The sequence below is a fragment of the Sminthopsis crassicaudata genome, chromosome 6, assembly GCF_048593235.1.
Source record: "Sminthopsis crassicaudata isolate SCR6 chromosome 6, ASM4859323v1, whole genome shotgun sequence".
NCBI classification, from domain to species: Eukaryota; Metazoa; Chordata; class Mammalia; order Dasyuromorphia; family Dasyuridae; genus Sminthopsis; species Sminthopsis crassicaudata.
In genome coordinates this window covers 25,824,442-25,968,620 of record NC_133622.1, presented here as the reverse complement: position 1 = coordinate 25,968,620, position 144,179 = coordinate 25,824,442, and the positions used below count along the sequence as shown (strand labels likewise).

The 144,179-nt window shown below is 32.4% G+C and overlaps 1 long non-coding RNA gene across 1 annotated transcript; it reads right to left on the bottom strand.

Annotated features, from left to right (window-relative positions):
* Window positions 1-35,773: 35,773 nt before the first annotated feature.
* Window positions 35,774-126,280, bottom strand: LOC141546518 (uncharacterized). Its single transcript, XR_012483319.1, has 4 exons — window positions 126,202-126,280; window positions 54,982-55,041; window positions 42,025-42,083; window positions 35,774-35,855 (listed from the first exon to the last, which is right to left on the bottom strand). It is a non-coding gene; the product is annotated as an uncharacterized LOC141546518 (long non-coding RNA).
* Between the last annotated feature and the right edge of the window lie 17,899 nt (window positions 126,281-144,179).

Genomic DNA, 144,179 nt, shown 5'->3' with positions numbered 1-144,179 from the left:
GTATATTCCCTCAGAATATTGATTAAAAATACATGTTTTATATTTACAGCAATACTTTTTATAGGAACAAAGAAGTATAATCAGTGTTCATCAACTGGGAAATAACCAAGCAAATTGCCTTATGTAAATGTATTGGAATGTTACTCCAGTATAAGAAATAAAGAATATTATGAGCATAGAGAAGTATGGGATTAATTATCTAAATTGATGAAAAGTGAAATGAGTAGAATCAAGAGGAGTCACAATGATAATAATAAAGGGAAGTATCAATGACAACCAAAAATTCAAACAAAATGCTGTGATAGTATAATGACCAAGTTCTACAAGATGTTTGAGAATGAGCTTCCTTCTCTGCTTCGTAGAGATTTTAGGTGTAAAACACTTCATATGACATCACATGAGTATTTGCTTGACCTTTTCCAAACTATTAGCCTTTGTAAACTTAGTATTTTTTTCTGTAAAATAAGCATGACAGTATTTAACATATAACTAATGAGTTTATTTCGATGGAAATGCTTCATAAGTCTTAAAGTATTACCTAAATAGTTTTTTTACTAAGAGATGTTCATTTTTTAATTTATATATTAAGAATGATTTATTTATGTTATAAGCATAATATCACTCCCAATAACAATAGGGATTATGGATATTATTTCCCCATAAAGGTCATATTCTGTGATATTTACTACTGCAATAATTCATCATTTTTGTTCATTTTCTTTCTGAACAAACCCCTAAAATTCTTCTAACATCTAATAACATTTCAAAACCAATTCAATCGCTGATCTATTTACCGCCATTCTTTATTAAATTCTTTTATTAAATAAAATTTACAGTGATTCATTTTGGAGGCTGGCCTGGGATCGATATATTTGTCAGGGTTTTGACACTACATAATACAAAAAAGAGGCACATTTATTTTCACTAATTAACTAGAATAAGTGTTAGTAAAGTATCTGACTTCCCAGTTGCTTCTTTCATTGACTTTACTAGAAGCTCTGCCATGAACAGTCATGATGGTTCAATTGGTCCTTGAATGATTAATTCCAAAAAGGTTTTGAAAGCAACAAAAGAAAAGGAAAAAAAAAAAAAGAAGAAGAAAGAAAAAAAAGAAAGAAAGAAATCTGTCAGTTTCTTGGTTTTTCTTTGCAATAGTTGCTTCCTGGAAGGCTGCCAAGCTTGGAGTGCCATTTCTACTAACCCAAGATTAAGACATCTGAGTCCTACTTTTTTTTTTCTTTTTTAATAAAAAATGGGATGGAGGGAAGGGAGAAGAAAATATCTTGACTAAGAGAGAACTAAATCCTTAAAAGAAAATGTAAGCATTAAATCATATTACTTTATCCTCTTCTAAGGAATAAAACTGAAAAAGGAAAGAGAAAACAGAAGGGAGATAAAAAGGAAGAGGGAAAACTGAATTATATTCAAAGGAACATTATCTTCAAAAAATGTGTACATATACACAAATATACATACATATATATTTTCCCAAAGCCAAACAAATGTAAATGTAATGCCTTAACTTCCAAGGTTCTTTCTTGAATTCTCTCAAGTTGGTTAAGATCCTCTATTAAAAAAAAGGCTTGTTCTGGACTGAACATGATATTGCACAAAAGATCTGACTGGACAGTCTATACTGAAAATACTGGAGCACCAAACCTATATTTAACATATGCATTCTCTTTGTATTTATTTATTTTTTTATTAAAGCTCTTTGTTTTCAAAACATATGCATGGATTATTTTTCAACATTGATCCTTGCATAGCCTTATATTCTAAATTTCCCCTCTTTCCCTTCTCTCCCTTCCCTAGATGGCAAGTAATCCAACATATATTATACATGTTAAACTATATATTAAAGCCAATATATGTAAGCACATTTGTACAGTTATCTTGCTGCACAAGAAAGATCAGATCAAAAAGAAAAGAAAATGAATAAGAAAATAAAGCTTAGGGGGAAATGGAGAGGGGACACAATGTTTAAAAACTTTATCAGTGGTATATTATTTAAAAAATTGAAAAGCTAGGAACCTAATAAAAAGATAACAAGTTTTTATACATGTTAAGTATTTAAAGTATTCATCAATACTTAAGTAAACAGTGGTGGAACATGACTCTCGGCCTGCACCCCATTTCCCATTGGACAAACTGGCAAAGTCTGATGCAACTTGTTCAGGACAGAATCCCACATTTGTAGTTTGGAGCTGGGGGAAGGGATTTCATGACTGATATATAGCAGGCTAGCCCTTCTTCACTCACCGCTCCTATTGCATTAAAAGATACACGGTAAATATGGCACATTATCTTGACAAAACGCAGAACTTTATTTGTGGCAGTGAGGGTGAGAAGTGTTGCAGCTTGTGAATTATTTAATAGCACAATTGTTTGTATTCAAGCTGTTTCTTACAGATGCAAACCTAAATTTGCAGTATACTTAAAACATTTCCTAATATGTCAATGACACTGAAATATTTTTTGGGGGGACACATTATAGCAGACCTGACTATATATTAATTAATGAAGCCTAAATAAATGCTATTTTGTTTTTATGGACACAGCTCACCCTAAATATGTGATTCAATTATATACCTTTTTAATGAATCGCCACAAATCCAGATTTCCCTCAATTTACACATGTGCAAATTATTTTCTGTTTGTGGGATTAGTTCTCATTTAAATGCAGGGCCAATAATCTTACCCTGTTCAATTTCATTTTGTTAATTTTGACCTAGCTGTGGAACTACAGTCAAGTCATTTCATCTCATGAGGGAATTCAGTTTCTATAAAAATGAAGTTTGCAATACTTCCACTAGCTTTCTCACTGGCTTGTTATGAGAAAAGTGATTTATAAAGCTTAGAGTTCCATGGAAATATGATTTCTTAGGATCATTTTGAATCTTGATTCTGCCATAGCTAGCATTAGTTCATTCTTCTCCTTTTTTGTCATCCACAAAATTGACAAATATATCTTCTATACCTTCCTCTAAGATAGTGAGTTAACATTCAAGTCTTCTATGAGCTGGAGCTAACCCACCTTCTTAAAAGTATTTCACATCACTGCCTTTCTTCTACCTCATCATCCAGTCAAACTGAACAAATATGAATTCCCTCACACATTATATTGTCTCAAATTCATTCCCTTGCTCAGGCTTTTCCCTCTTCCTACATTAGTTAAAATCATACACATCCTCCTTGGAACAGCTTAAATATTGTTTTTTACATCTTCTCTCACATTAAAATTATTCCCAAACTTGCCTTATACTAGTATAGGGGAGTAGATGTTTTATCTTTGCATGCATCAAAGTGTGATTCCTGAACATATTATGTATTTAATAGTTTATATTCTTGAAGTAAATGTCATTGCCAGAATTTGATGGCATTTAATAATGCAGAAATGTTCTTCCAAAGCAGAAGTTAAACAACCCATAAAGTAGAGCCTTTTTCATGGTAGAAAATCTCATATATCATAATGGTTTATAGTTGAGGAATATATATATATATATATATATATATATATATGTGTGTGTGTGTGTGTGTGTGTGTGTATACACATGTGTATATGTATATATGTGTGTGTATATATATACATATATGTGTATCTATCTATCTATCTAATGTATGGATACATGTATACACATTATATATACTTATATACATATACATAAATTATATATGTATATATACATATACACATAATATATACACAAGCATGCATACATATATACACACACATGGAAAAGCTAGAAAGATATAAATTCAGAGTTAAAATATAAGACTTTAGCAATATAAAATATTAGTTGTGCAATTAATCAGATAATCAAGCAATAAATCCATTAAATTCCTCCTATTCACCAAATAATTCAAGGAAATAAGAACTAACAAAGCTCCATAACTTTGGACCTCTTCTAGATTCTGATTTTTTTCTTTGCTTTCTCTGAACCAAGAGAAATTTTACTTTCTTCCAGACCTCTTTCATAACATCCATGCTCCCTGACCTATTTTATTTTTACCCCAAGTTCTGGGACATTTTCAAAGACTAAATGTATCTAAGTAACAAGGACTTCATGAGACCATAAAATCCAGCCAAGAGTAGGTTTAGGCTTTCTGAAAGTATCTTATATTTTTTTCAGTAGGATCAAGTTATTCCTTTTGATTATAATTTTAAAACCAATGGCAATGTGAACAACACGGTCCTAAACCTTCATAATAGGCAAGTGTTCTGGGTTGCCTCTTTCTGTGCTGTGTTTGTAGACTACAATTTAAAATTTAGAATTCACATTTAGCGAATTGAATTCAGGAGATCATCTGCTTAAGTCATCTTCCTTCTGCTATGTGTAATGAGGAAATTTAAATTTAAAAAGTCTGTAGCAAGAGTAGTTTATAAGATACCATGCCCTCCTCTTTACTCTTCTGCTTCATGGATACAATCTGTTTACAGTGACAAAGTTTGCTGCAGGAAACTGAGAAAAATAAATTAAAAGAGTCTAGGTCTGTCTAGACAAAACACAACTACACTGCAATGACTGGCAGTAAGCCATGGACCAGCTTCATGGTTCATGAGTGCCATGTGACATTTTATACAAGATAGTGAACATTCATGTTGATAAGTTTTCTGAAGACACAGAAAGCAACATCTTTTCATAGGAATAAATCTTATATACTGGAAGACGAATCTGATGTGCCTTTGCTGAGATTTTTATATACCTGGATGAACTACACAGAAAAATGCCAAATCAAGAACAAATTAACTCACACTTCCAACAACAAAACAAAACTCATAAAATAGAGAATGTGGTTGCAGACATTGCTGCAAGGCATTGCTTAAAAAAAAAAAAAGTGTCTGGCAACAAAGTCTAGTCTTTAATCAGCTTTAAAAGTATTATAACAAATGTTAACTGTTCAATTATTTATATGTCTGTCTTGTCAAATGTGGATCCAATTTAACATTAATAACAATAATAATAGTAGTAATAAAAATTAATTTAACCCCCTCAAAATTTAGCCTGTGTCTTATATCATATTAGAGTGTGAGAAATAGTCAAGCGGGAGATGCCATTTGTAGTAGAACAGAGACTTTCTATGCCTTGTGACTTCTATTATAATTATGAAACCTGTTATAAAAACTAAAATGCCAGCCATTAGGACTTTGTATTAACTCCCTAACCATTGTGTTGTCACTGCTCCTATGAATTTCATAGTCTTTAAGTTCCTTTTTTTAAAAATTGTGAACAGTAATAATTTTTTTTATTTATTTTTATTTTTATTTTTTTGTAAATAAAAAGCTTTAATTAAAAAAATTCAAAATAAAATGAAAAACAAAACAAAATAAAACAAAAAATATATATAAAGTCAATATAAAGAAACAAATTCTTCAGTAGTTTTTCCTTAATATATTCTTAAATACTATGCACCAGGTCAAACATTGGCCTTCCCTCTAGTAATTTCTTATTATTCAATCATTTTCAGTCATGCCCAACTCTCCTTGTCCCTATTAGGAGAGCACCAGCCCTGAAATCAGGAGGACCTGAGCTCAAATCTGCCCTACCTGTGTGATCCTGGGTAAGTAACTCAAGCCCAATTGCCTCAGAAGAAAAAAAAAAAAAAAAACAAAACAAAACTCAGTGCTTGCCTTTTTTTCCATCTCACTTTACAAACAAGGTAGACTGACTTGCCCAAAGTCATACAGCTAGTAATTGTCTCAGGGATATTTGAATTCAGGAATATGAAACTTCCTGACTCCCAGTCCAGCACTTTATCCCCTAAGGCACTTAGCTGTCTGATTCCCTTTAGCAATATTTTCTATCAACTACCATGTGTAAATGAGTATAACATATGTAAAGTACACTTAATTTGATATGTTTGTAATTTTATAGTATCATATGAAAACTACACAATTAATTTTTCTTCATGAGCATAATGTCAAAGGAGTGTCATTGATAAATGATATACCGTGTTTCCCCGATAATAAGACACTGTCTTATTATTTTTTTGGGACTAAAAAACACCAGAGGGCTTATTTTCAGGGGAGGGCTTATTTTATCCTCCATCATGCCCCTTTTATCCTCCATCATGCCCATTTTAGCCTCCATCATGCCCCTTTTAGCCTCCATCATGCCCCCTGAGTGCTTATTTTATTCTCCATCGCTTACTGAACTTACCGAGTTTTTAGATGGTCCTGTCTCAGCTCTACTCCGCAGCGCTGCTCTCAGTAGCGCCAGCAAGCAAATCACCAGGGAAGAAGAGGATGACGCGCTCACTGCTGCAGCTCTGATTGGATGCAGCTCGGAGCGCGACTTGCGTTTCACCCGGGAGGGGAGGGCGGCGTTGCTTACTGAAGGTACCGCTACGCAGCATATAGCGCAGGGGATCACCATGATGACCGTTTTCATAGTAAGTTCGATAGGGCTTATTTTCGGGGGAGGGCTTATTTTAGCGGAATATTAAAGAGTATGTGGGTGTCTTATTTTCAGGATAGGTCTTATTATCGGGGAAACACGGTATTAAACAATTGAAAATGAAAAAAAAAAAAAAAAAAAACATGCTGCCTATTAGATGTTTCCTTCAAGATTGGTGATAATAGTCTCATTTTCCCAAAATAATGTACTTCACTTTTCTTTTTTTTTCTTTTTTATTTTTTTTTATAATATTATCCCTTGTATTCATTTTTCCAAATTATCCCCCCCTCCCTGTACTCCCTCCCCCCGATGACAGGCAATCCCATACATTTTACATGTGTTACAATATAATCTAGATACAATATATGTGTGTAAATACCATTTTCTTGTTGCACATTAAGTATTAGCTTCCGAAGATATAAGTAACCTGGGTAGATAGACAGTAGTGCTAACAATTTACATTCACTTCCCAATGTTCCTTCTCTGGGTGTAGTTGTTTCTGTCCATCATTGATCAACTGGAAGTGAGTTGGATCTTCTTTATGTTGAAGATTTCCACTTCCATCAGAATACATCCTCATACAGTATTGTTGTTGAAGTGTATAGTGATCTTCTGGTTCTGCTCATTTCACTCAGCATCAGTTGATGTAAGTCTCTCCAGGCCTCTCTGTATACTTCCTGTTGGTCATTTCTTACAGAACAATAATATTCTATAACCTTCATATACCATAATTTACCCAACCATTCTCCAATTGATGGGCATCCATTCAACTTCCAGTTTTTAGCTACAACAAAAAGAGCTGCCACAAACATTTTGGCACATACAGGTCCCTTTCTGCTCTTTAGTATTTCTTTGGGATATAATCCCAATAATAGCAATGCTGGGTCAAAGGGTATGCACAGTTTGATAACTTTTTGGGAATAGTTCCAAATTGCTCTCCAGAATGGCTGGATTCTTTCACAACTCCACCAATAATGCATCAGTGTCCCAGTTTTCCCACATCCCCTCCAACATTCATCATTATTTGTTCCTGTCATCTTAGCCAATCTGACAGGTGTGTAGTGGTATCTCAGAGTTGTCTTAATTTGCATTTCTCTGATCAGTAGTGATTTGGAACACTCTTTCATATGAGTAGAAATAGTTTCAATTTCATCATCTGAGAATTGTCTAGTGAACAGTAATAATTAAAAAAAATAAAAATTTTAATATATGAGACATAAATCAAGCAATAAAATAAAGTAGGAGAATGAAAAGAAAAATGAAGGAACTGTGAAATATCTCATGGAAAAAAACTGACCTGAAAAATATATCAAGGAGGATTAATTTAATAAATTTTGGATTATCTGAAAGCCATAATAAAAAGCTAAATATCATATTTCAAAAAAATATAAAGGAAAACTCCTCAGATAACTTATTTGAAAGAATACACTATTCATTTATATTGCTACAAAATGAAGACTCCAAAGAATATATATCTAAATTCCAGAACTCCCAGATCAGAAAGAAAATATAGAAAGTAGCCAGAATGAAACTATTCAGGTATCATGGTACCACAATCATTACTATGAAGGATTTAGCAGCTACCATGTTAAAGGGGGAGAGTGCTTGAAATACAATATTTTGGAAAGGCAAAGGAACTAGATTTATAACCAAGAATATCTCCTAGAAAAAACTAAGTATACTTTTATAGGAGGAAAATGGTCATTTAATGAAAAAGAGAACTTCCAAACATTCCTGATAAAAAGATAAGAGCTGCAAAAAAAAAAAAAAATTGACATTCAAACACAATACTCAAGGGAAGCAGAAGGAGATAAAAAAGAAATGATGGAAAACTTAATAAATTTAAAATGTTTACATTTCCTGAAGGAAAAATGATAAATGTAACCCCTAAGATATTATCAGCAGAAGGGAAATTAGAAGAAATATACTTAGACAGAGGACATGGGTATGGCTATTATGCTTGAATAATCTCAAATTTAAAAAGGGATGTCCTGAGAAAAAGAGGAAGAGAGAATAAAAATGTGTGTGTGTGTGTGTGTGTGTGTGTGTGTGTGTGTGTGTGTGTGTGTGTGTATTGGGGAATTATTAGCATAAAAATGCATTCAAAGGAGAGGTGAAATGAAGTGGAAAGTGATAGAACAAAGTTAGCAACAAACACTTAAATATCACTTTCACTGACACAATTCAAAGCATACACACACTCACTTGGAGAAATTCAACAGAGAAGTTAGAAGAGAAAGTCTTGAAGTTTGGTGATGATAAGAGGTGGGATAGATTAAGAGAAGCAGCAGTCAGAAGCTAAACAAACTTTTCAGGGGGAGACATGATTAAAAAAGAGAGATGGATAGATAGAAGAGCAGAGAATAGAAGGAAATAAACAGTTAACAGTCATAATTGTGAATGGGAATGAGATACACTTACCTATAAAGTGGAAGCAGATGGAAAAATAAATTAAAAACCAAAGTTCAACAATATGTTGGTTATAAGAGATGCTCTTGCAAAACACACACACACACACACACACACACACACACACAGTTAAAATGGATTTTTTTAGATATTATCACATATTCAGTTCACTAATTGATGTCTTAAGGAGTTATTAGCTTATATTTGCCTAATTCCTGATTTTAAAGGATTAGTTTTTTCAGTGAATTTTTGTACCTTCTTTTCCTTTTGGCCAATTCTGCAATATAAGAAGTTCTTTTCTTCAGTGATTTTTGTACATCTATTTCTAGTTGTCCAATTTTGCTTTACATGGAATTCTTCTTTTAAGTCAATTTTTATATCTCTGTGTGTATATATACTATCTGCCCTGTTTTAAGAGGTTACTTTCTTCAGTATATTTGTGCTGCATTTTTTTTAACCTAATTGACTCTTTTTTCATGTTTTTTTTCCCCCTGAGACTCTGTTAGTTTCTTTTGTTTTGAATTTTGATCTTCTCTGACACCATAGTAATATTATGTAGTCTGCTCTTTTTTTCTGTTGTTTGTTTATTTTTTTTTTTTTCCAACCTATTCCTTGACTTTGCAATTTTATATTACAGTTGGGCTCTGCTCCTGGAGGGGAGGGTACAATATTTCAAGTATCAGTTTTTGTGCAACTGTTTTTAGCACAAGATCTAAGGACTTATAAGTTTTTAGTTCTCCCATGGTGGCACATTAGAAGGAGTCTGGTCTATAAGTGACCACAAGCACTTTTTTTTCTTCTCACAACTAACCTGGGCCCCTGCTTCACTTTGACCATAAGTTTTGGTGTGCTAGTGCTCCTCCTTGCACAAGGACTGGGACTACTTTTTCTCTGTCCTCTCCATCCAGTTCGCTAAAAAACCAAAAAACAAAAACAAAAACAAAATCAAACAATTTTTCTCCCAAAAAATTTCTTACAAAACCTAGACCTAATTAAAAGATAATCAGAGAAAGTGCATTTTTCCAGAAAGTACCATAGATACATTAATCCCTTATGGGTGGAGTTGTGAACTGATCCAATTATTCTAGAGAAGAATTTGGAACCCTGTGCAAAGGACATTACCTTATCAGTAAGTGATGAGGGGTGGGAGAAAGGGAGATAATTCAGAATCTAGGAATAATAGTACTAAGTATGTACCTCAAAGAGATCAAAGGAGCAAAAAAGAGAAGCCAAAGTCCCTTATGTACAAAAACATTTCTATCAGCTCTTTTTCTATTGTTGAAGAGTTGGAAATTGAATAGACATTTATGAATTAGAGAATGAATGAACATATTCTGCCTTAGGCACTCTTTAGCTATAGGACTCTGAGTAAGCTATATATCTTTCAGTACAGTCAGAAGTACTATTGTTCTAAGTTCTGATTATAGATTCTGACTGTCCTCATCCTCATCAGTAAAATGAGAGAGCTGAACTTGATGAGCTTTGGGGTTCCATACAACTCTAAATCTATGATCCCATGAACCATGTGAATTTGATCTTCCTGAACTCCGGTTTTCCCCCTAAGTAATGATATTTGCCCTACTGTAGCATGAGAAACAAATGAGGTGTTACATGGCAAGTGTTATATTAACGTAAGTTATCTTTGCTAATATTAGAAATCTAAGCAAGTATATGTTGCCTTTGAGAAAGAATTAACTGAAGATTTAAGAAGACAGATGGATTTTGGGAAGCTGTTGCATGCACATTTGACGTTGCATATAATGTTGAACTGCCCATATGTAAAACAGTTTATAACTACCTGTGGTATATAGAATCATTAAATCAGTCATAACAATAAATGAATGGTTTCAACTTAAAAATAAATGCTTTTCATTTTCCTATATTTAATTCCTATATCTGCCTCATTTTGGGGTTTACCATCTTTATAAATTACATAGATTCATTCATAGTTTAAATGCTAGAAGTAATTAGCATAAGATTCAGGAGCTGTGACAGATACCAATTTCTGTTTTCTTACTCAACATTAAGTTTTTTAATTAAAAAAAAATTAAACATTCATTTTTAAAATTTGTGTTCTAAATTCCCTCCCTTTCTTCCATCCCTCCATCACTCATTGATAAAGCAAGCAAAATGATATCAATTATGTATGTGAAATCATGCAAAACATATTTCCATAATAGCTATATTTGATAAAAAACAAAAAAAAAAGTGAGAAAAACATACTTCAATTTGCTCTCAAAATACATGTTTTTTTCTCTGGACATGGATGACAATTATTATTAGTTTCTTTATCTTGAGCACATTGGAATTGTCATGATGATAGTATTAATCAGAATAGACAAATCTTTAGTAATGACAACATTGTTGTTGACTGAACCCAATCATCTCATTTCACAGATGAGAAAATTGAGGCAAATAGAACTTAAGTAACTTGCTTAGAGTCACACAACTAAGGTAGCTTTGAACTTAGATCTTCCTGGTGCCAGGCCCAAAACATTTAGCCATTGTATGCCACCTAGCTGGTCCCAATGATCATATAGCAATATGCTATATAACTGTTGTAGTCAGCACTCAAATTCAAGACTTTTGTATACATGCGCGATGTTCTTTCCATGAATCACTTACTGCTTCTAAATGTATTCAGTCTCTGTATGTACTTAATCTATTTATTTAATCTCCAATATGAAACAACATGTACTTAAGGATTGATCTTGATGTAGTATGCTGGGGAGTGACAGATTTTCTTTACATGTAATGTAAGGAAAATTTGCAATGGTGCCATATATTTAATATGGTCCAGGAGAGGATACTGAAGAAAAAAGACCATAAATCCCACAGCATCTTATCCACAATCAACACATATACTTAAAGAATAAATATCATAAATTGTATTGTCATTGAATTTTCTAAATTAATTTTTGAGTGTTATTATTTAGTTCCATTACTTCTCTTTCATATTAACCTTAAACACATTTATCTGTGATATCTTATAAATGTTTAGGGAATGATATATTTATTTAATTTGGATTGACCCAGAAAGCACATATCACCTTTGATGTGAGTATTCTCACCCACTTCTCTAAATTACTAAACATCAGTACAGTACAGCAAATGAATCTTTCTCTGAATCAGTATCTTGGCATTTCTGTTTGCTATCTGAATGTAGGTTGTGATCATGCAGGAAAAGAAAGTCATTATGATGAAGGGATAGACTTAAAGTGGATGAGAATTTGAATCTGAGGTGAGCTTGAGTTTCATGTTTGGGCAAGAAATGATTTCATCATCTAAACAATAAGAATATTTGACTAGATGTCCAATAGTATTGCTTCTAACTCCAAATCTGTAGTCCTATGCTTATGTTAAGTAAAGTTAAAATGATTGTTTTAATCTTTATGGATGCTAGAACAATCTCTAGAATGTGGTGTTTTATTTTTGTGGTGGTTGTTTTAAAAAAATAATATAGATGTATTATTCGATGTTTATGTTAAAAATTCATGTCAGCAAAGAAAAAATACAAATTGAAGGATTCATTTCATGAGATTCTTTTTACCTAGTAGAATTTTATCATGGATACTTATAATAGGACTAATTTGTTTGTTTCTTTTCATCTTCTTGAGGTAGAGAAATGCTTCCAAGTGAAATTGTATTTGGTAAGCCCATTGTAATCATCAATATCCCTGGTAAATTTTGAACTGGTATCTTGGAGTGTTAGTCTGGAAGCGAATGCTCCGGAGAGTATCCAGTTCCTCTGTGGAATTGATAAATCTTCCAGAGAGGCCAGGAGACATTACCATAAGAAAGAGGGTAACTCAATGCTCAATTCTATATGATTGCTTCAGAGAATGCAAAAATTTAATTTGCTACTTGAGAAATTTATGAAAATCATAAAAGTAAGTTTCTTGGCAGCTGAATCTACTTTATCCTTGAAATAAACTTCCTAAGTTCCACTGTTCTATGGTTAGTGAAGAGAAACTGCTAACAAAAACAGTAAAAAACTGAAAATTACTGATCATCCTAATTATGTTATTGGCTATTTTAGAAGAATTTTACTTGGGTATTATCTCAATTTCCAGACACCAGTTTGATTAAAAAATGGTTTGAAAGCAGAGAGGAATTAACGGGGTCAGGCAAATGAGCATGTTGCCACAATGCCTCAGGTTTGATTAATCTTAATGGATTTCTGCTCAAATGAATTTATCTTCAAAACAAGATACAGGTATCCCTAAGCTTGGCGGCTCCCCACTAACCTGGAGGTAGTTATTTTGAAAAACATAACACTAATTAGTTATGTAAAGCTGTTATTTGAGAACTATTCAATTGAATCTGTTCTCAAATTGGGCAATGAGAGAGGATTTTCAAATTTATACTGAACATAATGGTCCTCCAAAACCTATGGGAGGTTTGTGTAATTTAACAACTACATTGCTACCCAGCCCCTTTGGATTTAAGTAGAATGTCAAGTGACTTTGTGAAATGGCTTATGCACAATTGTATTTCTTATGATGCCCATGAGTAAAGTTTTTAAGTGTCCCATTTAGAAGGGGCAGTGATTAGTGGTCTAGACTCTAAGAATTGCCATTTCTGAGGTAAACTCCACCTGCAATGAGCTTTTGGAAATACAGGAAAGTAATGGTTTTATGTTAGGGGAGAAGGACTTGACAAGAAAGGGGCCATATCTATAAAATATGAAAGCTGTACTAAATCTTCTTTGAGATTCATTCCAAATCTTTCAACGTTGGTGTCCATCTAATTCAATAACTCCCTCTAAATAATCCTTACTGCAACATAAACTGGAAAATGGGCATTAAAGTTCTACTTAAAGACCCAAAGTGAGACAGAATCTACTCTCACTTTAATCTATCTCATTTTTGTAAGATTCTAATTTTAGGAACTCTTACATAATAAACCTAAATTTACATCTTTGTAAATTCTGCCCAATCTTCCAATCTCTCCATTCTAGAGCTAAATAGAACAGGACTATCCACACTTCACATCAGATCATGTCAAAGAGTCAAGAGTGAAGTTAGAACATTCCCCATCATGTCTTCTCTAAATGTTAACATCTTCCAATCTGTATGCAACATGAATATCAACTACCACTTATTGTGGAATAAGTTCTGACGTCATTCTGAATAAATTCCCTTCATTGTTCTCTAACTTTTTAATGTTCTTAAGTTGCAGTTTAATCAGATTAATCAAAACATGCCAGATGTTGTCTGAATAGGCAAAGAACAGAAGGATTATCCCTTTTTCATTTCTTGAAGTTATTACTGTATCAATGCAAACCAAAATTATGCCTTTTTTTTTTTTTTTCCTATTGCATGACACTGACATATATTGAGTTTTGGATCTATTAAGCCTCATGTTCTTATACATGATTGCTGCTTTGTACATGTTGCTGTTGTACCATCTTATTTGTTCTTACATTTGGAAAATTTATTTTGAATCTTCTATCAGGTTGTTTAAATTACTTCAGGCAATGCTGTTGTTCATCATTTAGTGTCCACGTTACTGAGTGCATGCCTCTTGGAATATCACTTACTTGCTATTTATAAGGGTGGCTTCAGTAGGTCAGCAGAATTATTTCCAAAGCCACTCTAGAATGGTAGAATCTGCCACATTTTATTTCTCATGAGCCATATCTTATAAATCTCCAGGGATATGAGATTAGTGATCTGTGGAGTTACACCACACAAAAGCAACAAGCCAGCAACCTTCCTAGTATGCTCTGATCTTCATAGGAAGTTTGAATGTGAAAGCTACTTGCCAAATAAGTACTTAGAATAGATATCTGGAGGAAAAGAGGAAGGAAGGAAGGAAGGAAGGAAGGAAGGAAGAAAGGAAGGAAGGAAGGAAGGAAGAAAGGAAGGAAGGAAGGAAGGAAGGAAGGAAGGAAGGAAGGAAGGAAGGAAGGAAGGAAGGAAGGAAGGAAGGAAGGAAGGAAGGAAGGAAGGAAGGAAGGAAAGAAGGAAGGAAGGAGGGAAGGAAGGAAGGAAGGAAGGAAGGAAGGAAGGAAGGAAGGAAGGAAGGAAGGAAGGAAGGAAGGAAGGAAGGAAGGAAGGAAGGAGGAAAGGAAGGAGGGCAGGAAGGAGTGAAAGAAGGAGGGAAGGAAGCAAGGAAGGAAGGAAGGAAGGAAGGAAGGAAGGAAGGAAGGAAGGAAGGAAGGAAGGAAGGAAGGAAGGAAGGAAGGAAAGAAGGAAGGAGGGAAGGAGGGAGGGAAGGAAAGAAGGAAGAGAGGGAGAGAGAAAGGGAGGAAGAGAGAAAGGGAGGAGGAAGAGATAGAGAGAGGGAGGAAGAGAAGGAAGAAGGAAAGAAAGAAGGAAGGGAAGGAAGAAGGAAAGAAAAGAAGAAGGAAAATAAGCAAGCAAGATTTCCATGAAATTACTCCTAGAAGTTAGACACTAAAATAACAATTACTAAAACATTCAGCTGCCTCTATCCTTATAATATCCTTGCATCTCTTACCAACCAGGCCTGACTAGACAACTTCTGCTTTACTCTTGCATTCAGAGCAATATTTTTTCAGCCCCAATCAATATTCTGCTCACATTCTGCAAAGAGGGGATTACATAACTGAGTGACTTTATATCTGAACTTCTTGGCCTCTAACCCACCAAAGTCACCTGCCACTATTTTAATCATTTATACATTATCTTGGACAATTGCTCTCAGAGTAAAGAGTACTGTAGTTCTCTAAAATCTTTGCCCATCTTGCTTTTCCTTATTTCATTTAGAAAAATTGTTCAGTAACTATATAAGTCTACCTACTACATTGCAGCAAGAGCTTCTTAACACAGATTCGCAAATCCTTCCTTACTCAATCAATAAAATATATTAAACACCTACAATGTGCTAGGCATTTGTTGAAACAGGTTTTGCTCTCAAGAAACTTAAAGCATTCATGGATAGATTTCATGACATCTATGATTTGAGGGGGGAAAGTCCTTATTTTTACTAATGTCTATCTGGAATTTAGTATTTCCTATTGTCATATTTTTTACAAGATCTTGTTATTCTAAGAGGTGTTTGCTAATTGCCAAAAAGGTTCATGATGTAGACAAAAGAAGTTTTAAGTACTCATGAAATAATTGGAACCAAAATGGCAGAATACATGGTGGGGCCCACCTGAATTCTCCCAATATCCCCCTCCAAGCAACGTTAAAATAATGCCTCAGGTCAAATTTTGGAGTGGGAGATCCAACTAAAAGGTAAAAGAAGACAATTTTCTCCATAGGAGATATGTGTAATACTAGATGAGCTCAGGTCCATAGCATAGCATGAACACCAGCAAACAACCCTATAGATGGTTGAGAGAGCATGAGCTTCAGGAATTCTCTGCCCAGAGATGGTAAGGAGATTGAGCTAGTCATATAGAGATTACAGAGGTCTTTTTGTTGGTTCTGAATGTTACTGGCACTGGTTGGCAACTCTATTATCCATAAAGGGTCAGTCCCAAGGAAGCAGGAGTCATGGTCACAATTACAAACCAAAGGGAGTTTAACACTTGTGACAACAGGGGAACATAAGCCCTTTCTAGATAAAGATCAGAAGAAAAACCAAGAGAGCAGTGATCACACTTCTTCCAGAAAAGCATCAACTTGAAAGCTGAAAAGTTGCAGGTGCCCAGAACTAGTTTAGAAAATAGTAGCACAAGAAAATCTTAAATTTAGCACAATGATCTCCACTCCCAGGTGAGCATAATCCAACTTTGACATAATTGGAAAATGAGCAAGTATTTAAAAAAAAGAAACCTGGGGAGAGGGGGTGTTGGCTACTACCCAGAAGGAAAGACAAAGACATAAAGACAAATATGAAAACAGGTATGAGAAGCAAAGCTACAGATAAAAATGCTAATTGGATTCAAGATTAGCAAGAATTCCTAGAAGAGATAAACAATGAAATAAGAGGGCTAGACGGAACGTTGAAAAAGGAAAGAAAATTACATATTAAAAAAAAGAGTTGGATGAATGGTAAATATGGGCACAAAAATTCAATGAAGAAAAGAAGTCCTTTAAAAACAAAATAGAGCAAATGAAAATGATGTACAGAATTCCCTTAGGACAAAAACTTAAAAAGACAAATTAGCCAAATGGAAAAAAATGAAATAAAAACATTCACTGAAGAAAATAATTCCTTAAAAATTAGAATTGAGCAAGTGGAAATCAGCTATTTCATGAGATATCAAGAAATAATACAACAAAATCAAAATCCAATTAGCATTTTTATTGTGCTAAATTTCCTGCCAGGTTATGACAAATGGGCTGAGGGGTGGAGACAGAGTGTGAGCTTTTGTTTTTACTGTAGTCCGGCCCTCCAACAATCTGAGGGACAGTGAACTGGCCCCCTATTCAAAAAGTTTGAGGACCACTGGAACATTACATAGAATTGTTATGAAGGGTCAATGTAAAAAAAAAAAAAAAAAGATTTTTGCTTACAAGAAATAAAGAATTATAGTGGATAAATCTAAATCCAAATATAATGCAGAAGAATAGTAGTAAAGGATGTCATTAAAGAAAATTTTGATTATAAAAGAAGATTAGTAATATGGAAAAAATGAAGATTATAAGGTAGACAGCCATGCGCTTTACTGCTACCATCATTATATAGGAAATATCTCACTTCCTCATCCTACCACTAGTATCTATAGCTTACTTGGGGAGATTATGAACCAGAGGGGTGTAGGTGAGGCAAGAAAATACTGATGTATCACTGAAGGTATCATGTATATTGTGGATATAACATGCATAGAATAGAATATTTTTGTATATAAAATAAATTAACTAAAGGCTAGGAATAGTGAGTTTTGAAAAGACACAGCCAGATGCTCACTGATACCGGGTTTTACAATATATTCAATATGAGTGATCCATATGGCAAATTGCTTATTTGAACCACTTGTGACAAAGTTTGTAGGAGAATCCCATCTTTTTAGTTGCCAAGACACAAATCTACAGAGAGCTATAAAAGTCTAATTTCAAATTCAGATTAGAAAGGGGATATTTTATATTTTGTACTTCAAATAAATACAGTTGGATTAACTGCATAATTAAATCATTATTAATAGCATTCCTGGGATCTTTACTAGTGAGTCGAAATCACCCCTATAAACATTTTCCTCATCTGAGGGCATCTTAATCTTGTAACCTTGACCGAAGAAGTTTAAATTTAGAAATCAGATAATTCATAAGACAGAATTAGTGACTTTAACTACTCCATAGCCAATTAACTTAGTGACCTTCATGACATGCCATGGGTGGATTTTGTGAGATGAGGTACAATGAGAGCATAGAGCATTAGGCCTTCACCTTTAGGATTAAAGAAAATTCCATTGATGAGAATAATGAAGAGGATTGCATTAGCAGATAATTCAGGGATTTGATTTTTTGAACTAATTAAATAACTAGAATAATTACTAAGTCTGGCTTTTACTTTTTTATTTAATAATAGTATCTCCTTATATTCTTATCACTTAGGCACATAGAGTCACCATTCAGATCTTCTGAAACCTGATTTGTATTATTCATATCTATTTATAATAATATTTCACACATATAAGGTATGTATATCTATGTCCTTAGTGTGTATTCATATGTATTTATATTGATATATGTTTATTTGTTATGAATATTCATATTTTAGCATTTTTATGTGTCCAAAGGCTCTTGATGCTTTATTTAAATACAAACAGTAATATAATCTACAGATAATAATACGCTGAAATTATATTTTATCGCCACTTTTTGGCACATAAGGAATGTATTGTAAGCACACTAATTTTTGCTAGCTAGATCAGTCTTCTGAAGCAATTTAAGAGCACAGGGGAAAAACAAACAAACAAACAAACAAACAAACAAACAAAAAAAAACCCATGGATCACATTTTCCTTCTTTTCAGAATGACTGGGAAATAATCATGAAATTAAAAAGAAAATAACACAGTAATGCATTCATTGCTCAAATGTCCTTTAAAAAATGACTCCAAAATTGTTAATATTTAATTTGGTCTATGTATTTAATGAGGGATTCAGAGTTCTAAGATGTTTAAGTGATTTCTTCCTCATCTCCACACGCAGTTTAGGGGATATTTGCTCATGCTTGCTATGCTTAATAATCTCATATAATTTTTGGAACAGGCAGAAAAATAATAATGTAATACTTTGCCCTTAGTTTTAGCATGTTTAATATGTAGGTTTTGGTTGTAAATATTTTCTTTTGTAAAATGTTTTATTAAAAAAAATCAAGACTTTACTTGTAAAAATCAAAAATGAAGGTAACTTACATTATATGCAAACAAATAAATGTAAAGAAAAATTTTTTTTAAAAATTTAAAAAGAAAGTTGTCAAACTGTGCATACCCTTTGACCCAGCATTGCTGTTATTGGGATTATATCCCAAAGAAATACTAAAGAGCGGAAAGGGACCTGTATGTGCCAAAATGTTTGTGGCAGCTCTTTTTGTTGTAGCTAGAAACTGGAAGATGAATGGATGTCCATCAGTTGGAGAATGGTTGGGTAAATTGTGGTATATGAAGGTTATGGAATATTATTGCTCTGTAAGAAATGACCAGCAGGAGGAATACAGAGAGGCTTGGAGAGACTTACATCAACTGATGCTGAGTGAAATGAGCAGAACCAGAAGATCACTGTACACTTCAACAACAATACTGTATGAGGATGTATTCTGATGGAAGTGGAAATCTTCAACATAAAGAAGATCCAACTCACTTCCAGTTGATCAATGATGGACAGAAATAACTATACCCAGAGAAGGAACACTGGGAAGCGAATATAAATTGTTAGCACTACTGTCTATCTACCCAGGTTACTTATACCTTTGGAAGCTAATAATTAATGTGCAACAAGAAAATGGTATTTATACACATATATTGTATCTAGGTTATATTGTAACACATGTAAAATGTATGGGATTACCTGCCATCGGGGAGAGGGAGTGGAGGGAGGGAGGGGATAATTTGGAAAAATGAATAAAAAAATAAAAAATAAATAAAAAAAAATTAAAAAGAAAAAAATAGCAACAGTTTATTGCTTATTGCTCAGTTTGGCTAAAAATGCCTTGAAACTGTTCAATCTTTAAATTTATTAACTTTAACATTTTCTTTTCCTTTAAAAAGTAATTTTATTATCACTATTAATAATAGTCTCTGATAATGAAGCTGTCTTTGTTATATTACAGATTAGATTAGACAAAGCTTTTTTTTAAAGCATTTATAATGTGCCAGAAAGTATGCTACAGTAAATAAAAATATAAGAAAAGCAACTCTTTCTTCATGGAGCTAATATTTCATTTGTGGAGCAAGGAGGGATGATATGAAACCAGTGGAAGCAAAACATAAAAATACACAGGTGGATCAAAAGCATGGATATCTGATCTAAGCATTTCTTCAAATGGAAATTTTATGTCAATACATTTTTTATTGATTTTTGCCACAATAACCAGAAGCCTGGGACTCTAAAATATGAAATTTCAGTTATAGTCCCTATTTTTAAAGCACTTACCTTATAGTAATCCTGTGAATTTGGGAGTGCAACTTTGTTTTTGCAATTATAGATAACAGGAAATTGAGACTCAGAGAATTATAACATTCACCTAAGTAGTAAATGGCATTAGAATTGGAATCCATATCCTCTCAACATCACCACCAGCCTGCTTCTGATCTCTGAGTCTGAATCAATATAATATACATTGATAAATTATATTTCTAGTGTGAGATCCTGATTTTCCTAAATCAATAAAGACTTTCTCTCAATTGACTGCCAATTGATCTTTGATTAGAAGCATTGATATCACTTTAAAACAAACTATTATGAAAGCATTCATTTGACTTTATTTTCAGTTTTAATGAGAATATATCATTTCCAACTTCCCCCTTCTTAAAAAAAACAAAACATTAAATATGTTAGAATAAAATTCCACCAGTTAAAAGTGATTGCCCCAAATAATAATGCTTTTAAAAGCTCAATGCTCTATTTACATATTAATATTCTTTTGTGTAAATGTGTTTACAATCAAGAGCAAAGTTACAAATCATTCAGCTTTTGGTCACCTTATATCATCTTGTACAATTTGGTAGTGGAGAAAATTAATTCTAGGCTTTACTGGATGAGAATAACTGAATGTGTTTTATTTTACCAAATTACTCACTAAGGAAATATTTTAGATGCCCTTCTATAATCATTATAAAAGTATTTATCAAGACATTCTACTGTACTGAGCTAAAATACAATCCTTAAAAAATATACAAAGCATAATGACAGAAATGACTGTGAACTTTGTAAAAAGCCAAGTCTGCCCTAATATACAAACCAGCTTCTCCCACTTCATACATTCTTTTTTTTTTTTTTTTTTTTTTTTCCCCCCTGAGGCTGGGGTTAAGTGACTTGCCCAGGGTCACACAGCTAGGAAGTGTTAAGTCTCTGAGACCAGATTTAAACTTAGGTCCTCCTGAATTCAGGGCTGGTGCTCTATCCACTTCGCCACTTAGCTGCCCCCTATTTCATACATTCTAAGGAAAAATTCTATATCAGATATTTGTTTTGCAAGAAGACGAATAAAATAACTTGGAGAAAATGTGCATCCTTGAGAGCCAAAACAGATCAAGAAAATCTTATTCCTCTATATTGTGTTATTTCACATTGCATGGCTATTTATGTGATCTGAATGTTTGTACTGCAATTAATAATTTTTATTTGGTCCTAGAGATAAGAATTGGGACTGGATCTGTGAGATTTTTGGTACTGAAAGCTTTCTCTGCCAGTTCAAGTTAGCACTTCTCTGCAATGTAAATTCTTAGAAAATTCCCTTGATTTAATAAATTGCTTAGTGTCATATAAGCAATATATGTAAAAGGCATGACTTGCATCTAAGCCTTTCTGGGTTTGAAGTCAGCTCTGTTCTCACTATGTTTATTCTCTACATTTGTTCATAGACAAATATATACTACCTATTATTATACTGGAGGCCACAGATTGGGATAGAATTGAAAGTAAACTTTGTAAAAACAAATGAACAAATTCTTATCTCTTATTACTTTATTTGATCCATGAGGTCAGGAACTACCAGTTTTCTTCTAAGTATCTCCTGCATCTAGAAGAATCTCTACCACATAGTGTAAAGATTAGTATCATTAAATTTGCTAACTTGAACATAGAAATTTTTTTTTTAATATTTTTTATATCATGAATTGTTTTCTTATCATAGCATGCAGGAATCATTTAGCAATTAAGAAATAGAAGTACCATTTTGTTCATAATGATGAGAAAACCCAAAAACTCTTAAAAGAGAAAACCTTCTTGAACTCTGTCTCAGGGAGGGGACTCCATCCTAAGCATAAACAGTTTCATCTTTGTTATCTGGCTCAGTCCTGCAACCCATTGAATTCAATTCAAATTCTAACCCTGGCTGAAACCCAGCCCAGCACCAACCTGGGACATCACCCACAAGCCCCCTTTGGCTTGTAGCCAAAGCCCCCTATTATAAAAAAAAACAAACTGGAGTCCTCTCTTTGCAGAGGTCCCAAACATAGCAGCCTAATGCCTGCCATGTCAAAGGATTTCTGCCCACTGGAACCACTCTGGCTCTGGTGCCCTCCTCTCTTTATCTAACACCTTTTAACCTTATTTCCAAAACCCATAATAAACCTCTTTTATCAATCTAGGTTTTTGGGTCTGTAAATTCCTTTACAGGGGATTCTTGTGGCACTACTAGACCTCATTTAACTCTGTATCCTTGCGCCGAATCTAAAAGGGTTGCAGGGGAGCTCTATTTGACTCCCTGTACCTTGAACCTGCCACTAGACCTCAATTAAAACTAATTTCACTTAGGTACCCCAATTGTAAACCTCATCAATAAGAAAAATTTCAATGCCAAGGTTTCCTGACTTTAGTTTCTTATGTTTCAATGCAAAGAAATCCTTTGGGATTGTTTTAAGGTTATTTTCCAAGAATGAAACATCAAAAAAAGTTTGGTTTTTCTCTTTGTTACTTCAAGGCTATATTCCACATGGCTACTTCACCCACAGAAGCAGCTCACAGTCACACTACATCTAAATACAATAAGTGAAAATGGTGAATGAACATGTTTATTAACCAATGATCAATATTGTGTTTGACAAGAATCTCCAAAAAGCCATCCCCAAGTCCACAGTTTAAACCATGACAGTTTAATTTCCTTGTATAGACTATAAAATGGCAAAGGCACTTCTTTGCCTTGCTGAAACAATACAATGGAACTTCAATGGATGCATAATTTGTATTAATCCCTCATTGAGTTGCAGATCCTAATCCTAGAACAACAATGATTTAGGACATTTAAAGAACTGACAGTCACAAATCAAGTAAGAGATCTATGAAGTTCTGTTTCTCTAGATCATAATAGTTTTCTGGGAGCAGGTTTCTTGGGGAGCTTCTGGAGGCAGCCTTCCTTTCAGTTCAATTCCATAATCCCAAAATGCAGTCAGAAGTTAAAGTCCTTTACTGTTTCTTTCCAAATCTTACCTCCAGATCCTTTAGTTTTTCCTTCAAGGCTTATCTCCTTCACTTGGGGCTCAGCTAGCTTTTGTAGAGGCCTCTCTCTTTCTTTGGTTCCCAAGAACTGTTGTCTGAGTGTCTCCAGCCAGCAAGAACTTCAAAGTTGGAATGAAATCTTGACTCCTTCTCCCAGAGAAGGCTTTTATATGTTCTCTAAAGGTGTGAGTCTAATGTGTGGACCAATGAGTGAACTTTTTTAAAGGTTTGAACTCCTTTAAAGATGTGAACTAATTGCATAAGTACCTTGTAAGAATCCTAACAGAGATCCATAGTGGAATGTCTGTAGGATCTGCCTTTAGTGCTCTTTTTTTATTTTTTATTTTTATTTTTAATTTTTTTGGTCTTGCCACTTTATTTTTTTTTTAAGATGGTGTTCATACTTTTTAATCAGCATCTTGAAAAAAGTTATAAATGCCCTGAAATGCTTAACCAAACTTCATATGAGCTAAAACTGGGAGAAATATATACATACTAGAGCAATAAATTCTGAATACTAAAGGAACTCAATTATTAAAATTAATTGGAATAAATATTAATTTCTACAGTTGAGTTAAAAAATAAACCTTACAAGTTTGATTTTATAAAGTTAATTCTAGAAATCATTTTGTTAAGAGAAGATATTTTTAGAAAAAAAAATCTTAATGTGAATAATGAGACAGGACAACAATCTAAAAAAAGCTAATGTGAGGTTGTTATGATAAGTAAAATGTAGTATTCATAAAAAAATAGATTTTTTTTTCCTATTCAATCCCAATTGTACTGCATAGGAACAATTATATTCATTTCTTGAATATCTAATTAGGGAGTACACTGGCAAATGGTGGCTTGAGAAAATAAGTGCAACAAATACTTTGAGAGGATTAAGATATAACACCATATAAAATTTTATTTGAATTAACTAGAGATATTTAGATTAGAAAATAACTTAAGAGGAATATGGGTCTATGGAAATAGTGAAAATCTTGGTGTGTAAAAAAATCATCTTGTAATTGACACATTTTGATTTCTATTGGGATATATCAATTATGTGAAATGGAATTTAGAGTCACAGATTTCACGGGACCAGGTCTACCACTTATTCTATGAGTGGACTTGTTATTTAATATTTTGTAGCCTGATTCCTCATCTTTAAAATGGGAATAATTCAGTTTCTTCATTTGTAAAATGAGAGTTAGATGACATACCATACTTATTATGACCTTATTATCTTTTCTGACTCTCAATATTTTATTCTATAATCCTTAAACTCTAATTTTTTTAAAGATCATTTTGAAGTGGGAGATTTTTAGAATTATTTTTATTTTCTAAAAGCAGAACTAGGTGGGTGGAATGCATACAAGTTGTAGAAAAGCAGACAGGTTAAGTATAAGAAGAAATGGGAAGAAAATGGAAGTCTTCTTGGGAAATAAAGCTGTCCAAAATTGCAATGGTCTTCTCAGAGTAAAGGCTTCTTATCTGCAAAATTGTGGAGGGGTTTCCTAGTCAGATACAGTTTAGACAAATTAACTTTGAAGTGTGCTGCAATGATGAGATTCTGTAATTCTTTGATTATAAAGGAACTAATTAATTATAAAATTCTGTTCTTATTTACAAATTAAATATTTAAAAAGTAAACAAGTCTTCAAGTCATGTACATTACTTGCTCCCATGATATATTATAACAGATTGTTAGCCCAAAATAAATCTCAATCTATTTCTTTGTGAATATGAATTAGTGTAGGTTTGTACTAACCAAATAGGTTATCATCATCATTGGTGTGCTAAGCAAAAAAACAGGAATTTACTTTAATTATAGTATTTAATGGCTCCTATCATGCCCAATATTTGCATTTCTAATTTGTCTTAACTATATACTTATACAATTTGGTCAATGTTTTGCATTAAAAAAAAACAAAACAAAACAAACAAAAAAAAAACACAAAACTTTAATTTCAAGTATATCTGATAGTTCATATGGGCAATTATGTATTTAAATGAGACAATCATCCTATAATTGGCATATTTCAATTTCCACTGGGATATACCAATTATGTTGAATACTCTGCAGTCCATAATAGTATGTCAAGAGCCTTTGTGAACTAACAACTAAACACAGCAGGTTTGAAGAACAATTCCAAGTTACTCTAAAAGCAGGAAGATATCATTTCTTCAACAGATAACACTAAAAGCAAGAAAGAAATCATCTGAGATGATACAATCATAAATGCTGAATTTGATGTCCTAACATTTTGTCCCATCAAAATATAATTAAATTAGGGGTTGGAGAAAAGTATCTGATATTCTTTTAACATATATTTATTTAATATTTATTACTGAGTTCATAAATTCTGCTTAACTCTAAAAATATATGAAGGGAAATAAAAGATATGATATTTACTATGGAAAAAAATCACAGAATCTACTTAGGGAAAACCTATTCATTGGTGAAAATGTTAAATAATGCATATGTTTGGGAGGCAGAGGTATACAGTGGAAAGAATCCTAAATCAGATAAGTAGCTTTGATGTTTATTCTTGTGTGGCCTCAGGCTTAGTCTCCTTACTATTCAGTTTCTTCATCTGTAAAATGAGGAATTTGGAAGAGATGGTTTCTGGGCTCCCTTCTAGATCTAGATCATTGAGCTATGATGTATGTACTCAATGATCGATAAAAACAATGCTAGGCATCTAGGCGTCTAGAAATGTGAATCACTTTTTCTTCATGAAGTTCAAGAATCTTAATTAAACTCACATAATCAAGGACTTATAGAATTTAATATAAGTCAAGACTGGTTGGATTGTCCCAGGGACCTAAAAATTATGATTTATATTCCTCACATGAGAAGTAAGTTTGGTCTTGCATTTTTATAAGATTTATCAAATTCTACTTCCTAGTGACTTTTAAAAATACCTCATATTCTTATTTTTCTTTCAATGTGTTGTATTTCAGTGCCAAACTTTAATGTTAATAACATATTTTTAAAAGTACTTTATAGTTTACTTGTATATAGTTACATAGTTTTCTTAATAAGCTAGCAAGCCAGCACTTCAGTCTTTATCCAAGTCCTTACATTTCCTTTCTTTAGAAGTGTATATTTTAACAGAGGAGGAGATAAATTGCTTAAATAGTCCCATTTCAGAAAAAGAAATAGAACAAGCTATTAATCAACTCCCCAGGAAAAAATCCCCAGGGCCAGATGGATTCACATGTGAATTCTACCAAACATTTAAAGAACAATTAGCCCCAATGTTATATAAATTATTTGAAAAAATAGGGGATGAAGGAGTCCTACCAAACTCCTTTTATGACACAGACATGGTACTGATACCTAAACCTGGTAGATCGAAAACTGAGAAAGAAAATTATAGACCAATCTCCTTAATGAATATTGATGCTAAAATCTTAAATAAGATATTAGCAAAAAGACTTCAGAAAATCATCTCCAAAATAATACACTATGATCAAGTAGGATTTATTCCAGGAATGCAGGGCTGGTTTAATATTAGGAAAACTATTAATATAATTGACCATATTAATAATCAAATTAATAAGAACCATATGATCATCTCAATAGATGCAGAAAAAGCATTTGACAAAATCCAACATCCATTCCTACTAAAAACTCTTGAGAGTATAGGAATAAATGGATTATTCCTTAGAATAATCAGGAGTATATATTTAAGACCGTCAGTAAGCATAATATGCAATAGAAATAAACTGCAACCTTTCCCAGTAAGATCAGGAGTGAAACAAGGTTGCCCACTATCACCATTACTATTCAATATAGTACTAGAAACGCTAGCCTCGGCAATAAGAGCCGAGAAAGAGATTCAAGGAATTAGAGTAGGAAATGAGGAAATTAAACTATCACTTTTTGCAGATGACATGATGGTATACTTAGAGAACCCCAAAGACTCTGCTAAAAAGCTACTAGAAATAATTCAAAATTTCAGCAAAGTGGCAGGATACAAAACAAATCCACATAAATCCTCGGCATTTTTATATATCACTAACAAAATGCAACAGCAAGAGATACAAAGAGAAATTCCATTCCAAACAAATGTTGAGAGTATAAAATATTTGGGAATCCATCTACCAAAGAAAAGTCAGGAATTATATGAGAAAAATTACAAAACACTTGCCACAAAAATAAAATCAGATTTAAATAATTGGAAAGACATTCAGTGCTCTTGGATAGGCCGAGCGAATATAATAAAGATGACAATACTCCCCAAACTAATCTATTTATTTAGTGCTATACCAATCAGACTCCCAAGAAACTATTTTAATGACCTAGAAAAAATAACAACAAAATTCATATGGAAGAATAAAAGGTCAAGAATTGCAAGGGAACTAATGAAAAAAAACTCAGAGGAAGGTGGTCTAAGTGTACCTGATCTAAAGCTATATTATATAGCAGCAGTCACCAAAACCATTTGGTATTGGCTACGAAATAGACCGGTAGATCAGTGGAACAGATTAGATACAAAGGACAAAAAAGGGTACATCTATAGCAATCTAATCTTTGACAAACCCAAAGATTCCAACATTAGGGATAAAAATTCATTATTCGGAAAAAACTGTTGGGAAAACTGGAAATTAGTATGGCAGAAATTAGATATGGATCCACACTTAACACCATATACCAAGATAAGATCAAAATGGGTCCATGATTTAGGCATAAAGAGGGAGATAATAAATAGATTAGAGGAACAGAGGATAATCTACCTCTCAGACTTGTGGAGGAGGAAGGAATTTATGACCAGAGGAGAACTAGAGATCATTATTGATCACAAAATAGAAGATTTTGATTACATCAAACTAAAAAGTTTCTGTACAAATAATACTAATGCAAACAAGATTAGAAGGGAAGTAACAAATTGGGAAAATATTTTTAAAAACAAAGGTTCTGACAAAGGTCTCATTTCCAAAATATATAGAGAACTGACCATAATTTATAAGAAACCGAACCATTCTCCAATTGATAAATGGTCAAAGGATATGAACAGACAATTCTCAGAGGAAGAAATTGAAACTATATCCACTCACATGAAAGAGTGTTCCAAATCACTACTGATCAGAGAAATGCAAATTAAGACCACTCTGAGATACCACTACACACCTGTCAGATTGGCTAAGATGACAGGAACAAATAATGACAAATGTTGGAGGGGATGTGGGGAAATTGGGACAGTAATACATTGCTGGTGGAGTTGTGAAAGAATCCAGCCATTCTGGAGAGCAATCTGGAATTATGCCCAAAAAGTTATCAAACTGTGCATACCCTTTGACCCAGCAGCGCTACTACTGGGATTATATCCCAAAGAAATACTAAAGAGCAGAAAGGGACCTGTATGTGCCAAAATGTTTGTGGCAGCTCTTTTTGTTGTAGCTAGAAACTGGAAGATGAATGGATGTCCATCAGTTGGAGAATGGTTGGGTAAATTGTGGTATATGAAGGTTATGGAATATTATTGCTCGGTAAGAAATGACCAGCAGGAGGAATATAGAGAGGCCTGGAGAGACTTAAATCAACTGATGCTGAGTGAAATGAGCAGAACCAGAAGATCACTGTATACTTCAACAACAATACTGTATGAGGATGTATTCTGATGGAAGTGGAAATCTTCAACATAAAGAAGATCCAACTCACTTCCAGTTGATCAATGATGGACAGAGGTAGCTACACCCAGAGAAGAAACACTGGGAGGGGAATGAAAATTGTTAGCACTAATATCTGTCTGCCCAGGTTGCATGTACCTTCGGATTCTAATGTTTATTGTGCAACAAGAAAATGATATTCGCACACATGTATTGTACCTAGACTATATTGTAACACATGTAAAATGTATGGTATTGCCTGTCGTCGGGGGGAGGGAATACAGGGAGGGGGGGTAATTTGGAAAAATGAATACAAGGGATAATATTATAAAATATATATATATATATATATAATAAAAAAAAAAAAAAAAAAAAAAAAAAAGAAGTGTATATTTTATTTTTACAATTTAGGAATCTAATAGGTAAGTTTTCACCCTTATCTTGCCTAGATCAGGTCAGGTTTCAGGTTATTTCCAGATCATTCCCAAACAATGGCTTTTGTAAACCCTTCCCCTCAGCCACAGTTCTTAAATTCTCTTTACTTGAGTGAAGGAGATGAGGTGAGATCTTTCAAGACAGTGGTGAAAATCGAGTAAGGCTTCATCTACTTCAGAGTTTGAGTAGGCCTGAAGGACTTTGAGCATTGATTCAAGGGAATAATTGAGTCCCCTTCCAGCTATCCTCCCATGACACAATTTCCTCCCTATTTTAGTCAAATATGGGCAACTATGTACTTATTGGTCAAGTTCAATTTCATGGGTAGTTCTCTCGTTTAGAATGTAAGACTCTCAGCCAATGAAAATGAGGGTCAATGGTGGGAGGGGGTGTTGTGTGTTAGGGATTAAAGGAGGTGCTTCCTCTCTTCAATTGTCTGCTCAAGGGGTGGGATGCCCTTCTCTCGAGAATGTACAATAAACTTTGCTTTATTCTAGAGATCTCTCCAGCTTTTTTATTAAATAGTGTTCCCTCACCATTTCCATACCACACATTAAGAATTAGCTAATGGAAAAGAAAAGTTTTAGAGCAGGAGATATCTCTTTTGCAAGTATGTATATCCCCAGAATTTAGTAAAATGCCTGACTCTGTAATGGTAAGTGCATAATAATGCTTTATTTGATGGCTCAGTAGAGGCAGCAGCTGAGTTTTCCAAACTTCACCCAAAACAATTTTAAAATAATGTGGCTAAATGAATTTTAGGGCAATAGTCAAGAAAAGGTTATAGCGGGACACTGCTGCAGTCTAAGACAACTTAGGGAATTGGAAGGAGGTATCTGTGACACTAGGATGGGGTTGTCTCAAGATCCCATTCAGAATCAACACTAGCTTTGGAGGCTGGAGCTCTCAAGCCAAAAAGAGCAGTCACAGGAAACTCCAGTGCTTAGGACAGGATACTGTAAGGCAATTGTATTCTTCATACCCACTTCTATGTCATATTTACTGGGCAGAGAGGAGCACTTGCAGGAGCAAGAACCCTGAAGACATTCACTTTTTCAAATGAGAAGAGGCCCTAAGAAACAGTACCTTTTTTTCTTCCCAAAGGGGCAAGGCACTTGAAGAGCAATATCATTGTTGATGCAAGAGATAAGTGATTCTTCTTGGGTAAAGACCAGAAAGTAGAGCCGAAAAAGAATGATCACACCTGAGCCCAGATCACACTGATATAGATTCTTTTCCCCTGTCGGTAAGGAAACCTGACTGATATAAACTGTGAACCCTTTAGTCTTTGGAGGAGAGAGGTTAATGTAAACTGAGTCTTCTTTAATCTGGAGAGGAAAGGTTGGAAGGAACTTTGGGGGAAGTCTCAAACACTCCAGGCCTCTGAGAGGGGCCACACTCATTCTTAAAGTAAATTCCCAGATAAGTAATCTTATTCAATTGGAAATGTCAGCCTTAGCATGGTCAACTCCTCTATTAAGTTGAAGACTAACTCTGGGCAAACCTGATAAAACTAAAGGCCTGTCAATCCACCTCTGCCAATTCCTAATCAGGAGTTTGCCCTCTAAGTAAGCTGTTTTCTTAGTGTAAAAAAACTCATTCTTGCCACAAATCTAGAGCTTATATTCATTGGAGTTTGTGAATTTTTTTGCAAGTCCTGCCACCAAACAAGGGGGATCCCATTGCTAATGGGGGAATCTCTCAACCCTCAATTCTCACACCTCATCAAGTCATGTCAAAATGACCTTTGATGACTCCCAAACTCTAGCTTACTCTGATTAGTCTGGGAAATTCCTCTGTGGATCTAACTTTCCAGTCACACCCAGGGCTCATGCCATATTCCTTCAATGAATTCTTCCAAATCCCTTTCCTTTTCAACTATTGTTTGCAAATTATTTTAACTAGATCTCCCCTTTGTTAAAGAGAATAGCCATTGTGAATTTATCAATGTTTATTTTGAACTAGGTGAAAGTATAGATAAAAAATTCATTGCATTGAGGTATGAGAATTGATAATTGATAGGAGAGTTTATTATGACACAGTTCTCAGTTTCCATAATTATCCTGACTCAGTTTCCCTGCTTCTCAGTCCTACAAAACATCCCCTCCCTCTTTATCAGAATATTTGATAAGGATAAAAGATCTTATGTTTTAGAGAATATCAGCATGCCTCTCCCCATCCCAAGTTACTGGAATGTCAGATACCTTCTTATTAAGATGCCTCTCTTCATCTCTGGGGTTCCCATTCCCGCTCTCAGAACCCTGACTCTGCCCTCACCTTAGACTAGACCCTGAATCTGAGCCATGTGTATATATGTCATTGAGAACTCTCATTGATTGCTGGATTCTTGGAGACATTAGTCTGGGACCAAAACATGGATCCATTTGGCCCCAGTATATCTCTCCCATTTAATAAATTATTAAATACTCTCTAATCTCTATCTTGCTCAGTTTCCCCAGCATTACAAGTTGAGGTGCCTCATTAGTATTTAACTATTTCCTTCCTTAATTCATTGAATTTTTCTTTTAGAATCTGTATGATGTGTTATTGGGTACATATAGTTTTAGTATTAAGATAATTTCATTGTTTATGATAACTTCTAGTAAGATGTATTTTCCCATTTTTTCTTATTGTTTGACAAAATCCCAACTCCAAGTTTGGAGACCAAAAATTTGCCATTTGACAAAAATTTCTGGGAAAAGTTGGAATTAGGCTTTCATCAACACTATAAATGGTATATCAAATATAGGTAAACGTATAGCTATTTAGACATAAAAAATGGCATCATAAATAAATTAACAGAACATGGAATAATTTATCTCAGTAGATAACTCAGTAGATAAGAGAATAGTTTATGATTAAGTAAGAGATATAGAATATTTTTGAGAAATAAAATGAATAATTTTGATTATATGGAATTAAAAACTTAATTTTGCAAAACTAATATAAATTTAGAAGCAAAGCAGGAAACTTGAGGATGCATGGGGAATTACAACCAGTTACTGTAATAAAGACTTCATTTCTCAAATATATAGCACACTGAGACAAATTTAGAAAAAATAAGAGTCATTAATCAATTGATTAATGGTCAAAGTAAATGAACAGGCAGTTTTCACAAAAAAATCCAATTCAATTCTAAACCACCCATGACAAAAATTGCTACCCACAATCAAAGAATAAACTGATCAACTCTGAAGACTGGGGTATATTTTTTTCACTTTCTTTATATTTCTTACATTTGTTATTATTTTTGCAAAATGCTTAATACTTTCACATATATAGATATTACCATATTGCCCGTCCTCCACAATGGATGGCAGAAGGACAGAAGGGAGAAGAATTGAAACTCATATGAGTGTGTGTTTATATGGACATGTGTGTGTTGGCTTTGTAATATATAAAATAGGTATTAAAAAGCCCAATATTTTAACCTCCCTTCCTTCCAAATCTGTAAAGTAATTTAAATATTTTTTTATCATATCTATTTTACAGGTTTAGAGGGGTGAAATAACTCCATGGATTGGAGATGTAGAAACAAGTACTCATCTGTAGGCTTTCTGAATCATCTTGGTGTTTGTTCCAAGATACTATACTCCCTCTTCCTTTTCTTTCTCAATAAATTTTCATGTCCTCTCTTCCTAGTTCTTTCAAATGGCTTCCAGAAAACTAAATTTATTTTGATAGCATTTTTCCAATATTCAAATAGGTTTGATGATATCTATTTTCATATAATAATACCTAGGAATTATATATCAGAGAATAAGATTATCCTACTTCTTAAATTAAAGTATATTCTTCATATTTTTTCCAAGAAAGATTAGGATGAGATCATCCTCTCTTTTGTTTTTTCATACTTTTACATATTTATGAATATTATTTTATGCATAGTCAATTTTCGGGAATGTAGTTTGTTGTATTTTACATTTTTCAATTTCTGTTATGTAAAAGGACAAGAAATAGTAATTTCATGTGTTATTATTTAATAACATTTGCCAAATATTGTCATTATATAGTCTAATTCAAATTGATAAAGGATCTTAAATAGTTTACACAGGGATTAATTGCATAACATTTAAAAATTAAATTCAAAGATATAAACTAGTCAGGCATTGTAGATTATCTCTAAATTTTTTTTTGTATGTATGTGCACATATATATATATATAAACAAGCATTTATCATTTACTAGCTTGGTGACTTTGTACAGATCAGATAAAAAGAAAAAAACTCATTTAGTTTCCTTTTTCTTTAGGAATGAGAATAATGATAATTTCCCTATTAGCCATGATCAGTTACAGATATAATACAAAGAAAAACTTCATGGAGAAAACATAATGACCATGATGTTTATTTTGATCATGGGTTGATTAATTGATGATAAATATAACTTAGATTTTCATTTTCCACAAAATGATTAAAAGTACATTTCTTTCCACAAAATGCAAATGTATTCTGAGAAAAGAATACTCAAGTGTGACATCAATGTGTTAAAGTATTTGAAGGACTCTTGTAAGGAAGAGATATGACTTTTGTTCTTTCTCAAGACTACAGAAGCAAGAGCAATGAGTCTAAGTTATAGTACGGTCAATCTTGGCTTGTAAGGAAAAAAACAAATTTAGAATGAGTTACTTGCAGCAGTGCCGAAGTTTCCTTTCCTCAGAAAGTTTCAAGTAAAGGACAAGGTACATTGTATTGTGAATTCTTTCTATGTAAATGATATATAAAATTGACCCTAAGTTTACTTCTAATTAAATTCTGTATTTTTGTTTTTGTGATATTTTAAGCAAATGATAAAAAGAATTTGAACTAGGAAAGATGGGTTCATATTAATTTCTCTATGCATTATTCTTGCTTGGAAACATTTCTGGCAAATAATAATTATATAATCTAATCAAATATAATAAAATTCCTCCTTCCCCTGAAATGACCAGGTTGATTAGTGTATAGAAAAAAAAATAAGATAAAATTGATATATACTGATATGAGGAAAACCACAAAAATATAACATTCATCACAGATAAATTTGGAGCATGGAAGGTGAAAATTTAACATTTAGTAAAACCATTAAAGATGTTTTGAAGCAAGATGGTACACTGGAGATGATTTCTTATCTGGAAGAGACCAGACTTTGATACTTAATAATTTTTGATGATAACCAAATTGTTTATCTCTTTTGGACTTTATTTTCCTCATCAGAAAAATGGAAATGGACTGTCTTGGTAAATGGTAAATGAAAGTCTTGTGTGTTTTCTGTATCTGTGTAAGGGCTTCTGTGAGACATACATAGACATACATAGCATTATGCGCTATAGTGTATACTCACAACACCAACATTTCAGGGTTTTAAGAAAGTATCTTTTAATTATAAAATGCTGTATAATTTGAAGTTGTTTCTATTGGTAATATCTTCAGTTTTAGTAGTATTCCAAGTTTCAATGGAATGTTGATCCACAAGCCTTTACTGACTCATGTAGTTTCCCATGGAATTAAAAAAAAAATTAAGATTCAAAGTCCTGGATTCAGGAAACATTTGAAATTGTCATAAATTATACTTCTATTCATATTTATTCTCCAGTTCAAAATTATTCATTATTCCTTACTAAGCATTTTATTGTTTCCCCACCTCTGCCCCCCCCTTTTTAAATAGAATACTATGTCTGTTCCTTTCTCTGTCACCCATGGGAGCAGGTGATCTATAAAGGGATATGATTTGAGAGAAATTATATAGAGTTTAAGTGTTAGTTTGAGAAGTTTGTGTTTAATTTTACAGAAAATTAGAAGTCATTGGATTCCTTTTGAATATAAAGTTACATGGTAAGATCTCTGAATTTAGGGAGATTAACTTGCTAGGCATGTGGAGGATGTTTTAGATGGGGAAAGGATTGGGAATAGGAAGTCTAAATAGGAGGCTATTGTGGAGTCCATGTGACAGATGATGATGATTTATGTACACTTAGATCTTAGGTAGACTGAAGCACATAAAATTCACAGGAAGAATGTCTAATCTTAAGAATCTGACTCAAAGAAGTGCCATTTTCTCTCTTTGAATTGTTATTCCCTCAACACAGAGTTTAATTCAGCAGGAAAAAGTCCAAAATAAACTTTGGTAAATATATATTATGTCTAGATTTTAGCAACGTGCATCCTCACTCCCATAAATGTATTCAAGATAGCAATGCAAATTGGTAAGGAAGTTTTTATTTCACCCCAAAGAAAAAGTTGAAATCACAAAGGACTCCAGGGATTCATAAACAAATACAAGGAAGACCAACAACATTCTAGGGACTCACAGGACCCATTAATGATGAAGAAAACAAATAAAGCATTCCTAGTAGCTCCCCTTGGAGGAAAATGAACATAGGGGTTGCCATCAGGGCAACTTTGTCTTCTACAGGTTTCACACATTGCCTCCCAGATCAATGATGTCACTCCAAATTCAATTCCTCCTAGAAAGCAATCATGCTCTGAGGCTGGTAGAAGGACAATCCACTTCTTCTCACATCCCAAATAAAAGATTTCATTATAAAGATATATCATTATATATAACATTTTCACAATAGTCATGTTGTGAAAGAAAACAGATAAAAACCAAAAACAAATAAACCTTCAATAAAAAATCATAAAGTAAAACAAAAATATGTTTATCAGACCCCATCAATTATTTCTGTAGTGATGAATAACATTTTTCATCACAAATCCTTCAGCATTGCCTTGGATTATCATATGGTTGAGAATAATTAAGTCATACACAGCTGATCAATTCATCTTAATGTTCCTTTGTACACAGTATGTTTATTTCACTTTGCCCATGTAAGTCTTTCTGGGTTTTTCTGAGATCATCTTAATGATCATTTCTAATAGCAAAATAGTATTCCATCATAACCACATATCACAATTTGTTCAGCCATTCCTCAATTGATGGACAATCCCTCAATTTCCAATTCCTTGCCTTCTAAAAGAGCTGCTACAGATACTTTTGTACATAGAGTTTCTTTTCCTTTTAAATCGCTTTTGGAATTTTGTTGGGTCAAAGATTATGCATGACTTTAAGGCCCTTTAGGAATAATTCCAAATTGTTCTACAGAGTGGTCAACAGTGAACTAGTATTTCTTTTTTTTTTACATCCTTCCAATATGAATTATCTTTCTCTTCTGTCCTATTTGCTAAACTAATAGGTATGAGGTTGTATCTCAGAATTATTTTAATTTGCATTTCTCAAATCAATAGTAAGTTACAGCATTTTTAATATGGCTATAGATAGCTCTGATTACTTCATCTGAAAACTGTTAATCTCTTTTGATAATTTATCAATCAAGGAATAGCCCTTTTTTAAAATATAAATTTGACTCAGTTCTCCCATTTATAAAAGAAAATTGCTTCACATTTTCTCCACAATTACTATTGCTAACTGTACCCCCCTCCAATTAATTCTATTCTCTCTCCTTTCAATCTGTCCATGCTCAAAAAGTGTTTTGGCTATTATCCCATTCATTTGACCTCCTTTTTATCACTCCCTGCTTTTCTCATCCTTTCCCCTCCTTCTTTTCTATAGAGTAAGATATTTTTCTATACACAATTGAATGTGTACATCAATTCCTTTTTGAGCCAATAATGATGAAAGTGAGGATCACTCTCCTCTCTTCCTTTTCTCATTTTTTGCTCTCCTGTAAAAGTTTTCTTGTCTTACCTCTTTTATGTGAGATAATTTACCCCATTCTACCACTCCTTAATTTTAATTTTTTAAATATCACATCTTCACATTGAACTCTCTGTCCTACTTTTAATTACCATAAAAATGGGAGAGTTCTTATGACTTATAAGTATGTTCCCATATAGGAATATAAATATAAATAAGTAATATCCATACCCAGAGAAGGAACTGATTGTGTCTGATACAGATTGAAGCTTGTTCTATTTCTCTCTCTCTCTCTCTCTCTCTCTCTCTCTCTCTCTCTCTCTCTCTCTCTCTCTCTTCCTCGCTCTCTCTCTCTTGCTCGCTCTCTTCCTCTCTTTAATTTTTCTTGACAGTTTTTTTTTTTATTTTATTAGAGTGAGAGATCTATGTTTTCTTTCATCTTATATCCCTCATATGGGAATCTTATTGTCTCTTAGAAATTCTCTTTTACTATTTACCTTTTTATGCTCCTTTTGGGTCTTGTATTTGGAAGTTAAATTTTCTGTTCAGCTCTGGATTTTTTCATCAAGAATGCTTGAAAACCCTTTATTTCATTGAATATCTATTTTTCCCCATGAAAGATTATACTCAGATTTTCTGGGCAGGTTAATCTTGGTTGTAATCCTAGTTCCTTTATCCTTTAGAATATCATATTCTGATATTCTGGTTCTATAATGTAAAAGCTGTTAAATCTCATTTTTTTTTCTGACAGTGACTCTATTATACTTGAATTATTTGTTTTGACTGTTTACAGTATTTTCTCCCTGACCTGAGAACTCTGGAATTTGGTTGTAATATTCTGGGGAGTTTGTATTTTGGAATCTCTTTCAAGAGTTGACTTTCAATTTCCATTTAAACATTCAAGGAGGAGGGACAGGATAAAAGGAGGGGAAGAAAGAGAGAGAGAGAGAGAGAGAGAGAGAGAGAGAGAGAGAGAGAGAGAGAGAGAGAGAGAGAGAGAGAGGAGGGAGGGAGGGAGGGAGGGAGGGAGGGAGGGAGGGAGGGAGGGGAGAGAGAGAGAGAGAGAATAAATTGGGAGAAATACAATTAGTAATAATAGTTGTAAAAATAATTTAGAAGCAACTTTCTCTGATAAGGCCTCATTTCTCAAATATAGAAAGAACTGAGTCAAATTCATAAAAAGTAAGAGCCATGTCCAATTGATAAATCATCAAAAGATATGATTTATATCCAAAGGGCTAAAATTCATGCATATTCTTTGATCTAACAACATCACTACTAGGCATAAATACTAAAGAGATTTTTTAAAAAAGGAAAATGACCTATATTTACAAAAAATATTCCTGGAAGCTGTCTTTTCAGGGCAAAAATATTAGAAATTCTGGGAGATCAATCAATTGAGGGAATAGCTCAATAAAATATGATATATGTTTGTGATGTGATCTTGTTCTGTGGGAAACGATGAGCAAGATGCTCTCAAAAAACAACAACAAAAACAATAACAACAACCTGGAAAGTTCTCCATGTGCTTTAGAAAAATGAAATGCATTGCATACAAAGTAATAACAATGTTCTAGGATGACCAGTCGTAACTGTTTAGTTTTTCCTCAAACATCCATCACTAATGTGAAGGATTTATGATGAAAAATCCTAATCATTCCTAGAGAAGGAACTGATTGTGTCTGATACAGATTGAAGCCCTCTCTCTCTCTCTCTCTCTCTCTCTCTCTCTCTCTCTCTCTCTCTCTCTCTCTCTCTCTCTCTTTCTTTCTCTCTCTCTCTCTCTCTCTCTCTCTCTCTCTCTCTTTCTCTCTCTCTCTCTCTCTCTCTCTCTCTCTCTCTTTCTCTCTCTCTCTTTAACTTTTTTTTGACAGTTTTTATTTTCATTAGTGTGGGAGATCTATGTTTTCTTTCACAATTTGACTGTTATGGGAATGTTTTGCATAACTTCACTTTTGGTTTATTAACTGTGGGTAGGGATAAGGGAGAGAACTTGGAACTCAAAATTAAAAAAAAATAATAATAAATTTTTGTTTTGTTTTGAATGCAACTAGATAAAAATATTAAATAAATAAAATAAAACTAAAAACAAAAGGCTTTTTCCCCCTTAAAAATCAGTTTTTCCTCTTATTCTAGAATACTAAGGAAGTTTTCCATGGTAATTTATTGAAAAATATGGTCTAGGCTCTTTTCTTTTTGATCATGGCTTTCATGTAACCCAATAAATTTTAAATTATCTCTCTCAGATCTATTTTACTGTTCAGTGGTCCAATGAGATTTTTCACATTTTTTTAATTCTTTTGAGTTTGTTTTATAATTTCTTGTTTTCTCATAAAGTCATTGGTTTTCCTTTGCTTAATTCTAATTTTCAACTAATTATTTTCCTCAGTGAGCTTTTGTACTTTTTTTTTTCTATTTGTCCAATGATACTTTTAAAGGAATTTTAGGTATTTTTAATGTTTAGAGTTTTTAATGTAAGTACTTGAATTACAGAGTTTGATTGTGTTCCAGTTCCTAATTTTTTTTTGGAAAAAAGGTGAGAAAATAATCTGCATATAAAAGGGCATGGATGTAAAGAAAAATAGAGTGAACAAGGAAGGGAAGTGTCATGATTATGGTTACAGGAGAAAGATCTGGGTGTGACTGTGGGAAGAAAAACATCTTCAAAGTTTGACTGTTTCTACTATATGTATTCATGGATGTGGTGTAAGGAAGGCATGATTGATGAAAGAAGGCATACCCAGGATTGGAGGGGGCAGCTGAAAATCTAGTGTATTCCTGGGAAAGAAAGACTTTCCTGTACCCAAGATGAATGTAATGTGAGAAGAATACATTGGAAAGAGGGGAAAACATTTTGTGGATGTTGGATAAGAATCAGTCTATAGGTTGGTCAGAACAGTACAGGGAATATGTAAAAGTAGTGTTGAGCTGGAGGAGAATGAGATCTCAGTGAGTTACAATGGAAGAAAGGACCCTAACAGATGATGATTTTGAGTTAAAAAGATTACAGGAACAAAAGATGGGAGTATACTGGTTATATATCAGGGAAAACATTGAACAAAATGGACATCCACCCCCTTAGCTCCTTTGTCTTTTTGGGATGAGTGATGATTTCACTGGTCACAATATATTCTCTTTCCAAACTCAGGAAGGTTCAGAGTGAGAGTGATAAAGGCAATAGGACCAATGGGGAAATAGTCATTTTCTATAGGAATAGCTCCATGTCCTTTCTCATTGGGTTGAATAAAAGGGACATTTCTGAAAATAATAATGGCTGTCTACAGCTTTATATAGTGAAGATATTTTTCATCATAGGCATTGTGCTTTGGCCATGGCCCTTTCTCTTCCCTCTCCATACCCAAGAGAGATAGTCTTTACCTTCCTTATGAGAGGAGAGGGCAATAAAGAGATTGTTGACAGTGGTAGGCCAGGCCTCTTTTATTCTGTGTTATGAGGCAACATAGTATAGTGGAAAGCATTGAATTTGGAGCAATGAACTTGGACTAATAGAACAATTCTAGTTCTACACTGCCTAAGTGATAGCAGGCACATCACTTAATAAACTTAAACTCTTCTGCAAAAAAAGAAATCAGACTTAATAACATTGAAGATCCTTTTTAGATCCTCCTTCACAATCCTATAATTACCAAGTAATAGTCCTGATTTTACATGAAGAAATAAAAATACCCCCCACCCAAGAAAAGAAACAACCATGATTTTCCCCAAGTCTCAAGACTAGTTAATGAAAGTGTCAACAATAGTCATGTTTCCAGATTCCTAGTCCTCTTTCTATTACTTCCAAATACAAAACTCACTGTTTGCCAACCAACTTTTATTATTTTGATTTCATGTTTAACATTATGTAGAAAAGCTATTCTCCAGTCCACCTGTACATATGAAAATTACCATTTAGAGGTTGCTTTCAGATAACTTTAGGCAATTCAGACTGACAAATTACTCCTTTTTTTAATCCATTATGAGACTCCAAAGCATCTTTAAAGTTAATGTATTCATCTGAAGTTGATATCAACAGTCTATGACATTGGAACAAACTGTTGCACCCCAGAGATGTGCAGTTTTAAATGCCACCTGGTTTTTAGACATGAAATAAAGAGCACTTAATTCAAAGGATCAGTGAATGATTCAATATTCTTCTGCACAAAGCACACTCAAACATTAAGGAAAAATCTTATTTCTTGTAAGAAGCAATTGAAATATATTGAGTCTTTTTTTCTGAAGGACTGTCCATCCAAATATTGCTTCTTCTAAGAATATTTTCTATTGTAATGTCTTATATACCTAAATGATGGATTTTCAACTCCTTTTGAATAGTTTATAAACACACCCACATTCCATCTCACTCATCAGTAATTCTTTTGAGATTAAAAAAATGAAAACAAACAAAAAAAAAGCATCAATTACATCTCATTGAATCCTCTAAACCCAATGTTTAAGAAAAGTAATTTTCCCTCAATACTTTTGAAAAATTGAATCATGAAATTTTCATTTCAGTATGTAAAATAAGGAATTTTTAAGAATAAGCAACATCCAAACTATTTATATTCCAAATGTCATTGATTTTGAAATGATTAGCTGTCATTTAGAAGATTTAGATTAGAGGGAAATTCTAAGTGTTGAGAAAATGAAGTTCTTTGCTTTTACTAATTTGTAATAGGAAGAGGGACCATGAATGACCCTGACTTTTGTATAATTTTATCTTTTTCTCTTGTATAGGATAAAAAAAATACACTGCCATATTTTTATTTCCTTGAGCTGAATTACAGTTTAAATGCTTGAAACAAATAAGGACAGATGTGAATCTTTCAAAGTTTCAGATTCTCCTTGACTGTCTGAAGGGGGACTTTTAAGTAGTGACTTGGGAAAAGCTTTAGAAAATCTTTTGAAGCATTAAAAAAAAAATCAGTTTGTTTTCTTATTTCCTTGAGTCTTAGTTCTTGCTATAAAATAATCTCAAATTTACCTCAGGGGACATTTCAGTGAATATAATATGAAACTTTCTCTTACCTGCCACAATTCCATTGTTCATATCATTGTTGCCACTGTTGCTGTTTCTTAATGATTCTCTGAAATAAATCCCATGGATGAAGTATGTTTATATTGGTGTATGTATTTGTTCAAGGGCAACTTAACCTACTTAAGACATTATTCACTAATGTGTTGGTTTTCAGACATGAAGAAGTTGTTTTTTTTTTTTTTTGTTGTTTTGTTTTTTGTTTTTGTTTTTAATCAGATTATTTTGATGGGAAATAAAATAAGGCAGTAAACCCAAGTGAAAGATCTGGCTCCTTTAAACCTATAGAAGAAAAGCCCTCTAAGAATTGTTTGAGTTGTAATCAGGAGACATGGATTCAAATTCTGACTCAGACACAGTCTGATAATGGGTGAGTTAATTTACTCTTCATGGACTGTTTTGTCTAAATTTATAATAAGAATGTTTAGATGGCTTGTTGTTTGATGTTTGTTCAACATCAGGAAGGTGACATAATGACTCGATACTGAATTGGATTTAGTGAATGAGGGCATGCAAAATCACCAAATTTACTCTCTCCTCCAAGATTACCTTGAAACCAAATGAGATAATCATTCATTTAAAACATTTTGCTAACTTTTAAGCATTACATGGATGTATTGTTTCTTCTTTCATCTCTAGTAGTAGTAGTAGTAAGAAGAAAAGGAGAAGAAAGAATATTACCATTCTTAATTTCACATTAACTGAAATGCAGTGACAGCAATAGAGAACTGATCCTCTTTTGTGGATTAAAAAGTGTAGTTTGTCAAACCCAAAGACCCCAACTTTTGGGATAAGAACTCAATGTTTGACAAAAATTGCTGGGAAAATTGGAAATGAGTATGGCACAAACTAAGCATTGACCCACACTTAACACCATACACAAATATCAGGTCAAAATGGGTTCACAACCTAGGCATAAAGAATGAGATTATAAATAAACATAGGGTAGTTTACCTCTCAGACCTGTGGAAGAGGAAGGAATTTATGACCAAAGAAGAAGTAGAGATCATTATTGATCACAAAATAGAAAATTTTGATTATATCAAATTGAAAAGTTTTTGTACAAACAAAACTAATGCAGATAAGATTAGAAGGGAAGCAATAAACTGGGAAAACAATTTTATAGTCAAAGGTTCTGATAAGGCCTCATTTCCAAAATAGATAGAGAATTGACTTTAATTTATAAGAAATCAAGTCATTCTCCAATTGATAAATGGTCAAAGGATATGAACAGACAATTCTCAGATGAAGAAATTGAAACTATTTCTAGCCATATGAAAAGATGCTCCAAGTCATTATTAATCAGAGAAATGATAATTCTGAGATACCACTACACACCTGTCAGATTGGCTAGAATGACAGGGAAAGGTAATGCACAATTTTGGAGGGAATGTGGGAAAACAGGGACACTGATACATTGTTGGTGGAATTGTGAATACATCCAGCTATTCTGGAGAATGATTTGGAACTATGCTCAAAAAGTTATCAAACTGTGCATACCCTTTGACCCAGCAGTGTTACTATTGAGCTTATATCCCAAAGAGATCTTAAAGAAGGGAAAGGGACCTGTATGTGCAAGAATGTTTGTGGCAGCCCTCTTTGTAGTAGCAAGAAACTGGAAAGTGAGTGGATGCCCATCAATAGGAGAATGACTGAATAAACTGTGGTATATGGATGTTATGGAATATTATTATTGTATAAGAAATGACCAGCAGGATGATTTTAGAGAGGTCTGGAGAGACTTACATGAACTGATGCTGAGTGAAATGAGCAGGACCAGGAGATCATTGCATACTTCAACAACAATACTATATGATGATCAATTCTGATGGGCGTGGCCCTCTCCAACAATGAGATGAACCAAATCAGTTCCAATAGAGCAGGAATGAAATGAACCAGCTACATCCAGCGAAAGAACTCTGGGAGACGACTATGAACCATTACATAGAATTCCCAATACCCCTATTTTTGTCCGTCTGCATTTTTTGATTTCCTTCACAGGCTAATTGTACACTGTTTCAAGGTCTGATTCTTTTTGTACAGCAAAATAACTATTTGGACATGTATACATAAATTGTATTTAACTTATATTTTAACATATGTAGTATGTATTGGTCAATCTGCCATCTGGGGGAGCAGGGTGGGGGGAAGGAGGGGAAACATTGGAACAAAAGGCTTGGCAGTTGTCAATGCTGTAAAATTACCTATGCATATATTTTGTAAATGAAAAGCTATAATAAAAATGTAGTTTGTTATCTATATTTCATCAGGCACATGGGAAATTAAATTTTCATAAATCTCTGCTTTTCTGCTTCAAGTACTCATTTTAGTTATATTTTCAGATTTGTGCACAAATTGTGATTAATTTCAGCTCTGAGAAGAAATATCTCTACAACATAATTTATTCTTATACTGGCCCATTATACAGACTTCTTTCTACCACTAATGTCCTTTAATAGACTTTGTCATTCTTGGCTATACACTCCATTTCATTAGATCTTTAACTATTTGTTGCTTATTATAACCTGATTCTATATCTTAGCAAATTTTTCTCAAGTTAATCTACCACCTGTCAAAACTTATGTAATCCTCACTTTATACCTAATGTAAATTCTAGGGAGATAAGCAAGCAATATCAGGAAGGTACAAATTCAGTTGTGGGATGTGATGTCAGGTAGAAAAAAAAAACACCTTAATTTGTTATATTAGGGCTCTAATTTATAAAGTTATATGATTGATTCATATTGATGAGAGTTCAAAGAGTTGGAAATTGGAAATCAAGGAGATGTAAAAAGAACTAGTGATAGGGATAGTTACAGTGACCAGGGAACAGGTAGGCACCTAGATCCTGAAGAATAAAGATAGCTGAAAAAAAGTCAAGCCACTGAGACAGTTAATAGAACTTTTAGGTCAAAACCTTCCTGGAAGGTCTAGGGAACAGAAGAGATAGACTCAGAAGAACTAAGAAATCTGATAGGAAATAGAATTAGAGACTCGGTTGTTAAAAATTGAAAATCCAAGATGGGTAGGAGGTTTGAACACAAGAAGGAAGACAACAGCCCAATAACTAGAACAAAGATCAAGACTTAAAAAAATAACCAAAAACTAAGTCAAAGAACTCATAATAAGATTGGCTCAATGCTGAGATTTGTTTCTGTTCTCCCCAAGCTTCATGTGACCACCCATGAAATGGTGTGGTCAACAATTAATAAATTTACCTATTGGCAATTTAGGTATTTGTTTTAAGGGATAGTATTATGCTAAACTATTTCCACATTTTTGGGACAGTAGACTCTTATATGAACCCCATATGTATTTATCTTCAAAATATATCCCACATTAAATATGTGTGAAATTTTAGCCAATGGCCTTAATAAATCCAACACTTAATTGAGCTGTCATCTGCAATAGTTGTTTAGTGCTACCTCCATTCATAGATTGTGACTTATTTGTATGAATGCCATATGTCATCAGAGGGATTTAAGCTTCTTGAAGGAAGACATTTTCCCTACTTTATCCATGTCTCCAAACCCATATATAAGATGGTGGCTTACATATAGTGGGAACTTAATTGATGTTGCATGAATTGATAAATTTAATTATTTAGATTTACTAAGCTTAAAGACACTATAGTAGGTTACTGAAACAAGGATAACATAGAATATTATGATATAGAATACAAGCTGGAGACATTTTTCTTTTCCCTGAATGTAAGCAGAATCATACCTAATATTTCTTTTTTTTTTCTTTAGAATTTCCAGAGGAAACCAATAATCTGCCTTTTTAAAGTTTCCCTTGCATTTTGCAAATGCTACAGCTCCAAATGGTTAAACAATTTATATCATAAACCTCTCTTGCTATTTATTCCTGTCTTTTAACAATGTTTGAATGGTTTATTCAAAATGTAAAATTTATATTCAATACAACTATCTATAAAACCAAAATTTATATGAGTAGTAAAATTCAAAAAGGTAATCAGAACTCCTTTTCTTGATTTAATTCAGTGAGCTAATATGAGAACTGAGAAATGTTTTATGTGAAACATTCTAATATTTGGGGGAATGGGATAGTAGTCTATATCATGCAGTTATAACTTCCTATTTCTATCAAAATATTCATGATAAGTTCCCATTGGCAATGCAGTTTATCATAAAAATTATTAATTTTATCCTTTAGCCTGCCATAGTTAACTAAAAACTTAATAGAATACAAAAGTAGCATGCCAAACTTGAAAAAGTTGGAGGAATATTAATTCTCTCATAAGATAAGCATCTTCCATGTTAGGTCCAGAATACAAAGAAGGTGAAGGTAATGGAATAGATTGCCTTTGGGAAATTGCACAATGTTCTTGGGGAAGGCAAGCTTCTCCTTAAAGCATGGCCCTATCTTTTCCATTTGTTGATTTAACAATAAAATACTTTTGATAATAATGTATGATTGTGTTATGAAACACTAGAGTCTTAGAAACTTAAAATTAATAGTCATGCAAATGAAAATGTAAAAGCTGTTTGTGAATTAAAAAGAGGTTGCAGCATATTATCAATGCAGAATTGCTCCAGAGTAGTGTGATAGAAATCATCAAACAAATCACAAAACAAAAGCAAGGGATAACCAAAGAAGAGTATCCACAGATTATCGCCAATATATATGGCACTGTGTTAAGAGGGTCTACCAAAGATTTATTGTAGGAAATGAAAAACATTTCTACAGATTTTATGTCATCTCCATAGTAGGAGGGAGTACCAACATTTGTAGACCAGAAATTAATTAAAATAAGATCAGATGAATGGAGTTTTATGGAATGGAGTCAACAAAAATCATAACATGATGTGGATTTAAGTTCAATGAAGATATGTGTTACCATAAAGTTGAAATTATACATTTTTTAAAACGTAAGAGAACAAAATTAATATTTTGGAATTATTTTAATTGTATTTGAATGAACTGTAAATCTTTCAACAATAATGGCTGATGTATTCTTTGTGCTTGGACAGACTTTAAAAACATTCAGATGTGAGAGGAGGAAGTATTGTGATTTATTCAGTATAAGTTTGAAAACTATTCCTGGTTCAGAAACTTTCCTTTACAAAGTCAAATCATTTGATTTCTAATTTTTCAGAATTGTACTGCGGTGATGAGAGTTTTAATAACTCTCTCATGGCAACAAAGCATTTATGGGTTAAGATAAGTTTCTACTATGGCTTCTCTCATTCCAAGGCTGATCCTCTATCTGTTATACCATACTACCTTCTCATTGAAATAAAAGGAGTAAGAGTACCATGATTTCCATATGTGAGGAGTATGAAAATTTAGATTTCCACAGATATTGTCAAAGCAAGATGAAAGAAAGGATGAAATATCTTGTTCAAATATTTCCAACTTCATTGTGTGATTCAAATAATTGGCAAACCAACCAAGTTCCTGACAAAAAGACCCATACCTAAATTGGCCCAATCCAGCTAGGGTCAGTGAGAGGGCACAAGACTTTTGACTTATGAAATGGGTGAATAAAAAAGAAGATTGTAAACAGGATCATTTGAACTCTGACAGTAAATCCAACCAAATGTAACTCACCCTGATTGCAAATCCAGCTTACTCCTGCTTGGTTCAATATTTGGGATGTGTCTCACCCTTGAGCATACCTGCTTCTCGTGAGATTCACTGAATAAAGGATTCTTTTCTCACTCTAAAAGAACATTGGTTGTAACATTTCTCCTGGACCAGCTTGCAACTGGAGAAGCAGTGGGCAGTGGCAGCTCATCCTGGGCTTACTTCCCAACCCTACTGAGTTCACAGAGTCTTTTGATAGCAAATATTTCTGTGAAGTTTTCACTTGGATTTTGATAGCACTCTATACTTCTTAAGTACTCAAGAGACAATACGATTAACAGAAATTTGGATGAATTGCAAATGTAATCATTTCTAAATTATATTAAAATATGAAGCAGCTTGTAATTACAATTCTTAAAACTAATACAGAACTGGAAGTCCATTCATAACTGTGCCATTTGGTAAATTGCCTCTTAGAATATACTAAATAACCCATGACATTACTTATGTGCGTTGATGTTCTTAAAAAAGCACCATCCTCACCAACAGCATCTGCCTTGTATTGGACTATTCAAAGAGATTAAACAGTATCCCTTTAGAAAAAGGAAGAGTTGCTGCTGATTCAACAAACAAACAAACACCAAAACACTTTGTGAAATATATGCAAAAGAACACTATAGATTGGTCAAAATAGTGATTTTTAATGTCTAAGGCAATGGAAGGGAGATTTTAAAAAAATTAAGTAAATAGATGGGAACTTGTAAAGTTTAGAGTTCCAAATTAAAACTGAATCCTGAGTTTCTGTTTTATATATATCTATATCTATATCTATATCTATATCTATATCTATATCTATATCTATATCTATATATAATGAATCTATTAGAAAGAAAAAAAAAACTAGTTGAATTATATAGGGTTAATTGTTCTGGTGAAGTCTGAGAAATTCTTAGAAAATGACTAGATGAAAAGCAGAAGAGGTGAAGTAGATATAGAAAAAGGGCAAAACGAACAACAAAAAATATTGAAATACTGCCATGTGGTAGATAGGGATGCAGTCAGAAATCATGGGTGGAAATATATTCTTTTAGGAGGATAAAAGATGATATTCAGGAATCTACATTCTCACTCAACTCACTAGCCACTTATCTTTTTTCTTCCCTTCTCCTTTGATTTTCATGTCTTATTAATTATAGATACCATTTCTTCTTATTATTCTAATATTGTGATTTAAGCTGTGCTATTTCTATACATGTCTTATCTATATTTTTTGTACCTCTGTCTTTCCATACCAGTATAACTTTCCCCCTCCCCTCTCAATGTCTTTCTCTCTCTCTGGGGCTATGATATATGTGACATGGAAATATGTGATATAGGGATGTAATGTATATGATTTAACTGATCCCTACCTCAGTGTCTTTCCCTGTTTGCCTCAGGGCAATACTTTAGTCTTTGCCACCCTAACCCAGCCATGTAGGATATTTCTCCCCCTCTCTCCCTCCCTCCCTTTTTCCCTACATCTTTTCCCCATCTCTCTCCCTCTCTTTTCCCTCCTGCTCCCTCTTCACTCACTGTCTGTCTTTCTGTCTGTCTATCAGTCTCTCTCTCTCTCTCTCTCTCCCCTTCCCATTCCCCCCTCACTCACTTTCTCTGTCTCTATCTCTGTCTCTCTTTTCAGGTCTGCCTGTGTCTTTTATTATCTTTGTGTCTGTCTCTGTCTCAATCTATTTCTTTCTTTCTGTAGCTCTCTTGTATATATCTAATTGCCCTTATTGTTTCTCTATATTATTGTGTTTTGTTTTGCCATGTAAGAGAAACATAAAAATGTTTTTCTCCACATGCTGTTCATACAATATAATATTGTGTGCACCTATATATATATATATAAATGCACACATACATCCACACATGATCAGAAGTTTCTGATTATGTCAGTTGTGTGCTAGTAGATGGTTAATAACTGGCTTTCAGGGGAAAAATCAGTGTAATATACATTATGAAAATTTTATTCATTACTTTTTTAATTGTAAAAATAAAAAAGCCTTGATTTGTAGCATTTGCTGATTTTTGACATGTTTATGTAACACTGAAAGTTTAACCATCATTTTTTGAGAGCCAGTTCAAGCTGGCATCAGCATACACATGAATTTAGACCACTAGTTGGTTTAATAGCAGGAGAACCAATGAAAGGAGTAAATGATAGAAATAAACAAGTAAGGGCAGGAGGCTAAAAAACTGCCCCTAAATAGATAAAATCAATTAGACATTTATTAAGCACATACTACATTACAGCAAAAAGAGCTCTGACCATAGACAGCTACTATGGAGACAAGAAAGATCAGAACATAAACCCAGAAGAGAACAGCACAGGTAAAATATCTACAGATGATGCCTCAAAGGGAGAATATGAACACGTCTTCAGCTCAAGGGGCTCCTTTGGAAAAATTCAAAAAGGATTTTAAAAGAGAAATAGAAGAAAAATGGGGAGAAGAAATGAGAACTATACAGGAGAGATATGATACTTTAGAGAAAAAACTCAAATGCTTTTAACTGAAAACAGGAATTTTTAAAAAGAATGTGGCAAAATGGAAAAAAAAAGTCTGCTGAACAAAATAATTTTTAAAAAAGTACAATTGTCCAATTGTAGGCAAAAATTGAGGCAAAAAACCTAATTGAAGAAATTAGAATTGGACAATAGGAAGCAAATGACTCAACAAGATATCAAGAATCAAAATTATTTTAAAATGAAAAAAAAAATAGAATAAAATGTAAAATACCTCATTGGAGAAACAACTGATCAGGAAAACAGACCCAGGAGAGATAATCTAAGAATGACTGGATTGCTAAAAGCCAAAATTAAAAAAAAAAAAAAGAAAAAAAAAAGAAAGAAAAAGAAAAAAAAAAAAAGAACCTGGACAACATCTTTCAAGAAACCATCAAGAAAAATTGCACTGATGTCTTAGAACCAGAAGGTAAAACAACTATTGAAAGAATCCATAGATTACCTCCTTAAAGTGACCCCAAAAGCAGAGAGATATATTTTAGCTAAATTCCAGATTTATCGAACCAAGAAGAAAATGCTGCAAGCAGCCAGAAGTAAACAATTCAAATAAGAGGGATCTCAATCAGTATTACCCAAGATCTAGCAGCTTTCAGTTTAAAGGATCAGAGGACCTGGAATATGATATTCCAGAAGGCAAAGGAACTTGGCACCACAACCAGGAATCAATTGCCCAGCAAAATTAAGCAATATCTTTCAGGTGGAAAATGGATATTCATTGAAATATAGGATTTTCAATCATTTCTAATAAAAAGACCAGAGCTGAACAGGAAATTTGATTTCCAAATATAAAACTTAAGAAAATCATAAAAAGATAAATTGTAGGAAAATATGTTTTTAAAGGTTAAAATGTTTATATTTTTACAAGGGAAGATGATATGCATAACTTGAGAACTATCTTTTTCAGGGCAGTTAGAAAGGGTATACTTAGAGGGTATAGATATGTTACATTTAATATAATGATATAAGTAAATTAGTGGTGGAAAAGGAATTGTAGTGGGAGAAGAGGGAATGGGAGGGAAAGTGTTTTAAATTATATTATATGTAGAGGCCCTAAAGACCTGTTAAAAAAAAAGAAGAGAGGAAGATGAGCATTGTTTGAACCTTAATCTCATTGGATCTGGCTCAAAGAAAGAATAACTTACAAATTTAGTCGGTATAGAAATTGGTCTCACTCTATAACAAAGTGGGAAGGAAAAGTTGAAACAAAAGTGAGAATAGAATAATAGAAGGGAATAGAATAATTCCTAATAGAAGGGAAGGCAGAAGTAGAAAAGAAAAGGGATAATAAGAGGGGAGCTAAAAAAAAGGGAGGGCACATGGAGGGAAGTTGTGGTCAAAAGCAAAACACTGGAGAGGAGAGAGGCTAAAAGAAGAAAGAAAAGTACAACTTGGGAATAATAGGATAGCAGGAAATGCAGAATTAGTACTCTTAACAGTGAATGTGAATGGGATTAACTCTCCCATAAAATGGAAATGGGTAGCAGAATGGATTAGAAGCCAGAATCTGACATATTGTTTACAATGCACATATTTGGAGCATAGAGAATACAGAATAAAGGTAAAAGAATGGAGCAGACTATGCCATGCTTCAGCTGAAATTAATTAAAAAAAATACAAAGCAGGGGAAATGATTCTATTCTCAGATCAAACAAAAGCAAAAGTAGATCTAATAAAAAGAGAAGGAAACTATATCTTGCTAACGGGTACCATAAACAACAAAGTAACATCAATACTAAACATATTTGCACCAAGTAATATAGGATCCAAATTCCTAGAGGAGAAATTGAGTTGCAAAAATAATCAGAGAGCAAAACTATACTAGTGGGGTATCTCAACCTTCCTATATCAGAACTAGATAACTCTAACCACAAAATAAACATGAAAGAAGCTAAAGAAGTTAACAATTTAGAAAAGTTATGTATGATAGAACTTTGGAGAAATCTGAATGGGGATAAAAAGGAAAATACTCTTTTCTCACTGGTACAAGGCACATACAAAAACATTAACCATTTGTCAGGGAATAAAAAGCCCACAATCAAATGCAAAGTGACAGAAATAAAAAATGGATCTATTTCAGATCATGGGAGGAGAACCTAGAAGAGTATCATGTGAAGTACCTAGAGTTAAAAGGTATGAACTGGGTAAGGATTCAGCAAAGAAAAGTGAGGAGAAATCAAATAGGTTTCAGGAGAACTAGGCTTGAAAACTTAGAAGAGTTATTAAAGGAGAGAATAATCAACAGCATAAAAGGCTAAAGAAAAATCAGTGAAAATAAGGACTGAGAAAAAGTTATAGTATTTGAGAAGTAAGATATTACTGAGAACGTTAGAGAAAGCAGTTTTGGTGGGATGATAAGGCCAGGAACTGGATTAGAAAGGGTTAAGAAGGGAGAAAAATGGAGGCACAATTAAAGCAGTCCAAATAAGAATTCATCTAAGAGAGGAAAAGATCTAGAATGATAGCCAGGATGGGGGGCTCAATTTTTTTCTTCTGTAAAATCCACCTCCATTCAGTAGCATGTATATAGGAGTGAAGGTAGTGAATGGTGGGAGTGACCCAAGCCTAAGGCTTGAATAGATATTGATGATTTCAGAAAGGAGCTAGGAATTCAAAACTAAAGACAGTGTAAAGCTGACTTGGTTCATCAAGGGATCAAAATATGGAAATAAGGAGAAAGTATATAATACAGGGGAGATGCCTTGGGAAAAATAGAGGAGTCAAGGGGTTGAGGGTCATGATTTAGAAAAGAAGTAAGGTTTTCTAAAAGCAGTCAGGAGAGATGAAAAACTGATTGGTTATGACTAGAAGTTGGGATTTCAGAATTCTTGAAAATGGATGTGTTATATTTGTAGGTAATGATAAGAACAAAGGCTAAACTTCAGCTGTAATGAATTACCACTAGTATACAATAGAACCTTAGGGATGAGTGCAATTCAAGGGGTAGTCTGGTAGATAGATAAAGTCATTGCTGGAAATTCAACATTCTGATAGTTCAATTAGCATTATGGGAAGAGAAATAAATAGAATGAACCACTTCTGAAATCAACTGGCAATGTCTTTTCTATCTATAAGTTGTAAAGATGCTCCCTCTGCATCTCTACCTGCTAGGTAGAGATCAGACATAATACATGACTATTTTTACATTTAAAGACATTTCTATATATAAATGGGAAATTCTAAGTCCACAAATCAATCAGCAAACACCATTTTGCACTTAATTTATCCCAGACATTGTAATACACACATTTTCTTCTTATCCTTGGTAATCTTTTAGTGCCATAGGAGATATCATTTCTCCTCTATCTTCAGGGAAATTCATAATTACTGTTATGCTTGCTTATACAACAATGAAAATCTTTCAAAATTGAACCAGACATTGCATAAGTTATGCAATAAAAGCTATTGACAATTTAAAAATCAAAGAGGATATTTTTATGTTTAAAATGAAAAAGGTAAGTATTTCTATGCAAAGACCTCTGGTCTTAGAATCTTGTCTAATCTTCATGTGAACTATGCAATATTTCAGTGGGACTTTAGGGTAGTATTGGTTCTTCAAAGAGTTGAACTGACACAGCAATATAAGTCATGAAAGTCACATAGGGGTGGTGTGAGAAAGAGTGAGAACATGTACATCACATTTATTATTTGAATGTGAATTCAGGATGACAATTAAGGAGCTCTAACTCTACCAAGATAAGGCTATGAAACTGAAGGAATTTTTTTTCTATTAAATTATTTCTAGAAAGACAAGAAAAGAACATAAGAAGTCTTTGGGGGATGATAGAGGCAATTTTTCCCACCCAAATTCATCTGGTCTTAGTACTCTGCTTCTGACTGGATGACATCTCATTTTTCTCATATGACCCCTGTGTTTTTGCCTCAGCAATTTTTCCTAACACTCTTTTTTACTCATTTATCATTCTCTGAATGAAAAAAAAGTGGAGCTATATAACTATTTTGATTTTTTTCCTCAATAAATGGTCATATATTCTTACTTTCCCTATCTCCTGTACTGAAATGAAAGTTATTTGGGGAGATAATTTTTATTTTTGCCATTATAATTTTGTACATGCTACATATTCTGGGGACCCTTCAGAATATATTTATTTAATATTTAGCATACATAAATAATTATATATTGTCTTGTTATGTTTAAATCTCAAATGTGTAGCTATTGTTATCTCATTTCCCCTACCTCCAAACCTTTTAGCATTCAAATTATTGTATTTTTTCAGTGCTTATAATCCAATATAAAATCTAAACAAAAAGCAAATAAAATATCTCCTTTGATTTGCATTTTTTATTTGGTTTTTGTTTTACACTTCTTTTCCCTTTTCCATATTTTTTGACAATTCTAGAGATGTCAGCATTTACTTCCCTTGAAGTGGATTATTATCCTCAAACTCCATCCACTATATAATTTGCTTCACTTTTGTTTTTAAATAAAGTCATCTCAGTTGCTCATTAAGACACATTTATTTATAATGCTAGACATTTGAAATTTCCATCAAAATTTGAAATGAAAACAAATTGCAAATTAGATGAATTTTAGTTTAAATTGGGAAAACACTTTTTGAGTAGGCTTAGGTAGGCGAAACATGTATTATGTTTCTACATGTACATGTAGAAAGAAAAAAACAATTAAAAGATACTTATTGTGAAACATTTCACTAGCTCCAGCCTACCAATACATTGCAAGTTAAAACCAGAGACAATAAGTAAATCTAATGTCAAAAATTACATGGATTCTCTTTCCTTTGACCTTATTATAAAATGTCTTTTTATTCAACCCAAATAGTGTCTTTCTAATGGTATTCACATGCAAATCAATACTCACTTTAAGTTCTGTGATAGGATACATTTAAAGTTCTGTTTCATTTGTAATTTATCCAGTAAGCTGTTAAAAAAAAAAATGGCAATTTATAATGAATAAACTTGTCCCTGAATGAGAAAACATACTTACTCCTAATCTACTCCCAAACAAACTTGGAGGAGATAGGGAACTAAAAATTTAATTATTAACCAGCATAATTAATTAACAAGACTGTTAATCTTGGTAAACTGTTTTTAAAATTTTATTCTTAATCTTTGTCAAAAAGGGAGATTGGATTCGGAATAGCAAAGAAAATAATTGTATCAATGAAATCAGATTAAAATACATGCTTTCTTCCCATTCTAATTTCCTTAGGTAAAATGTCAAATGTGCTTTTTTGTCTTCATTTTTAAAAGACTCTTAAAAATGATGATAAATACAGCTTTTGTACCTGAAGGGCTGAGTAAATAATGTGTTTTTATTTATTTTTATTGCTTTTAATTTTCAAAACATATGCATGATACTTTTTCAACACTGACCCTTGCAGCCTTGTGTTTACAATTTTACCAACATCGTATGTGTCCAAGTTTTCTCATATCCCCTCTAGCATTCATCATTATCTTTTCCTGTCATTTTAGCTAATCTCAGAGGTGTGTAGTGGTGTAATGTGCTGTTGTCTCCAGAAACTTCCGATTGCTCTCTGGGAGGAGATCTTCTGTCTCAACTCAATCTCTCAGCCACCAACTCTGACCTAGAGCAGAGACCCTTCTTCCTCCAAAGAGCCGCTCCAGGTCTGGCCCAGACAAGACTCTCAATCTCTCAAGTGCCGCCCTTTTTTATCCTCCCAGAGAATGGGATTTGTTTCTAGTAGTTTTTTGTGGGTTCTCTAAATATACTATCATGTAATCTACAAAGAGTAATAATTTGGTTTCCTCATTACTTACTCTAATTCCTTTAATATCTTATTCTTCTCTTATTAGCAAAGCTAACCTTTTAAATATAATATTGAATAGTTAATGGTGATAGTGGACAACCTTGCTTCACTTCTTATCTTATTGGGAATGTTCTAGTTTGTCCCCATTACATATGATGCTTGCTGATGGTCTTAATTAGATCCTACAGACCACTTTAAGGAAAAGTCTATTTATTCCTATGCTCTCTACTATTTTTAATAAGCATGAGTGTTGGATTTTATCAAATGCTTTTTCTGCATCTGAGATAGTCATATGATTTTTGTTAGTTTGTTTATAGATTTAATCTATTATGCCAATAGTTTTCCTAATATTTAACCAGCCCTGCATTCCTGGTATAAATCCTACTTGGTCATAGTATATTATCCTGGGTTTGATTTTCTGTAATCTATTTGTTAATATTTTATTTAAGATTTTAGCATCGATATTCATTAGGGAGATTGATCTATAATTTTCTTTCTCTGTTTTCAACCTACCAGCTTTAGGTATCAGTACCATGTCTGTGTCATAAAAGAATTTGGTAGGATTCTTTCAATACCTATTTTTGCAAATAGTTTATATAGCATTGGAGTTAATTGTAATTTCATTGCTAATATATTATTTAGGATTTTTGCATCAATATCCATTAGGGAAATTGATCTATAATTTTCTTTCTCTGTCTTCACCCTATCTGGTTTAGCTATCAGCAGCATATCTATGTCATAGAAGGAATTTGGTAGGTCTCCTTTTTTCCCTATTTTTACAGATAATTTGTATAATATTGGAATTGATTATTCTTTAAATGTTTGGTAGAATTCCCAAGTAAATTCATCTGACCCTGAAGATTTTTCCTTAGGGAGTTGATTAATAGCTTGTTCTATTTCTTAAATAATACATGTGTTTTTAAAAGATAATTTTAATAGTCAATAATTTTTGAAATTATAAAAGTTTATTTCCTATTTATTTATTTAATTTTCACTTCTTAAGTACCAAAAATAAAGTTAATATTTAAAAGGAGTCAATTTCTTAGCATCTTTTATCTCTCTTTGTCCCTTTCTGATATCATTTCTGCAGAAAAGTATAAGAACCATTCTGTTATTGTTGGGATTGTTTCATGGGTTTATCCAAACACTCATTGACCCAACCAGCATCTCACAAGCCTGCTTTCTCATCATGAAAACAGCTTGGTAAGAATGATCTATGCAGACACAGAAGGCATCATTGGATAAAAGCTGGAAAGAAAACCAGTTAAGAGATCTTATATGATTTTTCAAAATAGATCTCACCATTAGACTCAGACAATGAACTGAAAGGAATAATGATAATAATCCTGTCCTTAATTGTTGGCTATTTAAAAACCAAGAAACATTTATTGTTTTAGAAAAAAAAAAAAAAAAAAAAAGAAACAGGAAAGGTTCTCTTTCAAAAGGATGTCTTCCATACATGCCTTAAAACTACAAAAGATTACTCAGTATTTGCAAGAACTGAAAAGATTTTGACTGCCTGACTACCTATCTATCTGTCTATCTGTCTGTCTGTTTGTCTGTCTGTCTGTCTATATATTTGTCTATTTACATTTATAAATAGTTATCTTCAGACACGTATATGTGTTTGTATGTGTGTGTGAGTATATAGGGAGGAAAGGAAGAAGATAAGGAAGGAGGGAAAGAGAAAGGAGGTTTGTATAGAAAGTTGGAACTTATAGTGTCTGCAATTAACTGTTACAATTCTGTATAGCAAGTATGTTTTCATGATTCCTTCAGTCAACACAGAATCACATCTCCCTCAATGTGTCAAGTTTGCAACATGGGATTGCTTTTTAGCATAGTAACCAAGATGGTGTTACAGTAAATTCATTATATTATGTACCTGATACATTTCAACGGGCTTACTCTTCTCAGAGAACTATACGTTTTTAACATACTGATGCTCCCCCAAGCTAGACACAAAAATACACACACTCACAAACCTTATTTTAGTTGCGCAATATGGCTGACAGTGACTTCTACTTCAGAGGAGGATTTTATCCCACTGTAGTAACTATTGATTATAGTGTGACTCAAGAAAGTAGCCACAGGGGGAAAAAATGGCTTCTTATTGTATTTCACCAAAAAACCAAAACAATAACAACAACAATAAAAACACTCAAGTCATATACAATATATTATGTATCTCTTTCTGCTGACCTATCTCCCCTAATGTATATCTTTAGAACATTAATTTGTTCAACATCAATAACAAATATTATCAAATTAAAAAAAAGATAAAAATCAAAGAAGCAAAAGTTAATTTAAAAATACAAACCAAAGACTTAATATTGAATTCATTCAACAACTAACTGTTCCTCTGGTGGAGCACTTAGCCAGTTATTGGGTAGAATACAACAATAATTATGGTATGTTCTCTGCTCTCATTCTTGTGGCAGGAAGAGATACGACACAAAAAAAATGGAATTAATTTTATAGTGAATATACAATAATTAATACTATAATTATGAGAAAAGATAAAAGCACAAATAAAGTGATGCATGTGATATTAATTGTAGAATCATTTCTAAGTGAGAGATCAAGGGAAGTTTCATGGAGCAGGTAGTAATAGGGATCAACAGGGAGAGGAAAAGTTTCAATTTGAAGAATGAAAAGTTTGGAAACATTTTCAGAATGGAGAATGGAGTAAGTAAGATTAGTCTTATGAGTGGAAGCACTTCTGCTTCCAGGGATCAAATAATAGTCTAAGATTACCAAAATATATAGAAATGTACATAACTGCATATATATGTATATAAATATTACACATATATATATATACACATATACATATGTATATAAATATTACATATGGATATATATATATATATACTAGAAATCAACTTACATTATAATTTAATTTTTGATAAAAAATATGATACCTCATAAGATACCTAATTTGAATCTAACTACTGTGCATTAAGTCTGATTTTGGTTGCTCTTAAATATTAATAGATGAAGAGAGCAAATATAAATGATGTTTAAAAAGGGTCACCAAACTTTTGAAAGCGATTAATTTCCTTCTTAATTTCATCAGATTCACGATGCACACAAAGTAGAAAATATTGCAATTGCCTTTCTATATCTTAACAAAAATCACAGAGCATGGAAGAGTATTTGTATTATTCATATGATCTTATATAATAATAATTCATTTTAGTATCCATGTGTTTTCATCGCTTCCATCTAGATGGCAAGCTGGATTTCAGCACTGTCTTCTATTCTTTAAATGACTTACTGACTCAGAACTATGCTTTCCTTGGCAATTAAAGCTGTTCAATATCTATTTGTAAATTATCTATATACATTCATTCTGTAAGTCTCCCTGCTCCACTTTCTTGTAGACTGGACAGATTGTACTTAATCAGAACTTCTCATTTCTAAATGCTGGAAACAATATTCAATTTGTTCTTTGTTCTGAACCTAAGAATGATGCAGAGACGAATCCCACACTGTCTAGCATAATGCCTTGTATATAGTAAGTATTAAATAAATGTTTCTTGAATCTAATTTAACTAAATGCATTTTGGATAAAAGCTTTGAGTTACCCAGGTTCTCTGGATAAAGTCTTAAAAAATCAAAAGATTATTTTTATAACTTTAAAAAAGAGAAAAAAGAAAAAGAACCTGGTATTCTTTTTGATTATTGAAATATTTACATGAAATACTCTTTTCCAAAAAGAAGATATATTTTTATAAAATAGAAAAAAGAATTGAAATAAACTCAAGATGTTCATATTTATATATGCATAATCATTGAAAAAGATTTCTCATTGCTTATAAAGTTGGTTTAAAATAAAATTCTTTTTAAAAATTAACTTAAGCTCAGGAAATTATCACAGGAATAACTCTTTATCCTAGAGCAAGTATCAAGTGATAGAAAGAAAAGTAAATTTATTCATGTAACTTACTTCTCAAGGCTTTTCAATATTCTTTATATTGAAGACTAATCCTGATATTCTAATATCAAAAGGGTTGGTATCTCTTTTGTTCATTTCTGACTGAAGTTACACCAGCAAAATTTCTATCTACTTACACACATACTCACATACTCATGTATACATATATATGTACACATACCTAAATATGCTTACACATATACATATAAATATATATTGAATGTTAATGGGGTCTAAGAACTCTATTATTCATACTTGGGGAGACATCTATATCTATCTATATTTATTTATCCAATATTCAAGGTGCCAAATGCATTCCTGATATATTTTGTTTAATTCAAATAAAGTTCAAATGATAAAGGACTTATGGAAGTCTCCAACAAGATATCAAAACATATAAAACATTCAGATATCTCATAAATTCCTACAGGAAAGAAATTGAATTTAGGATTGTTGTGGGAACAACCCTTTGACATTGTAATGCATCTTTCTTCTTCAAAGAGTTTAAACAGTCCCCCCAAGACTTGTAGCAGAGTCAGAACCAGTTCCCCCAGGATATGTAGCAAAGTCATAAACAGTTCCCCTAAGACCTATAGAACCACCTATGGTTTATATTCCCACTCAAAGGAGAAACAAACTTCTTGGACTGACTAATAAATAATCCTGTTTCCAATACACCAGCCCTATCAAAGTAAATCATCAGCTTTGATTTTGAAATAGGACAATGGATAGGATTTTTGTGGCCTTTTCTCTTTATCTCCAAAGGGAATCCTGCATCAGGAAATTCTCCCTCCCTCTGCCCCCCTCTCCTCCCTCCCTCCCTCCCTTCCTCTCTCTCTCTCATTCTCTCTCTCTCTCTCTCTCTCTCTCTCTCTGTCTCTCTCTGTCTCTCTGTCTCTCTGTCTCTCTCTCTCTTTCTCTGTCTGTCTCTGTCTCTGTCTCTGTCTCTGTCTCTCTCTCTCTCTCTCTCTCTCTCTCTCTCTCTCTCTCTGTCAGAGAGATGGGGTGGGGAACCACTTTTTTCCTGTCAAGGAGTATTTGGATATTTATAACATTATTTGCAGGCCATATAAAACTACCAAATTATAAAACTCAAGCAGTGAGAGGTACCTAGTTTTCAGTTCATTTTTGCCTCTCATTGAACATGCAAATAATTTTGCTGGCCTTTTATGGCCCTTGACATTTTCTATCCCTGCTTTTCATCTAGTCTTACTCATGAAAGTGGGACCAAGTGACTCTGTGCATGTTATGATAAGTGTTTCTTTAATAATTTTTTCAGTGAAGGAGAAAACAAATACTTGATAATTTTTAAATGCAATTTAATTTTAGATGAGAAAATCCATTCATTATCATGTCTCTGGTTTCTAATAAGTGCTCAAAAAGTAAACAAAAACCATAAATACATTCAAAACCTGATATCTAGGAATTTTGTTGACAAAACGAATAGCTTACTAATCACCATTCATGGTTGTGGGTGGAGTAGAAAGCTAATAGTATCCAGGCAAAATCCATCCCTTTGAATCCTTTCTTCCCCAAACTCATCTCCTAAAATGGGAAAGGAAGTTGAAAGAGAAAAAGGAATCGAGAAAGAGAGATGTTTTGTATACTGTTTGGGGGGGGTGGGTAGGGGAGGGATAGCTAACTCTCCAGAGTTCACCATAATCTATCAAGAAAGCATCACTGGGAGGTATCCTTTCAGTTTCTTCCAACAAATGTTCTATGCTTTCTAATCTTGTCACAATTAAGGAACTCCTTAAATTGGTCTCCTTCCTCAGGACCTTATACTTATAAAATTGAATTACCTTAAATTGACTATAGCTAATGCAAAAAATTTTGGGGAATATTATTTTACAAATATTTACATGTAATGTAAGAAATTAGTACTCTGGTAAAATGGAGTAGGATTAAATTGCAACAATATTATCTTTGAAATGAGGTATAAATTAGTCATTAGTTTTATTGTCTAGCATAGAACTTTACACATAGTAGACATCTGATAAATGCTGATTGAATTAAACTGCATTAGTATGCTAAATCTTATGAATATTTCTTTTCCTTCATGACCTCTTCAACTTCTCCCTATATTCTTCTCCTACAAATGTTTTATTACACCTGAACTTGCATCTATCCAGAATCATCATCAAATACTTTAAAGAATTACTTTAAGCCATGCAGTTAAACTGGAACATGATTGGAATTAAACCAACATGCCTGCCAGACCGCTTGCTATTTCCTCCCTAATGATGAAAGTTATCTATTCCTTCTAGAACTTTTATACCAACTTTTGCCTCTTTTATGGATTCACTTCATTGGTATACTCAGAAAAGAATAACAGAAAACTAATTTAAACTTATCACCACAGCTTAGTTTCTCCTTAATTTTTTAATCTTTTTGAAAATACTATTAATGGACACAAAGTATTTAGTTTTAGTTTCTGTCATCTTTTACTCAGTCATTAAATATTTATTATTATGTGTATAGAAACTGTCTAAAATTTGAGATATCAAGAAAGATAAAAGAAAATTTATCACAGTGGTAGTAAATTAAGATGTAAGAAAACTAGAATATGAGGATTCTGTTAAATTATGGAATGTTACAAAGCCAAGCAAGCAGAAAAATCAAAGGAGAAAGGAAAACAGTGGGTGTCACAAATCAACAACAAAGACAATAATAATGATAAGGAAGATGCATGAATTCATTTTAGGGTAGGTATTCCCCATAATGGAACAGATTCCATTACAGTTTCTTATTGCTTCACTGACCCAATGGTTCTCACCATTGGCTGTGCCTAAAACTTTTATCCTTTAATGTCCAATTTTTATGTGATGGATCTTTCCAACCTTTGTTTAGACTGTTCATTTGGGGTAAGATGTATGGGCAGATATGTATATTACTGGCCTTAATTTAAGTCTTTCAACCTCAGAATGAAAGCTTATGCTCCATTGGTATAACATTTCAGTACTCAAAATTACTTAGTAATTAATGATTATAACGAATAATAGTTAACAAGTTAGGCTGGAGCTGGCAAGAACTGAGAAGAAATCTGGATTTGACAGATTACCAGCTGTGTGATTCTGGGCATATCACTTTGTTTGATTCTGTTTCCTCACCTATAAAATGAGCTGGAGAAGGAAATGGCAAACTACAGCAATATTTTTACCAGGAAAATCCCAAAAGGGTCATGAAGAGTCAGACAGAACTGAACAATGACTGAACAACAGCAAATTATTACGTATGCTTGTGAAACCTGGACAGTTTACCAGTGCCATGCTAGGAAATGGAATAATTTCCATTTGAATTATCTTAGGAAGATTCTGAAGATCACCTGGCAGGATAAAATACTGGACATTGAGGTCCTTTCTGGAACTGCTTTGAAGTTTAGTTAATGGGCTGAATATAACATCTATCATAGAATTCTGATTTCAAGATTACCATTACTCAAACTTCTGGGACTTAACCTTAAGCTGGAATTGAAAAAAAGAAAAAAAAAAAAATAGACCAATCCCTGAGCCAGATTCTTAGCTCCACAGGCCCTAAAAGGTGTTTTCGAGGTAGTCCTTTTCCCACATCCAACTCAGTATTTGGCACACATGTGGGTAAACAGGACTTTCATTCCATGGATGCTACTAGGAAGAGAGAGCAGCTATCCCAATCATCCAGTGGTAGTTTTGTTTCCCCATATATGTAAACACAATGTTTTTTTCCTACAAAGAGGTTCTGAGTAATCTTCCACCTGGGTGCTCCATCTTATACACCATAAAGCTCTGATTATATCATCAAACAGTATTGAATTTGAAATTTAATTGAATACTAACATAATGATGAAATTGTTGATGGCGATGATGCTATCAAATGACATTTATATAGATCTGGAGGTGGAGTCAAGATGGTAAAGGCAGGAACTCACCTAAGCTCTCCCCCAAACCCATCCACAAACATTTAAAGAATAACTCTAAGCAATGCCTAGAACAGCAGAACGTGCAAAAAAGATAGAATCAAACAATTTTCCAACCCAAGACAAGTTGGAGCATCAGGAGGAAAAATGTGTCATATCTGTCTGAGAGTGGAACACAATCTAGCACAGCCTAGCTCCATCAAACCAGGAGCTACTGCATGAGCAATAATGGCTTCCAGAGCTCTCGGTCCATAGACAGTAAGGGGATCAAATACCTGCTCAGAAGGCAATTACAAGAGTCTCTTTGGTAGTCTGGAGCAGAACACTACTGCTTTACCCATATTCAAATTCAGGTCACAATTCTGGGTGGCAGTACCAGGATGAAGATGAGCATTAGCACACCAGAGTAACTCCTTCACAGACCCCAAGGCTGGGTCACTCACAGACCAGAACAAAAGCGAGGAGAGTAATAAATGCACCTTACAAATTCCTCGTTGGATCTCTGAAAATAGAGAGTATTTTTCTTGGAAGCTTTGGATGTAGGAACTTTGACATTATTATCTTCTGAGTTTGTGTTTTGATCTTCCTTGTCACCATAGTGACTTTCCATGGTTAGGATCATCTGTTTTTTGTTTGTTTTCCCAGTCTTGACTTTTAACTTTTTATTAAAGTAGGATTCTGTTTCCAGAATAGAGGGAGCAATGGACCAAATTTCAGGGCTTTTGTTCTTCTATTTTCAGAGATCCAACTCTGAATACTATCTTCACAGTAACAGCATAAGATAGGTAATTCAATTATCTTAACTTTATTGATGAAGAAACTAAATTTTAAAGTGTTTTTGATTTGCTCTGTGTCATATCACTTAATTGGATAATAGTCTTCTTAATAATGGTATTTATATGCATATTGTGCTACATTTAAATATTTTGCACTTTTCCCTAATTCATGGTCTCTGCAGAGGAGCTAGAAAATATATGGATATTATTACAGAATACTAATTGAAGTAATAACCTTATCCATTTTCATCTTGAATTAAAACCTTTGTAAATAGCAAAATTAAATCAATGAGTGTCATCATAAGTGGCTGATTGCTTTCCAAATTCAAATCTCTTTTCATTAGCAGAGGTATATTTTGTTTTATTTTAATTAGTAGTATTTCTCAGGATAGAATTCGTTGGTGTATGTGTGTTTTCTTTTAAAAAGAAGTAATTCATTTCTTTAATGGATATTCATAGCTGTTTTGTGTTTTTAAAAATAATTTTGAAATCATAAAATCATTTAAATCTGGAAAGGACTTCAGTATCATTGAGTCTAACACACTCATCTAACAACTAAAGAAAGTGAGCTCATAGAATAGAATTGTGACTTACCTGTAGAGTTTCTACATAATAGAATTTAGTTGAAAGAATCACTTTTTAACTGTTCTTGAACTACTTAAACATTCTACTCTTCTAATGTCATTTGGTGTTGCTAGGATTTATATTTTACAGTGATTAGGAAGTATTTCCGAATCTCATATTGTGTTTTCTCTAACAATGTCTCCTTGAAATTCTATTTTTGTCCCGGCAATAGCCAATGTCAATAACCAAATTCAAATCTTTTAGATTACATCAAATTTAATTGCAATGTGTTTATTTCACTCCAGTAAATAGCTTATCTCATTCCAATTTGTTTATTCCTTGGTAACAAGCTAGCTGATGTCTCATGAAAACAGAAATTCTCCTTGAGTCGTGTTTCCAGTTATGTTGCTCAGGAGAGAGATAATTGTTTTGTCACCTTTGGCATCCCCATGTCAGATATTTCATTCCCCAGACAATATTGGGGTGACTAGTTCCAATGCCAGTATTAACATTTATGAGTCCTCAAGGTCCGTAAAATACAAATTCTTACTTCAAATATACATAAAATGTAGTATCCCATTTTTCATCATATCCATTAGAAAAATGAGCAGTAAATTGTGCAATTTTGGCTATTTCTACATTTCTCTCCAGCAATGACAATGCCTTTCAAATGACACTGAGTTTGTCTTTTAAAAAATATCTTTAGTTAAGAGCATGTCTATGCTTATTCTGTGGAGATAATGACTCAAATCATTGAAAAGCAATGTTATTACTGTTTCTTTTAACCATTATCAACATATTCTAAAAATGTTCATCTGCTATAATTTGTCTCAATTATAAATGACCAAATCAGCAAATTAAAATTAGGGGATAAGTGATCTAATGAGTATAACCATATATATAATGCCTGCTAAAGAAATTTCATATCTGACTTCTTAATTGCTTAATTAATTTGTAAAAATAATATAAACACAGATGATCATTAATAGTTATTTGGGGAAAATATATTTAAATATATTAACACAATTTTAAAAGAGGTAAACTATTTTCTAATATAAAATCATAACTATCATAATTAGATATTCATATTTCTGATTTTTAAGGAACTATTTTCTTTAGTAATATTATTACATAGATCTCATTTGTTTCCCTTCTTCCCCTTTGTCATTCTTATTTTTTACTATCATTATTTAATTTTTGTTGAACTCTTCCAAGAACTTTTATTACTCATATCCAATCTGCATTTTTCTGTGAAGCTTTGCTTGTAGATGTTTTCAAGTCATGTATTTGAGTTTCATTAGATTGCTGTTGGACTCCTTAGCCTGCTGGTTATGTCTACAGGGTCAGAGAAATGTAATTGTTTCATTTTTTTTTAGTATTGATTTCCTACTTAAGTTATTCCAGTGTAGTCTTTTTTGTAGGACTAAAGGTCAGAACTGTGTTTTACCCACACATTTTGCTTTTGGGCTGAGAAATTCATATTTAAGTTTTTAGATCTTATTCCTACTTTAGTATACTAAAGCAATTTTTTTTTCTCCCAACTGTGACCACTCATGTCCTCACTGGAACTATGACCCAGAATCATGGGCTGGGCTACCAACTGGCACCTGTTCACATTTCCAGTGTTTTGTTTTTTTTTTGTTTGTTTGTTTGTTTTGTTTTGTTTTGTTTTGTTTTGTTTTGTTTTGTTTTGTTTTGTTTTGTTTTTCAGGAGTTCCCTGAAATCACTCTCTCTGTCCTTATGCTTCCATATTAATCTCCCTAATTCTTACAATCCCTGGGCACTAAAATGTTCCCCACTGTTGCTATTGCCTCAGCTGTATCTGCTTTCACTGTACTGAAATCCTAGCCACTTCTCCCAATGTCCAGAGAATTCCTTTTCTTTTTATTGGATCATCAGTTGGAGTAATAGCAGACTATGAATTTTCATGATTAAAATTTGTTTTAATACATTTTCTAGGTTATTGTGGGTGAGGTAGGTTGGGGTGAACTAAATCAAAGAAACAAAAGCAAAAGAAAAAATTTCTCAGTCTTCTACTTGATTCCACCTCTCAGATATAATTATTTCTGAAGAAATATATTTACAAAATAAAGGCAATTTTTTCACTCTATTTTGAATGTAACTAGGGTTTGAAAAATGGTTTACTTTGGCTGTTTGAAACAGAATTTAGAAGTTGCCTTCTAGGTATTAAAAATTATCTATTTTTCATAAAAGTTATCTAGTGAGTTTCAAGGGTAGAGATCATGGTGCATGTATATTTATACTATTAATAATTTTTCTAGTTTTGTATCCATAATTGGCATCTGACTTTTTTTTTTTTTATCTTTCATCCTCTGACTCCTTTTACCCCTCTCCCCAAAAGAGGAAACATTTTCTCTAATTTCCTGATTATACTAGAACTTTTCATAAGGATGGAACCTAAAACAATCTTTAAAAGACTCTCCATGTGCAATATACTTTTCCTCTGAATCTATGAAAAAGCTAGTGTTATCTTTGACTCCTACTGGGGCATTACATTAATGAAGAATTTTTTTTCTTACCTTTTTCCCCCTTATCTTTTTCACATCTCCTTAATCCACTATTGTGTACTTTATCTGTTCCTGTCTTCTGACCTGGCTTGACTTCTACTTTTTGTCATATTTCCACTGATCTATTATTTCTTGAGTTGAACTCATTCAATATTTTGCTGTCATTTTTTCTTCTGACTTTATAGGTGTCTAGTGACTTATTTTTGCATGCAAAGAATTTTCTCAGAGCTCATATAACCATTTTCTATTTCTTTGTCTCAGTCAGTTTTTCCCTAAATCTTTCCTACTAATACTTCAAATACTTCAAATCAATCTGGTTTGAATAATTCCACTTTCCCTTCCTCATTAATTTAATGCCCAAGGATCTTGATTACTATAATAATATGGTTGCTTCCAGCAAGGTTTTCATGTGAATTCAAAAGTTTAAAATAGCAAACCCTCAAGAATTTGTTTGACATTTATGGCTTCCTCCATTGTTTTTATAAAAAGGTATATGAGGAATCAAGGTATAATTAGTAGGTAATGTGGTACCCTGGCAGGAGCTCTAAAGCTAGAGGTCAGAGACTGAAATCTCACCTCTGATGCTGTGACATCCCTTGGGCAAGTCAATTATCTTCTTTGAAATGCAATTTCTTCAGTTATCATCCAAAAGGTTTGAAATAGCTCTGAGGTCTTTTCTACTTCAAAATCTATGATGAAAGCTCTAAAGTGGGCTGTGGAAGTTATGAAAAGGAATTCAATCTTAGCCAGCATTGGGATGCTTAATAATGCTTAACAATTTTATTGTTCTTCTGATCTGACCAGGCTGTATACCTATAGTGGTATCTGGCTATCACAGTTAAAGCCATTTTTCAAAGAGGAGCATGACATGAGGGAGGGAATGTACCAGCCTACTTTCCCCTCCGGAACAATCTGGGTTTAGAGGCATTATAGATATCAGGATGACTAGAAATAACTCTGGATGCAGAAAAGAAAAAAAAAAACTTGACCTGTATAAGCTAAGGTCTTCCTGAGGTCTCAGTTTGATTGAGGTAATACAATATCATTGACTAAGACTAAGTAAGGAAAAAATAAAAGTCTCTATTGCTAAGGTGGAGAATATCCAGAGAACAGTATTCTGGAAGATGAATGACCATATGAGGATTATTTAAAAGAATTGTAGATGCCTAGCATGTAGAAGAACAGATGACTGAGGAAGAGGACAATTTTAGCTGCCTTATAAGGAAGTATAATATTGTTCTACTCTGTCCTATGGGGCAGAACTGGGCACAAGAAGAATACTTAGACTTGATTTACATAAAATTTTCATTATAATTAGGACTATTTTAAAGTAGAGAGAGAGAGACCTAGCTTGAGAGGTATAATGGGTCCCCCAACTTTCATAAAATTCTCCAGTCACTAGTTGGGTGATGATTGTAATTTGTTGGTTCTATTGGAGTTGGGATTCTCTTTCCCTTACAAGGCAGACATTAGATGGTCTCTGAGGGTCATGAAGCCTGTTTTTAGTGGCATGTTATAGGGAAAGGATTCTGTGGTTGCTTTATTATGATAACGTCATCACTAACACAGTAAAATATTCAAAGAAAGTCTTGGATGTTTTCTATTCTAGCTTTGGAAGTAATGTTATTTTTCTGTTTTATATCAATCTGGACACTGCCCCTTTCTTAGTGTCCCTAAGAATATAGTCTAAAGAATTACATTATAACATAATATATCTTATTAAATATATATATATAATAAAATTATTATAAAATTAATATTTAAATAATACTTATGTCTTTACATATTCCTGATATATAATACTTTCCTCATTTCTATAGCCATCTATCTCTTCGAAAACTAGATCATATTGACCTTTTGAATGTCATACTATTTGATAATTTCAGCCTAACAGGACTAGTCAACGTTGTGGAATAAGTTATTACCTCTTTGGCAGACTTAAATAGCTCTGTTATATGTTTTGGATGGTCTTCTGTCTTAGAATCAGAACGAGTATTTCTTTTTAAATTTAAAAATATTAGATTTTTTTTTAACTTCTTTAGTTGTTCCCATACACAATCAGGGAGAATGGGGAAAAATACAGGCAAGTTTTGTTTGTGGCAAGTTAAATAGGAAGTTAGGAATAATATGGGATATAGTATGATACAATGGAAAGATTACTTGATTTGGAGTCAAAAAATAGATTTTCAAGATATGGCTTCTTATTTATACCTTATGTGACTTGAGGGCAGCAATTTAACCTTCTTGGGCCTGAGGTTTTTCATCTACAAAATGAGGCAAAATTAAGAGAGAGTCTCTCTAAAAAAAAAAAAAAAAAAAAAAAAAAAAGGTCCTTTTGGTTTCTAAATCTGTAACCCAAATTGTGTCCCTGTACCTGGGTCTGGCATTATGGAACAGAAAAGAACCTAGAATGGAGGTAGGGGAAGTTAAAAGTAGAGAAGAATTAAGAACCAGGCTCATCTATTTGTGCTTTTGCATAGAATTAATAGTGCAGCCTGTTGTGACAGCACGTTATAGGGGAAAATTATTTAAATTTTATCTGAAAATTTTCCTAAATCTATAATTTTTTTTAGTTGTCTCTCATTATCTTCAGAATCAAGATAATATTTGCACTACTTCAGAAAATCATTGTGAGACTTAAGGGAGAAACTCTACATGGAAGTACTTTATAATTTGAAAGAACTAAATATGCTTTAATTTTCTTGATTTTACATAGTCTAGCAGAACACAAAGCTTCCTTCCAGGATTCAGAATTGAGGTCACTAAAGACATACGAATTAGTACATAGGTTGAGGTGTGAGTCGATAGGCATGGGATTAGCCATTCTAGAATTAGCAGTGTAGTAATTAGAAAACTGATACCAGTCACATCTTATTCAGTTTGACAAAAGTTTACTGAGTAACTATATTCTTTGAGCTCATGCATTAGGACTGGAGTGGATAGGAAGAATGATCATGTCTCAAAAGTTGTTCTGATTTAAAAGAGTAATAACCAGTCGTCACTTCTCTTGTACAAAGTTGCAAAGTTGGTAGAGGATATCTGTGGTCCCTATCTAGGTCAGTTGAGAGTCAGTCAAGTTAAAGTGACCAGAAAATCCTGGTGTAGACAAAAAAACTTTCAAATTCCTCAATCATCTGTCCCTCAAATCACCCATCTTTGGCTACTGGTAATCTGTTAAAAATATAATCTTTCCAAAATCTTTTACCCAAATGTCAATTAACTATATGCTCAAATCCAAGGAACAAAGACATAAAAACAAGTTACACTTTGATAATCAAAGTAGTTACTAATTTTTCAGACTTTCCATTTTAATTTTTATCCAAGCTTTCCAATATATTTTCAGATGCTGCTTTGGTTTAATGGCATTGCAGCTATTTCTCTCATGCTCAATGCTTCCAAATAGAGATGAAAAATCAATTACTTTGGAATTGAAAATGCTAAATGGTGTTGAAATGTGATGCTTCCATCAAGTATGTCGTCCCTTAAATACTTCTATAGGATGATAATATTTAAATCATCATTTTATAGAATATCAGTGTAAGGCTTTTTAACTAGTGCATTCTTATTATAATAGATAGTATGTGCATTATTACATACAGAAGTGGAAAAATTACTGTAGGCTTACTATGATGGCTAAATAATCGGTTTTAGCAAATGAAGCAAATCGGTAATCTAGGGGAGGCATTAAGGGGCAGACACAAGACACTGAGTATAAGTGCAATATGAGTTCAGAAAAGTCGGTGACCCATTTGATTTGGAATAAATTGGTAAAACTTCCTAGAGACAAAAGGTCTTGAGACAGGTGTCAAAGGATGAATGAGACCTGGAAATGTAAAAGGGAAGGTAGTGGTCATTTTATAGCAATATGAATATACTAAGTTTAAAAGTGAGAATATATATTACATAATAGATTAAAGATCCTACTTTTGCCTAAAGAAAAAGTACACATGAAAACATATAGATTCTCTGAATTATTTTGAGCAAATTCAACTATATTTGATGATATTTTGACTTTATAAAAGCATATTTTAAAAAGTCAATTCAATATTTCAAATATTTAATAATTATCTCTATGCATAAATCAACATATTTTCTTATAGTGAATACAATGAAAACAGCTCTCAGGAAGCTTTATTATATTAGGGATCTATAACAAGTACACTGACAATTACGGGCTAATTATTTTCAAACCCAGAATGCAATCACAAAATTAATAAATGCCTTTATATGTGTAATCAATCTGATTAAGTTGATGTATGATAAATCTAAGTAAAAATGTCTTAGAAGGGGCATTACTGATAAGAAAAAGGGCATATAAACATTTAAGTTTCAGGTCAAGAAAAATTCCCTAATAATTAGAACTTTTGAAAAATAGGAAAGTTCCTTCAGGTGTTGCTACATTCTTGTTTCTGGGGGGAAAATTCTTCTAAAAATGCTAATAATTCTTCTGGTGGGAATTATTTTATGTGTGTAGAGTGCAATAGATGGCTGTTGATGTTCCATCTAATTATAAAACAAGGTCATTCTGTTCTTGATCTAGAATATTAAATTATGGCATTATTTTCTGACAGATGCCTCAGTTCTTTTGGTTATGGGTGTCTTATTTGCCACCAGTCCTTTAAGGAATTTTGGGCTTGATGTAAAATTATCTAACTGGATTTGTAGATGATGTGTTAAGCAGGAAATAATTTTATTTTTACATAACATAAAGACAAAATATCATGCAAAAGATTTACCAATTATCAAGACTTATATAACCATGTATTAAAACTATCTGACAACGTTATGGAGAACAACTTGAAGAGAGAAGAGAATGAAAATGTGGAGTCTGCTTAGGAGATTATTGGCTATATGATTCAATTCTTTGCCAACTATTCCCCTTCTTCTGACTCTAAACACTTTCCAATGCAGTAATTAAGTGGCATAGTGAAGAGACTGCTTGATCTGAATTCAAAGCTAGCCTTCAAAATTAACTAGCTCTCTAATGCTGGACAAATCAATTGATCTCTCTCTGCCTCAGTTTCCTTATGTGCTTTTTTTTTTTTTGCAAAGGCATGATAAATAAGATATATAAATTGAGAAGTGTTTCTTTATTTGCATTGATTCAACTACAGTCTCTTCCATGATTTGCTTTCTGATGAAAGTCTGCAATTGTTAGATGTAATTTTTTGATTGGTTTATAATATATGAACTAGCATGAATTGTTTCAGGAAGAATAAATGACAAACAATATTCCCATTGACTGGGTCATTTGTAGACAACGTGTAAGCAAATAATCACTTTTCCACTCTTATGTTGTTATATGTGCTAAAGACCACACCAAGAATGAATTAATTACTAAGTGTGACAAAGTCATAGCTATGTGTGTATGTGTGTGTGTGTGTGTGTGTGCGTGTGTGTATTAGTATCTGGCAACAGTACATAACAATAACTTGACAGAAGAATATTATGAGAATCTAGATGAAAGACAATGAAAGTCTGAACTATGATGGTGACAAGAGAAATCTGAAGAAGAGAGACATTGTAGAGGTAGACTCTTTCATCAAAATTGGAAAGTAATTAATAATGAGTTATGAGGAAAAGCCATAGTAAATAAGATATATAAATTGGAAGTGCTCCTTTATTTAAGTAGATTCAACTATCGCCTCTCCCATGTTTTCCTTTGTGACAAAAGTCTGTAATTATAAAAGATAATTTTAGATTAGCTTATAATGTACAAAGTACCATGAATTATTTCAGGAAGAATGGATGGCAAACAATATTCCCATTTAGTGGGAATACATTTTTAGGCAATGTGGTAAGTAAATAATGATTTTCCATTCTTGTCCATTGTTGTCTGTGCTAAACAAAATCATATATGTGTGTGTGTGTGTGTGTGTGTGTGTGTGTGCACATGTATGTTAGTATCTGGTAGCAGTATGTAAAATAACTTGACAGGAGAATATTGAGAGAATCCAGGTGAAAGACAATAAAAGTCTGAACTATGATTGTGACAGGAGAAATCTGAAGAGAGGGTGAAGAAGAAAAACATGTAGAGGTAGAATCATTCATCAAAACTGGAAAGTAATTAATAATGAGTTATGAGGAAATGTCATGGTAAATAAGATATATAAATTGAGAAGTCTTCCTTTATTTGCATGGATTCATCTATAGTCTCTCCCGTGTTTTCCTTTCTGATGAATGTCTGCCATATTTAGATATAATTTTTGATTAGCTTATAATGTATGAACTAGAATAAATTGCTCCAAGAAGAATGGATGGCAAACCATATTCCCATTTATTGGGAGTGCATTTGTAGACAATATGATAAGCAAATAATGACTTTTCTACTCTTATATTGTTATATGTGCTAAAGACCATACTGTGTATCCAGTAATTAGTAAGTGTGACAAAATTATAGCTATATATATATTAGTATCTGGGTAACAGTGTGTAAAACAATTTGACAGGAGAATATTGTGAGACTCTAGATGAAAAGTGATGAAAGTTTGAACTATGATGGCAACAGGAGAAATCTGAAGAGAGGATGAAGAAGGAAAACATTGTAGAGGTAGAATCATTCATCAAAATTGAAAACTAATGAATAGTGAGATATGACGAAAATGGATGAAGAAAATATCATGTTTTCTGTTTCCTAATGTGAAACAAGCTATTTTACATAATTTCATTTTTATATTTTACAGGAAGAAAAATTATATAAATCCATTGTTATGTTTAAATTTCATTAATAAGGACAATTTAATATTGTCATCATTATCAGCTGCTATTTTTTCCATTTTTCTCCTGTGAACCAGACAAATCACAGCTCAGTGTCAACTCAGCTATGCTGGCTCTTGAACAGATAACTTGCCCAGTGAATTTGTCTGTTCCAAGACTATCAGGCAAATAGATGTATTTCTGAGGAGATGAGCAAAAATGATCAGCCCTAGAGAGTAAAAGGGTAGTCCCATTGAGCTGCTTCTTTTCTGGAGTCTGTATAGATGGAAAACTAATGCCATAAAATCAAGCTTGGCAGTCCCCATTAGCCTGAAGCTATAGCAACACCTTTTCCCCAGCAGGAGCTGTTGTAGAGCAAGAAACCATAGCTGCTGGAGGGAAGTACCAGGAGAGAGTATTATGAGGAATATCTGTATGCAGCATTGTCATTTGATGCAGTGTGCTGAAATGTAGGATGATTTCTTCCCCCCCCCCCCCCCGCACAAAAAAAAAATCTATTAAAATTAATTCAGAAATACCTCAGGGATAGATTTACTGTCGTAAAATCCTACAAGATGTGCAAATACTTTCTGCTTTGATAAGAGAATTTATTAAAAGCTAGGGGGAAAGTAGGAACCAGAAAATTTAAACTGGCACAAATTTCTACTATGGGACCAGGCAGAAGTAAAAAGATATTTTCTCTATCGCACCCACAAACATACCACTTTTATTGGCAAAGGGTTTTTTACATTATATAAGCATTCACATGAATCCCAGAAAGATTTAATTTGATTAATGCCAAACCAGCAAAGGGGAGAAGCCATAATTGGAAACAGACCATCTTCAAAAAGAGGCCGATGTACAAGAAACATTATGTTTCAGGATACATGGAATAAATAGATCTGATAAATAGAATCGATATATCAATGTGGCTACATGCAATCAAACCAATGTTGGCTTTCACCCTCATTGGTGGAAGTGGTACTTTTCGCTAATAATGAGGAGCTGGACACTGCACTGTTCTACCTTATTTATACATAGGGTGCATGACATTTTAACCTTCCCAAATTATTTGATGGATCACCTACCTTATTCATCAGATCTTCCCTTAAGTGATCTTTAACTGATTTTTAAGAAATATGCTATCCCCTGTGACTTTCTGCCAGTAAGATCATTTTAAAAAGTAAATATAAAGTCCCCAAGGTGACTACTTTGAGAGAAATAACTCATATTTGAAGATGAAAAGTCTAATATATATTTTTAATGCCACAGTATTTATAGTCTCACCTCATAGGTAGGAAAAAACCAGCCTGTGCCATTTTTGACAAATTTGTTAAGGTCTTGCAATCTTTCTTTGTTAGCTAAGTTGCCATGTGTGGCAAATTATGAGTGATTCCCTTCTATGATGCCCCAGCAACCCAACAGGAAAGCCACTATTAAAGTTTTATAGTTTCTCTTGTTTCCAATCTTTCATTTTGACTCTATACTTATTCTCGTTCTTGGTCTCTTAGTGAATAAGGAGGCATTGCTCCGAGATGCATGCAAGTTCATTTTTAAGTCAGAAATAACCTCTGTCTGGTTAGTTTTGAAAATGATTAATCCTGAGCTTTTCGAATACAGTTTATATAAACATAAAAAAGAGAAACTCTGTGTGTGTGTGTGTGTGTGTGTGTGTGTGTGTGTGTGTGTGTATTTCTAGATTCCTATCAGTCTCTGGAATAAATGGAAAGAAGCATATTAAACTCAGAAACTTGTGTGAACTAATGCTATTGTGAATCTAAATTACTCTGTCTTAGGCAAGATGCTGTAGATAGATAGGTACAATTGATAACATTGCTGCTTTAAAAGGAGTTTACAAATTAATTGAAGAAAAACAGCATGTAAATGATAACTCTAACGGAAGATGAGAAATGCAGCGTTCTAGGCAAAAAGTACCATAAATAATTAGAATATAAAGTGATCAATTTCATATACCTGGAATCAGAGGAGATTGCAAAAAGCAGATGGAGTCTTGAAGGAAGCTCTAGAATATTGTATGTAACAATAATAACAATAGCTAATGTTTTTATATTTTAAGATTTACAAAGGACTCTGGGAGTCTTAGGGAAACTCAAGGAGATACAGCTATAATTATCCACATTTTATTAATAAGAAAATTGAGGAAGGCAGAGTAGAGTGACTTGGCCAGTGTCACACAATTAGAAAGTTTATGAGCCCTGGACCCTACTTGCTGTGGGTGGCAACCTTGCTGCCTGTTTCCTCATAGATTTTTTTCTTGATCCTAAAACCTATGGACTCCTTTTCAAAATCATGCTTTTAAAGGCAAAATAATACATAGGATCACAAAGAAACCCATTATATTGCAATATAATTTTTGATATATTAAGAAAAAGATACCTGAATAACAATCTCTATTTTAGAGAAACTCCAACAAATAGAAATTGGAACAGAGATAAGGTACATTTTAGGCATGCTAGATCTGTGAAAAAAATTTTTTTTAAATTGAGAGGGTAGGATGGAAATGAGGAAGAAAGGAAGTAGTGAAATTTGAGTCAAATAATGAGAATGTGAAAATAAAATAAGTTATATCAAGCAATAAATATTCATTAAGTGCCAATTATAGATCAAAGATATAAAATAACCACTACAATAAAGACATATAGTAAACATTCAACTAAGTTCTGAGTGACTAAAAGAATACTGTTTCTATAAACAAATGTTGAAAAATTAGTATGGGAGGACCATGAGACATCCTTGGTACTTAATAAATGCTTGTTGAGTGATGCACTCAATCTAGGGGTTTGAGTTTTAGAATGACTAAAAGGTGCAGGTAAAGACATGGAACTGATATATTTAAATATAGGATTAGGCAGAAGAATAATGACTAGAATTGGAGAAGGACATTAGATATTTGGCATTATTTGAATAAAGGTGATTGTTGAGACCACAATACTGAATGAGATCATCAAAAGTGAGGGAGTCTATAAAGAGAAGATTAATGAAGAAAGAAAGAAGGGGGAAAGAGTAAATACTACTGTACCCTAATAATGACCTTTAAATATATTATCTTTAATTCTGAACTATCATATTCAAATTATTCCCTCTATTCAATATTAATGAAATGCTCCTCAGCATATTGCACTTTTCCATTATTATGGTGACATTCAATTTTATCAATGAGTTCTCAGATGGATATGTTATCTATGCTAATTAATAATAGTAAATGGCTCATAAGTGTTAAACTGCACTCTTGGTATATTAAAATCAGAAGCCTTCCAAGGAATCTTCATATCCTCTTGCACACCCTCACCCCTAAACTCAACCCATTTTCTGTTTTTTTCATTAGAAACACACCTTGGGAGGGCAAGGAAATATGCCCTTAATTCCTTAAGGTAAGCCATGGCAGGGCCCTTGTCAAAGGTGTTCCTTTAGAATCTCATTCCTTATTTGGGATTGAGGATTAGTGGAGAAAAATGGAAAAGAAAAATATCCCATCGCCTTGAAACATAAACCCCATGGGAAGACTGTGTCTCACTGGAGTCCAAAGAATTTAACATGATTATCCATGGGATACCTTGGGAGGCACTTTGGAGACCATCTAATTTAGGGATTGGCAAAGTATGGTCTACAGGCACAATGCAGCCCACTGCCTATTTTGTATGATCTTAGAGTTAAGATAGTATTAATATTTTAAAATAAAGTTCTATTGTAGTTATTAGATTCCAATCCAAGACAGGAAATGAACCTCAGTTTAGACATGAGAAGGCAATTGACTTAGCTCCAAAGGTGGAGATATGGAAGGCAAATATGGACCTTCTAACTCCTTATCTAATCTTTTTTTTTTTTTTTTTTTTTTTTTTTTTCTGATGTAACAAGATAATAGAAGACTCTTGAACTGAGAACAATAAAATGCTTTTCTGGGCCCCTCATATTGACTGTTGATTCTATTCACCACAATAATCTCAATCTAATAATCCTACCCTGACTTTTGGATGTTGTACATTTCTAAAGTTTGACTTGACCACTGAATCCTCTCTTTTCCTGAAAAAAAAATCATTAAACTTACTTCCTTCGTCTGCCATTCCTACAGACATATTTTTATTAATCTTCTAATTGGATTATAATTTTGTTGTTTTGGATTCAGAAATGACTGCCATATTGGAAACTCATACATTTTGGTTTTGACTTTCTTGTGTATCATCATATCTTATATCTTTGGATTCTTTTAACGAAGGAAGGATTCACAATACACAGGCTTGAACCTTCTTTGTAGTCTATAAGCTTTTTCATTTGTTTCTTAATATTGAATTATATGTCCATCTAGTTGTCCTATGTATACCTTTGAATGGACATGATCAAAGTGGAAATATGAGCTGATTTAATTTTTTGCTCTTTGGGGAGAGGGTGATCATTAGTAGTATTTCTCTATCTTTACATCTTCTCCAATGAATATTGTCATGTAAGCAGCAATTATCTTCCTGGCAGTGTTTTAGATGCTTATCATGAACATTTTGATACAGAAGATTGTGTGTCCTTTCTTTTCTTGGACTTTAAGTGTCTCTCTTTGTCTTCCATCTATCTACCAAATTTCCCTCTTCCTCCTCTTCCTCCTCTTTCTCCTCTTTCATTCTTCCTCACTTTTCTTTTGCTTTATTTTTTTTTCTTTCTTGTGTTCTAACTCTGTCTCTGTCTTTCTTTTCACCCTTTTCCTCCTCCTCTTTATTGATTGGCTCCCAATTGCCTGTCTACTTATTTAAGGATTAAATGTAACATTGAAAATAATTGATCACAGGAATTGACTCACCAAGATGACTTTATTGTTACTTCTTTGTAAATTATAGTAGGCATGCATATACATTGCCACCAATAAAAGAGAAAATGTAGACAAATTTATGTATTTAATAGATGTTATAAAATTTAATCCAAAGCAAGGATGGATATTGTTGTATAATTTCTCAATATAAGAAAATATATAGCATACATTTGGGGGTTGGAAGATACGGGTTAAAAGTAATTAATGAAGTTTGAAGAAAGTAGCTATGGACATTTTAGATCTAGACAAAGGTAAAATAAAAATATATATCCCTATAGTACTCTTGACTTAAGTAAATATTTGGGAAATAGAATGAAAAGATCAATGCACTTTACTTTTAAAATATTCTTTCTTATATTGTTATAGGCATGACATTTAGCATTGACAGATAATATTTTAAATCATATCTTACCTTTATGATTATCACTAATTCTTCCAAATCAGAGGATTCATAACTCCCAAGATGAATCACCTTTAGTGAGTTATGATGCATGTCCACCCATTATGAGCCAACGAGGATAAAAATAGTCTTTTTCAATGTCTTCTTGCATATTATATATTCAGGTAAATTGAGATGACTTGGAAGAACTTGGAAGTATTGCCTGAAACTAATTCTGTAATACTTACTTTTTCAGATTTTCTTACTTAAGTTTATATAACAAGGCTAGAGCATACTATTTCTTCATAATGAAATTTGTGCATGGATAGATGCATTTTCACTGAACTATGATGTTTCAGAATATAATATTGTAGAAGTCATATGTTTGTCATATGTATGTTCCTTATAAGAGGTATATTTGTTCATAATACTACAAATGATCAAGAAATACAATGGATCTGTCCCCTCCTAAAAAAATCTTATAAATGACCCATAAGTTTTGTACCAACAACTCAAAATATCTGATTCTTTGATCTACTCTTTCCTTGGTGAACTTGAACTCACAGAAGGTGTGAAAAACAATCAAATAACAGTTGTGATATGGGGCAAATTTCATTAAATTGTATGACATTAAAAATTATTTTGTTTGCAATGGTATCTTTTTAAATTCATCATATGGCTCATTTCATCCCACCTTTTTGGCTCATTTTACAAGCCATTCACTCAGCAAATATTCATCAAGTATTATGAGCTATCTTCCCAAAAGTCCTACAATTTTCCCTGGCTTTAAAAAAGAATGGACATGAGTTTCCAAAGGTCATTAAAATAATGGGCTTTGTCATGTCTTGCTCAGACTGTCTTGTCTCTTCTTCTAGGACTAGTCTGGCTATATTCAGTGAGATCTATTACAAAGTTAGTAGCAAGTGATAAATTTGGACATGAAAAGTAGGTGACACAGCAAATAACTTACTGGGCCAGGAATACGAATGATCTGAATTCAAATTCTACCTCAGACACTTACTACATATACAACACATGGCAAATCATTTAAGCTCTATTTGTTTTAGTTTATTCATCTGTAAAATGGGGGTAATAACAGCATCTATCTCTCAAGGTTGTTGTGAGGATTAAATGAGAAAGCACTTAGTATAATGTCTACCATGACTGAGTGGTATATAAATATTTATTTTTTTAATTATTTTTTCATGTAACTCACTAAGCCAAGAGAGAACATTCTGTTGATATGAATTATCTGTCTAGTCTATTTCATGCAACTTACTCTAATATAGAAGTTTTTTTTTAGATTTAGATATTATGTATTATATGCTTAGAATAACTACCTATGCCTACAATATTCCAAATGATGAATGTTTGCTTATCAAAAAAAAATGTAAAGATCCAGATATAAAATCAGGTGTAAAAAAATGTAAAGTTCTAGTGGTTCTTATGCTAAAGAAGTGATAACATACCAACAACTATACTAAATATAGGAGAGTAGGTGGAAGATGATCCCAGAAAGGAAATTATTAACATTATAGTTCAGGAAAGATTTACTACAGAACCTAAATGATGTCTGTCTTTCTGTCTGTCTCTCTCAATTCAAAATTTAGACATTAACCTAAAAATCTTACATTAGCATAAGGAAATCTTTAATTAAACAAAAGTAAAAATAAATGGCTAATGCTCTTGGTCTGTCTGCCCATCTCTTTTTCTCTCTGTATCTTTGTCTCTGTTTTGTGTCTCCACACATTAAAATTTAAGCAAAATGAGTGAAAGTAATTTCATCAGTTAGTGAAAAGATTTCTAAACTGAAGCCAAATTCTTTGTAATTTAGGACCCAATAATGGTCCCAGATAATTGCTAACAATATTTATTTTTTTCCTGATAACATAAATTATTGAACCTACTCAAGAAAAATGCTCCTTTTATTGCCCTTGGCATTTTCCGGACATTAGTTGTTCAAACTTTCTAATCATATCTGATTCTTTGTGATCCTGTTTGTGTTTCTTCTTTCTTCCTTTCTTTCTTTTTTTGGGGGCGGGGGGGGGGGAAGAGACAGCAGTGGATTGCCATTTCCTTCTCCAGTTCATTTCACAGATGAGGAGACTGAGGCAAACTTAACTTAAGTGATTTAGGGTTATATGACTAGTCTATTTACTTCACTTTCTTGGTTTGTTTTTTAAAGTGGACATGAAATGATACATAATTGACTGATTTAAGAACAAAAAGCTTAATAATCTACATGTTTTTGGAAATAAGAGTATCAGGATAAATACTATTTTGATTGTCTGTTCACATACCATGCTAAGTATCCCTTAATAATAGAGTGTTCATAATTATAATACTTAGAATAAGTCATCGAATACCCAGAGATACAAGAATACATGATTTTAATGTATTTATTTAAATAATCATTCATCCTAACCTTTTTTTTTCTTTTCCCTAACTTTTTACATTACTATTATATTTTTATTTATATTGCTATTAATTTTTTGTTTACTTTAAACATATATAATACATATATGTATAAATACATGAAAATAGTGTATATGTGCTTCCATATATGTCGCCTCTTCCTTCTACAGAGACTTTGCAAACACACATGTTTATACACATACAGACATATGGAAAGGATGTATGTGTGTATAGATATGTGTATGTATACCAGTCTGATGATCATTATTTAGTTTATAGTTCTTAAAAAAATGTCTCATGAATCCCTAATTAATTTTTCATCTTAATGATAAGGGAATAAACATTTTTGGTTCTGATTCTAATTTGTCCCCCCCCTTAAAACAAGATATATTTTTTAACTGTTTTACTATGGGGGTAATATACAGATATCAAACTGTCGACTTTAAATGGACTAATCCAGACCAAGAAAACGGCTAGAAGTAGGGTACCTCTGGAAGAGAGGTAAAGAGAAAAGCGACTTCTAAAATACCATAGTATTTGGCTTGGCAGATGCAAGTGGATGTGGGTTGAAATTAAGATAACTTTTTTTCTAGAGGCCAGAAAAATGAGATGAAGTTTCCAATTATTGTGCTTTGCCCTTGACAAGTGGACAGACCTAGTTGTCACCTTAACCTGTTCTTGAATTACTTTGACTCTAAAGATAATTAATGCATATTTTTAATTGTCACAATTTCTCATATACATATAAAACATATTTTAGGACAGCATAATTAGATTGAGATTCTAAAATAAAATGTTGCCATCATGACTTAATGAAAATAAAACAGTGAAATATCATGTTTGTTCCTTTTTTTTTTTTTTCTGAACAATACTCATACACTTCTTGGTGGACTAGCCTAGATGAGAAAGACAACCCATAAAGAGATGACAGGTGACATGCTCTTGGTGGGCTAGGCTAGAAGAAACAGCAGATATGGCTATGACAGGTGAAGTGCTTCAGGGCAATTATGGGTGTCAAAGGGATTCAGGAATTCTTTAAATATCCTGTAGCATATAATCAATCTATTGCCTGACATTTCCAGGGGGGGTCTGCCAGAATTTTAAAGAGAAAGTTTCCTTTTCCATTTCCCCTGCCCAAAGCACAAATAGCTTAGGCAGAATACATCTCAAAACACAGGAAGTCAATTATCTTAGAAATAATTTAGTTTAAACAATCAATTCATTATTTTTTAAGACTAAATTTAGTTCAACTATTTTTGTTTGTAGTACGTCTGCTTTCATGATTCTAAGCAACTAGCTTCCAACTTTCTTGCTAATTTTCATCCTATTTCCTATGATCTAAACATAAATTAATCTCATGCATGCATTTATTTTACTTGTTTTACATGAATTAGTGTATAATAAATTTATAGAGTTTAATGCATACTACCTTACATTTCTTTAGGTTTTAAAAATTACTTCAAAATTTAAGCTGCACAAAGGGCATAAATAGGAGTGTCTGAAATAATATTAGGAATCTTATTGAAATTCAAGTTTAAAATCAGTCAATATTATGATGTGACAGTCAAAAAAGCATATGCTACTTTTGGCGATATTAAGAAAACTACAGCTTCTAGGAACAAAAAAGTTATAGGTCTGTCTATATTCTGCTTTTTCCATTTTACATGTTGATTTTTGTGTTCCAATTTGGGTGCCATAGTTTAAGAAGGTCTAGAAAGCAGCCAGAATATTGGAGATGTTAGAGTATGGGTTTCTTATATGTAGAAGTCCACACAGAGGGAAGCCAGTATAGCAATGAACTTTACACCCATTCTCTAAGATGATCCATTGAAGAAATTAGTAATGTTTAGCCTGGAGAAAATAAGACTAAAGTAATTTTATATTTTATATTTGATTAATATTTGAAAGGCAACCACGGAAAATAAAATTATTAGCTTTATACTTGGCCCAGAAGAACAGACTTTAGAACGATGGGTACAACTTACAGAGGTAAATTGATATCAGGCAAAAAGCTTACTAACAATTAGGGGCTATATAGATCACTTCAGACAAGTTTCCAACCTTGCTGCTAGATATTTCTTTGAAATGAAATATTTAAGAAAAATTAAAGGCTGCTTTATTTAATTAGTGAGAAATTGGATCAGAGAGAGATAGCCTTCCAAATTTCTCCACATGAGGTAGAGCTAAGATTGAACTTGCCAACTGCTTAAAACTCTAGTAAAATAATTAGTCCAATTTTGAGGACAATTTGGAAAAAAGAGAGAAGTATAATGAGAGGAGAGTTGGGAGAGAGATGAGAAGGCCAGTGCTAAAATAAATTGCTTTTTGCAATTTGTAACACATAATTCCTTTGATAATTATATTTGAATGAAGATACAAATGATAAATGCACAGAGAGAAGTCAGAAGGTTAAGGAAACAAATCAATTGTCTAACTACTCATAAAAATTCATGTTAGAGTTTAAAAAAAACTAACTCAAGATAACTGCTTTTAAAGGGGCATGACTTTCAGTCCTTTGTCTAAAATTCACTGCAATTAAATTCAACAAACAACTATTAAGCATCTACAATATGTGAGGAACTTTGTAATGTGGTAAGAATACAAAAACTGAAAAGAAAGTCCTTGGGCTCAAAGATTTCATATTTTACTGTATTGTTTGTTGTATTCTTCTTGCACCCTTTTGTTCCCCTCTATTCTCAATCCAATAATTCATTATTTCATTTGTCTTTTGATGAGGTTTAGATATGGGGTACCCAAATGAAGTTAGGGTTCAATTGAGGTCTAGTGCCAGGTTCGAGGTACAGGGAGTCAAATGGAGCTCCCCTGCAACCCCTTTGAATTCATCGCAAGGATACAGGGTTAAATGAGGTCTAGTAGTGGTGCAAGAGTTCTCTGTAAAGGAATTTACAGACCTGAAAACCTAGATTGACAAAAGAGGTTTATTTTGGGGTTTGGAAGTAAAGTTAAAGTCTAGTTAGTAAAAAGTGAAGGTAGAGATAAAAGGGCACCGGAACCAGGGTTCCAGTGGGCAGAGATCCTTGGCATGACAGCCGTAAGGCTTTATGTTTCAAACCTCTGCAAAGAGAGGACTCCAGCTTGCTTCTTTTATAATGAGAGATTTAGCTAAAGGGGCCTGTGGATGGAGTCCCAAATTGGTGCCTCAATGAAGCCCAGCAAGAACTAGACTTAGCTAAGTGGAGGTTAGGAAAGCTGAACAGATCATTAGAATGGGGGCTGGGACAGCCCAAGTTGGCTCAGATCCAATGGGGGTTGTAAGAGCAGGGATATCTCCTATTGGAATTCAAAAGGGTGCTTTTGACCAGGATTTGTGAATCAAAGGTCCTAGCTTCTTGAATAGATCAGCTAGGAGAGGCTGGGAATCAGAAAGGAATACATCAATCTGAAAGGACTAGTCTTAAAGGGATCACAACCCGCATCACTTTGGTCCTGTGCTCTGTACTCCCTTGTCCCCTTTTCCTATCACATTTCATGCAAACCTCATCCCTTAATAACTCCTTCTATCTGCTTCTTATGATCTTACTTATGAGGGTCTAAATAAAACTGAGGGAATTCTCACAAGCATAACGTCAGGATATATTATAGATTCATGTTATCATCCCACCTAAACTAGATCCTCAGTAAAACAATCCACTTCTTTTATTTTTAACTAATTAATCCCTTTTGTCCCTCCACTGAGAAGCAATTACAAACATCATTTTCTCTCATCAAAACTCCCACATCTCCAATCCTCTCATCTCTCTGCTGAAGACACGACCTCTTACTTTATGCTAGAACTGAGAAAATCACTTGGATTTAGCCTGGTATTCTCTGCCTTTGACAATGATGTATTTTTCTTCTTGCCAAGCTCAACCACTCACATGCACTTGATCCCATCAACTCCTGACTTAAGAAGAATGCAACTTTAATTCTTTCTCTTTCTTTTCCCTCTTTTTTCTCTCTGACTTTTCTTTCCATGTCTCTTTCTGTGTCTCTCTATGTGTCTGTTTTTGTCTCTCTCTCTGTATTTCTTTCTCTCTTCTAACGTTACAGCTTTCTCACATCTTTCCAATCTTACCTACATCTCAGAAGTATAGTTTCTGATGTTATTTTCTCAGTCCTCTTCTTTCACAAACTATTGATGCATTTGACATTACTGAATACTTTACTCTTCCTGCAACATTCAGCTTATTCACTGGGTTCATCTCCTATGTGTCGCAGCTCAGTAACTCTATGGGCTAATTATTACATCATATTCTCTTTCCCAAAGGTTCATTTTTTGCTTCCCTTTTCCTTTTCTTTCTCCATTTTCTCTTTTAGTAAGCTTATCAAATCCTTTGAGTTGAATTATATCTATTGCAATGACTCAAATCCCATATCAATTGCCTATTAAATATTTAAAATTGGATATTCTAAAGACATTTAAGATTCAATAGATCCAGAATTGAACTCTTTATTTTTCTCTTCCTAAACCATTACAATGTCTCTATTTCTGTAGGAGGCCCTACCAACTTTTATTTTTTCCATGTCTATAACTATTTAAAAATACTCAGTTCTGCATTCTCTTTATCCGACCTATATTATGCAATTAGCTGAAAAATTTTGCTGTTTCTACTTCCACATTGCCTCTTGCCTTTGACTGTTCTCTCTAATCACATAGTTAATACATTATTCCAGGCCATTATCATCGCTTACCTAGATTATTGCAATAGCTATCCAATTAGTTTCACTGCCTTAATTTTTTTTTTGTTTGTTTTTTTAACAAACACAACTCATTCTCTACAGTGATGACAAAATAATTTTTCTTAAGTATAGATCTCAGTAAATCCATGCAAAATTCAATCAACTTTCCTTTTGGCTCAAGTGTTAATATAATATTCTGGGTTTAGCTTTTACAATTCTTTCCAAGCTAACCTTAACCTATCTTTCCAACATCATAAAACTTTATTCCCAACTGGGGATTTGCTTCCAGAAAAATTCAGTGAATATTGGGAATGGTGGACATTCTGTCTTCTCTAACATAGATATCATTGGGAGTAACTTTATTTGTATATGGAGCTAGACCTGTTGGCATCTTTAAGATTGTCTGACACAGCCTTTGTGTTTTTGTTGGTTTGTTTATTGCTGAATTCATATCTGAGGATAAAGTCAGTTCCTTCACTTTGGCCTTCCCTTTACTGAATAACAAAATCTGCCTAACGATATATAGACAAGATAAAATATTGTGTAGAAAATGCCTAGCCAGATCAGTTTTAAAGGATTAGCTTTGCAGAATATATATATATATATATATATATATATATATATATATATATATATATATATATATATATATATATATATATAGAGAGAGAGAGAGAGAGAGAGAGAGAGAGAGAGAGAGAGAGAAGAAGCTAAACCTTCTCTATGTTGTCTCTGGATAGTGATCTCTGAGAATTGTCTATGTTAGAATGACTCAGTTACTGGCTTTCTAGATATGAATATTACAAACAGAAGTTGGTTTGATCTAGCTCCTCACCAACTCAACAAAAAAAATTTCTACAAATATGTGTAGAAAAATTGCACATGTTTAACAAATATTGGATGAATTGCCATCTAAGGGAGGGGATGGGGAAAAGCAAAGGAGTAAAACAATTTGGAACACAAGGGTGAATGTTGAAAACTATCTACACAAATGTTTTGAAAATAAAAAAGTTTTTTTTTAAAAAGTTCCACAATCAATACTGAAAAGCCTTACATCAAAGATCAACAGCATAATTTAAAAATAAAAAGACCCACAAAAGTAAGAATAGAAAGGACAGCAACAGAAATAGAACATACTTTACCTCACCTTCCATAGGAAAGTCTTTCTCTAAAGGCTTCCTATGGTCTTTGGGTTAAAATGTAAACTGTTCAGATTAACTTTTGCAAAGATCTTGATAACCTGCCCTCAATAGTTCCTCCCAATTTCATTATATCTCTCTCCTTCACCTAATGTGAGCTTTAGAAGCCAAATTGGATTCACTTTCTTCTTCATATACAGAATGACTTCTCCCATATTCCCATCGTTGGATTAACTGTTTTTCATGCTTGGAACTCACTTCCTCTTCCTATCAACCTAATAGAATCATTCTTTTCCTTCAAGCTGTGACAACCCTCTTTCAATCTGTAATGCTCAATTGGCATAGCCTTTGATAATTAGGATTTATTACCCTGCCATGATAACATATGACAGTAAGACTTTTGTAGAGGTATATATTTATACATGTTTAAGTCCATGACCAAGTATTTTTATCATATAAACTGAGTAAAGTTTATAAAACAGTAAAATAAAGTAGTATTATGCTTACTATGGAAAAATATCCCAAAACATGCAATGTTGAGAAGTTAGTACCAAACTGAAAGTTATAATTTATAGTTGAAAGCCTTTCTCTTCCTTTCCATTTCTCATGACATTCTTTGCCTTTCTGGATTCATTTATAAAGAGGAGACAATTTGACACTGGTAATACCTTGCTTTTTATAATGCAGATTGACAAAATAGAAAAACCATCAGGAATTAGATTGATAGGGATTACAAAGAACGAGAGAAAAAGAAAACACTGAAATTTTAACAATAAGCTGTTTTTTTTTTACATTGCATGAGAACTTTCATAGTGCTTCAATGTTTGAAATCCAAATCTTAAAATTGAAAAATAAATATGAATATTTTCAAATCAACATTTAATTAACATTATAATAAATATGTTTATTATTAAATTAACAAGTTGAATTTATTATCAAATTAATTAAACCTATGTATTACATTAATAAGTTTTATTAAAATGTTTTGATTTAAAATAATTAAATATAAAAAGAAAATATGAATTATGTTAAAGTTGTTTCTTTAATAAACAATGCAACTGTAAAAACAGAGGCTAAGTCTACCTTTTTTGTTTTGTTTCATTTTCTCTGAATGAACATAGAATACACAATGATCGTCTGGTCAGTGAAACACTGATACATGATGATTTTCCATTCATTAAATTAAGTGACAAGAGTGGATATACTGTAATTCTTTTAGGAAGAATTCACCAATTTCATGGTTAATGACCACACATGTAAGTAATGCTCTCTAATTTTGGAGTAATGAAATTTTATGCTTCAAGTGAAAGATTAATCACTACAGATGGCAAAAAAGAATCTTCTCCCCACGTATAGCTCCATGGGGTTATCCAGATAAATTATAAGATGTCTTTATATTTTTTCAGAGCATCAATATTAAAGAGCATGGAAAATTGGTTGCTGTTGCAATTTTTCAAAGGAATATTTGAGGAATAATAAATATATAATCATACCAAACAAAACATATATTAATATTATCTGAAAATGTAACATATTATACAAATAAATATGGAATGAATCATGGAATAATTATGGACCTTAGAAAAATTCCAGGACAACTCTAGATATGGGAAGATGCTCTCAGTTGATGAAAGTTAAAGATGGACTTTGAAACCAAGTCCCTGTTACTTTCTTTCTTTTTTTTTTCCTGTTACTTTCTAATAGTTGGTATGCTGCTAAATGTTTAACAACTTCCTCTCTGAAAGATAATCCACACTTTTTAGTCCACATTATTCATATTCTCTACATCTAATCATTCATAAGGGGAAAAATCCATTGAAAAAAACAATTCATTAAAAATTCAATTGGCCAAATGTAAAAGAAGATAAAAAAGCTAATTGAAGAAAATAATTTACTAAAAATTAGAATTGAATAAATGGAAATAAATGACTCAATGAGACATTAAGAATCAGCCAAATAACCCCCCCTCCAATAGAAGAAAATGTAAAACATCACATTGGAAAAACACTGACGTATAAAATAGATCTAGAAGAGACAATCTAAGAATTATTGGACTTCCCAAAAACCGTAAAGAAAAAAAGAACCTAAACATCATCTTTCAGGAAATTATCAAGGACATCTGCCTGATATTCTATAACCGAAAAGTAAAATAACCATTCCTATAGGCAACATTCACCTCCTGAAAGGGACCCCAAAATTAAAACACCAAGGAATATTATAGTAAATTTCAGAATTATTGGATCAGGGAGAAAATATTATTAGTAGCCAGAAAGAAGCAATTCAAATATCAAGAAGCTACAATCAGGATTACTCAGGACTTAGCATCTTCTACTTTAAAGGACCAAAGATCCTGGAATCTGATAATCCAAAAGGAAAGGGAACTTGGATTGCAGCCAAGAATAAAACATACAGAAAAATTAAGTATTACCTTTCAGCAGAAAAGTTGGGCATTGAATGAAAAGGTTAATTTCAATTTTTTTTATTCATTTTTCCAAATTATCCCCTCCCTCCCTCCACTCTTTCCCCCCGATGACAGGTAATCCCATACATTTTACATGTTTTACAATATAACCTAGATACAATATATGTGTGTAAATACCATTTTCTTGTTGCACATTAATTATTAGCTTCCAAAGGTATAAGTAAATTGGGTAGATAGACAGTAGTGCTAACAATTTACATCCACTTTCCAGTGTTCCTTTTCTGGGTATAGTTATTTCTGTCCATCTTTGATCAACTGGAAGTGAGTTGGATCTTCTTTATGTTGAAGATTTCCACTTTCATCAGAATACATCCTCATACAGTATTGTTGTTGAAGTGTACAGTGATCTTCTGGTTCTGCTCATTTCACTCAGCAACAGTTGATTTAAGTCTCTCCAAGCCTCTCTGTATTCCTCCTGCTGGTCATTTCTTACAGAGCAATAATATTCCATAACCTTCATATACCACAATTTACCCAACCATTCTCCAATCGATGGACATCCATTCAACTTCCAGTTTCTAGCTACAACAAAAAGATCTGCCACAAACATTTTGGCACATACAGATCCCTTTCCACTCTTTAGTATTTCTTTGGGATATAATCCCAAATAACAGCAATGCTGGGTGAAAGGGTATGCACAATTTGATAACTTTTTAGGCATAGTTCCAAATTGCTCTCCAGAATGGCGACTCCCCAGAAATTAATTAGGTTGGTATCCAGACAGCAGACATAGTCCATCATTGAGCTCACACTTTGCAAATTGGAGATGTTGTCAGGTAGTAACCCACTACAAAAACAAAATCAAGAACTAGAATGATCCTGAGTCCAAAACAAAACATCAGAGGAGGACTTCAGTGAAAATTGTCATAAAGCAATATTTAGAAATTGTAAAAACATTCATTTATTAGTTAATTTGTTTAGGTATCACTATCTAAAACAAGTAAAATCAAAGTGAATAGGCATAAACATGCACAAAATTTTGGATGATAAACTTTTATTAGGAAGGAGAATGATGTGTTTGGAGACACCACTGACATTTATTATTATATCTAAACAAGCTTTTGACCTTTGAATATATTCTAGGATGCATCTAGTAATTCATAAATAAGTTGAGATTTTGTTATTAGAGGGTGTTTTCATAGTGACAATTTTTTCATATATTTCCAGAAGTATGGATTTAAATTGGCAAATAGACAATTTGTTAGCTTTATGCTGGAGGATCTTAATTTAATTTCACTTATTTTTTTCTTTATAAAAATGTTATCTTGAAAGTTATCTGATTCTTTCTTAATATCTTTCTTCCTTATTTGGATTTCTTCAGCTAAATGGCAATTAAATGTAGAGGCAGAAATGTTGGCGTTTAAGAAGAAAGTGAATTTCCAACTCCAAAATTTAACTGAGTTTTATGCCTTGTCTTTGAAAGAAACTAAAAAGAAAATAGACAGAGATGGCTGAAGATAGTAAGGAAGTAATAGTAAGGAAATAATGGGCCAAAGCATCTCACAGGATGGTACAGTCGGGAGTATGGATTCAATCTTGCTTTTATCATATTATGGAGGTTGACTTTAAGAAAATAATTTATGTCTCTGAATCTCATTTTCCTCTACTATAAAATGAGAGTATAGGACTAGGATGTTCAAAGTTTTCTTGCATTTCTAAACTGGGGATTCAATGATTTTCTCTATTGTAAAAAGCCTCAATCTGATGAAGTATGTGAGATTATGAATGAAGGGGATGAGTAGAATTATTTCCAGTGTTTTTTTTTCTTTTTCTTCAAACATGGCAGAAATATAACAATAATGATGATAATAATAAAATGCCTAGAAAATATCCTAGATTGCCATAAAATCATCATCTTGGGGAAGTAAAGTTTTCTGGTAAATCTCTATACTGTACAGTGGAATTTTATTATGTATGATACTCATCCTGACATTCTATATGATATACTTTAGCACTTTGACATATAATTGTATTATTTTTACTGATTATTTTATATTTGTATGTCTTCTAAAGGAGAGTACATGTTCCCTATAGATATAGAATGTATTATACTCCTTAATGTTCCCTATCCCAGGGCTAATCAACTGGTCTGCAATCAATACTTCATTAATTAATTCATCTTCTCTCCATCCCTGGACAAAGCTACTGTCAGAATTTGCCCAAGTTCTCTCATTCATTTCAATTTGACAAAAATATATTAAGCATCTAACATTTACAAATGAAATGGAGGTACTAACCGATTAGAGGCAATCTGATTTTCCTAGTACTAATCCAGAAGGAAGGTTAGGGAGTGAATCTGATTCCAGAAATGTATGATATTTGATGGAAAGTCCTATCCACTACTTCAGAGGATTCAAAATTATCTGTGACTTTTTAGTACATTTTCTCTGTGGTGGAGAAATTAAATTGTCAAAAGAGCTAGAACTGACTGTGTATTCAAAAGGCTCCACTGGAGAAACTCAAGGACTCTTTCTTCTCTGATGGCTAGTAGAGATAACTGCTTAATATGGAGGACCTAGCAGACAGGCGATGAGTAGATATATCATTAAAGTTTTGTCAGCACTCCTCAGAATTACCCTTAAAACTCTGAAACTCAGAAATATTAACATTCCTCTATTTGGTGACTCAACCTGTTAATGAAAGTGTGTGTTGGTAGAATGACTCAAAAGGTATAAGAACTATCCATGGTTCTGTATTAGATCCTAGGGATATAAGGCTTAATAGTAATGCAATCTCATAGGATTCAGTTTACTCAAATATAACATGAGAGAAGAATGCAGGGGAATTGTGTCCATCTCCTTTTTCTATATGTGGAACTTTCTTCCCTTCCCTATTTCCTTTTGCATATATTAAAAGAAAATGAGAAATAATTAAGGAGAGTTCAAGATGAGGAGAGAGATAGAAGAAAGATGAGATCATAGTGTTGAAAAGTTATATAGGCCAATAGGTATGGGCTAAAGGTAGGAGGAGAGCTCTGAGCCAGTAAACTTACAATGAGGGCTATATTTTTCCTTTATAGAATACGAAGGTAAAGGCATTTCTTATGTGATTTCTACATTGTTGGTGCTCCTGTGATGCAAACACTGTAGTTTCTATGGTCTTTGACCATAGGTTGTGTCTCCTACCCTTAATATGGTGAAGAGCAAAGTTCCTTATTTTATGAGACTTCTTTTACTTAAAGTTAGATTGTCTTCTGTATCATTGTTCTCTTCCAACTTCATTTTTTACTCTTTTTTCCCCAGAAAGAATTTACAAGTTCCTACATAAAGGGAATGGAAATTTGTACAAAAGAAAATTAGTCCACATTTATATCTTGTTCTACCCTACCCCTTTAAATCTAAGGAGATTTTTTTTATTTTAAAAATGAAAGCTCTTTGAATGCATGAGGTGATTACAATCTGAATTTCTTGATGATCCTGTCTTAGTTTTGTTTACCTGAATGGTTTATTTGAAAATAATCAAAGTAACTAGACAAAAATCATTTAGAGAAGTGACAAGTTACATAAAAATCATAACTTTGTAAAACACCCCATGAAATCACGAGAAAAACTGAGCAGCAATAGAAAGAAGAAAAGGTTCTTAGGAACAAATGTTGATGGTGTGAAGCTGGGCGGTTTATTGTTCTGTTGCTGACTTTCATATGGGCATAATCAGTGGACAGCTGTCTTCAAGTCTTATACTGCTACAGTAATTTTCTGGCAGATTCTTTCTTGAAGGGAAAGCAAACATATGATACCCTATTGTGGATCTATAAACTGCAAAAGAAAAGCTTTATTTTCTATTTGTTTTATTTGTGGGGGGATCAGTTTTGAATCTACTAATCCTTGACACCATTTATAACATAAGTTTCTATAACTTTTCATAACAGGACTATAGGATTATAAAAATACAATGATAAATGTAACTATAGGATAATGCATTTAGTACACTAAGGCATCTGGAATGTTATTTAGTCCAATATTATTATTTCATCAATGAGGAAGTAAGGAGGAAAACCAGATAATAAGCCAAAGCTTTCTAACTCCTATTCTAGCAGGTTTTCCCCTTATATTATTCAATCCTTAGATATACACATGCGTATATGTGTATACATACATAAGAATTCGTGTGGAAGAATGGAAAGAATACTGGAAATCTGAAATTGAAAGACCATTATCCAATTTTTGGTTCTTCCAATGTTAGCCTTCATGTTTAATATGACACTGCATAATGTACAACTTCTCCATGCTTCAGTTTCAACATCTATAAAATGGAGAGATTATCACCTGCCTTATATATTCCTGGAGATTTTCTGTGATCTATAAAATATTATAAAATATGAACTTTTTTTCTAAACATTTTGTGTTTTCAATTATTTTCACAGCTTCTATCATTCACATTATATTATTAAATCAACTTCCTAAATTTTAGGTGCATGAATAATTTTCTGGTTAGTCTAAAGCCATGGAACTGCTTGCCAAAGCTTTAAGATATTTGTGACAAGTTACAAGATCTATAGGTTATGTCACAGATCATATCAGTGCTCATACATAATTTTTCAGTGTATTCTGAGGCATGTAGTTAAATGCAAAAGTAAGAAAGGTTTAAAGATACTACCTTGCGGAGTACAAGCAGAGTACAAGCCCATGACAAAGACTACTGAAGAATGAATGCCCTAATTTTCTTTATTCTTACTATTTTATATCTTAACATGTTCTGTTAGCTTTTATATGCCTCTACTTGTTTATTAATTAACCTGTTTAGAAGGGTTTTAATATTTGCTGATTTATTATTTATGGAAACTTCAATTTAACATGAAAATAATCTGTGGTTCTCTAATATTCACGCAAAACAGAAGTTAGAATTTTTCCTTTGAAGTGTTATACAAGGTTAAGCAATGATAGTTATGATAACCTAAGGTATAAGACCTTATTTTAAGCTATTAAGAAAACTGAATTCACAAACATGAGAAATAGTTTTGAATTTGATTTCTTGTTTCTTTTACATTGTACATTTTTGAAGAATTTTTGAATGCACTGTTTAATTGCGATGATATATTTTTCTTCTGTAAGAAATAGCATTTGGGAGAACTGAGTCAAATTTATAATATTTCAAGTCATTCTCCAATTGATAAATGGTCAAAGGATATGAAAAGATAATCAGATGAAGAAATTAAAGCCATTTATAGTCATATAAAATTGTCTAAATCACTATTGATTAGAAAAATGCAAATTAAAACAACTCTAGGATGCCACTCTACACCTATCAGATTGGGTATGACAACAGGAAGAGATAATGAAAAATATCAGAAGGGATGTGAGAAACTTGGGACACTAATGCATTGTTGATAGAGCTATGAAATGATCTAACCATTGTGGAGAGAAATTTGGAACTATGACCAGGGAGCTATAAAATTCATCATACCATTTAATCCAGAAGTGTCATGAATGGGTCTGTACCCCAAAGAGATCATAAAAGATGGATAAGGAACCACATATGAAAAAAAAAGTTTGTAACAGGTTTTTTTTAGTTATAAACAATTAGAAATTAAGTGGACTCCCAACACTTGGGGAATGGTTGAATAAGTTATGCTATATGAATATAATAGTATATTATTGTTGTATAATAAAAATGATGGACAGACAGATTTCAAAAAAGTCTAGAAAGATTTATGCGAACTGATTCTGTGAAGTGAAAAAAACCAGAAAAACATTGTACATGATAACAGCAAGATTATATGATTATCAACTATGACAGACTTAGCTTTTCTCAGCAGTGTGATGATCCAAGACAATTTCAATAGATTTTGGATGGAAAATGCCCATCCACATCCAGAGAGAGAACTATGGAGACAATGTGAATTTTAAGCATAGTATTTTCATCTTTTTATTTACTTGTTTATTTGCTTTTTTAATTCTCATGGTATTTTCTCTCTTTAATCTAGTTTTTTATTGCACAAAATGGCAAATATGGAAATATGTTTACAAAACTTGTATAATATATATCAAATTGCTGCCTTGGGGAGGGTGAATTTTAGGAGGGAGCAAGAAAAACATCAGAAACTAAAATCTTACAAAAATGAATTTTGAAAATTACCTTTACATTTGAAAAAAAATATTGACCAAAAAAGCCATATTTGTCAAATGGGATATCTCTTGGGGATGAGAGTAGATACTTGACATCTATAATAATGTAATAAATAGAAATTATTGATGAAATTATTTGAAAATAAAATTTTCAAATATTATATTTCACTGATAATATATTTCACTCCAATTCTGCAAAAATGCTGTTATATGTATTTTGTGACCTGTTCATAACCATTATGGATCTTTCTATTTGACCTCTATGTAATATTCATTTTAAATTCTTAGTGATTGCATTATTCCATGCTCAATGACATACAGTAGAATATTGTCATTTAAAGTAAGGAACTTACATTATAAATAAGTTGAAGTCATTGTAAAATATACATACATATGCATTTTGGAGCAAATGAGTAAGATTAAATATATGACTAAACAAATCATGACATATCAACATAAAAGAATACTGCATGATAAGAAATGACAAAAAATAAATTCAGAAAATAAGTCTAGGGAGATTTGTATAGACTGATCAAAAATACATGAACAGAATCTGGAGAATAATTTACACTATTGCTAGAAAGTACAGAGGGAAATAATTTTGAAAGCTTAAGTACTGTAATTAATGTATGACCAACCACATTGATAACCCTAAAGTGTTAAAGATCAATGATACCCTGGATATTTCTATTGGGATATTTGTAGCCAAATATATATCACAATTTAAATGAGTTATATGACTTGATGAATTGATTTTTGCATATTCTATAGCTATAAAATATATCATCCTATAGTCAACATGGAGCTGAAGCACCTCAAACTTTACTGGAATGGCTTGGTATGGTAGATAGGATTATATATCATTAATAACATACATAAAGCCTTTCCATCTAAGCTCTTACTGCATTGACATTGTCTTGAGAACCCAAGGCAGCCTTTTTACAATGAGAGAGAGAAATTTAACGGAAGAAGAAATAAATCAACATACCTCATAATGTTAGAAGGAATTTTCTTTTACTACAAAAAAGTTAAAAGTAGTATAGACAACTGCCATAAAAAATTATGGGTTTTCTAAAACTAAAAATCTACTTTAAATATAGATTCATACAATATCTTGAAGTAATATTAAATTAAAGAGTAATGATATTATTTCTATATCGTGAAATATATATTATTGGCTCATTTGCATGGTTATTTATGTTCATTTAAAATAAATATTAATAATTATGAATACCAACTCAAATACATAACAGAGTGATTAATTCCTCTTTATATCTTAGAATTACAAAAATATTAGGGTTTGATAGGTGGGTTTGATAAGAAAATGGTTGGGAAGTAAGGGCCATCTATCCCCAAACAAAGCATTTTTTCCCCTACAGAATGCTAATAGGGAGATTTAAAGTATGTAAAAAAAATATGTGTCTATCTTTGAAAAGTTAAATAATTTTAATACATATTGCTTCTGTGAGAGGCCTGTACCACACACCAACTAATGAATACAGAAAACAAAAACCGGTTTGTTTGTTTTTTTCCTGATACCCTTTTGGGTTAGACTTTCTTTTATTCATTTATGGTATCAATCAATTAAAAATGTACAATAGGTATGACTAATTTCAACCTATTTCTATTAAACCTGTTTGTCAATGAAAAACAAAAACTAAGTTTGTATCCCAAAGATATAATAAAAAGGCAAAAGGACCCACATGTACAAAAATAGTTTATAGCTGTCTTTGTAGTAGCAAATAATTGAAATTGGTAAGATGCCAATCGATTGCAGAATGAATAAATTTTGAGGTATGAATGTATTGAAATACTATGTTTTATAAGACATGATAAGTAGTTAGATTGCAAGAAAAGAAAACCTACAAAGTCTTATGTGAAATGATACAGAATGAAGTGAGCAGAACAAGGAGAATATTGTACACAATATTGTGGAGTGATCAACTTTGATAAATTTCTCTCTTCTCAGCTCTTACAGCGACATGTCAATTCTAGACGTCTCATGATGGAAAATGCTATCCACATCCAGAGAGGCAATTGTGGTGTTTGAATGAAGATCAAAGCAGAGCATTTTCATTTTTTGTGTGTTTTATTTCTGGTGGCTTTTCTCTTTTGTAATTTTGATTTATTTCAGTACATGACTAATGTTCATGCTATGTTTAACATGATCATGCATGTTTAACCAATATCACAATGTTTGCCATCTTGGGGAGGGAGGAGGAGAAAGAGAGAGGGAGAAAGCAAAATCTTATAAAAAGTAAATGCTAAAAACTTTTTAAAAATAAATAAAAAGGGAAGGAAACAATGAAGACTGACCAGCTATCTTTGATATTTTAGTCTACAGACTAGGTCCTGTTGGCAGAAAATACATTCAGGTAACCTTCAGCTTATAGTGGACTAAGGATATATGCCTATGTGAGAATGCTGATCATAAAGTTTGTATCATGAATTTTGATTAGTGAGCACTTCACATAAATTGTAATAGCTTACTATATTTATAAGAACACAGATTTTGATGTAGAAAAGGCCTTAGAAGTCACAAGTTCAATCTCCCTGTTTTTTACAAATGATTTAACTGAGACCTAGGGAAATGAAATGGCTTTGTCCAAGGTTATATGGACAGTAAGTAGAAAATTAAGACTTCACATGCACATTATCTGACTCCAAATCTAGTGTCCTTTTAACTCAATCTCCCTTTCTCTTTTGTTCAGAAAAACAACTTGTATCTACTATTGCACAGTGCAGTATTCGATTCTGAGGAAGATAAATGAAGTCAATAAAACATGTCTCCTGCCTTCATAGAGCTCATAATCCATTCTTCAAAAAAGCTCCATGTAATTTGTACTCCATAATTAGGGATTAATAAATAGTTTTTAAATTTTGAAAATAGCATCTTTCCTGTTTCATACATAAAGATGATGAAATTCAGAAAGGGAAAGTGAGTTGCTTATTATTGAGTAGTTGCTTAGTTGTATCTAACTCTTTGTGATCCCATTTGGGATTTACATGGCAAAGCTATTAGAATGGTTTTTCATTTCCCTATCTACTTCATTTTACAAATGGGGAAACTGAGGCATAATGAGATTAAGAGCTTTTCTCAGGATCTGAGGCTTGATTTGAATTTAAGATGCATCTTTTTGACTATAAGTCCTAAACTCTGTCCCATTGTGCCACCAAAGCTATCTTACTCTGCAACTAGGCTATGAACTTTACCTGTGAAATCATAGAACACAAGCTTCTCATTAGATTATCCCAATAGCCTTGTAATGTAGGTGGGAGAAATACCTTACAGTCACAGACATCAATTTTGCAGAAAGAAGCACTTGAAATGGAGAAAATTTAAGTGAATTTCTCACTGTCATTTGACATATGAGAGACAGAGGTGGAACTCATGTTTCCTTCCTTCTAGTCCATAACACCTTCCAATATACAAGGTAATCTCTAAAATGAGATCTCCCGAGATTAAGTGATCAATCACAAATAATAACTATAGTGAATGTATGCGAAGGGGAGAAGGGTCACTACAAGTCAGTAGGGAACACAGCGTCATGCAAAATGTTAGATGTGTAGTCAAAAGATGTGGGTTGAGATTACATCTGTGATGCTTTCTGCCCTCATGACTCTGAACACATCTCTTTAGTCCTGTTTTTTTCATCTAAAAATGAAAGAATTAGACTGGATGATTGAAAGCTAAATGTAAAATGGCGAGGAAACATACATACAACCCCAAAACACTAAATTTGGATTTAGAGAACTATTTATATCCTGGATATAATTTTTGATAAGTTGTTTAGCATTCTTTCCCCTCAGTTTCCTCATTTGTAAAATGCAATTGTCCAAGTAGATCACCTCTAAGATTCTTTCCAGCTTAAAATCTATGATTCTACAAAGCATTCAGATTTTTGGTCTACACATCTGATGTGATTGGATCCTTGAATAATTATCCAATTATCCTTTTTGCTCTATTTGTGTAGAGAGAAAAAAAAAACAACAAAATAATCCCTGGAAGCATAGACTTATTTGGAAATCCTAATGGAGAAAGAGAAAGAAAGGAAGAAGCATTCATTAAGTGCTTTCTATGTGTTAAGCAATGTGCCTTAACATATATTTTCTCTTTTGATTTGAATGGAAACATACATAAACAATATAACGCCCTCCACTCCATAAAGAACAAAGGAGGACAACAGAGACCTCCATCATCACTGGTTTGAATGGTGAGGAAAACTTCCTCCCTGGGACAGACTTTGACAGCATCAGAACAGTCTGAAGGTGGGAGTTACAAGGAAATTGAGTGCATTCACAAAGGCACTTGTCACCCAAGCCTCTGATTACAGACAATAGCTCTCACTTCCAAAATACACCCAGCAAGCAGGGACAGCAGTAATTGCTTTGTGGAGGGGGTTCAAATCGCTGAGCCAGCACTCTGGATGCGGGCTGGAGCCGAACAAAGCTTGGCAGCATGAAACAGGCTGGAAATGTTTGTTAACACAAGCTGACCTCACAGACAACAAAATACTGACATTCCCAGGCTCCCAGTCTCCACAGCAAAGCTACTGGAAAGGAAATTTGTAGGCCAAATGAAATATATCCATAATAATGTCAGTGTTTCTCTGATCAGCATCTTCATAATGGCTCCCTTTCCTTCCTCCTCCCCACAAAAGTGTCAAAGGAAACAACAAATAAAAATAACAACGGTCTTATTTCTCATGTGAACTTAAGTATTAGCGTAGATCATTTTGTGGCTATGCCACAGAAAGCAAACTAATTACCTACATCATAATGAGTGTGGGGGAGCAGATTTCTAGTCTTGTGTTAAGGTCAATAATAGTTCAGTCTCTAAATAAATAATTAGTAAAAATGCCATGACATAAATATAAAAATATAACGTATTGGTGTTAATGAGATTGAATATTTGAAAATATGATGATGCTGTGAATAGAAATATCATTCCGATCCACTATATATCTTTAAAAAATTATCAGGCTGATTTTTTTTTTCTGGGAGATGTACAGCACTGAAATAAGGGATAATTCAAATTACAATGACGGATGATATTTGATAGACATTTATGATAAATGATAGATGAGAGAGAGAAAGAAGAGTGTGAAACTGAGAAAGGGTGTGCCTTTGATAGAGAAAGAAACAGAGACAGAGAGACAAGAATCAGAGACAGAGAGAAAACTCAGAAGCAGAGAGAAAAGAGTCATAGACAGAGAGACTAGAGTCAGAAACAGAGAGAGAAAAGGACATTGCCATAAGTAGAAGTCTAGCCTGAAATTGGGTGGAACTCATCTCAACTTGGTGTACACAACATGGAGATGTCATTTAATATTTTTGCCTCAGTGTCCTCATCTATAAAATGTGGATAATAATAGCTTTTACCTTATAAAATTATTGATAATAATATGAGAAATTTGTAAAGATTTTTGACATTTTTAAAGTGTTATATCAATGCCAATAATTGTTAATAATAATAGGGAACTATTACATTATTGCTAATAATAATAGGGAGCATTTTTATATCACCCCCTAAAATGGGGAAAATTATAGCATCTACCTCGAAGTCTTTTCACCTAGGAGCAAATAAAACATTAAGGTGCCATAACCAGTGATTGTTAGTGTTAATAAAGTACCACCAGCCATTACTAGTGTTGTTAAGAACATGCTACTAGCTATTATTAGTTTTGTTAATAAAGTACAATGTCAATGCCAGTATTTTCAATGTGAATATTAATAATTAGCCACAATCTTACTATTGCAAATTATAATAGCTAACCTTGATATAGCACTTTATTAACAACACTAATATGAGTTAGGATTTTATTAATAACACTAATAATAGGTACTATGTAGATTTAGCACTTTCAAGTTATTTTTGTTAACCAATAACAACTTATTTGATCCTTGTGACAAAACTATGAGGTAGGTGCCAGTATTGCCTGTCTTTTGTGAATAAGGAAACTGCAAAAGACAGATATTAAGTGATTTGCTCAATGTTGTCCAATTAATAAATGTCTTTGCAAGGACCTTAAATGAGATCGTGACTCCAAGGCCAATATTTTAGCCACTATACCATCTTATTTAATCAAGCAGATGTTTATAAAATTATATAATAGCAGATATTTACATAGTATTTTAATGTTGTGAACAAGCTTTGCATAGAAAATTTCATTTGATTCTCACAACCTTAGGAGATAGGGGCTGTCATTGAGCCCATCTTTTTTTTTTTTTTTTTTTAATTAAAGCTTTTTATTTTCAAAATATAGGCATAGAAAATTTTTGACATTCACCCCTACAAAACCCTGTTTTCTATTTTTTTCCTTCCTTGCCCCCAGTCAGAAAATGATCCAATATAGGCTAAACATGTGCAATTCCTCTATACATATACATATATATTATCATGCTGCACAAGAAAAATCAGATCTTAAAGGAAAAAAACTGAGAAAGAAAACAAAATGCAAGCAAACAATCACAAAAAAGTGAAAATACTATGTTGTGATCCACATTCAATCCCTATAGAGGACTAAAATTCTGGATAGGTATACTTGAATCTGAGAATGCAGAGCACTTAAGGTTAATTCAATGTGAGTCAATGGCTTTATTAGCATATATTTGGATTATGGCTCTCCTCACCTTTGGTACTTACTGAATGTTTGGTAGTAAAATAATCTTAGGCAAGGATTGGAAAGGGGGGAGGGAGAAGTGAGAGTGACTTAGCAGCAAAACAAGGAGGAGAGAGGCTGGTGACTCCAGACTCCAGAATCGATGATACATCTTTGGTGAGCCTCGTGGCAGCTTGCCTGCCTCCTTCACTTCTCCTCCTAAAGGTTAAGGACTTTAATTTATCCTGACCCTGAAGCCCTCCAGGGAGCTAGCCTGTACTTTACCTTTGGCACTCAACTTATTTCACTGAAAAAGTCTCTGTGACCAGAAAATAGGATAAGTATTGAAATAGAGAAACAGTGAATTTACTTTGTTAAGGGCTAAACTAGTAACTTTCATTTTCTAGTTGAAATGGGGCAGATATTAGAAAAAGATTCTCCCCCACTCCCACCTTCACCCACACCCCAAGGGACCTCTATAGAAAGCATACTGCTAAAGAGGCAAGGTTTGCTTGTAACAAGGGAACAGATTGGTGGACTCTTGGAAAAATTAACGTCCACTTGGTTCTTCAAGGAAGAAAAAATAGAGGCAGATAATTGGAAGCTAGTAAGAAATCAATTATGTGAATATTACAGTGAAAAAGCTCCTAATTCAATTTCTAAGAAAACATTCTATATGTACAACTTAATACAATTGGCCTTAAAGAATCTCCTGACTCTGGTTGACCCTGAAGCCCTCCAGGGAGCTAGCCTGTACTTTACAAGTCTCCATAATTTTTTCTCTGAGTGCAGATAGCTCTCTCCATCACAAGACCATTGGAACTGGCTTGAATCACCTCAATCTTGATGCTGTCATGTATAATGTTCTCCTGGTTCTTCTCACTTCACTCAGCAACAGGTCATGTAAGTCTCTCTAGGCCTCTCTAAAATCATCCTCCTGATCATGTCTTATAAAATAATACTATTCCATAGTATTCATATACTATAACTTATTCAGAAATTCCCCAACTGATGGGCATCCACTCAGTTTTCAGCTTCTTGTCACTATAAAAAGGGCTGCCACAAACATATATGCACATGTGGGTCCCTTTCCCTTCTTTAAGATCTCTTTGGAATATAAGTTCAGTAGAAATATTGTTGGATCAAAGGGTATGAACAGTCTGATAGTCCTTTGGGCCTAGTTCCAAAATATTCTCCAGAATAGTTGGATCAGTTCATAACTCCACCAACAAAGTATTAATATCCCAGTTTTCTCACATCCCCTCCAACATTTGTCATTATTTTTTCCTGTCATTTTAGCCAATTTGAGATTTGTATAGGGGTACCTTTTTAAGCCCATTTAACAAACAAGGAAATTGAATCTCAGAAGTTTTACATGAATATTCAAGATCACATATATATTATATATATGAAATGCAATTCAAACAAGTTTCTATTATGCCATGCTACCTCACAGAATTGATGCATTTAAATTGTACACATTTGATATTTATATACAGTGATCTTGAAATTTCTATTCTGTATAGGCCTCCTATGTTTATAACTCACACCCATATGAAAGTATGACTTGGGCTGCTCCTTTACAATCAAGCTACAACCAACATTTTCAGATCTAGGAGACTGGCTCACTAAATACAACCCTTCACTAATTTTAGATCAGCCAGATTACTCTTTCTTATTCTTTTTAATACAAAACATTACTATTTAGTCTCGGCATCTTTGCCCTATAAATAAAAAATATGCTCTTCTCACCTTCATGTCTTAAACATCTCTTGCTTAGTTGAAAGCATGGCCCGAATGCTATGGTCTACCTGTACCATCCTTTCCTCATCTCCTCAGCTCCCAGTAATGAAACCTCTATAGAGAATATATTGTTTTTGTTGTTTTTTTTTTTTCTCCCAGGAGAATATAAGTTCATTGAAGATAAGAACTCTCTCATTTTTGTTTCTGTAACCATAACATCTACAACAATATCAGCCACATGACAAGTACTTAATAAATGCTTATTGATTGATAGACTTTTGTCCTTATTCTAGGAAAGGGGAACCACTTTGTGCAACAGAGAATAAGGGGCCTAATTTGTTGTCTGGTCTTGTTCATTGTCAAATACTATAAAGATTATTTGTTCTAGCAAGAAAGCAGTTATTAGTACAAAGTATACTTTACAAAAATATCATAAAATATGACTTTAAGTTCTAACTTTCCCACTAAATAAGGTTGTTGACATTAGGAGAGTAGACTTAACTTCAATGGGATATATTTCTCATATGTGATGGGGTGAGGGTGGGAATTTTATGCTTTTAAATCTGAACAGGTTATGATTTTACATTCTGGTTTCACTATTCAGTGTTGGACATGTAGAATCAACTCATTAAGAATAGCTGGTTCAGGCAGGTTTGAGGCCTATTCTTTCTTAACAAAGACTAATTCAGGAATGATTTGAATTATGCTACTTTCTGAAAAAATCCTCTCCTACAGTGGACAATAATAAAAGTAAATGGGTAAAATAAGCTACTCCATTAATTTCTTCCAATATTTCTATTGAAATACAATAGTAAAAATACTCTAAAGTACAATAACTTATTCAGTCAGTTTTAAAAGTGAGGAAATTAAGAATCATTTTCCATATAGTGTCCTCACCATTTTTGCTAGTTTTAGTTATGGCAGCATACAATGAATAATGTTTTATGAAGGTCTATGTTCCTATTATACATGAGCTTTGACATAAGTTCTATTACTCTGACCCATAAATGTGTTCTGAGTTTTTGTGAATTGTGAATCCCTCTTAAATGAGTGAGGAATCAAAAAGTATATCATGCTATATTGTAGAGTGTTCAGATTTTGTACATGGGCACAACAACAGAAAACAAAGTAGAGAGGTGAGGATATACACCAAATATTTATTGTTATGAGAGAGCCTTTGACACTTACAAACTGCATAATATTCCCAAGCACCTCAGATTTGCCAGAATAAAAGTCACCTAAGTATTTTTTCTTTTTCCAAAAGCGATGGTCAATGTGGGAGGAAATTATGTTTCATCAAATCAATTAATTTTCATTGGTGATGCTGATGATAGGATAATTTCCCTCAATCCATTATGTCTATGTTTTACAGACTAGGACAGAATACTGTCTGAAACTGAGGAGATGTGTATGTTGTTTTCAAAATTGTGAATCTAAATAAATATTCCTAATTAGGTGAAATTCACACTTTAATATATGTTCATGAAGGTTCAGGGTTCCAAATAATTCCATATGGAGCTTAATAACACCTAATGCATTTTAATTTCATTGGTTTACTCAGAGACCGTTATTTCACTGTGGCAAATGTATTATATGGCTCATAATGGAAATCAATTATGCAATTCTGTGTAGTCTAAGATTAAACTCTTCATTCTACTATACACATGGGTAGGCAGATTATTTAGGCTGTTAAAAGGAAAACTCGAGCCAAAGCAAAATAATCACAGATATAAATGTTACTCTGTCAATGAATGTCAGATTTATAGTTTCATATTATCACCATCTCCCTCCCTGTCTTACCAACTGCTGTGTCTATGCTGGGGTTCGTGGGAAACAAAACACTTCTAATTTGTGATCTACAAAAGCCTAACGTACACATTTGCTGCCAAAATGTCTAAACTGGAAGTTTATTAAAATGATTGTCAAAAACTCATAATTAATTTTTCAGAATGAAATGAGTTTGTTTTTTTCAAAAAGACTAACAAAACTGATATTTGCCTTGTTTTTAAAAGTTGTAAAGAACTATGAATATATCATCTTATTTTAGCAATTTCATAAAATAGGCTTTACAAATCATTTCATCTCCATTCTACAGAGATAGAATTCAGGCTCAATTTAAAGTTAAATTTCATGTCCAAGTTCTCACAAGTTGTAAATATCAGAAGTATAATTTGAACAAAAAACTTCCTAACTCAGAGTCATTCTATATACTATACCAACTTTCTTTTAAAAGATAAATTATATAAAACTCTTTTGGGGGAAGTAAGGAATTATTTTATTTACTCTGGATACACTATTTTGTTATAGAGATAATTACACAATATTTTGTCATAGATAATCACTGATTGCTTAACTACTAGGAAATAAGTCTGAGGTACTATTAGGGGTCTTCCCATTTATTGGTTTTTCCTAAACTTGCCCAATCAAATTCACTTTCCATCAAATCATCTGTTTAAGTGAAGTGAACAAATGGCGGATGAATTTTGGTACATACTTGGAAATTTTGCTGTGAGTTATTCATTTTAGTGAATGGTTTGCAAAAGACTAGCATTCAAATAGCATTTGCCATTATCTTGTTAATAGGCCCTACTGCTTTAAATCTACAAGGAATGCAAATAACTGATAATTCCACACTCATTAAGGAAATCTCTAGCGGCTTACTTTGGTTAAATGTTCCAACAGGCATGTTTAGCACTTCTATTGGGATTGGTAAAGTTCCAAAAATCTGTAAATTAAAGTTCTGCAGAGTGCTATAAAATATGCATAATGAAGCCCTGGATGTAAATTAAGAAGATTTATATTGCTGCATTCTGCTTACGTTATTCAATCTGAATGCTTCACAGGTTTTTATGAAGCAAATAAAGTGTTCTTTTTCTTGAATTTCATTTTAAATGGTCACTATGGATTCATTCTTACATTACTTGATTCACCCATTAAGGACAGAATTGTTTTTTTTTAATCTATATTTCATCCTAAAGTTTTATAGCACTATGCATTCAAAGCCCATGTGGCTTTTCAAGCATACCCCTAACAAAGTATCACTCTATAAGATATATGGACGGCTCAATATCCGTTCAATAAATATTTATTGAGTCTATATGTATGAATGTGTATGTGACTTTGATAGGCATAAAATTCTGGCCTATTATCCACTGATTCTGGACTGACACTTAACCCAGTAGTTTGTTCTTTATTCTCAGTTTTAGTTACATTTAAGCCACATTAACTTTATGTACACAGTTGCAATTTTGATGGGAAATATTGAGTCTGTAAATAGACCTATATAGATTTTTTGTATAAAAATGGCTGAATCATTAGAATATATTTCTCTTGGTCCAAGAGGAACCCAATCCTAATTTTATAAATTTTCATCTCTTAAAAATGAAGAGATACATTTTTAGAGCAAATTGTCTGGGAATAGACCAATAACTGAAGACTGGGATCATAAAGAAGAGTCTAATATAGCACAGCTTATAACAATGATTACTCTGATAAACCACAATGCTTGGTTATTGCTAATAAAACCCTTTAGATGTTGTAAAGTTTCCAAACATTGCTTCATATTATCATTATGATAGCCCTGAAGGTGCAATAGATACTATCATCCTTTCCATCATAATAAAAAGGAAACTGAATCAGAAAGATGATATTGATGGAGGTTGAGGTCCCTTTAAGATTCCTTTCTGATTCCCCAACCCCCATGGTTGACCTTTGATTTACAAATCCTGGTCATCTGGGCTTTCCCCCCCCCCCCATCTGCTCAGATTTTCCAACCCCTACAAACAGCTTCTTCCTTATCTAAAAACCTGCCAGGAGCCTGGGACTCCACTCACCTTCAAGATCACCAAGAGCCCCCATTATAAAAGGGGCAACCCTGGAGTCCATGCTTTGCAGAAGTCCCAAACATGGCATCCTTATGTCTGTCATGTCAAGGGTTTCTGCCCACTGGACCTATTCCGGTGCCCTTTTATCTCTACCCTCAACTTTACTAACTAAACTTTACTTCCAACCCCCTACAATAAACCTTTTTTTAATCAATTTAGGTTTTCAGGCCTGCAAATTCCGATCCAAAAGAGGTTCCCCTTTCCTAACTCTCATCAATATTACTTGGACAGGATATAGAACTAATTAAGTGTCTTTTAAGATTTACATTCAAACAAAAGGGTTTACATCCAAACAATTGGGTTAAGCATCAGTCCAGACTTTAATGTCTATTGTAGTCACCTACACTCATAAATACAGATGCACTAAATATTTATTGAATGGATATTGAACTGTCCATAGATAATATAGAGTAATACTTTTATGGGTATGTTTGAAAAGTCACATTGGCTTTAAATGCATAGTGTTATAAAACTTTAGGATGAAATCCTGATTAAAAGGAACCCCCAAACAAGGAACAAATTAAGATATGCAAGTATACCACTGTTACTGGAATATCATGCATAGGTTTGGGTACTCATATTCAAATAACTCATTGCTCACATATAAATAAGGTTTGCAAAACTCTTCAACAACCTTCTAAAACCAATGCTTTTATTTTCTCCATTTTACAGATGAGGAAACTTAGATTTAGAAAAGTTGTGATTTGTCCCACATCATGCCACATTAGATGGAGATAGAACTTGAAACTGTCTTCATTACATCATCTAGCATTTTGATGCCTGGCTTTAGAGAAAGGTCCTCCAAAGAAACTACATCATTTAAATCTGTTTCATCTTTAGTATTCTTTTATTTAAAAAAAATCCCTCCAAAAATAGAAATTACAAAAATAATTAGTGCATATAAAATATGATACTAGAAAAATATGTCCTCATGTATATTAAAAAAGGGGGAGAAGTCTAGATTTGGTGCCAGAGAATCCCACTTTTGCTGCCTGTGTAATGTGGAGCAAACCATTTATTTATTTTGGTCATAGTTTCCTTACCTGCAAATTAGAGGGATGGGAGTAGACTTCAGATATGGCTCTTAGTTTCAGATGCTGCTATCCTAGTTAGCTTCATCTGACTTTCAATAGTATAGTACATTGAAAAGAACATGGGCTCCAAAGTAAGTAGATCAGATATTGAGAAAACAGAACCTATTTATTTTGTTTTGAAGAATCACCACTAACTTATCTCCAGTTCAGAAAGGATTTTTCACATTTTGCCATTTGCAATCTCAATCTTTAAAACTAATTTATGAAATATCATATCATATATCAATATATCAATGTATCAAATATATCAATATATCAAAAATATATAAACATTTTATCCAAATCCTATGCTCAGAAACTGGTTTTCTTTCACTTAAATATTATTTCTAAATACTACATAAATTACAATATACTTTAAAATTAATCAGTTATTTATAGACCTACATATGTATTTTTGCATGCATATCAATTCATAATACTTTCAGATAATTACATTTCAACTTTTTAGGATTTAGCTTACTGTAGACACTACAGGATGCTAAATGATGCTTTAACTTTTAAGTGAACTATTTAGCAACTGCTTGCAATTTCTAGTAATTAAATACTAATTAAGTAATGAAATACTGAGTAATGTCATAAAAAATCTGCACACTAAAATAAATGACATCGTTTGACAAGACTCATGGACCTTTGTTGCATGCCATTAAATTATTAATAGAGTTTTAGTGTAATCTTGGAGAAGAGTAAGCTCATCAATCAGCCAACAATAACAAAATTAGCAGTTAAAATGATTCCATGTTGATACCTAAAAAACAGATGAGTGGTTCAATAGAAATGAGTAATCATGTGTGGGCACAGAACTCTGTTTGCTCAGGCATAATAACTCCATAAAGTACCTTGTCAAATGTGCTCTAACCCAGGGCTTTTCCTGCATTGTCCCTTTCCCCAGTCACCAATCAAGGCATTGGGGAGAGAGACCAAATATAGGGAGCTTACTTAGAATAAATGGTGTTACCTAGAAAAAATAACAACAAAATTCATATGGAAGAACAAAAGGTCGAGGATTTCAAGGGAATTAATGACAAAAAATCAAATGAAGGTGGCCTATCTGTGCCTGATCTAAAACTATATTATAAAGCAGCAGTCACCAAAACTATTTGGTGTTGGATAAGAAATAGACCTGTTGATCAGTGGAATAGGTTAGGTTCGCAAAATAAAATAGTCAATAACTTTAGCAATCTAATGTTTGACAAATTCAAAGATACCAACTTTTGGGATAAAAATTCATTATTTGACAAACACTGCTGGGAAAACTGGAAATTAGTATGACAGAAATTAGGCATGGACCCACACTTAGCACCACATACCAAGATAAGATCAAAATGGGTCCATGATTTAGGCATAAAGAACAAGATCATAAATAAATTAGAGGAACATAGGATAGTTTACCTCTCAGACTTGTGGAGGAGGAAAGAATTTGTGACAAAAGGAGAACTAGAGGTCATTGTTGATCACAAAATAGAAAATTTTGATTACATCAAATCAAAAAGTTTTTGTATAAGCAAAACTAAAGCAAACAAGATTAGAAGGGAAGTAACAAATTGGGAAAAAAAATTAAAGTTTAAGGTTCTGATAAAGATCTCATTTCCAAAATATATAGAGAACTGACTCTAATTTATAAGAAATCAAACTATTCTCCAATTGATAAATCATCAAAGGATATGAACAGACAATTTTTCAGATACTGAAATTGAAACTATTTCCACTCATATGAAAGTGTTCCAAATCACTACTGATCAGAGAAATCCAAATTAAGACAACTCTGGGATACCACTATACACCTGTCAGATTGGCTAAGATGATGAATGTTGGAGGGGCTGTGGGAAAACTGGGACACTGATGCATTGTTGGTGGAGTTGTGAATGAATCCAACCATTCTGGAGAGCAATCTGGAATTATGCCCAAAAGTTATCAAACCATGCATATCCTTTGATCCAGCAGTACTATTACTGGGCTTATATTCCAAAGAAATACTAAAGAAGAGAAAAGGACCTGTATGTGCCAACATGTTTGTGGCAGCCCTTTTTGTAGTGGCTAGAAACTGGAAAATGAATGGTTGCCCATGAATTGGAGAATGGTTGGGTAAATTGTGGTATATGAATATTATGGAATATTATTTTTCTGTAAGAAATGACCAGCAGGATGATTTCAGAAAGGCCTGGAGAGACTTACATGAACTGATACTGAGTGAAATGAGAAGAACCAGGAGATCACTATACACTTCAACAAAAATACTGTATGAGGATGTATTCTGATGGAAAGTGGATATCTTCGACAAAGAGAAGCTCTAATCCAGTTCCAACTGATCAATGATGGACAGAATCAGCTACACCCAGAGAAGGAACACTGGGAAATAAGTGTAAACTGTTTGCATTTTTGTTTTTCTTCACAGGTTATTTTTACCTTCTGAATCCAATTCTTCTTGTGCAACAAGAGAACTGTTTGGTTCTGGACACATATATTGTATCTTAGGATATACTATAGCATATCTAGCATGTATATGACTGTCTGCTATCTAGGGGAAGGGGTGGAGGGAAGGAGGGGAAAATCAGAAGAAGTGAGTGCAAGGGATAATGTTGTAAAAAAAATTACCTATGCATAATGCACTGTCAAAAAAGTTTATAAAATTTTTTTATTTTATAAACACGGGAAACCTCACCCGGCTCGGACATGGAAAGGATTGACATTGATAGCCATAAAAAAAGAATAGATGGTGTTGAGGACAGAGTGAGTGCCTATGGTAGAGTTGGGATAAGGAGGTGAGATGAGTAGAGAGGAAAGTAACAGGAGTAACAGTATTAATGCCATTGGTATATCAGTGACAAAAGGTGATATGTATCACAAATAGGATACTCCCTTGCAAAGCATCATGAGACACTGCACAGACCACAGAACCTGGACTCAGAGGAGTCCTTGGTCAAATCCTTACCATGACCTTAATTAGCAATGTCTTTGAACATTATTTAAGCTTGCTGAGTCCCATTTTTTTTTCTATCGTAAAAGTGGACTACTAATATCATCTTTTATGCAGCATTGCGATTAAGACTGAGTAAGAGTTATCTATATGTGAATATGATATATTTTGTAAATCTCAAGACATCATTTAAATTCAAACCACCATCACCATCATCACCATCTCTTGGGCTCTCAGAATTGAAATTGATTTCCTTAAGACATAATTTCTTAAGAAAGTAGTAAAGAAGCATGAAATATAGTTTTCAAATTGTATATTCTTCAGGAAAGAATTCCTACTGAATGAGAATTTTAATATAGTTAATTTATTGATCTTAAGGAAAAATATTAATGATTCATTTATTCGTAGACTATCAGGCAATCCTATTAGGAAAACCTGAAGAAATAAAAGATGAAATAAAGTGGAAACAATGCTAACAAAATGTTCATAGCCTTTCTTCACCTCTCAGCAGTCTCCTCATGTCAGTCTTAAGGATGCTTTCCCCAAATCAGTTTTTTTAGCACATTCCGCGGCTCTGAAAACCCATGTTTTCTTCTTACCCTTTGTGACTTTGCTCTCATGGTAAAGGCTATATACCCTTAGAGAAGATGAGTTTTCCTCTGAGATAATTTTTACTTTTTTTTTCCCATGGGGCACACTCCTTTTTGTAGCTCATTCAAGTATTTTTATTTGTATAGAATTCACAAATGCTCTAGGAATGAAGGATTTATAAATATATAATAAGAGATATATAGGAGGGTGCTACTTTATTCTTGGACTACTTTTAGGGACTAATTGAATTTTTTTGACCAGTCCAGTCAGTAGAAATACTCAAACAGGCTTCTTTGTATGTGAAGATAAACTTTCAGCTATTACAATAGTTACATGAGACATTTTTAGATCATGGTTATTATAGACCTAAGTCTTTTTGTTCACAAAAAATCTCAGAAGTTATCTCCAGAGGTCACCACCTTGTCAGCAGTCAGCTCTGACAGGTATTGCCTGCTCATAGAAATCATCACCTGCTCACAGCCCTCCTCACTTGTCCCACAGAGTTGACAGAAAATGCCTGGCCAGGGGCCCCTCCTTTTCACAGCTGACCAATCAATGTTAATAATGCCCATTTATCTCCACAAAGGAAAGGGAGTTGAAGATATTTTCAAATGTTCATTCAACAAAACCCTCTCTCTGGGAACTAGTTTTCTTTGGTGAGTATATTTTCTATCAAATATTTTATATTTCTATAGCCTTTTAACATTCTTATATTTGATATTTCTATAATGTTTTAAAATTCACAAGAGCATTTTTATCATCTAAGCCATGCACCAATCCTGCAAGATCCTTAAGTATGAATATTTTAAATCTATTTGTCAGGATTATGAGACTCTTGGAATTCAAGTGACTTAATCATGTTTATACAACCACTAAATGTTAGAAGTGGGATCTGAACTCAGGTCTTAATGCATCCATTCTATAACATGATCTCAGTACTCTTACACTGAACCACTATCTACATGGGATAGCTATCCCATGTAGCTATTGCAAAATCTAATTGGCAATTTTCTTTAGTTAATAACTACCACAAACTGAAATGTCACCACCTTATTTGATGATGATGAATATAGCAACTTTAGATTATGAAGGATTTATACCTGTTATCCTAGCAATAGTCCTCACAATAACTCTGGGGATTACTATTATCATTTCCATTTTACCAATGAGGTGACTGAAGCAGACAGGATTAGGTAACTGATATATGTAGAATAACAGAAAAAAAAATGTGCTGAGGTGAAATCTTCCTTACTCCAAATCTAGTAGTCTAGTAGTCTATCCACTGTAGGTTAGTCCTTTTAGTCCTTTTCCTCATTGTTCTTGATGGTACTAAAATGGATATAACCTTCCTCCTCACATACTCACACTCAAAGTAATAAAGGCTTTTTTAACAATGTTAAATAACAACTAACATAATCACATTCTAACAATGTATGAATGACAAATGTTCTTTCCTGAACATTTGTCTCTGTGGCAAGAGAAAGGAGGTATAGTTGATTATCTGCTCTCTGGGATTTCTAATATTCCCCAGTTTCCTCTAGCTTTAATCGTTTTTTTTTTTTTTTCTTTTATGTTTCTTTTTTGTTGCATGCATTATTTAGATTCTACTTATTTCACTCTGTAACCCTAAATGCCTCCCAACTCTAATCCAACTCTGGACTCTAACCCTATATGCCTCTGACTCCAGACTCCAATACTTCCCTGAATTCTTCAAATTTGCCATTTTTTATCATATCTGCCACATGAATATGCCAGTTTCTTTAGGAATTGTCAACTAGTTGGCATCCACTTTAGTTTCAATTTTTTTGTCATTGTAGAAAATACTTCTAGGAATATTTTAGTACATGTTGGACCTTTATTTCTGTCTATTATTGATCTCCTTGGGGATGTATGTCAAAAACTATAGACAGTTAAGCTTATTGTATTGCAAATTTCAAGATATGTATTCAGAAGAAGTGAATCAATTTATAATTCCAAAAGAGTTTTTTTCCCCCAAATTTCCTCTACCATTAACTAGTATTTTTCCTGGGTTACATTTGCCAAATTGTAACATACTGTTTTTAAAATTTATATAATTTATTAATTATTAAGATGATATTTTCATGATAATTTAGTTTGAAATTTGTTATTTTGAAAAAAATGATCATTTAATTTTTCCAAGTATATGTTGAGAAGCAGCTTAGGGTTGTACATTTTTGTATCAATACCTTATGTCTCTTGGTTCTCACTCTTAATAATAGATAATGCATATTAATTTAAAAAAACAACAATTTTTCTTATTCAATTTATATTGATTTTAGTTATAGAAAAACTTTTAAATTATATGTAATCACAATTTCTATGATTTATTTACTTTTTTCATTATTCATTGATGCATAGAAGTGTAAAAACAAAGTCTTGAGTAATATTATAAATCTAACATTAATGCAATTGGATCCTTGAAGAAAAAAAGTAACATCCTGAGTACTTCAGTTACGATAATAAAGATGAAATCATATTTAGCAATTAAAATTACACTCAAATTGTTATGAATATGGAGCCAGATTTTAAATAAGAAAATCCTTGGGCTCAAGTCCCACAGCTGACAAAGTGGCTGGGTAACTTTGGCTGAGTCATTTTACTTTTCAGTGCTTTAGGCAAATGTCTAAAACCATAAGTTTCAGAGAAAGTGCCAATTACACTGATATAACATAGGGAGTTTCTCCCTTTTCTATACCAAAGTAATTATGACTAGTACTGTTCCTTTTATTTCAAAAATATTTTTGTTTTTAAAGTATTGAAGTCTCCAAAGAGAGTACGAAGAGTGCTCATTTTGAGCCCCCCAAAGGTCGTAATATATTTTAAAATTTTTGGACTGACAAAAATGTGAAGCTTTTGAGAATGTATTTCCCCTAAGTCTTTCTTTCTCTATTAATAGTATGATAATTATGTAAAAAAATCTTAGGAGTAACATCTTTAGAATATTAGAATTAAAATAATATAATTTGATAAGATAAATTGTTCTTGCATTTTGATTTTGAAACATTCTATTCCCTTTTTTGAGACATTCATTTAATCCAAGACCTTGATCTATTTTGTTCTCTGCTCCTCAGATATTTTTGTCTTTTCTTTGCTTTTTTTTTTACTCTTTTTTGTTTTTTATTCTTCAGGAGCATCTAAAACATATATTTTCAGCACATCTTAATTCTTGGTTCTCTATTTTCCTGTCTGTATACTCTTTTTTTTTTTTTTAGAATTTTTTCCACAGTATATATGCATGAGTAATTTTTTAATAAAATATATCCCTTGTATTCATTTTTCCAAATTATCCCCCCCTCCCTCCACTCCCTCCCCCCAATGACAGGCAATCCCATACATTTTACATGTGTTACAATATAACCCAGATACAATATATGTGTGTAAATACCATTTTCTTGTTGCACATTAATTATTAGATTCTGAAGTAACCTGGGTAGATAGACAGTAGTGCTAACAATTTACATTCACTTCCTAGTGTTCCTTCTCTGGGTGTAGCTACCTCTGTCCATCATTGATCAAATGGAAGTGAGTTGGATCTTCTTAATGTTGAAGATTTCCACTTCCATCAGAATACCTCTTCATACAGCATTGAAGCGTACAGCGATCTTCTGGTTCTATTCGTTTCACTCAGCATCAGTTGATGTAAGTCTCTCTAAGCCTCTCTGTATTCCTCATGCTGGTCATTTCTTACAGAGCAATAATATTCCACAACCTTAATATACCATAATTTACCCAACCATTCTCCAATTGATGGACATCCATTCATCTTCCCGTATCTAGCTACAACAAAAAGAGCTGCCACAAACATTTTGGCACATACAGGTCCCTTTCCGCTCTTTAGTATTTTTTTGGGATATAAGCCCAATAGCAGCAATGCTGGGTCAAAGGATATGCACAGTTTGATAACCTTTTGGCCATAGTTCCAAATTGCTCTCCAGAATGGCTGGATTCTTTCACAGCTCCACCAACAATGCATTAGTGTCCCAGTTTTCCCACATCCCCTCCAACATTCATCATTATTTGTTCCTGTCATCTTAGCCAATCTGACAGGTGTGTAGTGGTATCTCAGAGTTGTCTTAATTTGCATTTCTCTGATCAGTAGTGATTTGGAACACTTTCATATGAGTGGATATAGTTCTGTCTGTATACTCTTGCTTATACAACATACTCATTTTCAACTTCATTTATTACCTTTATATCATTGTTTTTTGAAGTAGACCTCTTCAATCCTATACCTTTAGAGAAACTATTTTCCTATATTTCTGACTGATTAATAGACATTTATAAAACATCTAATATTCATTTTTATTTGACCTTCTAAAGGCTGTTATTCTCCTTACCAAATTTCTTTCCATCAATAAAGCCTTTTCTCATAGTTAACATAATTTTCTCATCTCTTTCCTTTATTTAGCATATCCACTCAATCAAAAATCTTTTTTTTTCTTCAAAACACTTTATACCACATTTCATGTTACATTCCTATTATTAATTAATTTTTCCTTTGGAAATTTCAAATGACCATTAGCATCTCTTTGATTCTAACTTTTCATAATTCAAATGCACCTGTGAGATATAGCTTCTATTTTAACAACAATTTGATGAAGCCTAGAACATTACTTGATTTATTAACTAAATCACCTGTAATACTGACTATACTATCATATAATATGTTCTGTCATGTCCTATTAATGTAGAGAGGCTTTAATTTTAATTGCTTCATTGTAAAATCTGTTATATATGTATACACATAAAAATGCCAAAAAAGGTGAGGACATATTATTCTTAGGTAATAAAATGCATACATACATACATACATATACATACACACACACACATATATATGTATATATGTATACACATATTTCCTTAAAGAATTGGGAATTGAGAGAATGCTAAACAAATTGTGGCAGATTGTGAGAGCCTATTTAAATGCATGAATTATGTTATTTGTTTACATCCCCAAAAACCCTATAGAGAAAATAATTACTTCTTCAACAATATCTGTCTCTTGGCTTTGGCTTTTCCTTCTTCTGCTCATTTGATTATGAAGTACTGTTTTGTTATAACAAATGATGATGGGAGTAATTTCAGCAAAAAAAAAAAAAACAAAACATTGCAAAAATTATATGAACTGATATAAAATGAAGTGAGAAAAAACAGAGATAATTATGCACAATAACAACAATGTTGACAGATAGGGAACTGAGGCAAACAGAAGTAAATGACTTACATAAGATCACACAGCTCACTAATTCTGAGTACAGAATTAAACTCAAGAAGATGAATCTTCCTGTTGTAATGATTATAAGCTATAAAAACTTGGATTCTTTGATCAATACAATGATCCAAGATAGTTCCTGAAGACTCAAGGAAAGAATGACATCCTATCCACTTCCAGAGAGAGAATTGATGAACTCTCAATGCAAAGTGAAGTATAATTTTCACCATTACTTTTTCTTGCTTCTCTATGAAATAAAGCTAATACAAAATATTTTTACATGATTTTGCATGCATAATGGACATTATATTGCTTGCATTCTCAGTAGGTAGGAGAGGGAGTTGGAAGGAAGGGGAGAATTGGGAAATAATGATTCAAAGTTAAAAAATAAAAAATAATAATAAAAAGAAACAAAAATGAGATTTTAGCTTTAAAAAAATGTTTTTTTGTTTTTGTTTTTGTTTGTTTGTTTGCTTTTAACAATCCCCACATTCACTTTGATTCTCTTTTAATGGGAAAATGTAAGCAGACATTTCTTTGCTTTATATCCCAATGTGATCGCTTTACTTTGGGTTTAAGGGGAAATGGAGTAAATGGAAGATTTTTCAGCATTTTAGTGGGCTCAAAAAATATCAGCGCTCCAGATGGCCATGGATTAGTGTGAGTTGCATAGACAGTAGCATATCAAACTTGGTGAGCAAAAAAGGAGCATAATGAAGCTTTGAAATGACAATTTTTGGCCGACAGTGGCTTTACCTATGTGCTATAACATCTGGAATGAAAATGAAAAATAGTCAATTGCTTCTTGTTGTTTTTAATGTAAACTATACTTCTGGATTTTTGGCAAATTCAGTAGACCATACAGAATAAATTAGACCAAATTAAGTATTCCAAGTACTCAGATAATTGGTTAATTTTTTTTTATCTACATAGATTACTTTTATGCTTAAATTTGTAATATGGAATAATTTAAACAAGCACTGTTTTTAAATTCTATCTCTTCATTATCTTCCTTAGTGATCTTACTTATATTAACCATTTAAAATATCTGAATCTCAATTTTCTCTTAATTAAAATGAAGCGATTGGGTAAAATGATTTCTAATGAGCATTCTGGGTCTAACTTTTATAATATGCAAAATTACTTTTTCTATGTGTAGGATTTTTGAAGTATAAGAAATATAAAATCAAATGGCATTTGTAATCTTTTTGGGGGGACCTGGGAGAGGGCAGGGGTTTTGTCTGTTTCTTTTTCTTTAACAAAAGCCACAATGAAAAGATTTGACCTTGACTTTGATGACTGACAAAATATACAATAAGCATAAAATCCTGAATATTTCTATATGGTAGCAACCAATTCAAAATTATGCATATAATAGGAAATTAATTTACTTAAAAATAAAAATGCAAATAAAACCATACAACACATATGATATTTGGGAGTCAAACTATCAAGGTGCATTCAGTATCTAAGTCCACTCAAGTCAGGCCTCAAAGAGATAAAAACAGACAAATAATTGGTACAACAATGCCATGACTATATTATACTAATGGGAAATTTTAGTCATAAACCTATTTGCATGAATTATGTTATTTGTTTACATCCCCAAAAACCCTATAGAGAAAATAATTACTTCTTCAATTATATCTGTCTCTTGGCTTTGGCTTTTCCTTCTTCAGCTCATTTGACAGATAGGGAACTGAGGCAAACAGAAGTAAATGACTTACATAAGATCACACAGCTCACTAACTCTGAGTACAGAATTAAACTCAAGAAGATGAATCTTCCTGTTTTCAGTCTTGGCCCTCCATCTACTCTAGCATTTAATTGAATATCCATTGTTCTTTGTTTCTTTTTTTATCTCTTAAGAATTCAGCACACAGCTTTACATATAGGAAATTATCACTAAACTTTTGTTGAACTATATGAAAATAAGGTAAAATATTAACTTATCCAAAGTAATGAAAAAGGAGAAGAATAAGGGATTGAGGACTGAAGGGGAAGAGGAGAAGTACAAGAAGGAGAAAGTGGTTTCATAGAACATCATGCCTCATTTAAAGTAAGCTGATGTCTGACATTTCATTACCATACTGTTTTCTTCAGCTTTGTGATACCCGATAACCTCTTATCTCTCCCATTTGATTCTTCTCTCTAGTTGAATGGCTGTTGGATGGAACACTGAACTCTTGTAAAAATCTAATTTTATAGAGAGGTAAGATCTGAACCTTCCCAATTAATTCTCCATTTTCCATCAGCAATTCTGCTTAGCTTCCACCCCATGTAATATCATGACCATGTGTTGAGTATTTATTTTTAGCCCCCTTTTCAGCTTCCTTTTATATGTCACCTTCTTCCATTAGATTTTAAGTTATTTGAGGACAATGATTGTTTTTCTTTTTCTTATTTGTATCCATAGTGCTTGGCACTAGAGAACATTTAATAAATTTTTTTTTAAACTGGGATGAAAAATATAAATTAAAATTTAAAATCAAGTTCATTTGACTCTAAATCCAATACTATTTTGAATGGGCCACTATATACAATTTTCATATGCTTTCACATTTTTACTTTAATTATTTTATTTCTATCTACAAAGTTTTTTATTAATTAAAAAAGTCATTCAAGTTCAAGTACATAGGTAATTTAGAATTCAGTTTTAAGCAAATTCTATTACTTTTGGTTCATCTGAAGGACAGAAATGTAAGCAACTTATTTCTAGAGTGATAATAACCTTAGTTTGTATGAGAAATGATCTTAATTGATCTAAATTAAAATTGAAATTTTAATTAGTAAGGGATTATTATATCTTCACATCAAAAAGCCATTTCATTTAAGTTAGTACCAGATTTATAATTTTTCTCATTCATGCTAAGGACATGCTTTTCTTGAAAGAATTAAAATAAAATAAAGTCTAAAATAATAATGCCAGTTAATATTTTAAACTTTTCTTTATATGAAGACATCTAGGCTAGCCAAATATATATTTTAGTTCTGAAGTTATAATTCACATTTATTCAACAATAACAAAGCAATTTCATTTTATGTTATTAGATTTAAATTTTAGTCATGAATTATGAGTCTACTTTGGGAACAAGAGGATTGCTTTAGGCAATCATGCAGAGAATATTTAAGTGAAAAATGTATACATTTCTTATGACTCATTGGGCCCTTTCAAATACATGCAACTTAATTTCAAACTTTTTTCCCTTTGTGTTCTAGAAATATTTGAAATACAAGTCTATTACCAAATTATCATGCACTATACAAATGTGCTTTCACTGCCTAATGAAAAAAGTACATCAGTTTTATATAAAAGATACAGAGTTGTTTGTGAGTACAAAAAAAGAAATGCCACTTTTATTAGGTATATTATTCCTATTATTATCATGTACAATTTTAACCTTGAAGGGGGAAAACAATTGGAATGATCTAAAAGTAAAATGAAAGGCTAAGGAGGCTGTGAATTCTCTTTCCCTGGAAGTCTTTAAGCAACAGATGGATAACCACTTGCTGGGCTTTCTTAGCAACTTTAAAATCTATATAATAATGGATATCCCTTTAACTCTTTCATGTTGATCATTATTTTATAAATTACATTTTATTTCTGCCTAATTTAAGTAAGCCCATATAAGTTGTTGCTTTAAAAGCCTTGTCAACCCATGTGGTAATACAATAAAGCCTATCCAGATATGATGAGTCTGTGGGGATCATTACTAGGGGTAAATGCACCAGGATGACTAAGGAAGGCGAAATTGTGTCAAGTTAAAAAATGGGAAGTTCAAGGTTAGCATTGGTGCGACCATTCCTATGAATAACCATTACATTTCTTTCCTATATGTTATAGGGAGAATCCATCTCAAAAGGGGAAAAATCAAGACACATCAAAGGCTTATTTAGTTCTTTCATTAATCTAAGAGTTAAATATATATATATATATATATATACATATATATATATATATATATATTTCAAAACTCCTTTGGTGCATATGGAAATAAAGTGTTTGGGGAAAAAAATAAACAAAATCTTCAAGATAAAAGAGACCAAAGGGCTATAACATCCCCGCCCACACTCCCAATCTATGATAGTTTGATGGCAGCTGCCATATCTTTATATAGTCTTCTCTATGAAATACATACTCTAATGTATCTTTGTGGAATGGAGATTAGTATAAGTTCTTGAAAAGTATGCCAGTTAGAACACAAGTTGTGGCAGGTCATATTAAATTGGAAAGGCTTTGAAGTTCATCTTAATTCATTTCAGAGAGCTTTATCATAGGTTGATGACTTTATTTGCTACAAACATCATTGAGGACTATCTGTCAGGTAGTAAAACAATTATGTTCTTTATCAATGAAAATAAAGAAAGAAATAATGCATTTTTAAATCATTTTAAAATTTAACATTTTTAATTTATGGAATACAATTCCATAATATACTACAATAAAAAGACTACACATGAATCTGCAAATATTTTGTGCACAATTTTATATTCCTTTTATAATAAAAGTTACTGTATAAATTTCTCTTTTCCCTTCTTTTTCTTTCTTCTCATCCTAGAGATACCATTAAAAACAAATACATAAATGACTGTGTAAATGTATGTATGTAAAACCATTCTATACATACTTCTATTTAATAGTTCTTTCTCTGGAGCAGATTTTATTTTCCTTCATATATCTTTTGTGGTATTTTGTGGTATATGAGTATTATTAATAATAGTGAAAATCATTTAGCCATTACAAATTGTTCTTAAAAGAATATTGATGTTACTGTATGCAGCATTTTGTTGGTTCTGCTTATTTCACTTTTCATTATTTTGTGCAAGTCTAAACATTTTTTCCAAAGATCACAAAGCTAATCATTTCTTATAGCACAGTAGTATTCCACCCAACCATATAGCATAATTTATTTGGCCATTACCCAATTGATAAGCATCTCCATAATTTCTTAGCCTTTGCCACCACAGAGTGCTGAGAGCATATACTTTATCTTTCCCCCAATCATCTTGAGAAACAAACCTAGTAGTTGAATTACTGAATGAAATTTATAAAATAATGATCAACATGAAAGAGTTCAAGGGATATTCATTATTGTATAGATTTTAAATTGCTAAGAAAACCCAGCAAGTGGTTATTCATCTGTTGCTTAAAGACTTCCAGGGAAAGAGAATTCACAGCCTCCTTAACCATTCATTTTACTTTTAGATCATTCCAATTGTTTTCCCCCTTTAAGGTTAAAATTGTACATGATAAAAATAGGAATAATATACCTAATAAAAGTGGCATTTCTTTTTTGTATATAGGCAGATTAATAACTCTTTGGGTATAATTCCATATTGTTTTCCAAATTTGTTGAATCAGTTTTCTGTTCATCAAAGGTGAGTTAGTGTCCCAATTTTTCACACCCCCCTCCAAGATATGTCTCTTTCCCTTTCTCACATTTTAGTCAATCTGATAAATATAAAAGTATTTCTCAAGGCTGCTTTGATTTCTTTTCTGCAATGAGTACAAATTTAGAACATTTTTATGTATCTATAAATTATTTTGATTTATTCTCTTGCCATCTTCATAGTTAAGCTAATTTTACTGGAAACATTTTGGTAACAAAAAAGTAAATTATATTACAGTATCTGTGGATAGTTGAGCATCAGGAGGTGAAGTTTAGCAAATAATTTTTTTCTGGAGATTTCTCATAGCCTGGATCTTCTGATCTGATATGAATTTTAAAAAGAATGACTTCTTGATACAGCTCATTCATAGTTCTGTCCCCACTCTTTTCCTCAAAAATATGCTAGAAATGTCATACACATTCTAATCTCTTAAATTCAAGCATTCAGAATATTTCTCTCTCCTTCCACCACTCCACAATATCATAAATGTAGCACTATTCAGAACTCTATGGGCATCTATTTAACCCTTCACTTACAGATGAGGAAATAAAAACTTAGGGAGACCTAATTGCTTTTTCCAAAATGATACAAACATTAAATGTCAGAAATGTCAAATAACACAGGCATGAAAAGTCTTCTCATCTTCATTCACAGAGGAAGTACCATATAAATGAAGGATGGATATCTTTAAATATTAAGGACTCTCTTTGCCACCAGGGTTTTGTGTCAGAGTCCAGAATTTTGACAGTGATGTGGATGCTGCAAGTCTTAATATACTAGAGCAAACATATATGCTGAATGCAGGAATGACCAAAACCTACTTATACATTTGGCTGCCATCACACCTGACTGCCCTGTCACCTACTAGAGAAGATGTAAAGAGAAATAATAGCAAAGGCCAATACAATAATTGTAATTATAGCAAATAAGCAAGAAAAATGAGTATCAAAAAGATCAGAGCAAGAGAAATAAAATGGAAAGAATTTGTAGAAGATAAAATATAGCAAAAAGAATAGGAGTAAGGCTAGGAGAAGGAGAAATGAGACAAGCAAGCATGTGGAAGAGTTCAAAGATTAAAGATACAAAATTGTAGGCATAAATCATTAGCAAATGACTATCTTAATCTCATCATTAGCAGTTCTAGGTCCCCATCCTCTTCTCCTCCTTCCCTTTTCCTTCGTTCTTTTTATTAAACTTATTATTTTTTCATTTCACTTTACATTCAGTAAAATATAGACTATATTAAATGCATATGAATAATTCACACAGTTTTGTATAAAATGTATTTAACCAAATTGATGTTCTGGCTTAATGTATGAGATTATTTCTTTGCTGTCCTTATTTACCTTTCTACTGTTCTCTTACTAAAACTTCACCTTGTTCTTATTCCTCTCCCTCCCTCAACAAATCCCTAGGTAAAAGGATTGTCTTGTGCATAGAGGACACTCACTTGCTACAAAATAATTAATATATAGAACGATTTTTCTCATGCATTTCTTTAGCTGATGTGAAAGTCACCTTTATAAAGTAAAGTAAAAGTTGTTTACCTTAGTTGATATTCTTGTGATGAGATGCCCATCCTCTTGAGAGACTATGTCTATGACTTGTGGAGTGTTTTTGTTTTTATTTTTTGAGTTAAAATGTTAAAGAACACACACATACACCCACTTATTATACATATTTTCCTTGGCAATTATTGATGTACTATTAATAATCACTGATGATCTATTGACTGATCATCTATTTTTTATTTTTAAAATGTCTGAAAATATATTCCATATATATTATTCTTTGTATATGGGAACATTGCCTCAGCATAAAACATCAAAGCACTGTTGTACAGTAAGATGAGAAGAACAGTAGGCATGAAATGAACATCTAGGATTTTGTACTAAATCAGCTTTTTTACCTGTGTGACCATGGGGAAAATATTTCATATTTCTGACCCTCAGTTTCTCAGTTAGTCATCTCTAAAATCTTTTCTATACAAGAAATTCAATGTAATAGATAGCATTTTACTTTTTTGCATAGAAATAAGGAAATCAGGAGTAGACAAATAGGTGCTGAATAACTGCTCTCCTTGGTCTGTTATCTTTCTATGATTGGTGACAGAGGTTCACTGAGCTAAATTCAGTTAAATTAAGTCAAATAATTTAGTATATTTGACCTCATTATAATCACCTCAAAAATAAGAGGGTTGGAATGTAGGTCTCCAAGGTCTTTTCCAGATCTACACTATTTAATCAATGCCTGCTTAAAATATTGAAACAAGTAAGAAATTTTATAAAATAGTCTGGTGTAATTTTCAAATGTCACCCAAATTATTATTTAACATCATCATCTATTTTAAGTCACAGATCCAGAACCTTGAAATTACATTTAGACAAAAAAATAAAGAAGCAATTGCTTGAAAATTCTCAATAATAAATTACAGAGGTAAGAGTAATCCCTGTGGAAGTGGTATGGCCACCATATTACAGACCTGAATTTAGATACAGTGATGATTGCTTCTTCTCTAGATGCTACCACTTTTGACACTGCTGTAGATATAATGCTTCTAGATTTGTACTCTGTTATAAGAACCCCACATATGATGAAGTCTTTTCAAATTAGACTCTCCCTCTCCCACTAGCCCAGGTTTGCTTAGTCAAAGATAAGAAAGAACACCTGTTGTGAGCAGGAATAGCTTCTTTTCTGCTCTCTTGAAATAAGGGATTTATGGTGATCATGTGGGACTAAGATGCTTTTTGTTTCCAAACATAACTCTCTGAAGCCTTCCAAAACCATCTTGATAATTGCTGCCTCAGTAATAGTCACTAAAATTATCTGTATAGGTTGGTGAACTAGTCTTTATTTAGTGGGCTTGGGAAGCCTCCAGAACAAGTTCAGCAAATCTCAGATAGTCCTTGGAAAGTGTTTTTCCAATTAGGTGATAACACCTGCATCTTAGTTCTTACTACTTCAGGGGAAAGTCAACCTGAAGTGCATTTTGCATGTTTGTGAGGGCCTGGCCCAATTCTTGGCCTTTTATAATACTTCAAGTCATGACATTAATAGCTGGTAGATCAAGAATCATTAAGACTTTAAATTATGTTTCTCTGTGAACTCTTCTCTCTTTAGGAACACTGATGGAAGTGGAAAGAACATTGCAAAAACTGGAATTTTGTTTAAAATCTGCTTGTTAGCACCTATTTTAATTTCTTCTCTGTAAAGTGAGGAGCTTGAGCAAGATCAGTGGTTTGTATTCTTTTTTAAAGAAACATTTGGTAGTCTGATGGACTCTTCTCAGAATAAAGTTTTTGGAAGCATAAAGTAAAATATAAAGAATCATTAAAAATAATTATACAGAAAAGGAGTTACCATTTTTTAAAAAGTTTATGGATTCCAAATTAAGATCCCATGGTATAGATGATACCGGTCTCCTCTAAGTCTCTACACAGTATCAAATGTCTCTATTCTGTGTTCACCTAAGCTTATGATGCTCATTATGATGCTTCTGAAGTCATATTCTACCTGGTATTTTATCTCTTTCTTGAAAATATGTTTTAACTATTATATTTTATCATAAATTGCTTAAGTAGAATAGGATTGAGTTGTCACAGGGAAAGTAGAATATTCTCTCCAACATAGGATAGTGTTGTGAAAATATTTAGCTTATTCCTTCATATTCTCCTACCCTCTTCCTCAGGGGTAATAGGGGATCATCTCCATGTTATTTAATGATTCTTCTTAATCTGTCATAGAGCAATTTAAAGTCTGGGAATTCATTGTAAACAGGAATTAACCTGACATTTTACTAAGCTTCTAGACCAGAGGAAGATAATGCTAGATTTGTAATGTAATAGGACTCTATGGAAGAAAAGATGTCAAATTCTAAACTTCATCCTGATTTGATCTAGTCTTGGAGATAATAAAGGTTGTCTTGGAAGATTACATTATCAGATTTTGTTGATTTCTGAGCAATCTTCAAGTTGATAACTAGATCAGAAAAGTATACTCAGAGCTTGGGTTCTAGAAATGCTTTAGAGGTTTTTAAATTCAATTTATTTCAATTTAATTATTCAATTCAATTTAAATCAAAATATCTTTAATATAGCCCCTAGACACCAATCTCAAAATCAATGGAGCAGATTTAAGCTTAGGAGCTATATTAATGGGACACTGAAAAACTAAAACCTGTTTGTTTCTTTGTTTGTTTTTAATGTGCCTAGTGCTTGCTGGGAGCTACAAAGCAGATGAGTAGGAGACTTCTAATGAAAACACTTTGAACAGTTTGGAGTACTTCACTGGAAGTGGAAAAGATAAGGATAGGGAGTCTCAGAGGATTTTGTATGATTTGCAGAACTCCCAACATGTAAAACAATTAAGCTGAATGTAATCTGAATTTCTCAAAATCCCACATATCTTCAATACAATTTCTTCTCTCCAAGCCAATTGCTAATACTCTAGCCTTTTTCTTACTCTTACACAAATTTAATGACAATTTGCCTTCTTCAGATTACAATGTTTTTTGTTTTTTTTTCCCATGGCTCATTTTTCTTTCCTCACATGTTGTTCTATCAAGTCCTATTTCAACTTTCTTATCTATATTAGATGTTTTCTGGTATTGCCTTCATGGAAATGCATAAATTATGTATTGTTTAGATTTATATCGAATAACTTTTCAATCTTTTATTGGCTTATACCCAACTAAATTGTAAGCCTTCCAATTTAAGGAAACTGGGTATAAAAAAGAACTTTAGCAGCTATCTAGTGTAGCTTCTACAAAAACAAATAATATCCATTACAATAAAAATAGCAAATGGACCCTCAATTTTGGTCGGTGATGTTTAATGAGAGGGAAATTATTATCTTCCAACCAGAGTACTCCAATTTGGGATAACTTTAATATTAGTGAGTATCCCCACCTTATATCAACCCTGAATTTTTCTTTTTTTTAATTCTACTCATTGTTTTAAGTTATTTAACTTGCTGACAGTGAACTTGAATTTTTTAGAATTTGATATCTGTATTTCAATGTAATTGGTTTGCTTTATTTTTTTTATGCTCTTAAAAATTATTCTGTAAAAGGGTCCATAAATTTCACTAGACTCTAAAAGGGATCCATGACAACAACTACAAAAATGGAAAGAAAGAAAGAAACAAGTTCAATAAGCTAATCATTTCTCTACCATGGCAGTCTATTGCTTTGAGGAGGAGGAGGAAGCTTCTGTATCCCTCCCTGGGCTCCCCATTTTGTACAAGCTAAGTTTATTTAGACCAATTTTCCTAAGTTATGAATGCAGCCTCTATATTCTCCTGAGAACTTTTCACTGAACACTTTCTTACTTATGAAGGTCTTTCCTAAAATGTAATGCTTTCACTTAAACATCTTGGTGGTCTGGCTAGAGCTGGAGTTCAGTCAAATTGTTGCTTCAATTTTCTTTGATAGAATGCAGCAGTTAGTTTAAGATTGTATTGGCATTTTTGGTTGATATATCATATAGTTGAGTCATATTGAGCTTTTCATTCCGTAAATAGCCCCCTCATCTTTTTTCAAATGAACTACTTTCTAGCCATATTCCACTTCCAATCTTGTACATATGAAAAACCTTTTTTAAACCAAATATATGATATTATGTCTATTCACCTTGGTCAGGAATGATATTTTTACATACTGAATATTCTGTCACAAGTAGATTTTCTACATTTTTCACAATAGGTATTCTATGACTGTCATTTTTCATATTGATGCTTCTCTATTTGATGTATATACTCATATACAGATATATGTATACATGTATATATAAATACATACCTAATTCAAATAAATATTGAATTTATAAGCAAAGACTATTTTATTTATTCTGCAAATGTATATATATATATATTCAGATAATAGAATTTATAGATTGAATAGATATTATAAACATGATAATAGGAATACATAAATGCATATTACCCTTTGTGATTATAGATGTTCATTTCCACATGCATGTAATATTGGAGTAAAATATTTAATTTACAACTTCAAGATGAAAAACAATTTAAATTCTTGGACACTAAAATACTATATTTAATGTAACAATGATTAAATATATTAAAATAACTATACATCAGTAATCTGAAATAGATTCAATATTGTTTTTTATAAATAGATTTAAAATATCAGAAAAAAACCTGCATCTCTTCAGAGGTGCAAAAAATGTAATAAGAAATAAGCATACATATAAGACTTGTGTTGTGTTTTTATATAACAATATATGAGTGTTTTATATATATATATATATATATATATATATATATGTATTTACACATATTTATGTAACTATATATATGTATATTTCTCATAATGTAACCTCTGGATAAGAGGACATAGATAGACATTTTATTCACTTGATTTGTATATTTTTAAATTGCTTTCCAACATGGTTATAATAATACATAAATCCAAAAACAATGTACTGATGTTCCTATACGCTCACAACTTCATGTGACCCTGAGTTTGCCTAAATTTTTATCTGTTAATCACCTATGTGTGAGATGAAACTTTAGAATTGTTTTGATTTGCGCTATTAGGGATTTGATACATTTTTTTCTCTCTACTTATAATAACTATGATTATATTTTAAAGATTTAACTTTTTAATTCTTTTTTGGAGTACTACATATTTTAGTCATATGACAATTTCTTTTAAATAATGACTACAGGCTTTCCATATTACACTACATATCAAATGTGTTGTCAACATTTAATGTGAAGATTTTATATTTTTCCAATTATACATTTCTTTTCTTATCATAAACACAATCATTTTATTTGTGAAGAGACTTTTCCATTTTATTTAACTAAAATTATTTAATTTCTTAATGGTTTTTACCATTTGTTTAAGAATATATCTCCCTCATAGCTAAGAAAATATATGATGTACTATTCTAATTTTCTTATGGTATACAATCATTGCTTATCCATTTTGAGTATTTTATGAAATATAGTCTTAGTGAGATCAGCCCAATTTCAGCTAGATTCTTTCTAATTTATCCAGTAAGGTTTATTAAATACAAAATCCTTTCCTTAGAAAGTTACATTATGTGTTTTATTGAATATTCACTTGACATGTTCTATTATTTCCAATCATAATTTCTGTTCCTTTTATCTATTTTTAAAAAATCAACAAGAAATTGTTTTTATGACAGCTGTTTTGTAATATCACTTGAAGTTTAGAAGTATGATTTTTCTTTCATCCCTACTTCAATGATTTTCTTTGTTAGTTTAGAGAATTTTTTTCCTACAAAACATTTTTTCACTTTATAGAATTCTATAATTTATCCCTATAGTATTTTAATTTGTGCACTGAAAACTAATAATATTGGTAGAATTATTATTATTATTATTATATTGCCATGACACACCCATTTTTCTATTAAGTTTTTTTTTTCTTTTGAAGAAGTTTTTATTTCAAAATATTGTGTACTTCAGAAGACTGATCCCCAAATATTCTACATTTTATAATTATTTTATTAAATTTTGCTGTTATTTTTCCAAAAATATTTTATATATGACTTTACTTTTTAGTTAGCAACTTTATAAAGGCATTAATTTTTAATGCATTTCTTTCCTTATTCTCTATGATTTTCTATGTAATTTAGTAAAAATATATATGAGCTTTTATGCTCCTTGACTATCTTTATGCTCATGCCATCTTTTTTTATCATCTTGCTTTTGCTTACATATATATGTATGCGTATATATATATGTACATATATATGTATATGTATGTGTCTATATATATATGTATATGTATGTGTCTCTCTCTCTATATATATGTATATATATATATATACATATATATATATATATATATATATTCCCTAGTTTAATATAACAATAATATATAATAATATATATATTCCCTAGTTTAATATAACAATAATTGTTTTTATCAAGGTGATGTAGTAGACTACAATCTTTCTCTCCCAATATCCTCTCACCCCAGTTTTGATATAGCTAATATTACTTCTTTTTAGAGACTGGATTATTTAAAATCTCTCTTTAGCCTCTGTTAGGGTATTTTATATTTATAAAACTTTTTTTTTTTTATTTTGCGTGCACCTTTCATTAATCTGTAACTGTGCATAGTATGTTTGGACAAATCTTTTTATTCCTTTTGGTTTTGTGATTTTATATCATTCATTTTCTAATTAACTTATATCATTTTCTGGTTTCTTTAATTATACTACCTAAAAGTTATAAATTTGTTTAGTATTTTTCAAAGAACTGACTTTGCTTTTATTTTTCATTTCTATATATTTTTTTAAAATTTTTTCTCTTTTAATTATCAATGTCCATTCCATTTTACTTATTATGTGTTTGCTTATTCATCGTCTTTCCAATTTTTAAAATGTATGTTTAGCTAATTAGCCTTTTCTTTACAATTTTGCTAATGGATATTTTTAAAGATGTAATATTTCTCCTGAGAAAGATTATGTTACATCCCTGAAATATTGGTATGCTGGTTTGTCATTATCTCCGTTTACATAATTATTAGTTGTTTTCTTTTTCATTTCTTATGACTTGGTCTTTTGGACTAATTACTTAGAATTCCTTTGTTGGGTTTCCATTTGGGTCTATTTTTATTGGTTTATTATATAACCTACCACTTTACTATATCCATTAATTGTCTCAATTAGTTTCATGGTTGTTTGTATTTAGTAGGAAGTCAAAAAACCCAGCTAAACAAAAAATGAAAATTTCATTCACATGTATTTACTCCTTTATTTATTTCTTTTATTGATTATTTCTGAAACAATTTCAATAAATGCAGAATGGACTTTATTGCCTATATTTTTAGGGAGAGTTTCTTGTGTCTCCATTATATATTATGTTTGTGTAGTTTTTAGTAGTTTTTGATAATTTTTAAAAAATATGCCTATATACCTAGTGTGTAAAGTTTTTAATATAAGCAAGGTTTACACATAGTCAATTTTTTAAAGTATTTTTTTAGCATGGATAATTATTTTCACTTTATCTTATGTTGAATTATTTTTGCTTCTTTTTTTAAATCCAACTGAGTTCTGATTCTGATTTAAATATGTATGTATATATATATATATATATATATATATATATATATATATATATATATATATATATATATATATATCCATGTCTATATATGTGTATATTTTTTGGAAATTCATGGACTACTTATGAGCAGAATCTCAAACTAATTGTTGCAGGAAATTTGATCAATTCCACTTTTTAGCTCCTTGATTTTTCCCCTCTTGGGTGACTTGGTGGAGCTGAAACTCAATATATTAGTTCTAAATATATGTTGGACATTTAGTTTACTGAGGCCATGGTTGCTTATAATTCTCGAGTCCAAGAGATATACTAATCCAACAGCTATACATATGGATGTAAATAACACGAACATATGTAGATATGCATATATATATATATAGTATGTGTTCATGTGTGTGTATATAATAGAGATAGATAATAAAATATGCGGATATTAAGTTAATGTATGAGTAAAAGAAGCACAAAAAATACTGAACAATATAATACCTTAAAAAAAAACATAATAGGTCAAATGATAATAGGCCCACAGATCCACTGAAGAAAAGAACACATCATAAAAAATAAAAATTGCCAAAAATGGGAAAAAAAAGATATGCACAAATTAACTGAAGAGAAATCATAAATTTCAGAATTGGGAAAATATTAAAAAAAATTAAAAATTCACTGAAGATGAGAATTGTTATAAAGTAGCACTGTTCAAATAGAAAAAAAAAGAGGCACAAAAACTCATTAATGAAAATAAATCATTAAATTTAGGACTGGGTAAGGAAAAACAAATAAGTGTAATATAAAGAAAAGAAAATTATAAATATAAATAAAAATGTGAAAAAATCTCATTGAAAAAGCAACTGATCTAGAAAGTAGATCTAGAAAACATCATTTAAAAATATTGGATTGTAAAACTATGTTCAAGAAAGAAAAAACAGAACCCTAGACATCATCACTAAAAAAATTATTAAGGAAAATTTTCTTGATGTCATATAACCAGAGAGTAAAGAAGAAATGATTCAATGATCCCTTTAAAAAGTCCTAAAGACCTGTATGTGCAAGGATGTTTGTGGCAGCCCTCTTTGTAATAGCCAGAAACTAGAAACTGAGTGTGTCCATCAATTGGAGAATGGCTGAATAAATTGTGGTATATGAATATTATGGAATATTATTGTTCTATAAGAAATGATCAACAGGATGATTTCAGAAAGGCCTGAAAAGACTTACATGAACTGATTGATGCTGAGTGAAATGAGTAGGACCAGGAGATCTTCAACAATGAGATGGACCAAATCAGTTCCAATAGATATACCCAGTGAAAAAACTCTAGGAGTTGACTATGAACCACTACATAGAATTCCCAATCCCTATATTTTTGTCCATCTGCATTTTGGATTTCCTTCACAGGCTAATTGTACATTGTTTCAAAGTCCGATTTTTTTGCACAGCAAAACAACTGTTTGGACATATATACGTATATTGTATTTAACTTATGCTTTAACCTATGTAACATGTATTGGTCAACCTGCCATCTGGGGGAGGGAAGTGGGGGGAAGGAGGGGAAAAGTTGAAACAACAGGTTTTGCAACTGTCAATGATGGAAAATTGTAGAAATTAAAAAAAACAAAGAAAAAGGTCCCCAAAAGAAGAATATTAAAGCAAATTCCAGAGCATCCAGATCAGAAAGAAAATATTGCAAGCAATTAGGGGGGAAATGCAAATATCATGGATTCACAATTAAAATAACATAAGATTTAGTAATTTCTATATTAAAGGATAGGAAGGCATGAACCATTATTCTCTGGAGGAAAAAGAAACTCAGATTACAATCCAGAATTACCTATCCAGCAAAAGTGAGAATAATCCTTCCAGGAAAAAAAAAAAAAACACTTAAATAAGGGACTTTCTAGCATTCCTAATAAGAAGACCAGATATGAACAAAAATAATAATAAAATAAAATACTCAAGAGATGTATAAAAAGGCAAACAAGAAAAAAATCATAAGGGATTCAATAGATTAAACTATTTACAATCTCACATGGTAAAACGATACTTGTAGGTTCTAAGAACTTTATCATTATTGGGATAGTTAGAAGCAAAGGTGAGATAGCAGGGATGTAAATTGAATATGATAGGATCATAGTCTAAAAAATAAATTTAATGGGTTAGAAAGAGTGATGAATTGAAAATAGAGGGAATAGGGATATATAATTTTAAACAAGGAAAAAGGACCTATATGCAAAAAAAAAATAGTTATAGTAGCTCTTTTTGTGGTGGTAAAGATTTGAAAATTGAAATGTTCCTCAACTGGGAAATATTTAAAGAAATTATGGCATATGGTTGTGATGAATATTATTATGCTATGAGAAATTACAAGCACAATCTTCTCAAAAAAAAAAAACCTGGAAAAACTTACGTGAATTGATGTAAAGTTTAGTGAGCAGAACTGGGAGAATGTCGAACACAGTAACAGCAATAATGTATGGTTATCTACCATAAATGACAGTTATTCTCAGTAATAAAATGATCCAAAATAATTCTGAAGGACTCAGGATGAAAAATGTTAAATACCTGCAGAGAAAAAACTGATGAAGTCTTAAAGCAGATTAAAGTATATATTCATACTCTGCTTCTGTCTCTGTCTCTCTGTGTCTGTCTGTCTCTCTCCTCTCCCTCCCTTTCCTCTGTAATTTCTTTCAAAATATTACTAAATTTGAAATAAAAAAAAATCTGTTCTCTCTAATCATTACAATCCACTCTGAAGAAAAAACAATGCATTCTAACTCCTGAATGAAATGTACTTTTAAAAATTGTCTGTGTGTGTGTGTGTGTGTGTGTGTGTGTGCGTGCATGTGCGTGTATTAGTGTTTTCTTTTGCAGCATAGATAGTATGGAAATGAATTTTACATAACTGCAATAGATATAGAGTTGTTCTTTGGTAAAATACAACAACCATTCCTATTAAAAGCACTAGAAACCTTAACAGTAAATGAAGCCTTTCTTAGTGTTACATAAGCATCTATCCAAAACTAAGAGCAATCATCAAATGAAATGAGGATAAACAATGGTTTCTCAATAAGTTTAAGGAAGAAGCAAGGATGTCCATCATCATAACAATTATCCAATGCTTTGTTAGAAATTCTGGCTATTGAAATAAGATGAGAAAAAGAAATTGAAAAAAATAAAAAAAAATAGCCCATGAGGAAAAAAACAAAACAAAAAAAAACAAAACAAAAAAAAACTTTCACTCCTTGCAGATGATATTAAGGTATATAAAGAGAAAACACTAAATAATCAAGTAAAAAACTAGTTGAAACACTTAACAATTTTAGCAGAGTTGCCTAATCTAAAATAACTTCATTTTCTCTATAATAGCAACAAAACTCAGAAAAAAGAGATACTTCACTTAAAATAATTTCAATCCTTATAAAATATTTTACTCTACCTGCCAACTCCCTAGGACTGTATGAATGCAATTGCAATGTCCAATTTGAATAATATTATCTGATCAAGGCTAGGCTGAACCAATATTATAAAAATTCAATTTAAGTTTATTTATTTATTCATTGCCATAACAATCAAACTATCAAAGAATTATAAGCTAAGAAAAAATAGTAGCAAAATTTCTATGGGAAAATAAAAGGTTACAGAACGTGTAGGAAAAAAAAATAGAGGAAAGTGACCCAGTAGAACCAGATTTCAAACTACATTACAAAGTGGCTATAGTGAAAACAATCTGACACCAGTTTAAAAAAATAGATTGGAGGATCAGAGGAATAGACTAGTTACATGATGCCTAGTAGTTATTCACCAAAGTAATCTCATGGAAGACAACATCTAAGTGACTTTCCAGGATCACACAACTAGTAAGTATCTTGAAGTCAAGCTAAACTAGCTTTTTCCTGACTCCAGACCTTATCTCCTATCTACTTCATTGCCAAACTGTCTTCCAAAAAAAGGAATAAGCTCCTGGTTCTGCTAGCTTCTTTGATCAAGATTCCAAATGCTATTTAAATGTAAGTGGAATGTTAAAAATTCATATTAAAATTCTACATATTTAACTATACAATTGTATAACCACTGAAACAAAAACACTATCATAGAGTCTATACAACTAAGAGAAAAAATATGTTAAAGAACCAGTTCGACAAGCACATTTGATTCTGTATTCCATTACATTCAAATTAAAATGTGAAGGGTTACTTGTAAGTATTAGATTATGTGTTAATTAAATGCATTGTGTACAACCCTAAGAATGTATTCTTAATATTAAAGCTACTTAACGGTCCAATGCATTAGTGGCAAAGACACATTTTGAGAAGAATGTATCCTATTAATCATAATAATGACCAATGTAATAGCAATGGTATGGCTTTTTGCATTTTCTAATGTAACCTGTAGCAGTGTGGAGTTACTCATCTTTGGCATAATTTATGTAATCTTATGATATAGTATTATAATTAACATTAGATAGACAGATAGGAATTGTGTTGTAATAGAGTTATGAATTTGGAGTTATGTCGATGTTCAAATTCCATTCTTCTGCTGCTTACTAAATTATGAGAATATGGCACTGAACCTCTCTGGGCCTCTGGTCAAACATCTCTGATTGTCCATTAAATTAGAACATAGGAAAAGCACTACAAAATCAATTTGACATTTCTATTTTAGGCATAAAGCTATAAAAAGAAAGAGTATTAGAATTAGTGGCACATGATCTGAATTTGAGTCCCACTGTGATATTTAATAACCATATGATTCTGGACAAGATAATTTCTCTGCAAATGTTTTCTCTGTAAAATATGGTTAGAGAGGTTTGTGTTACCTAGCACACAAAATTATTCCTATAAAATAGGTCTTAACCTTAAATTATAATAGAAGTATGAGCTATGATTATTGATTTTAAATATGATTGGTTCTGTCAGTAACCAGAGCACATGATAGTCAATGATCAATCATAGAATCAGTGTAATTAAACTGAAAGGCTCATTTAGTAAGTTTAAGGTACTTGCTTTAGGAAGAAGAGAATATTAGGTCTCAGCATTGCTAAAAGAAGCAAGATGGGATCCTAATTCAGATTTGAAAGCGACTTTAGAGCTTTTCTAATCCAAATTCTCTCTTTTACAAGCCAATTGAGACTTAGGTTAAATGACTGTACAAGAGAAAATATATTGGAGAATTATGTTTTGAACTGAATCAATCTGATGCCAAATCTATATCCCTTGCTATTGCAGAAGTCTACCTATCAATAAAGATATTGAATTTCAGCTTTTATTTTAAGAGAACTGTTTATAGTAGGCTATGATATCTACAAAGAGCCATGATTTTCAGTGGTATTCAAGCCAAGTTCTGGTCTCTAAGGAAAATTGCAAAATAGAAAAGGTTTATCTTTGATGATTCCCAATAAACACCATTTCTATAAAAGTCTCCTACCTCCCACAACAGCCATTGAAATTCATAAAACTGATGACAAATGAAAGTTCTCATGAGAGGAACAGATTCAGGAATATCATAAGATTATAGGATGAGTCAAGGAATAATTCATCTGATTCCAAATTGCTCATCAACAAATGAAAAATCTGAAGCCCCAATGAGATATGTCCAAGGTCTTATGTATTAAATGAAAAAAAAAGATTAAAAAAAATTAAAGGTTTGAGATGAACATTCTATGCCTCCCTCCTCTCCCCTCCCAAAAACGGTAAGCAACCACATATAGGTTATACATGGGTAATTATTTATAACATCCTCATTATTAATTTTGTACAAGAATACACAAATAATTTTTTTAAAATGATAGAAAGAAAATAATAATATGTTTTTACTGATATTTAAATGATATCAGTTCTTTCTCTGAAAATGGATAGTATGCTTTCCTCATTAGTTCTTTAGGATTTTTTTGTATCATTGTCTTGCTTAGAATAGCTATATTATTCACAGTTTTCCATCGAACAATATCATTGTTACTGTGTATAATATTATCCTTTTTCTAATTATTTCATCATGTATCAGTTCATGTAAGTTTTTGCAAGTTTTTGTGCAATTATCCCACTTGTCATCTCTTAAAGCACAATAATATTCCAGTAAAATCATATATCACAGCTTGTTTAGTCATTCCCCAGTTGATCACAGCATCCTTTTGATTCCCAATTTTAGTTACTATCATTCTATTAAAAAATCTGCTGCAAATATTTTTATACAAATATTTTTGTGCAAATAGATTCTTTTCACCTAAAAGTAATTTAAAAAATTTAAATCCAAGAATTTTGGCTCCATATGTAGCTTTTCTCATTGTATCATCATGGAATGCAACAGTATCTAGAGTTCACAAAAAGAGATCTATAAAACTCTTTCCCAGTATCAATACAAAATAACCTCCAGACCTAAAATATTTCTGAATTTATATGGATTTCTTTGGAATATCATCATCCTACAAGATCATACCAACCCTGCAACTCAAATCTCATTTGTATGTCCTGGCCTCAGGGACTCTTTCTCTGATGAGAGAGGATATGGAGCTTTTCACAGATCATTTATGGAGGATGTCAAAGGCAGGCATCTCATCATTTCCCACTGACTGCATTCCAGACTTCATCAAACCCTATGGCCAGCATACCACCCCCCTCCTTTTCATCTTTTTTTATGTATTTACTTCCCCAACTAGACTGTGAACTCCTTTAGTTCAGGATATGTCTTTGACCTTTATTTGTATCCCCAGGGCTTAGCAAAGTGACTGGCACATAATGAGCACTTAATGCATGTTGGCTAACTGTCTATATGAGGCAAATTGATTCTATTTTGCACTAAAAATATAAAAGTAGCATGATGTACTAAGTATCTGTAATATCATAGTGAGTTGGAGCCCTGAATATATATTCAATCAATCATTAAGCAAGTAATGTCTTTCTCTTACAGTTATTGTTCTAAATATTGGAGATACAAAGAGTAAAATGAAATCCTGACTGCAATAAAGCAGGATACCTTCAACTTCATCTTCCAGGATTTTGGAATCCAAATCCAATTTGTTTCTTATTAGTCTTAGTCTAGGAAGTGTTGTCACTCTTATTTCATTAATTTATACTTCTCTCTGGAACTATAATGCTATTATTGGTTACTAATTTTTTAATTATTGTGTTTAAATTGGCAAGTATTTATATTCTCTCTATCCTATATCCATCTACCCTGACTGATTTTTTTAAAAGAAAGGAAAAATAAAATGCTTAAATATAAGATATATATATATATATATATGTATGTATGTATGTATATATATACATAAAGAGAATCAAATCCTGTCATTGTCCATATGCAAATATATACATATAAATATATATATATACACACATATATATGTATATATATATATACACACACACACACACACACACACACACACACACACACACACACACATATATATATATATATATATATATATATATATATATATATCCCTTTCTGAATTTTTAGTCTCTTGATTCTCTGTCAGGATACTGATACTATTATAGTCATATACAACAGTTTGTTTAGTCATTCCCAATAGATTGCATCCTGTCAATTTCTCATTCTTAGTCCCCAAAGAAAGAGCTGCTGTAAATATTTTTATAGAAATAGGCCTTAGACCTAGCAGTGGTATTTGAGATAGAAATCAGTTTTATAGCCCTTTGGGGAGTTTTGCAGTGTTATCCAGAATGATTGAATCTGTTCACAACTCCACCCTCAGTATAGTAGTATCTAAGTTTTTCTATAACCACTTCAACATCTAACCTTTTCACTTTTGTGTCACATTAGCCAATCAGATATGTGTGAAGTGGTATCTCAGAGTTGCTTTAATTTATATTTCTCTAATCAATAGTTGTTTAGAGTACTATAGAAATATTTGGTTTCTCTGTCAGAAAACTGATTATTCATATCCTTTGACTATTTATCAGTTGGGGAATGACTTGTATATTTTTTATAAATTTGACTCAGCTCTATATATATTTGAGAAATGAGGGCTTTATCAGAGATATTTATTGCAAAAATATTTTCCCACTTTTATGCTTTGCTTATAACGTTGGTTTCATTGGTTGTGTTTGTGCAGAAACTTTTTAATTTTATGTAATTTCTATAATTTCTTTGGTCTTATAATATATTGTATATAAAATTATATATTATTTAACAAATATTACATATTACATAATATATAATTTAGTCTTATAATATATATATATATACATATATATATATATATATATATAAAATTTATATAATTTCTTTGGTCTTAAATTCTTCCTTTATCTGTAAATCTGATCTATGTTATATGTTACTCTAATTTCATATCCATTATTATTAAACATTTGTGATATGGAGGGAATATTAAAAACGTGCTATTTCAGTCATTTTCCAGTTGTGTCTGACTCTTTGTTATCCCATTTAAAATTTTTCTTGTCAAATATACTGGTATGGCTTAACATTTTTGTTTCCTGAGGCAAACCTGAAGTGAATCCAGTCACATAGTTAATAAATGTTAGTAAATATCTGAGGCCAGTTTTGAACTTACAAAAAGAGTCTTCTTGATTCCAGTCAAAATATTGCATTCACTGAGTCAGAAATAATGAAAAAAAGGATTCACAAAATCTTCAATAATATATACTATCAAAGAGTAGAGTCAGCAGAATTTTAAAATTATTTGCAAAAAGACAATACAATTGTGAAGAAAAACAATTTTCTAAGAATTAAAAATTTTGATTAATATAATAATGAACAATGTAGTGAGATGACTGTACAATGAAGCATGCTACTTTCCTTTTAATAGAGAGGTGATATATAAAAAGTGTACATATATACATTTTAGACATGATTACTGAATCATTTTATTTTTGTTGAACACATGTTTGAATGCATTTCTTTTTTTCTTTTTTAAAGACATTTAATTGATATGAGAAATCAAGGAAGAGGAGAAGTTAGCAATAATGATAGCTTTCAAAAAAGGGCTGTTTTAACATTTTAAAAATATGACAAGGAACTTCAGAAAAAGGCACTGATAGCAAACAGGAATGATTTTTTGAAAGTAATATATATAAGCATATAAATATACTTTACACATATATAATATTACATTGAAATCTGAGTGGCACAAAATGCATTTAAATTTCATAGAAAATCTTTTTGTGTTATTCTATGCATGCAAATATTTTTATGGTGGTTTAATTCATAATATTTAGAAAGAGTAAGCAATAAAATATGTGACAACAATATGCTATATGAATTCACTCAGTATATATTGTCAGATTCATTATATTATATTATAAGCTCCTTGAAGTGAGGGATAATTTGCCTTTCTTTTTATATCCTAAGTCTAGAAAAGTGCTTTGTAAAATAAGTTCTTAATAAATATCTGTGGCATTGAATTGCAGTCCCTTATTTGTAAAGGTTTTAAAACTGAGATATTAGGATTATATTATCTGTATTTTAGCATAATACATCTGAAAATATATGTCTCACTCTGGACCTAAAGTTCACTGAGTCATGGGAGGCATGCTTTACTACCCTACAGGGGATATTTATGATATAGGAAAGATGTTTCTGTATACCCCATAAACTTTCTGATTCCTTTGTTCAAAAGGAAAAAAAAAATAGTGCTAGGGCGCTTTCTGATGTATTCACTGTCTTCCTCCATGGTCACATTTTATTCATACAAACAATTATTTAAATGTGTTCTTTTATTCTTGAGAGTTCTTCACAGGCTTATAGAATATCAGAGTTGAATTGGAACTCAATCCCCATCAAAACCCAACAAATCTAAAAAATGAATCCTCATGCTAACAATCTAGAAAAACTCCTCCAGACTTCTAATGAAAGGAGGAAATGGATATGTCTTGAGGCAGTCCATTCTATTATTGGATAGCTCCATATGTTCAGAATTTGTTGTTACTTTATATTTTGCTTTTTCCTGACATCAAGTCTAATTTTTTTCTTTAAAATTTATATTTGTTACTCCAAATTCTTTGGTTTTTCAGTTTACCCCCTTTCCTCTTCCAAAAAATAAAAAAGACAAAATCTCCTCCTTGCAAGAAGTTATGATATCCTTGAAGATGCCTCCTAAAAGTTAAAGCTGTCAAGATCAAACACAACTTCATTTAAATAATCCATTTATGTGAATATTTTACTACACTGGTTTCTCTCTTAGAATTCTCTAATTTATCAAACTTTCTTCCTAAGCTGTTGTATATAGAAATGATACAGTATTATAGATATTGTCTGGCCACTATAGACTTAAAGGGATTCTCAGCCATTTATTACTGGAAAATAGCTTATTTAATGTAGTTGAATATCACATTAGGTCTTTTGCTGGTACATCATACTGCAGACTAACAATCCATATAACTACCAAAATCTTTTTCAGAATAATTGTTGGCTAAAAATGCCTCTTCCTTATTTTACTTTTGTGACTTGAGTGGATATTCATAGCTTTTACTCCACTTCTATGGCTGTCATCCAGCCATATTACACCTTATTACTTAGGGACCAAAACAGGCTAGATGATAATAATAATAATGTTGTTGTTGATGATGATGATAATTATTAAGCATTATACTTTCAATAAAAAAAAGCTTTTAATTGGCACTTGATTCTCCACATTTGGGTAGGTTGTCTACTATTTAATTTTTGCATTTTTACTTTGCTACAGTAGGGACAACTAAATGTCAAAGATTCATTTTCCTGAGTTCAAATCTTGATCCTGTTTGCTTCAAGTTTCTCACTTGTAAAATGTGATGGAGGAAGAAATGGCAAACCACTTATGTTTGACAAAAAAAAAATCCAAAATTGTGTCATGAAGAGTCAGATAAAGCTGAAATGGCTGAATGAACAATACATCTTTGGTAAATATCTGAATTCACATAACTGATTTTCTGATTCATTCCTTTCAGTTCCTAACCTTTATTATAGTCTCTCATTGAAGAATAAGTGATATGGAAGGCTAGAAAAGAAAAATATATCCTGAAACATACCCCAAATGCCAGAAATGCATTCAATGTAACAAAATTTATTTTGTGAGGGTTTTTGCAATTTACATCCAAAATGTAGAATTCAATTAAGCTTATTTATTTCATAATCTTCTTATTTCATAATGTCAAAATGAAGAATTAACTCCAGAAGATCCTTTCTTCATATTAAAAGTCAGAACATCTTAGTAAACAATGTGTTTAAGTCCACAAGCAGAAACAATCTGGAACTGGATCATCTAGCAAATCATCCCCTCCCCAATCTTTTATTAAATTTTATTTTTAGATGTTGTGAGAAAACAACTGTGAAGTTAAAACTACACAATAGACACAATTTTGCTGCTACAATTTTTCTATTTTCCATGTACTTTTCTGAAGATGAAAATAAATTTGGCATTATACCAGTTTCATACATTCTCCTAAC